General features: G+C 47.2%; 1 protein-coding gene and 2 pseudogenes across 1 annotated transcript; 1 reads left to right on the forward strand and 2 right to left on the reverse strand.

Moving 5' to 3' along the window:
* Positions 1-13,286: 13,286 nt before the first annotated feature.
* On the reverse strand, positions 13,287-13,682 carry LOC103272701 (annotated as a pseudogene).
* A 2,591-nt stretch (positions 13,683-16,273) lies between these two features.
* PDE9A (phosphodiesterase 9A) lies at positions 16,274-95,037 on the reverse strand. Its single transcript, XM_008070177.2, has 18 exons — positions 94,971-95,037; positions 93,598-93,675; positions 83,225-83,268; positions 53,246-53,300; positions 51,949-52,019; positions 43,040-43,124; positions 38,389-38,470; positions 36,175-36,249; positions 30,741-30,827; positions 29,559-29,663; positions 29,099-29,181; positions 27,512-27,668; positions 24,845-24,958; positions 21,586-21,690; positions 20,703-20,831; positions 19,359-19,454; positions 17,721-17,802; positions 16,274-16,491 (listed from the first exon to the last, which is right to left on the reverse strand). Exons 1-18 carry the CDS (start codon positions 95,003-95,005, stop codon positions 16,478-16,480), a joined length of 1,497 nt encoding a protein of 498 aa, XP_008068368.2. The 5' UTR covers positions 95,006-95,037; the 3' UTR covers positions 16,274-16,477.
* Positions 32,059-32,445, forward strand: LOC103272692 (annotated as a pseudogene).
* Positions 95,038-126,660: the final 31,623 nt, after the last annotated feature.

Consider the following 126,660-nt stretch of genomic DNA (forward strand, 5'->3'; position numbering starts at 1 on the left):
GAGATGAGGTCTCGCTGCCCAGGCGGGTCTCAAACCTGTGGGCTCAGGCAGTCCACTCACTTCAGCCTCCCAAAGGCACGGGATTACAGGCTGAGCCACTGAGCCTAGCTACTGTGCTTACACAAATATCGTTGAATGATTTTTTTTTTCTTTACCACCTATCAAAAATAAAACAGGTCATGTTCTCTCTCTTTCTCATTCTCTCTCTCTCTCTCTCTGAAAAGGCCCATTCCTTTCTGGAATTCATTTACTTTGTACCTTGTGACTCATCTCTGATAGTTTTGAGGACGATTTGATTTTTTTCACTGTTAGTGTGGGAACAATGTTCCTTGCAACTTTCTACTTTCTGAGAGGAAATAGTCTCTGTTGTTCATTTTATTGCAGACAGAGTCTAACAGATTCACTCCATGAGCTCATTTTCAGTGGGATTACCTCCGTAGGAGGCCTAGGTAATGGCAGTACCTCCCCAGGATATACATCATACGATAAGACCACAGTGGGAAACAGCTGACACAGAAAACTGGGTCATTGAGGAAAGTTTAATAATGAGACTATTTACAAAGCTGTGGGCAGGGGTTAGAGAACCCAGCATCCCAGGGCCAAGGACAGCAGGCAGCTGCTGCTTTGCTTAGGTCTGGAAGGGCAAAGGAGTAATCTGTTGCTGGGATCCAGAGTGGATGGCTGTATGGAAAGGACTGTCTGGCAAGCTACGGCTCTTAGTGAAAGATCGCAGCTAATGTGGCTAGAAATAAAACAAACAAAGACATAGAAGAACTCAACACACTGTCAACCTACACGACCAGCTCAGCATTCATAGAATGTTCCACCCCACAACAGCACAATACACATTCTTTCAAATGCCCGTGAAATGTTTAACAAGACAGATCACATCATGAACCATAAATCAAACCCCAACACATTTATAAGAATTGAGATCAAACAGGGTGTGATCTTTGATCCCAGTGGATTCAAACTATGTATCAATAACAAAAAGATAACAGGAAAACCTCCAAACAATTGGGACCTAAGCGATATACTTTTAAATGATCCATGGGTTGAAGAGAAAGTCTTAAGGGAAATTAAAAAAACGTTGAACTGAATGAAAATGAAAACACAGCAGATCAAATATAGCTGCGGTGCACAGCTAAAACAGGGCTAAGAGGAAAGCATATAGCACTAAATATTTATGTTAGAAGAAAGGAGAACGCTCTCAAATCAATAATCTAGGTTCAATCTCAATAAAAAAAGCAAAATAAACTCAAAACAAGCTAAAGGAAAGAAATAATAAAGATAAGAGAAGAAATCACTGAAATTGAAAAACAGAAAAACAAAGCAGAAAATTAACGAAACAAAAAGCTAACTCTTTGAAAGAACCAATAAACCTTTAGTTTATTGACAGATAAAGAAAGAAGATACAAATGACCAATACCAGGAATGAAAGAGGGAGTATCATTATAGACCTGGTAGACATAAAAAAGATAATTAACTTCTCTACACACATAATTTGACAACTTAGAGAAAATAGACCAATTCTTTGGAAAGCACAAACTAGCAAACCCACTCATTATGAAATAGATATTTTGAATAGCTTTATTACTATTAAGGAAATTGCATTAGTAATTAAAGTTCTCCTGTACCCCCAAAGGAAATTCCTAGGCCCAGATGTTTTCACTGAAGAATTCTTCCAGTCATTTAAAGAAGGATTAACAACAATTCTATATAAACTCTTGTAGAAATAGAAGAGTAAGCCAGGCTTGGTGGCTCAGCCTGTAATTCCGCGCCTTTGGGAGGCTGAGGTGAGTGGATTGCCTGAGCTCGCGGGTTCGAGACCCGCCTGAGCAGCGAGACCTCATCTCTACAATAAATCAAAAAATCAGCCAGGCGTGGTAGCGCGCGCCTGTAATTCCGGTTACTTGGAAGGCTGAGGTGGAAGGATCGCCAGAGCCCAGCAGGTCGAGGCTGCGGTGGCCAGGAGCGGCCACTGCACTCCAGTCTGGGCGACAGAGTGAGACTCCAACTCAAAAAAAAAAAAAAGAAAAGAAATAGAAGAGTAGGGCACACATCTCGATTAGTTTTATGAAGCTAATACTACCCTGATACTGAAACCAGAGAAAGACAATACAAAAAGAAAAACCACAGGTTAATATCATTTATAATATGGATGCAAAAATTCTTAACAAAATGTTAGCACATAGAATTCAGCAATATATAAAAGGAATGAATCATTACGATCAAGTGGAGTTTATACCAGGGAGGCAAGGCTGGTTCAGTATTCAAAAACCAATCAAGGTAATTCACAACTTTAAGAGGCTAAAGAAGAAAAAATTATATGGTCATATTAACTGATACAGAAAAAGCATCTGACAAACATTCATTCATGGTAAAAACTCTCTGAAAAATAAGAGTAGAGGGGAGCTTCCTTAAGTTGAAAAGGAGCAACTATAAGGCTGAGTGCTTCCCCTAAAGATGAAAAATAAGGCAAATATGTCTACCGCCCCCTATCTTTTCAATGCAGTGCTGAAAGTTCTAGTCAGTGCAGGAAGGTAAGAAAATAAAATAAAAGGCAGACAAGTCAGAAAGAAAAAATAAAACTGTTCCTATTTGCCAGGACATGGTAATCTACACAAAAATCCCAAAGAATCTGAAAAAGACTCCCAGAATTAGTGAGTTCGGCAAGGTTATAGGATACAAGATAAACATCCCCAAATCAATTATATTCCTATAGAGTAGTAATGTGGACACTGAAATTAAACATAGCATTTTCAATCACTCAAAAGAAAAAAGAAATACTTAGGTGTAAATCAGCCAAACAGGACTTATATGCTAAAAACTATGAAATACCAATGAAACAAATAAACAAAGATCTAAATAAATGGAGGGGCATACTCCATGGATTGGAAGACTCACTGTAGTAAATATGTCAATTCTCCGCAAATTGAAATATGTGTTTAATCAAGTTCCCATAAAAATCCCAGCATATTTTTATAGATACAAGAAATATTATTTTTAAATTTATATGGAAAGGGAAAGAAGTTAGAATAGCTAAAATTTTTTTGACAAAAAAGGTAAAGTGGGAGGAATCAACCTACCTAACTTTAAGACTTAATATATAGCTACAGTAATTAAGACTGCATGGTATTGACAGAGGGATAGACACAGAGATCAATGGAAAAGGACAAAGAATCCAGAGACAGAGCCATGAAAATATGGTTAATTGCTTTTTGACAAAGGCATAAAAACAATTCAGTGGAGGCAAGATAGCCTTTCCAACAAAAAGTGCTGGAGGAACTGGATATCCAGAGGCAAAAAACTGTATCTCAAGGGAAACTGCACACTTTATGCAAAAGTAAATTCTAACTGGACCATGGATTAAAAAGTAAAACTATAAGCGATAGAAGAAAACATTCAGAATTTAGGACTAGGCAGGGAAATTTTAGACTTACATCAAAAGCAAGACTGTTAAAACAAAAGCTGAACTGGGCTCGGTGGGCCTGTAATCCCGCGTCTTTGGGAGGCTGAGGTGAGTGGATTGCCTGAGCCCGCGGGTTCAAGACCCGCCTGGACAACTTGGCGAGACCTCATCTCTACAATAAATCAAAAATCAGCCGGGCGTGGTAGCTCGCGACTATAGTTCCAGCTACTTGGAAGGCTGAGGCAGAAGGATCGCCGGAGCCCAGCAGGTCGAGGCTGTTGTGGTCGGGAGCGGCCACTGCATTCCAGTCTGGGTGACAGAGTGAGACTCCAACTCAAAAAAACCCAAAAACCAAAAAACAAACAAACAAAAACACAAAAGCTGATGAAATTGGACTTCATCAAAAATAAAACGTTTACTCTGTGCAAGATGCTTTTTAGAGGATGGAAAGACAAGAGAAAGTATTTGCAAACTCCATGCTCTACAGAGGATTAGTATGTAGACTATACAAAAATCTTCAAAACTCAACAATAAAAACAGTAGGAAAAAAAAAAAGCCAAAAGATTCAAAAGTGGGCCAAAGACATGAACACAAATTTTACCAAAGACAATTCACAATTCATAGAGTATGCCTTTTTAGGTGTTCCATATCTTGACCATTGTGGAAATTACAGCCACAATGCACTATCACAGCACACCAGTCAGAATGGCTAACAAACAATAGTGACAGCACCAGACGTTCAGAAGGTGTAGAAACACCCACCGCACATTGCTGGTGGGAGTGTAAACACTGCAGCCACTCTGGATAAGAGTTTGACAGTTTCTTACAAAACGAAGTTTTGTAATTACCATATGAACTAATGATTGCTCTCCCGCATGTTCATCCCAGAGAGGTGAAGACTCATATTTATGCAAAAACCTGTTGATGGATGTTTATAGCAGGTTTACTTGCCGGAATCAACTCAGATGTCCTCAACTAGTAAATGGCTAAACTGACTGTGGTCCATCCACACCATCGACTACTACTGAACAGTAAAAAGGAACAAGTTGGTGATATACACAACAATCTAGATGACTCTCCAAATAATTATATTAAGTAAAAAAAGCCAATGCCAAAATGTCACATATTGCAGGATTCCGTTTATTGAACATTTATGAAATGACAAAAATCATAAGGATGGAAACTAGATTTGTGGTTGCCAGGGGCTAAGGCGGAGGTGGGGATGGGAGAAAAGTGGGCGCAGCCATAAAAGGGCAGCATGGGGGATCCCATAGCAACAGAATGTTCTGGATCTTGTCAGTGTCAATACCTGACTGTGATATTGTGCTACGTTGTGCAAGATGTTACCACTGATGGGATATGGATAAAGGGCACATGAGATCACTTTGCATTATTTCTTACAACTGTATGGGAATCTATAATTATTGCAAAAAGAAAAGTTTAATTAGAAAAGCCAGTCATTTTTTTGGTCATAACATCAGATGCATCAAAGAGAAGTGAAGTTCTAAGACTTTCACGTGTTTCCTGGACCCGCCGGTACTGTGAGAACTCAAGAAACCATTTCTGAATCCCTTTTGCCTTTCTGGGACCCCACAGATCTGGTCTAGTCCTGAGAAAGTCAGACAGGGGTGAATTTGAACCCTTGAAATGCAAGTCTGACTCGAACAACTACAAAGAAAAACAGCTCACTTGTTGACTTTGGATTGTGTCCCAAGGTTGGGAGTGGTGGGGACAGCTGTGAGCTGGGTGTCCTGGGCAGGTGAACACAGCCTTGGGCAGGTTGGTCACCTGGGGCTCTCCGGTTGTGAGGAGAAGAGTCTCCTTTGCACAAGAATCAGCATCAACTCTCCTGTGGGGAATTTTCTTTTTTGAGTCAAGGTCTCACTCTGTCTCCCAGGCTAGAGTGCAGTAGCGTAATCACTGCTCACCACAGCCTCCACTTCCTAGGCTCAGGCGATCTTTCTGCTTCAGTCTTCTAAGTAACTACAGGCTTGTGCCACCATGCCTGGCTAATACTTATAGAGATGAGGTCTTGCTATGTTGCCCAGGCTGGTCTCAAACTTCTGGGCTCAAGTAATCCTCCCACCTTGGCTTCTCAAAATGCGGGGGTTAAAGGCATGAGACGGTACACCTGACCTCCCGTGGGGAGTTTAAAAGGAGCCTCCAAAGATCTTCATTAGAGGCCCAATGTACTCCGTGGGGGACATGAGAGGCTGTGACCATGTGCCCCAGGTCACAGCAGCAAATGACCTAGATTGAGCCAGACCCAGGCCTCCCCACTTTGGGTTTGAGGTTGTTCCCACCATGTCAGGAAGCCAATGCTTGTTAGAAGTGATGGATGACAGCAGAGAGAGAGTCTTTCCTCCTCCTCCTTGCGGGAACAGCAGGTTAGAAATGCCAACTGACAGGGCCACGTGGCGGGCAGCGGAAATCCCATTGCTGAGCAACAGAGATGCGAGGACCTGGCTGAGTCCTGACACATGCCTCCTCAGGGGCTGCTCAGCCCCAGCCCTGCACGCATCTGCAGGAGTGGAGACTCAGAGCTGTGAGGCTGGCTGTGGGGCCGGGAGGCAGCGAAGCTCTCCTGGCTGGTCTGAGCATCCAGGAGTGCCCAGGTGTCCCGCTGTGAGCCCTCCCTTCCCCTGCGCCATGTCCTCCTTGTTTCTGATGGAACTGCCAGTAGCCTCAAGGGCTGCTCTGCTGCTGACCGAGTCCTTTCTCACAACGAGAAGGGGAAGTTCCTTCCCCATTTACTCTCTTGCCCAGGCTGGAGTTCAGTGGCACGATCACGGCCACCATAGCCTCCACCCTGTGGGCTCAGGTGATCCTTCCACCTCAGCCTTCCAAGTAGCTGGAACTACAGGCATACATCACCACGCCTGGCTAATTTTTTGATTTATTGTAGAGATGAGGTCTCACTAAGTTGCCCAGGATGGTCTCAAAATCCTGGACTCAGACAATCCTCTCATCTTAGCTTCCCAAAGTGCTAGGGTTATAGTCATGAGCCACCACGCTGGGTCTTCACTGCCTTTCATTTCTGAACAAGAGTAGATACATTTTTTTCTAAGACAAGTTCACAGAGACTTCATTCAGTTGAACGGTGGACAGCAACCGGTCACAGCAGATGAACCCATGCTTTTCTCCAAGGACCTTGCCAAATCCTATCAGAAATGCAGAGTCTAAAATGTGCTGGGAGCTGCTCCAGAGATTTTTTTTTCTATTGATAACTCATTCTTTTTATTTTCTTTTATTTTTTTGGGTGGGGGGCAGAGTCTCACTCTGTCACCCAGGCTGGAATGCAGTGGCACGATCATGGCTCACTGCAGCCTTGACCTCCTGGACTTAGACAATTCTCCCTTCTCAGCCTCCTGAGTAGCTGAAACTACAGGTGTGTGCCAAGACACCTGGCCAATTTTTAAAATTTTGTAGAGATGAGGTTTCTCTGTTGCCCAGGCTGGTCTCAAACTCCTGGCCTCAAGCAACCCTCCCACCTTGGCCTCCCAAAGTGCTGGAATTACAGGCATGAACCACCACACTCAGACCATAGGTCCTTATAGGAGGGATGCAGAGAGGAGGAGGGAGAGACAAAGAAGGAGAGGGTGAGGTTGAGAACAAGGGGAGAAGGGGGAGGGGTCGGGGGGAGTAGGAAATGGTAGAATAGAGCAGAGGCTGGAATGACTTGCTTTAAACTGGAAGGAGCTAGGAGCCAGGGAATGGAGGAGGCCTCTGGGAGCTGGAGCAGTCAAGGAAATGAACTCTCCTCTAGATCAGGGGTGTCCAACCTTTTGGCTTCCCTGGGCTGCATTGAGTAAAGATGCATCTTAGGCTGCACATAAATTGTATCACATAGTCAGTGTATATACACTATAAAGCTTAAAAAAACTTTTATTATAAAGCTTAGAAAAATGAAAACAATGGGAAATTTGACCTTGCTTTTGTAAAACTCATCTCTCAATGTTGGGCTTGATGGAAACGACTGCAATTCTTAGTGAATTCTCAAGGTACTCATTGAAAATGTTTGTTCGAATTTTGCTCTTCATGTATTTCATAATTGAAAACAACTATTCACAAATATATATGCTGCCAAAAAGAGATGTCATGAATAAGGCATGACTGTGAACTTAAAAAATGGAGCTATGCAGGGGGTCACAAAGAAAATAAATTCCAACAAACATATGATGTTAAAAGATTTTGTGGGACCACATCACTAGCTATCCTGGGTTGCATGTGGCCCTGGGCTCTGGGTTGGACGTGACTGGTCTGGAGCCTCCAGACGGGAGCCGGTCCAGCAGACACTGTGCCGTCAGCTCAGCAAGACTGATTTTGACTTTTGACTCCCAGGACTGTTGGAATAGATGTGTATTGTTTTTCAGGGTGGTAATCTGTGCAGCAGCAGCAGGAAATGAATCCCTGCAGAGACCTGAAAGAGACAGGCAGGAAGAGAAGAGAGTCTGTGTCTTTCAGATCGGGCTGCCGTGATGGAACACCATAGACTGGGTGGCTCATAGACAACAGACATTTGTTCCTCACTGTTCTGGAGGCTTGGAAGACTGAGATCAGGGTGCCAGCAGTATAATTTTTTCAAATTATAGACAGCTGCCACCTTCTTGTGTGTCCTCACATGGTGGAAAGATAGCAAGAGAGCTCTCTGGGGTCCCTTTCATGAGGGCACCAATCCCATTCATGAGGATTCTACTCCTATGACCTAATTACCTCCCAAAAGCTTGGAGGTGAGGACTTTATTTTATATTCTTTAGCGACAGGCTCTCTCTTTGTTGTCCAGGCTGGAGTGCAGTGGCTATTCATGGGCGTGATCCCACTACTGATCAGCATGGGAGTTTTGACCTGCTCCATTTCCGACCTGGGCTGGTTCATCCCTCCTTAGGCATCCTGGTGGTCCCTTGCTCTCGGGAGGCCACCAAATGAATGTTGAACCTACTGTGGACACATAACCAGCATAGCACACTACACCCCAGAACTCCTGGGCTCAAGTAATCCTCCCTCTTCAGCCTCCCTAGGAGCTGGGACTACAGGCACCCAACAAGGTGAGGAGTTTACCATAGAAATTTGAGTGAGGGACACAAACATTCAGTCGCCTCCCAGACTACCAGCTGGGAAAAGATGCAACAGAACTATATGCAACAGAACATATAGTTAGTTCACTGCAAGAGACTGGAGCTCAGAATAAAAACAAAACTCCTACAATCAACTAGAAAAAGATAAATTGCCCCAGAGAAAAATGGGCAGAGGCTGGGACATCACAGGAGGAATTGAATGGCTAGTGAGTATATAAAAAGCTGCTTGACCTATTAGTCAGCAGAAAAATGCACCTTAATCCAGAGTGAGAGGCTTTCACGCCCGTCCCAGAGGCACAATTAACATGAGAGGCAACAAGACTGTGACAAGAGACGGTGGGGACAAACGGCAGCTCTGGGGAGTAATTTAGTCCTGAACACCGAGATCACGAGGAGGCTGAGAGGGTCTCTGCTGTTAGCTAATGAGGGTCACCTGGTTATGGCAAACTGGCTGTTTCTACCGCAAGGCTGTTAATGTGATGGTTTGAAGTGTCTTGAATGCCAGGAAACCAGTTGCTGGAGCACGACCGTGGCAGGTTAGAGGTCATTTGTGGGCCTCGCTGGTGACCTGCACTGAGCATTGCTATCCTTGCCCTTCGCATGTGGTGTGGGAGGCAGCATGGCATCATTTTCTCAGCATGAGTTCTCCAGTGCCTAGGGTGTGAAGACATCTGGCTCTGTGTAGCGGACAACATTGTGAATTCCTTATGCCCATGAAAGGATGGGAAGGAGGAAGCCCCAGGGACAAGGCAGCCTTCTAATGCTCCCCATAAGACCAGAGCCTCTGAAAACATCCACCTCCAAGCGGGGGAACTCTTCCCCAACACATTCAGGCCTCCCCCTCCTGCCCTCCCTCGCTTGCTTGTTTTCGTGCCACATTACAGTACAGACATTAGATGTCACTGCCTGTGACCAGAAATGGTGGCATCTAGGAGACCTTCAATTGCAGCAGTCCCACCCTAGGACTTGCCCAGAAACGCTTGCAAAGCTTAGCCAAGCAGCGACCTACGGATCTGAGTCCCAGGGAAGGGCGTGTCGCAGCACCTATGGATGGCCTGAGCACAAGCTGGGTTTGAAAAAAATCCACCTCAAAAAGGTGAGTGGGATGAACCGCTCATAGGATGGATGAGGCCACCAATAGAGGAATTCAGGGAGGACAAGCGAAGGGTCATGGAGCCATATGGGAGTAGAGGAGGCCAGGTACGCTGGTGGAGGCAGAGGAGCCAGGAGGGGGCAGGTAGAGGCCAGTGGAGTCCAGTGGAGGCAGAGAAGAAGGGGAAGCAAGTTGAGACAGAGGAGGCAGATGGAGACAGAAGAGGTAGCTGGAAGCAGGTGGAGGGTAGTGGTGGCAAAGGAAGCAGGTGGAGGCAAGCAAAGGCCTGTGGAAGCAGGTGGACAAAGAAGAGGTAGCTAGAGGTAGGTGGAGGCACATGGAGGCAGGCGGAGGCAGGTGGAAGCAGGTGGAGGCTAGTGGAGGCAAGTGGAGGTCAGTGGAGGCAGAGGAGGTAGCTGGAGGCAGGTGGAGGCTGGTGGAGGCAAGCAGAGACAGAGGAGCTTGCCTTGTTTCCCCAGTTTCTCAGAAATACTGAGAAACATCCTGCATCTTTGTACAGCTGATGGAGAATTTTCTATCCTGCTGTCCCAAATTCTCCTTTGGCCAAACTACCAGATTTTAAATATCTGCTAGGAAAATATGCTATAAGAGGTTAGGATTGATGGGGAAAAGATGGTATAATATATATTTTCACCCTCTATCTTTCTTTTCAATTCCTATTTTAGATATTTTGTTTCTTATTAACATTCTAATGATATAAATAAAATTATCTCTATTACTAAAAATTGGCAATCCTCTGAGAAGGCCCACTTATTTCATATGAAGTGGATTGGAACCAGATTCTAGAATAATAGTAAAATTTTGTATCAGGTTAAAAATGTGAGGAGACATTCAGGCAAGCATTTTAAAATATTCTCTTTTCTGTGCAAAATACATTTTTAAAAAATTTGAAGTAAAACTAGCTCTGATTCTGAATAACCTAGACCTCCAGATAGCAATGGCTTTCTTGGGTGTTGTTTGGAAGGCTGAGGTCAGTAGCTTGGGGATCCCCTAGGGATGTTCCTAAAATTCTCAGTGCCCTGACCCCTTCCATCACTCTGCAGTGCCTCATATGGCCTCCCTTATTAAGGCACTTCATGATCCACGGTGGCTGCTTCAGCTATAGCCACTTCACGCATATTCCAGCCCTTATGAAGGAGAAGGGGGCAAAGGCGAAAGGGAGCAAAACCCACATCCTGCTGTCCTGTGAAGATTTCTGAATGCTGCCATATCATGATTCCAGTACCTGCCCTTTGTCTGAACTCAGGCACACAGCCACACCTAGTTGCAGGAAAGTTAGTTTTGATGAGGGCACTCGTTCGAGGTGCTCATGTGTCCAACTACAAGTTCTGTTGCTGTCCAAAAGAAAGAAAACAGTCTCTGGGGCACAACCAGTTTCCTTTGATGAAATCCACAGAGTTAAAATAAGGTCATGGGTGAGTGTATAAACACAATGTGGGGCTATCCACACAATGGGATGTTACTCAGCCTTAAGAAGGAAGGGAAACCTGACACAGGCTACAATGTGGATGAACCCTGAAGACATGATGCTCAGTGGAAGAAGCTGATCACAGAAGGACAGGTGCTGTGTGATTCCAGTCCTGAGGTCCCTGGATTCATAGAGACAGAAAGTGGAGAGACGGGTGCCAGGGACAGGGAGGGCACAGGGTGTGTGTGTTTAATAGGAGCAGGGTTTCTGCTGAGGAGGGTGAGAAGTCCTGGGTGGGGTGGGGTGGTGGAAGCACCAGGGAAGCTTTGCCATCTCACACGTGTTCATAAAGCCTGGAGCCAAGGAGAGGCATGACTCTCTCAGCTTCCTCCTCTCTGCTGGGGAGTTTTGAAGACACATCCCCTTCCCCTCTGCAGATGCCTTTTGCTTTTGCTTCCCAGGAGCTGGGGAATGATGGGGAGAGTGGTGTGGCCAGAAAGAGGGGTTCCCTGTGTTGGTGTCTCCCTGAAGCTATTAACAGAGAAAGTTTGGCACCCTCTGACTCACGGACATGCCTGACTCACAAAATGCCCTTCCCATTGGGCACTGGATACCATTGGGACCCCCCCCCTTTGCTGGTGGGCTCAGGAACTGGGAGCATTCTCAAAGTCTGAGAAGAACTCTCCCTCCCTGGTCTGAGGCTATCTGAACTGGCTCACCCTGGATCTGTACAGGGCCTCCTATGTGTCTGACTCTGGTCATACATGAGATTTTTCAAGCCTCATGCCAGGATTGAAGGTCAGATCCATCCATCCATCCATCATCCATCTATCCTTTCATCCACCCACACATCCACCCATCCATCCATCCATCCATGGATCCATCCATTTATCCATCCACCCATCTCCATCCACTCTTCAGTTCTGGTATCATCTCCACATGGCAGATGAGTGAGGGGTACAGGAGAGCTTAAGTCATTGTGTCAGAGGTCATATAGTCAACAGATGGTGGTACTTGGATGACTGGTCTCAGGAAGGAGGGCCACCCTGATGACTGGTGTTTTTGATGGCCAGGTCATCAGGCTGTGTGTGCTGGTCCCTTGTTCCTGCTCTTTAGGAAGGCCCCTTGGGGATACTCTCTGAGCTTCTCAAGTGGGTGGGTCTTGGCTCATGCTGACCTCATCACCTCAGTGTGTTGTACATCACCCCCAGACTCAAATTCAGCTCCCAGAGCCCAAGTGTGGTGGCTTACACCTGTAATCCCAGCACTTAGGAAGGTTGAGGTGGGAGGATTGTTAGAGTCCAGGAGTTCAAGACCACCTTGGGCAACATAGCAAGACCTCATCTCTACAAAAAAAAAAAGAACATAAAAATTAGTCAGGTGTGGTGGTGTCCTAACTGCTTGGGAGCCTGACACGGGAGGATCACTTGAGCCCAGGAGGTCCAGGCTGTGGTGAGCTGTGATTGTGCCATGGCACTCCAGCTTGGGCATCAGAGAGAGACCCTGACACAAACAAACAAACAAACAAACAAACAAAAAACCCAACAAGAAAGCTGAAATCACAAGGGCCTGCATTAAGTGGGAGGGTGAGGGGCTGCATTTCCAGGGTGCACGTGGTCAGCTCTTAGTTTTTACACATACACTGTTCCTTGAATTGCTAGGAAACATTTTGGCGAGAAAAACCGGGGAAAACAGCATTTCCTTGTCCCCTGGGAGGAACACAAGGGACGAAGTCATGGCTGGGCTCCAGATGGTGCTGGGTGAGTGCAGGCCAACACTCTCCTTTGCGGATTTCATGCTCTTTGGCAAAGTGTCCTGATCCAACACGCTGCATGCTGGCCAACAACCCCAGTGGCAGTGTCCCCAAGATAAGCACGGCCATTGCTTGCCTCCTAACATGTGTCTCAACCCTAAACATTCTAAATATTTTTTAGAGACAGGGTCTCACTCTGTCACCCAGGTTGCAGTGCAGTGATGGCGATCAAGGCTCACTGCAGCTGCAAACTCCTGGGTTTAAGTGATCCTCCCACCTCAGCCTCCTGAGTAGCTGAGACTATGGGCGTTGAGTGTCACTGTGTCTGGCTAATTAAAAACATTTTTTTAAACAAAAGAGGGAATTTATCAGAAGTTATTGCAGGGGTTTCAACAGCTGTAATGGGTCAAAAGCTAGAACTTTCTGAAGGATAGAACACGCTATCATGACAAACTAATTCTGGGTTCTGCTTGGTCAAGAAGAGTATCCTAAAGGACAGTCCCCTGTGAACACTACATAAAGGACTAGACTGTGGACTTATTTCTGCTTGACTTTTGATCCTTATGTCCTTTATGCTGGCCTCTTGTCAAGCACAGGTTGGCAGACATCCACAAGCTCATTCAAGCCTCTCTGAAATGGCTCAAGAGCTGGACGAGCATCCCGGGTCTGAACGTGTAAATTAATTTTGCTCTCTGAAGCATGGGTCATAGTGCAACCACAAAATTCCACTTCCGGGTTCTTCATGATCATGTGACACAAGAACTTCCTAGGGTATGGTCCTCCTCTTGCAACACAAATATCACAAAGTTTCTGTCTGTTCCAGCTGCCTGGGCCATTTCCAGGGCTGTCTTCCTCCTGCCTTCAGCCATTGAGGTCTTCAATCCAGACATTTTTCTCTCCACCTCCTGATTCTCTTCCATTGTGGAGGTGGTTTCTGGGATTCTCAGGTGGTGCTGGCAGATTGGAGAGCCTCAACCCCATATCGCGAAATGTGCCAGAGAAGCAGGAAGGAAGGAACACAAATAAAATTTTTTATAGAGACCATCTTGCTCCATTGCCCAGGCTGGTCTTGAACTCTCGGGCTCAAGCAATCCTCCTGCCTCAGCCTCTCAAAGTGCTGGAAATACAGGTGTGAGCCACTATGCTCGGCCAACATTTTTTTCCTTCATGTTGACTTAACACTGATTGTCAGAGAGAAAGTTTACTTGGAAACACACTATCCTGGGTGGTGGCTTTGCTGCCCACCTCACAGGGACGTCCTGTGCAGTGAGTTGTGCTGGTGGAGGATGGGAACCCTCTCTCTGCTACTCGCTCCAGGACTGGGTGCTGGGTTCCCATGTCTGCCTTTGCTGCCGCACCAAGAGCGCCTCTGTGGCCATGGGCACATCTGACTAGCCCTGAGCCCCCACTGCCTTGAGCAGCCAGTGATTCAACCAACACGGGGATGCCCCCCAGGTGGGGCTGGCTCTGGGTGTGCAGGGTGCCTGGGATGAACAGGAACTCTGACCTTGGGGCTTGAGCTGCTCTGGGGTTCAGGAGGGTTGGCTGGTGGGGTTTCTCTGCAGCCTGACGGGAGGGAACCTGCCCCTTGAGAGGTAAGTCAAGCTTGGCCTTGTCTTCCCTGGAGGCTCAGTTTACAGGATGGTAAGTACCCGCAGCACAGAAGCATTTGTGAAGCAGAAGGCTGGGGAAATAATTTTGTGGGGACTGATGCTTCCATACCAGTGTCTACGTGGCCCCATTCGTGGAAGCCAAGCAGGCACACAAGGACCACGACCCATTGTGGACCTGCCACTGCATTCTCTCCTGCGGATTTCTGTTATTTGTTGATTTTGTTGGTCCACAACGTGGAACAGCATAAAGCCAGAGGGAGTACACTGATGTGTAGGAGTGTGTGTGTGTAACCACGTGTGTGTACCTGTGTGATCGTGTGTCTCTGTATCTGTAAATGTGTATGTTCATGAGTGCAGAATTTAACAAAGCATCTCATGGAGTTTGACAAGGAGGCAAGGTCTGGCCAGGTGGGCATTCCAAGCAATTTAGCAGGTGGAAGGTATTGCACAAAGAGCTGTTTTTCCCGACAAGGAGAGCAGATAATAAATCTTTCTCAGAGGATGGCACAAGGCCAAGGGTGTCAATATCTGTACATCTACATTTTGGCTGTCTTTTTGCCAAACCCACCATATATATTGACTTTAGCAGGATTAAAATGAAAAACAAAAGTAAGAACAAGAAGAGGTGTAGAATTCAAGGTCCCTATCCCTACTGAGCTGGATTCAAGAAGAGATGGAAAATTTTACAGGTCAAAAATGAATTATTCAAAGACAGGAAATGATATTCTGGAATTCACCAAGAGGGAACAAATGCTCCAAGGAAATCGAACCAATATACTAGTGAAACATCTACAAAGCTCAGATTATCCAAGTGGCCCTTAAAGATCAGCTTTTCAGGGTCATGGTCCTCTGTTGGCCCTAGAAGGTGGCAGAGAGGGAGCCCATGCCCAGGGAAGACGTTTAGCAGCCTTTTCCTTTTTTTCTTTTTCTCCCGCCTTCCCTCCCTCCCTCCCTGCCTCTCTCTCTCCCTCCCTCCTTCCCTTCCTTCCACTGAGGTCTCACCCTGTCTCCCAGGCTAGAGTACAGTGGCACAATCATGGCTTACCACAGCCTCGACCTCTTGAGCTCAGGAGATCCTCCCACCTCAGCCTCCTGAGTAACTGGGACTACGGCTGTGTACCACCATGCCCATGATTTTTTGATTTATGTAGAAAAAATAAATCAGGCTCGTCTCGAACTCCTGGGCTCATGCAATCCTCTCACCGCGGCCTCCCCAAGTGCTGGGGTTGCAGGCAGGAGCCATTGTGCCTGGTCTTTCTTTGCTTTTTATAAATCGAGTCTCTGGGAGTTCAAGTGCACGCCGTGAGTCTGAGTGAAAGTTCAGCTGTGCGTGACCATCTCAGCAAGAACCAAAGTGTGACCATGAAGAAGCCAGGTGCTGGGCCTCCCTGTGGGACAGAGTGCCACCCAGAATATCCTCGATGCTTGTCACCAAATCCAACTTAGAAAGGAAAGGGCATCTCTCCTCCACTGAGACAGAGACTGTCAAATGTGCTAAGTAGATGTGTCTCTTTTCCTTATCTGGGGTTTTAACTCTTAAACCACCAACCTCCCTGTGACCATGCGCCCAGTGGTGTGCTACCCTGTGACTACGTGCACGTTTGCTCCAACACATGACCTATAGCCTGACCAACTGCCTCAGTCCCCAGATCTCCTTACATCTCCCTCTGCTCAGAAACACAGGATACGGGTTTGTCCTTGCGCTCAGGGCACCAATCTGACATTTAATGCTGAATTTACACAGATGTATGCATCATATCACGCCAGTCAGTCGCGCTAAGGTGCATCTGTGGGAAAAGCGCAGTGTTCTCCGCCTCCATAAGGGAACTTACCGGAAGCAGCCCCAGGATACACAACTCTACCGAGGAAAAAGTACAGCACCCATTTCTGTATAAGAATATATTATTTAAAAGACAGTTTAAAAATAAAAATTCTGTACAGCATCATGAATTCCTTTTTTTTGTTATCAGTGGACAAAACAGTTCTTAGAAAATGTGGTCTTGTGGTATCCGGTGTCCAGAGATCTTGTTCCTGAATGGGGGATTCCCCACAGCACAGCCATCCTTTCTGGACAGGACTCATGTGTTGTGGCCTCTGCTTTCTCAGACACAGTCTGCTGAAGAAGGAAAATGACCACTGGTTTGCTTTTGTCGGGGTTGAAGATGTGCTGGCAGCAAGCATCACAAATGTCACAGGCTCACACACACACCATTTTGAAAGACAGAAGCCATCAGACACATTGTTGAGCACATTTAGGTCAAATAAAACAATACTGGCCCCTCCTCTGAGCCATTGAACAATGTGATCTAACTTAAAAAATCAAATGCCAATGTTTAACAAGCACTGTGTAGGGACCGGCATTTGGCTAAAACAGCAATAAAAATGGCAGTGTTACTTCTGGTTTAGATTAGGGCTATGAGTTCAGAGAGGGTGAGACACTAGTGTGTGTCTCTCAGCTTGTAATTAGTAATGCTTGGATTCAAAACAAGATGTGTGGGATGCTGAAGCCGGCCATGGCTCCTCTTACAAACCATAACCAGTGTCTCATGCTCTGAGCCTTGAATGCTCGATAAAATACGAGACTCTCAAATTATCTGTTAGGCACGTGTGTGGCATGACCTTATTATGAAGTGGTCAAATGGGCTGTTTCTGCATTCCACGTGGACTAAATGAATGACTAGTATGGACAAGGGCAGAGGAAAATGCTTGAAATCATATAAGCAAATATTTCATTTTGGAAAACCTTTAACTACTTCAATCGCATTTTTAAAAAGGTGGAAGCCAGGTATGGTGGCTCATGCCTGGAATCCTAGCACTTTGGGAGGCCGAGGTGGGAGGATTGCTTGAGCCCAGGAGTTTGAGACCAGCCTGGACAACACAGTAAGACCCCGTCTCTACAAAAAACAAACAAACAAAATCCCAATTAGCTACTTGGGATTCTGAAGTGGAAGGATCGCCTGAGCCCAGGAGGTAGAGGCTGCCATGAGCCGTGATCGCCATTGATCATGCCACTGCACTCTAGCCTGGGTGACAGAGTGAGACCCTGACTAAAAAAAATAGAATAGAATACAATAAAAAATAAAAAAACTTTCTCTTAGAAGTAGCACAAACGCTAATTATTAATGTTTTTCTATTCATGAAAGTATGTTCCCCTTCCTTCAGAGCCCAAGTCTCATTATTAGATGCAAGGAATACACGTTTCGCTTACTTAAGCACATTCCCAAATTAAGAATTCCTCCCGCCCTCCCTCCTTCCGTCCACCCTCCCACAGACTTCTCAGCACCCTCCTCCCGTTTTAGCCTGAGTTACTGCAGGCGTGGAGAAACCAATTCAACATAGTGTTACCTTCACTATTTTTTACTTCTATGCTTTTCTCTCTGGATTTCTCGGTGTCCCCAGATGTCAAGCCTTCGGTCTTCTTCTGCAACTAGGACAGAATGTGGAGAAGGCCCAGTCAGGGTCCAGGAGGTGCCAGTGGAGCGACTGCGTCCCTTTAAGCGGCTTCTGCTGTCTGAGTTCGCTACGATGTGAAAGACTGCCGTCTGCAACCCCGAGCCTAAACACACTTGATGCCAGGTTTTCAGAGGCAGTTCTGCATCCTCTAGACTTTCCTGACACCTGAGGCCTCACCTCGGGGCCTTGTCTGGGGCTTGGGAGTGAGGTCACAACCTGGGCAGTGAGATCGCCTGACTGCAGCTCCCCCAGCCACAGGACTGCTGGTGGTGTGGAGCCACAGCTCAGGCTCCCTTATACCTCTTTTGTGTGTCTGGGGGCAGGAAGATGTCTTGGAGGGCCCTGGAGTCCCCCATCGGGCAGCAGGACTCAGGACTTGGAGACACAAGTACCCCACAGCAATGGTTCACTGGTGGCCCAGGAGAGGCAGAAGCCTCTTCAGCTCTCCTGTTGGGGGTCTGGACCAGGGGACGCTTGCTATGCCCATTTCTGTCTGTTCTGCTCCTAGCCTTCTGGAATTTCGGAGTGTTCTCTGTGTTCTTGTAAAAACAAAATCCAACTAGAGAAATCAGGACTGCTGGTCTGGGTTTTCAACCAACTCGTGAGTGATTGTTGAGCACCTACAGTATGCCTGGCATTTGCCCAAGGTAGGTGTATGCACAACATGCAGGGTATTATTAGTTGAAGGGGATGAAACCTATACAAGGACATGTCTGGCAAACAGCTCAGGGCTCAGTGGGGTGTCCTAGGCCAAAGGGGATTCAGGAGTGGTCATGCAGAAAAGCGGGGTAGGACTACGCAGTAACTAGGAGAGCCTGACCAAAGCAGCCTTGAAGCGTGTTTAAGTGGCATAGAGAGGGCATTTCAGGCTCCCTCTTTTACCGAGGGCAGAATAGGTCAAAGCCTGCGTAAGTAGCTTCGTTGGGACACTGGAGAGAGGAGGACGGGAGGGTGGATGGGGAGAGATGGCACACTGTGGGCAGCTGGACTTCAGGCCAGGAGGCGCTGAGCCTGTGACCTTGATCCTTTCCTGTAAATCAGAATTAACCCAACCTAGAGTCAGACCCAGGCTCCTTAACCCCTGAGAGGTGGCAAGCTGACTCTGTGTGTTCTGGGCTGGGGAGCAGCCATGTGGGTGGTCCCTTTGCCCCTGTGCCAAGGGTGCCATCCCTTTCCACCCCATGCCCTCCTCTGAACAAGTTGGCCCAGGGGCCAGGAGGGGGGGGACCTGCATGGAGCAGGGGCCAGGTGTGATTCTTGTGAGGGTGTGGCCAGTAAGCCCCCCAAAAGAGCGCAGAGCCCTGGTGCACTTTCCTAGGCACCTGCAGTTTGGTTTCACCCCATGTACAGACTCCCTAATTTTATTGAGTCCCGCTTTCTGGCAGGATGGGCATGTGCTCCTGTCTATAGGGCCACCTTCCATGTGCCCGGTTTGGTGTGTTCAGGATTCTGGAGTCAGGAGTGTGAAAGAGAGCTGGCCTGCTCCACCCATTCGCCACGAGGAAGGCTAACTCTAACACATCATGTTACCTCTTTCATGGCATCATCTGTCCGCTTCAGCTCCTCGTAACGGTCTCTAGATTCCCATAGGGGCTGCAGCATGCTTTCCTCAACCACAGGGAAGAGCTGCAGGGAACAAATGGACTTGTTCAAATGGCCTTTCGTTCTTTTTGTTTGTTTGTTTGTTTGTTGGAGTCAGGGTCTCACTCTGATGCCCAGGCTGGAGTGCAGTGGAATGATCACGGCTCACCACAGCCTCAACCTCCTGGGCTCAGATGATCCTTCCACCACAGCCTCCAGAGTAGCTGGGACTACAGACCTGTGCCACCATACTCAACTAATATTTTTTGAAAAGATTTTTGTAGAGATGAAATCTCGCTATGTTGCCCAAGCTGGTCTTGAATTCCTGGGTTTAAGCAATCCTCCTGCCTCGGCCTCCCAAAGTGCTGGGATTACAGACCACCTTGCCTGGCCAGCCCTTTGTTCTTAAGGCAGCAGAAAACAAGTGAGAAAAACGGGCATCAGGTCTCCTGTGTGGAAGCCACTGGGTCATTCCTGCTGCCTGGACACCCTCATGCCAGCACTTCTCTGCCCCTTCCATATTCCTGCTCTGCTTTGTGCCCCCAGTGCCTCCTCCTGCGGCCCTATGAAAAGTCTACTCCTCCCTACTCCCATGTCTCCCATCCCTGTGAGATAGGGCTGGGGACAGGCTGGGAGGTCCTTCCCAAGATGTGGGCAGAGGACCTGACAACAGCCGCCTGGCTGGGAGTCCTGGGAGTGGGAAGGGCATGGGGCAGTTCCAAGGATCTGCAGCACATGGAGCTGCAAGAGGGAAAAGCAGGAGACCTGGCAGCCTCGGCCCCAGTCACTGCTTGGTGGGGCAGATGGGGAGGCGACAGCTGAGTCTGCTTTAGACATGCTGAGGGGACCTGAGCTGGGAGCCTCAGCAGGTGGCCACCTGCAGCTCTGGCCAGTAAGGACTCAGGGGTAGGGTAGGGTGAAGACTGGGACGCCGACCCAGCTGGTTCCTCCAGGGGTAAGGATGCGGTCTGATGGCTGGGGATGGGGAGGGAGGGACCAGAGAGTCAAAGAAAGAGTTGGTGCTGCCTACTGGATTCTGAAGGTCAGCAGTGCTGGATGAAGCCCAGGAGGGGGCTCTGAGGGCCCAGCAAGGTGTGGCAGAGAGCTCAGCTCACAGGGAGAGGAATGATGCTGGGGTCAAGGGCAGGCGGCAGGGAGCAGGCTCTGGATGGGGCAGGAGCCACAGTCACCATGACAGCCAGGTGAAGAGGCTTCTCAGGGCTTGCATGTGACTGCGTGTGTGAGCATGTGCATATTCTCACTGTTACACCATCAGCGTGAGGGGACACCCACCTTGGTCACTGTTTCGAACATTGGGATCAGGACAAACTTGATGAACCCGATTTGGGCTGTAGCTTTGGTCACTTTGTCTCGGTCCATGAATGGGGCCACCGGAAGGCCTTCCGACTTCTCGCGGTCACTCTGCAGGGAATGCGGTAGACAGCGACATTAAAGACAGAAATGCCCCCGGAATCTGGATCACTGTTCTTAGAGAAAGAACAAAACAAGCTCATTAACCAACAGCCAAACAAACTGTGCCTCAAATGTGTATCCATAAGAACAAGGAAGAGCTTGCAGTATCTTAAGTGCTAAAAAGAGCCTTTGCTGGGTATGCAGGTGGGAGCTGTGAGGACCAGGTATAGGGAGAGGCCGTGATTCATTCAGCATATCACAGGACATCGCAGCAGCTGAGGCAGGCTGCAGAGCCCCTCTTGTGTCCTAGGGCTGGTGAAGCCCTTGCATTTAAAAGCTTCCTGTGCTTTGCATGTTTTTTATTTTTGGCTGTCTTGGTTTTTCATGTCCCCGATCTTCCTTTCTCCAACCCCTCCTTGTAAGCTGACCTGCTGGGTGTCACCCACTCCTGGGTGCAATTCTTGCTTCTTGACTTCTAGGCAATTTGCTTGACAAGTCCTCCCATAATAGTTGCTCAATTAGTGGTGAGAGGCGGCAGTTTTACAACATTAGCTTGTCTGGGCTTTCACTGTCTTTCAGGTCTCAAATGACAACCTATTTTGTTCCTGATGAACGCTCGCCATGAAGGTTTCCTGGAGCCTGGTGAAGCCACCAGCCACCAAGTGAACATGTTGGTCCACCCTGGCATGCTCTCCCAAACACCACCCTTGTTAAGTGGGCTAGTAAGAGCAACCGGGGCTTGATTGCTTTGCTAGACTCTTACCTGCATAAAATATTCTTCTAATAAACAGTCCACCCAAGGTTCTGCAACTTCCATCGGACGGACCTCATTGGAAATATCACAGCATTTTATCAAAATCATCTTCAGCTGAAAGCAGAGATTTTGGAATTTAGGTGATGGAAGATATAACATAGCCTGCTGTTGCTCTCTGGGTCTGGACTTGCCATTACAGGTAGGAGGAGATGGAGGCTGAGGGGTAGCTGGGCTTTGTTCCCTCGAGGGTGGATGTGCCCCCTTCCTTCAATGCAGTGTGAACCTTCAAGGTCCTGTCCCGGTCTCCTTCTCCAGCTTTCCTGGCCACCCCAGGCCAGATGACGTCCCTCACAGGACTGCCCCATGCCCAGCCCCAACCTGTTTGCAGTTATCCCCCAGATGGGGACATTTTTCATTTTCCCAGGAGACCAGGCACTCCCTCTGAACCTGGCAAGGTTTGGCACATAATGGCGCTTTAGAAAGAGACAGGGCAGGCCAAAGGGTTTAGCCAAAGCATCTCCACTGGACTTTCAAGACACACGCTGTGGAGGGCTGGCATCCTGTGACCTTGCCTTGTGCCAGGCACAAATGACTATCACCTGGAATGGCCAGCTTTGAGGATCAAAGTATTGGCTCCCTTTCAGGGTCTGAGGCTGATTAGACATGAAAGTCTAGCTGTGACACTTGGCCCCGAGCCTGGGGCCCTTCCTCTGCCGGTTTAGGGAATGTGACTTGGTGAAGGACAGCTCGGTTCAGATCCACGTCAGCACAAGGTGAGACAGATTTTGCTTTCCAAGCTCAATGTAACCTCAAAGGGACTTGGCTGCCCATTGTACCCCCTGCCCTTCCTTATTGGTCCCAGAGAGTCTCCTCTGTGATGAGTCTGGCTCCAGACTGGAGGCAATTACAAGCCTCCACCTGGCAGACCTTGGGGGGAACTGCAACCTCCCACCCCCAGACAGACCTAGCACAGGGCTAGGGAGGTGCGGTCCCTGGGGGGTCAAGGCTGCAGGTCCTGCAGGCCATACACGCCTCACACACATCCCATGCTCAGCCCTGCCCTCCACTCGAAGACCTCCTTGCTGGGGCCCCACTTAAACCCAGAAAGATCCCCCTCCCAGTTGTTCCCTCACTTCTGCCCCCAGTTCCCTGGGTCCATAAAGAGACAGATGCCTCAATCTGTACTGCTTGTTGTCTGACCTGGCCTAGTGCTGGTCTGTTGGGATAAAATTGAACCCTGGGCACCATGCCTCAGTTTGCTTCTGGCCTGTGCAGCTGCAGCAGGTGAGTAAGGCTTGAGATGGACTTGCAGCTGGGCTTGTTGTCCTGATGGACATCCTCACACCTGGCACCTGACTCTTGGTCTCCTGTGTCCCCACCCCTTCTCTGGCCTCTCCCCACACCTCAGAGGGGTCATACCTCTAGACTTATTTGTGTCCATTCCTCTTGCCCTCCCTCACGTCATGAAGGACAGTGTGGTGCCTCCTACATGCCTTCGGTGTTTGGTGAGCAAGAAGCTTGCTTTACAGGAACTGACTAGATGCATCACTTCCTAGTTCCCTCTCAGGGAAGGGACTACAGGAGGCCTTGGCCTGGGGACACACTCTCCCACCATCCAGTTATGGACAACAAGAGATCCTTCCTTTCTTTTTTTTTTTAGATTCAAAATATAGTTTATTCAAAAGTAAATCAGAGAAAGAGAAGAGAGAGAGAAGATTCACCTCTCCAAGGTGGGGGAGGAGTCCAAAGCCAGGAAGCACGGCCACACCGGAGTCTAGCAAGGCAATGGTGAGATCCTTCCTTTCATGCAGACTTTGGGAATGAACTGCCCTTCAACTCCACAGACCAAGTACAGTAAGTCCCCCACATAAGAACCTTCAAGTTGCAGACTTCCAAAGATGCAAATGTGTGTTTGCATGTCCAATCACATAGGTTAGTTCACATGTCTGGTGTACATTGACACGTGAGTGCACCCTAAACAAAGTGGCTCTGCTATTGTGTACTTTACTGTACAAGACTGTATAAAGTACAGTAGTACAATATTTTTATTTCAAGCCCAGGATATCTGGAAGCAAGCGTAAAAGCAGTGGTGATGTAGCTGGTATGTATAGACAACTGTGTTAATTGGGTACCTAGTCTAACTTTGTTGGACTTAATGAACAAATTGGGCTTATGAACATGCTCTTGGAATGGAACTCATTCATATGTAGGGGACTTAAACCATAATCCCTAAAGCCTTGTCCTCCTGGCACTGGACGGTTAGAACTGAAGTCTGATCTACAAGGAGCTTCCTGTTAATCAACCACGCTGGAGGTGTAGTGATGTTTATTAATTTTAAACAAGACAATTCATTTTAAAAGTGAGAATGCCAGAAGCATTCTAAATGCTTAGATGAGACTCCACATAATTCACTTTCTCTTTGAAGGCTGGGAGGGGGAGTTTTCACACATTTCTCTCTCTTTTTTTTTTGAGTTGGAATCTCACTCTGTCGCCCAGGCTGAAGTGCTCTCATGGCCACCCCAGCGTCAACCTGCTGGACTCCGGCGATCCTTCCACTTCAGCCTTCCAAGTAGCTGGAAATCCATGTGCACACTACCATGCCCAGCTAATTTTTGATTTATTGTAGAGACAAGGTCTTGCCAAGTGGCCCAGCCTGGTCTCGAACCCGTGGGCTCAGGCAATCCTCTCGTCTCAGCCTCCCAAAGTGCTGGGATTACAGGCTGAGCCACCAAGCCCGGCTGCATTTTTCTCTTTATGAAGAGCAGACACTGGGCAAACCTGGCACACACTCCTCACTGGTGAAGCGCCGCCCCTTCTCTGGTCACCCTGCTTACAGAGGGGCTCCCAGCTGTGCTGCAGGCCAGGTGGAGGGGTGCTGAGTCATAGAGCATAGGCGTCCAGCTGGGTAGGAGTTGACCTCCTAGAGGTGGGTTCTCAGTATGCCGTGCTGGGGCTATACCCTTCTGGAGAGTCAACTTTATTCCCAGGAAACCAGAGCATGACACATCGCCTTCATTCATTTATCTCCTTTAAATTCAAAAGAGAAGGAGGAAACGGAGTGTGCTGCCATCTAACCATGTGAGAGGCTCCTTCAGGATGGGAGGCCTTGCCCAGGGGATTTTCTAGTGAGTTGTAACTTTGTAAACCAGATTTATAGACACTTTGTTCCAAGGCAAGGCTAAAAACTTTGGCTTCTTGGTTTCCAGTGTGAGCTGGATGGTGTGACCCACTTAGCCAGACCCACTAGGGGCAGTACAGGTCTACTCACCAGGGTCATGTGCTCCTCGTTGCTGTAGTCAAAACTCTCCATTTTTTCTTTGAAAGAATCCATAATTTCTGCATGCCTTGCCATGTCAGTGGCCAAGATTAGTGTGATAATTCCCTGAATAGTGAAAGAACAAAGTGTTAACACAAGGCATAATCCCAACAATTATTCAATAGGCACCTACTGTGTACTCAGTCCTCTGGACACATATTTTCATTTAGTTCTCATGATGACTCTATGCACACATCCATTGTCCATGAATCCATCCATCAATGCATCCATCTACCCATCCATCCGTCCATCCATCCATCCATCCATCTACTTGAACATGCACTCACTTATCCATCCATTCATCCATCCATCCACTTAATATGCATTCACTTATCCATCCATCCATCCATCCATCCATCTGTCCATCTGTTCGTCCACCCATGAATCCATCTATCTATACATACATGCATCCATCCTTCCACCTATCCACTTGTTCATGCATCTATGCATGCATCCATCATCCATTTACTTGTCCATGCATGCATGCATCCATCCATCCACCCATCCAACCATCCATCCATCCACTTGTCCATGTATCCACAATCCACACATCCATGCATCCACCCATCCATCTATCCATCCATTCATCCATTCCACATTTACAGAAGACATCTCTGTGCCAGGTATGGTGTTCTCCTTTACTAAGAAAATAAAACCACAAGCATAAAATACAAAACCTAAATCAATCCATGTTAGTGATCTAAAATCTATTTTTTTGGGAGGCCATCACTTTCATTTTGAGCTATTTTTCTGTAAAGATTTAATTGTGTTATTAGTGAATGCTTTCTTCAGTTATCCCTCAAATCTTCAATGACATTTAAAAAAATTTTAAGCTTTAAACTAATTTTACCCCCAGAAGAAAGTCTGATTTTAAAGTCAGTTAAGCATTTGAAACAGGATAACTCTTATGTGGCTGGTATGAGAACGATCCCATCTATAGGGTGGTGGATTCTCTGGTCAGGTGCCCACTTCTCTTTTGGGATGCTGCTCTGACACGCCCCACCGGGGTGGGCCCTATGCTAAGGGGATGTTCACTTGCTTTGATTCCCCAGGTCCTATTTCTATTTCTGGAGGAGCTCCCCACTATGCACCCATTGGGCGGCATTCTCTCTTCATGGCTTCTCTTGACCTACTGCTGAGGAAGACTTGCTACAGCTTATCACAACATACAGCACATGCTTGTCAGGGAACCATAAACATGGGAGGGTAGCCAGAAGGCTATAAATAAAGGGGAGATAATTGTACCAGGAATCAGTGATTCAGTGGTGACTGTAATAAGCACCCCATTTCGCTTTGAACTTCCTAGAAGCATAGACAAATCGGGAAACAATGGTTTATGAGGCTGGTGCTCTCTGATAAAGGCAAGCTTCTTGGCTCTGCAGGAGAGAGATGAGCGATTTCCCAGAGCTGGATTCCAGAGAGGTTTTATCCATTGCATCATGAAGAAAGGCCATTTACACAGAGTGAGTGAGGTTTGCATCTGTGAAATAGCTGAAGATGGCTCCTCAGAGAGATTGGAGACGGTGCCCTGTGTCAGTATCCTGGGGCTACCATGCAAAGTACTACAGACTGGGCAGCTTAAAGCAAAAGAAATTCCTTTTCCACAGTTCTGGAGGCCAGAGTCTAGCATCAAGTTGTGGGTAGAACCATGATCCCTCAAAAGACTCCAGGGGGATCCTTCCTTGTCCCTCCCAGCTCCTGGTGGCTCAAGGCGTCCCTTGGCTTGTGACCATGTTGCTCCAATATCCAATCACTCCATCTTCACATGGTCTTCTCCTCTGTGTCTGTGTCTTCTCCCCTTCTGTCTCTTACAAGGACACTTATTGGATTAGGGCCCAATCCATGCTGATCTTATCTGGAGATCTTAAGTACAGATTCAAAGACCCTTTTTCCAAATAAAATCGTATCCATAGAAGGTGGACATATCTTTTTTTGGGGGGGGCTACAATTCCAAATCAACCCACTATACTTCTTTCAGAGGTTGTTCTGAGACCTTCCCTCCCCTGCAAAAATGTCAGAGGGTGGAGGACCAAGTTATGGTTCAATGGGGACCTCCTCTGTGTAGAGGGGTGTTATTTTTGTGAGCTGGGCAGGTGACTGCTGGGCTGATTAATGTTCCTCTCGTGCAAGTACCCTCCCACTCTCCTCCCATCATGCCTGAGAGGCAGAAAGGTCCCTTATCTGAAGGGGGAGTAGCTGCCAGGCCATGGGGAGCAGGTGACAGCAGCTGGGGTTATGGGGCAGTGGTCAGCTCTACTAGGTTGGATGTAGCAGATGTGTCTCCCTAGGACCTGTTCTCCTTTTGAGTGAGTTATCTAGCCTCTCTAAGCCTTTGTCTTCTGGGCTGAAAAATAGATAAATGACTTCTCTCAAAGGAAGCTGATGAAGGTTGAATTACACAGTGGCTGGAAAGTACAGGTCAGTGAATACCTGTGTGCATGGCATGAGCACTCTGTTCTTGGGGCTCCATCTGGGCCCTGGAAGAGGTGAGGAAAGAGGGCAGGTTCCTCAGAGTCTCCGGTGGGAGCTTCGGGCACCTCCAGCTACGGGAGAGTAGAGTCTACTCTGTCTCCCATCACGAACCTTCCCCATCCCTTGGAGGGCCCTTGCCCTGCACACCTGTCGGATCTGCTTGAAGCCATCTGGAGGCACGTTGGAGAAGATGTTGCACTCGGGCTGAGTGAGGATCTGGAAGGCCACGGCGCAGTGGTGGTTCTCCAGTGGCGAGATGTCGTTGTAACGAACTGCCAGTTCCGTGCGGGCATTGATCTGGTACCTGGGAGGTGAGGGGAGAGCAGGGGAGGCTCAGGTGCCTGTACTGGGCATCTGCTCAGCAGAGAGCAACACCCGGGGGCATAGGAGGCCTTGGCAGAGGCTAGGAGAAAGCACTGGGGGAGTGGGGGTTGGGGAAGCTAACTGTGGCCTGCCCATATCAGGAGTTCACTACTGCCAACTCTACCAACTCTCTGCTACCCTGCACAACTGGACATCCCACATTGTATAGTCCTACTAGATAGACACTACAGAGGAGCCCAGAACTTCCCTGAGTCAATGCCCTGAAGGCATCATGGCCTCTTGCAAAGATTGTCAAGTTTCAATACGTGCCAAAGGCAGACATTTGGAGGCAGCGCCAGGCTGTCTTTTTGTGTCAGATGCTCTGTGGTCAAGGTCTTTCTGCGGGTCTGTCATCCCTGGGGTTGTGAGTGTGAAACTAGCAGAAAGGGAACAGATGAATATGCATGGTGATTGCCTCCTTGGGGGAGGCCACACCTCAGAATCTGCTTGGCTCTGGCACACGGGGGCAAAGCTCTCAGGAACATCTGATGTCATTGCAAAAATACACTCAAATTCAATACAGTAAGTTCCCTACATACAAACCTTCAAGTTGTGAACTTTCAAAGATGCAAACATGTGTTCACATGCCCAATCATGTCAGTTAGTTCATATGTCGGGTGTACATTGACATGTGCATGCAACCTTTGCAAGAGGTTGTGCTTTTCCGTACTTTACTGTACAGGACTGTATGAAGCACAGTAGTACAGTATCTTTATTTCAAGCCTGGTTGTCCAGAAGCAAGTGTAAAAGCAGCAGTGATGTAGCAGATACTGTATAGCTGATTGTGTTAGCTGGGTACCTAGACTCACTTTGTTGGACTTTTGAACAAATTAGACTTACAAACACGTGCTCAGAACAGAACTTGTTCATATGTAGGGGACTTAGAAAGAACTGATGCATCACTGTGAATGCAAACCAGTGCATGTGGCCTGGACTTCATTAGGCACGTGGGAGGAAGTCTGTGCCTACAGGGGCAGGAGTGAGTGACGCCCCTTCAGAGCTTGACCTGGCGGCCCCATGATGGACCCCCCTCACCTCCTGTTCCTCTGCAGCTCCTTCTCACTTTAACTGGCCCCTGCCCTCTGCCTTGGCCTTAAGGAAGGCTGGGAGGCTGCCCAGGAAGGAGCCAGCTCCCGAGAAGTGCATGTAGAGTCGATGCCCCTGTGCCTGGTGGGTGTCGCCCTCTGCCTGGGGTAGAGGAGATGCTGACATTGCCAGGACCTCTCTTCTCCCATAACCAGGACTCAGCTGGTATGTGCTGAACCTGGAGCCAGGATGGAACAGGAATGTGGCAGTCCCCCAAAGGTTTGATATCCCTGAAGGCTCCTGCTCAGGGAAGCCCAGGGCCCCAGAAAAAAATCCTGTGCATACGTGTTGTTGTATCCGGGATGATCCAGATCGTGGCAGATGGCCGCTGTCATCAGGACCAAGATATCCATTTGGGAAAACTTCTCCTGGATTGGAACACAGAGTTTAGGTTTTCGCCCTCTTCACTCTGAGGGTGGGATGGGGTTGAAACAGGGTGAGTGATGCAGGTGGGATGAAGCCCTCTTTAGCCATCAGGAACCCCTTGGGCTGGTGGGAGAGGGCCTGTGCTTTGGGGTGGGGGGAGCAGGTGGGGATACATTTGCTCCTGTAATTCTAGGAACAGACTCCTAGAATTATACCACTGGAGTGACTGACAGCCACAGGAGGGGGTGTTACCCCAGGAGGAGTGGAGCAGCTGGGGACCTCATGTCTGTCACTCTCTAGGTGTGACTGGGCAGCCACTCCCTGGAAAGAATCCCCCACTCCCAAAGTCAAGGTCTAGATGATGGTAGGCAGGACACACCTGGAGACTGCAGAGCCAGACCATGCTGTACATCATCTGGGTCACACAGAAGCAGTGCCGGAAGTTATGGAAAGGGTTGTTTCTGTAGTTGTCATGCACACACAGCTGCAGGAGAAGCAGAGAGTCTGAGCTGCCCTGTGTCCCGGACCCACCCACCTTTCCTCCAAAACTGGCTAGAAGGGTGCTAGCTGGTTCTAGTGTTCTCTGCCAAACTCTTGTCCACCAGAGTCCCACAGTGGTCCTGTGTTTAGCACAGGTGTGGACCAGGTGGACTAGTGGGCACAGAAACATCCAACGGCCATAGCAAGGTACCTGGGGCAGGTGTGGGGACAGTGCTCCCACCAGGTTTTCACCCAGGGGTCATGGACTGAGGTGTCTCGGAGGTATCTGATAAGCCATACTGGGGTTTAAAATGGGGGGGGCAGGAGAGATTTCATGAGGAGTGTCTAGGACCCCAAGCACCAGGCTCTGTGAAGAGAGGCCACGTTTCCATGGAAGTTTTAATATTTGGTTCTGAGTGATATACATATATTTAAAAAATCTCTGCTAGCTAGGTGCGGTGGGTCATGCCTGTAGTCCCAGCACTTTGAGAGGCTGAGGTGGGAGGATTGCTTGAGCCCAGGAATTCAAGACAAGCCTGGGCAGCATAGTGAGACCCCATCTCTACAAATAAATAAATAAATAAATGCGTCAGGTTGGTGGCATGCACCTGTCATCCCGGCTACTCAAGAGGCTGAAATGGAAGGATCACCTGAGCCCAGGAGGCCGAAGCTACAATGAGCCATGATCGTGTCACTGCACTCCAGCCTGAGTGACAGAGTGAGACCTCGACTCAAAAAAATAAAAATAAAAAAACTGCTGCTAAACACACACACGCACACACACACACACACACACTCACAGACACACACTCCCACATGCCACTGCTTTAGAACATATTGCTTTACTTAATAATAGATTCTTATTATGTTCTTGCTAATCAGAGCAGGAGCTGAGGAGATAAAGAGTGCTTTGGTGGAAGAACAAACAGAGATTGGCCAGGTGTCCTCACAGAACTTCCATGGAAACGTGGCCTCTCTTCACAGAGCCTGGTGCCATCAGGAAGGTGCCCTGACCGTCCACTCCTATGTAACTTGATGAAATGACGTGTCCAAGAAGGACAACAATGGGCTTGACACTTACCAGCCACCTCTTGAGCGTGATGGGGTTGATGCTGAAGTCTCTGACCAGGCCGAGGTCATGGTACATGTGCTCCAAGCAGCTCAGCATCTGTGGGCACAGGGGAATGGTGGTCACAGAGAAGCAGATGGGCCAGCTTCCCAACCTCTTGCATTCCTCCACTGTCCAGGGAATAATACCACGAGGGGTGTCATCGGAGCGCAGAGCCCGTCTAGCAAGATGGGGGAGGAGAGGCCTTGCTCATGGGTCTTTCGAGACCACTCTGAATGGTGGGGGTCTCCTGGGGGTGGAGGAGCCAATCCAGAAGCTGATGAGAATTCCACACAAGAAGAGATGGTGACTGGGTGCCCCCTACTCCCAAATGACCACACTAAGAAAGTTTTAAAATATTTCGACACATGAAAAACAATCTCAGTGGATTGCAGCTCAAGGCGGTAGGCCATGGCTATTTCCAGCGCACACTTGAGAATGGGCTGTCTTTGTGGGGAGAAAGGACCTTTACTTGCTTGAGGCTGGGGGACCAAAGGAACTTTGATGATTTTCATCTAAAAAATGCTGAATTAGGCCCCCTGGGGCCCCACTGGGACTGCAGACACCTTTAAACGCCTTCAACTGTCATGCCCGGAAGGTAAACCTCTGCCCTGGGGGCCACTTCTCTTAAGTCTGCTTTCCCTGAACTCTGGCTTCTATAGGTAACCCTTTTCAAGTTGAAACAGATTTTGGTTTTAGTACCAAAGAGGATTTATTGTCATTGTTGTGATCTATTCAAATATAGCTCAGTGCTTTGGAATGAGTTACGTGAGGGAGGAAAAGATGAAATGATTCTTAAAAAAGACAGTTTCACAAAAGTGGGCTTTTCTTTCTGGGAAAAGCAGGTCTGAGATGGAGAGAACAGGGAGAGGGAAGATCTGCAGAATGGGACAGTTTTGACATTCTCTGGAAGGCGTCCTCCACCCAGTGCCACACACCTGTCCCCACCTCCATCTGCCACCCAGTGCCACACACCCAGTGCCACACACCATCTGCCACCCAGGGCCACCCAGTGCCACACACCTGTCCCCACCTCCATCTGCCATTTGGCTGACACCTGTCTCTGTTCACTGAGTGACCTTCTTTTCCCCAAAGGGTGTGTTATGGGTTGAATAGTGCCTCCCCAAATCAATATGTTGAAGCCCTAGCCCCAGTGGGGTTGTATTCAGAGATAAGTACTTTAAGAAGGTGATGAAGGTTACATGTGGGCATAGAGGTGGGACCCTGATCCTTGGGACTAGTGTCTTTATAAGAAGAGAACCAACTCTTTCCGCCATCTTTCCATGCTACCATGGTGCACATGAATGTCCTGGTTGATGCTCGCATCAACAATGCCGAAAAGACTGGCAAATGCCAGGTTCTTATCGGGCCATGCTCCAAAGTCATCGTCTGGTTTCTAACTGTGATGATGAAGCATGGTTACATTGGTGAATTTGAAATCATTGATGATCACAGAGCTGGAAAAATTGTTGTGAACCTCACAGGCAGGTTGAACAAATGTGGCGTGATCAGCCCCAGATTTGATGTGCAACCCAAAGATCTAGAAAAGTGGCCGAATAATCTGCTTCCATCCCGCCAATTTGGCTTCATTGTACTGACAACCTCAGCTGGCATCATGGACCGCGAAGAAGCAAGAAGGAAACGCACAGGAGGGAAAATCTTGGGATTCTTTTTCTAGGGATGTAATGCATACGTACAAATAAAAAAACCTCAGTGGACCAAAAAAAAGAAGAGAACCAGGGATGCGTGTGCAGAGAGAGGAGGCCACATGAGGACACAGCGAGAAGGTGGCCATCTGCATGCCAAGGGCAGAGGCCCCAGGAGAGACCAAACTGGCCTGCACCTCCATCCAGACTTCAGCCTCCAGAACTGTGAGAAAGAAGCTTCTGTTGTTGAAGCCCACTGTCTCTGGCACTCTGTTATGGCAGCCCAAGCAAACTAGGGCAGGATACGAAAATCCATTTTTACTTGTTACACATTACACGAGACTCAGGAAGACTGCAAGTGAGGTGAATTTTGGTAAATTCAATCCTATAACCACAGCATTGATGAGATGGCTCTGAAGGGAGTGGATAATTCTGTGGCATCAGGGAGCATCCATCTGGAACACTGGAAACTCCTCCACATGTGGCCACATATGGGAGCTTGGGATGTCACCCATGGAGTGTCCTGAAAGCACGTGAACCACACACACGCCTTCCTTCTGGGGACAGTGCAGATGCAGATTAGACAATGTACAGGGTGCAAGGTTTTGGAGATGGTGGTGCTTGCAGGAGCCCCTTACAGGGCTGCAGGCATCTGGGGCTGGCATGAAGACAGTAGGGCTGGCTCCCAGGTCTCTGGTCAGTGGCTGCCCGGATCACCCAGCTGGGGCCTCATCCAGAGCTGCTGATCCCCCCAGTGCCCTTAGGACCAGAGGTGTTACAGCCTCGGACCCCTTCGCACCCACCCTACTAGCTCAGATGCCGCTCAGGGCAGCCCCTAAGCTGAAATGTCTGCTGTAGAATCAGTCAAGAGGCAAAGACTACTGGCACATGGAACCATCTGGTGCTGCTCATGTGGCCCATGTGGTGGCTTTGGAGCAAAAGGGACATGCATCTGTTGCTGTGTTGGCGGCCCCTGAGACCAGATGAGCAGCTCCCGGAGGCCATGGCAGGTCTCAGTCTGAGTGGGCTGTGTGATTGTGAGTGGGTGGAGGGGACTCATAAGACACTGGGAGACTCCTGCAACCTCTAGGCTCTCTGCTCAGCAGAGGCAGGCCTACTGGATTAGAGGAACACAGCATTGGGAACTCATGTCCTCGGCCTGGCTTGTGATGGGCAGGATGCTGAACTGAGCCACGGAGTCGTCCTCACTGCAATGAAGAGAGGTGGCTGCTATCAGTGTCCTGATGTTCCTGGGTGCCAGCTGCCTTGTGGATGTCCAGCTGCTGTTTTTCCGGGCGAAGTGAGTTGTCAAAGTCCTCCAGCATGTCCTTTTAGCTGTTCCTCTGTATCACTCACACTTAAGATTCCTGGTGTCCCCAGATCCATCAGACACTCCTGTCTAAGACATCTCTGGTCTCTCACTAGCAGGCAGCTTGTTGCTCCTCTGAAGCACTGGAACCCTCACCAGTCTTCCTGAGTACTTTTGAGACCTACTTGGCAGAGGCCATGGGCCATGGGTGATGCCACACAGAGGCTGAGTTCAGCTGCCCGAAGTTGCTGCCTTACCTGCCCGCCCTGGACAGTGGCTGTGAATACACTGTGGATTGGAGGACAAGCAGAGGTGGCCTCTCTATTATGGGTACGTGAACCCCCCAACCTTGGGGGGCAGCCTCCATCTCCCCAGCCACAGTGGCCCTGTGCTCCAAAGCTTTCCTGGTGGAAGATGGCAGAAACGACAGCCAGTGCTGGTTTCCACATAAGCGTTTTGTCATCAGTGGCTCCCTACTTGGCTTTTACTCCTGGTAGGCTGATGTCAACATGACTTTGAAGCCAGTGATTTTTCCAGATGATGCTCCAGATGTGGTGTTTTCCTGCCAGTTGGGAGACTGCGTGTTCTAACTACCCTGCTGTCTGTTTGCTATGAACCTGTTCTGCATGGCCTCAGCCCTGAGCAGGGGGAGCTTCTGCAAGCTGGCTGTTCCAATGCTTCCTTCCAAGCTCTCCCTCTCACTTTGATGTCTCCCCTGCCCGGGGCCCTTTCTAGTCACACACTGACCCAACCAGCCATGCTGCACATTAGGAGCCTGCTTCTCCTGTGGTCTCCACATCTCAGTCCTGGACTCTCAGGGCTGGGGAGAAAGTCGCCTATGTGGTGGCTGAACGTTCCAAGCAGGTATGCTGCCATGAGGCCCCTGGGACCCACCACTGGCCACTCTTCTTGGTGAACCTGGGTGAGGCATGAAGGTCAGATCTTTGCTTTCCTGGCCAGTGCCGCCCAGGCTTTTCTCATGCTGGAAGATCACATGCATGGGAGCGGTTTGCTTAGGAGAGTGTAGCATCCAGATGTTGGCAGCCAGGACCCATGGATGATAAGGGCAGGATCCCCCTTCCTGCCCTTTGTGAAGACTTCGTCGTGGCCAATCTTGTCAAAGAGCTTAGGCGAGCTTTCTGGGGACCTTCTGCATTCCCATGCTGCTGAAAAGCTGGAAAGAGTCCTTAGATTTTTGTGGGCTGCGGGTAGCAAGGCCTGATGTCCTCGATGGGGAACTTTTCCTTTCTTGGGATGTGGAAAGAGAGGGGTCTAACTGGGATTATTAGCTCATGGGATTAAACCAATATCAATCTTCATATTTGTGTTTCTCCAAAAACAGAAAACTTTTTTGAGTCAGAGTCTCATTCTGTTGTGTAGGCTGGAGTGCAGTGGCACAACTACGGCTACTGCAGCCTTTGACCTGCTGGATTCAGGCAATCCTTCCACCCCAGCCTCCTGAGTAACTGGGACTTCGGGAACGTGCCTCCATGCTTGGCTAATTTTTGTTTTACTGTAGAGACAAGTTCCCGCCATGTTGCTCAGGCTGATCTCAAACCCCTGGGTTCAGGCAATCCTCCTGCCTCCACCTCTTAAGGTGCTGGGTTTATAGGTGTGAGACACTGCACCCAGCCACAAACTGAAAACTTTAAAGAAATACTTGCTGCAAAAGGTGACTTACAATTCCCTGAACCCCACATTTCCACAAATCTGGTTGCGCCTGTAGCCTTGACTGTTAACGACTTTCTCGCACCAGAACATTCCACCTGGAGCCCATTCCTTGAGGAAGTATTTGCTCCAAGCTCTGGGATGTGTAGAGCTCCTCTGTGGTCACAGCAGCTGGCCACTGGCAGGCCTGCGTGAGGGTTTGCATGGTCAGCAGATGGCCTGGGGGACTCAGCACCATTAGGAGGAGCCTGAGGTTGAAGGCCCCTGTAACTCACAGCTGTCTCCTCTCCTCACAGAATGCCCCTGTCTTGAGATCTGTCTCCTGGGCCCTCCTTTAGAGTGTCAGTCTGAACTAAAACCTGGAGAAGCATAATTTTTTTAAAAATTTGACAGTCTTGCTGTAGTGGTGCAATCATAGCTCGCTGCAACCTTGATCTCCTGGACTCAAGTGATCCTCCTGTTTCAGTCTCCTGAGTAGCTGAGATTACAAGCATGCATCACCAAATCTGGATAATTTTTCAATTTTTTTTTTTTTTTTTTGTAGAGACAGGTTCTCTCTATGCTGCCCAGGCTAGTTTCGAACTCCTGGCCTCATGTGATCCTCCCAGCTCAGTCTCCCAAAGCACAGGGATTACAGGTGTGAGCCCTTTTCATTCCTTACAAGGAAGGACAGACAGGAGGAGCATAGAGGAGGAAGAACAACAGGAATGGTCCCCACAGGGTTCCATGATCCTGAACTGCCACTCTATGGGGATGCTGGTACACCATGATGCCCCTCACTCACCTCATTGGGCTCCCAAAGCCAGACGTCGAAGGTTGGCTTCCGTAAGGCTTCTATGGTCTCTGGAGAGAGTAGGTACTAGAAAGGACAGGAGGAGTTCAGTGTTAACCAGACGCCATGGGCCCTTGTGCAGAGATGAAGGCTGTGAGCTCAAATGTATATAGGGGGCATTTTCTCCTCTTTCTCCTTGTTCCCTCTCAAATACACCTGTGTACAAACTCACAGGCTGCATTCTTCTAGAAAGGGCAAACTTTGGGGGTGGAATTCCCATCAGCAATTGCCAGGGCAGAGCGAAAGGGGCAGGAGGGAGTGCTTGGGAGTGATGGTAATGTTCCATAGTCATTTCATAGTCATTCCATGACTAAATAAGTTTGTCAAAATTCACAGTTCTCTGCACCTAAAGAAGAGGAACTTTACGCATGTAAATTAGATCTCAACAAGCCTGACATAAAAATACAATAAAGTGAAGTCAGGGGGAAAAAATTCACTTGGCATAAATTCAAATACTGGCTGAGAAGCTATTTTGAGCTCTTCTGGTCGGGAACCCATCCCTGGTTTTGGTTGAGCATTAGAACAGCTCGCCCGCGGAGGGAGCTGGCTCTAAACTCTTTAGGATAAACTGTCAGAAGGCACAGAAGGCTGTGGTTTTAGACCTAAGACAAGAACAGCGTTTGGTATTAGATGTAGTCTTCTCCTAGATCTTTTTGTCTATTTTTAATTTTAATTTTTTATTTGAGTCAGAATCTCACTCTGGCACCCAGGCTGGAGTGCCACAGCACGAACATGGCTCACTGCAGCTTTGACCTCCTGGCTCAGGTGATTCTTCCACCTCAGCCTCCCAACTAGGTGGGACTACAGGTGCGTGCCACTATGCCTGGCTAATTTTTTTGACTTTTTGTAGTGACGAGATCTCGCTATATGGGCCAGGCTGGTCTCAAACTCCTAGGCTCAAGAGAGCCTCCTGCCTCAGCCTCCCAAAATGCAGGGATTACAGGTGGGAGCCACTGCGCCCAGGCTTTTTTATTTTTATTTTTAAAGAACTGATACAGAGAACTGACGCCTTTTATTTTGAATCTAGGCTATGTCTCGTGACTCCCTGGGGTGGGATTTTGAGAAATGTGGGTCACATTTTCTTATGGAAAAAGGCACTAGTCTCCACTCAAAGACCTCAGACAATACTCAGTGTGCTGTTTGGAACCAAGTGAAGAAAACCACGAACTAGTGGGCACCGGTGGCCCGCATGGAGGCTCCAGAAGGCTCTTGGACACCACTCAACCAAGAGTAGTGGCAGAACCCAGTGTGTTCAGCCCAAGCCCCTTCTGTCCTGTGTGTCCTGTGTCCCCTGATTCTTAGCACAGAAGCACAATCAAAATCATGTGGGCCGGGATTTTGCTTCCTCACCAGCTGAAGGCATGGTTGAGATGCCGACCAGCCTCAGGAGAGTCTTCTTATAAAAGAAGAACAGGGCACTGCTACTTTACTAAGGGCCCGGATCTCTTACAACTCAGAAAACTTTTGTGCAAAACAGCAAAACTTGCCATAATGAATACATGTTATTCTGGAGAGCTAATGAAGTGGATTAAAAAAAAATTTAGTCAAAAATTGACGTTCTCTGGCCGGGCTTGATGGCTCAGTCTGTAATCCCAGCATTTTTTTGAGGCCTGAGCCTGCGAGTTTGAGATCAGCCTGGGCAACTCGGTGAGATCTCATCTATACAATTAAAAAAAAATAGCCGGTTGGTAGCATGCTCCTATAGTTCCGGCTACTTGGAAGGCTGAGGTAGAAGGATCGCAGGAGCCCAACAGGTCAACGCTGGGGTGACCGTGAGTATGCCACTGCATTCTAGTCTGGGCAACAGAGTGAGACTCCAACTCAAAAAAAAAAAAAAAAAAAGAAATTTGATGTTCTCTAAAATAACATCTGAGTGCAAAAGTCATTTGTCAGGGCAGTTATGGGGACCAGGCAGACAGCAGCAAGGAGCTATTATCTCTTTGCAGAGTAGAGTATGGTCTGGGATCACTTTTGCTAAATAAATATCAAAGAGAAAAAGCATGCTAAGAATAGCCTGAGCCTTCCACAGCCCAGGGATGAGTAGGGTGTGCTTTAGTTAATGTGTAGACAGCAGGGCCCAGTCATGGGACCACGGGGCCATAGGGCCTGGGTGTGGGGCTGTGGACACAGAGCTTGAGTTTCTTCAGAGCCGGAATCTTAGCTTACCTTGGGATAAGTGGGGACATCACGCTGAGGGGTCAACTTCTTGTTGTTATCCAAAAAACTGTACTTACAGGGACAGTTGGTCCTAAAAAGAAAAAGAAAAGATGAGTTGTGGCCCTGCTATTTCAGCCTGGTCATTCACCTGCACACTTGACTGTGGGGCCCTCATAAGAGCAAAAACAAACACAAAACCAAAATCCAAACCATACCCCAAACTCCACAACTTCCATTTGGTCTTATTTGTTGTGGAGAACAAGTCAGGAAGGCAGTGACAGGCTTGCTGTGAGATCCCTGGGACCCTGCCTGGACCTCTGATGTCATACGGGGCTCTTGGAAAACACACAGAAAGTCAGAGGATTAGGGCTATCTTCACTTTCAGATAAGCTTATAAAAAATCCTTTTCTAATACACAACTAAAACAAAACAATCCAAACAACACAGGAGTAGATAAAGCAAAAAAAAAAAAAAAAAAAACTAAGTCCTCACTTTACCTATGTCTTTCTCCTAAATCCCACACCTTGGAAATAACATCTGTTTAATGTATCCTTCCAGAATATTCCTAGGCATAGACACACAAGGGCAGCCACCTGTATTTTTATTTTAAAAAATTATTATTATTATTTTAAAGAGACAAGTTCTTGCTATATTGCCCAGGCTGGTCTCAAACTCCTGGGCTCAAGCACGCCTCAGCCTCATAAAGTACTGGGAATACAGACATGCGCCAATGCCCCCAACCATGCCTGTACCTAAAAGCAAGGGTGGAATTGCCCAAATTTGCTCTGCAGCAACTTGCTTTTGACACCTAATTGCTTCCCAGAGCTAGTAGAATGCCTCCAACTTCCTCCATTAATATAATGTTGACAGATGAATTTTCTATCTGACCCCATTTTTGTTCACCATTGGATATCGAAGAATTCCATGCAGGAACAGAACAAAATGAGCCAGGTGTGTGTGTTCTGGATAGAAAGCAACCTTCTAATGAGGCAGAGTGGCGGCCCTTGGCTACCTGCAGGGAAGTCCATCAGGGGGCTGGCAGACCTAGGGACCACCTGGGGATGTGAACTTGCTTGGAAGTGAACATGCTCCCATTCAGTCACAGGATGGTAAGGTTCACCAGGTAGAGCAGTGGGGGCAGGATTCGTGGTGTGAGGAACTTGGCACGGCCAGCACTTTAATCAGTCGTATGTAGCAGAAGCTCACGTGATTTGTAAATAAAATTCCATCTTCTGTGAGGGTGATTTAATACCGTATAGTAAGCGTCATGAAAAAATTCACATCCTTCAAACCCACACGTCTACTCCAGGGAATTTATCTTAAGAAAAGAATTAAACACAAGCAAACAGCTCTGTGCACACAGAGATTCGTCACAGCATGATCTGTTGTTACAAAAACATAAAACCAGGCTAGAATCCACCTGTGTGTCCCCAAAGGGGAAAATAATTTAAACCACCTTGGTGCATCAACATGATGGAGACAATCATAGATATCCTGTGAAGTAAGGGAACTTTAGGTGAAAAGGGAAAATAAAAATGTTATGTACAGTATGCATTGAAAGTTAATGCCCACAAATTTACCAAGCTATGTGGAAAAAAGTACACGTTTGGTGGGTTAAAAAAATGTATGCTAGTTAAAATTTAATCTATGCATATTTTTTTACAATGTCATAAGTGAAAAAAGATGATAAAATAGAACTTTTTAGTTGTTTCTCAAAATTAGATCTTTTTTTTTTTGAGTTGGAGTCTCACTCTGTCACCCAGATTGGAGTGCAGTGGCCACTCCCGGACACCGCAGCCTCAACCTGCTGGGCTCCGGCGATCCTTCCACCTCAGCCTTCCAAGTGGCCAGAATTACAGGCATGCGCTACCACGCCCGGCTGATTTTTTGATTTATTGTGGAGATGAGGTCTCGCTGCCCAGGCGGGTCTCGAACCCGCGGGCTCAGGCAATCCACTCACCTCAGCCTCCCAAAGGTGCGGGATTACAGGCTGAGCCACCGAGCCTGGCTTCAAAATTAGATCTCTATAGCCAAAAAACTATCTGGGCGACTTTGTGCCTAGATTAAATCGGGGGTGTTGCTAGCTGTTACCATTATTGGTCACCATCCCTCAACCCCCATCGGTACAGTCTGCAAGTTTTACAATACATCTATGCTGTTTTCAAACTTAGAATAATAAATCTATTTCCTTTTTGAAGAAAGAGTATACCGTGTTACATTCTTAGCATGCTGCTAACAATTTGTGTTGGCCACCACATGACTGAAACTCGTCTGTGATCCCTTCCCTCGATTCCATGCTCGCAAAAATCTTGAGTTGCCATGACAGTTTGCTGTGTAAGGGGGGATTCTAGCAAAAACAGATTTAGCAAAAACAATAACAAAACCAACCAATAAAAATACCAATCAAATGATTTCTATTGTCACCTCCTAAGTGAGGAATCCCATTTACACATTTTTGAGTAATAACGGACATTGTCTGTGCAGTTAAGAAAATAAATAACATTTTTTTTTCCTGCTTTTAACCTCCTTTGTATAAACATTCACACTTATGTTGCAAGTCTTCTGCATTTCCCAGGAGGGTCATGGAAGTCCTCACCAAGCAAGATGTGTTGACTGCTGAAATCCAGCTGTTTCCTCAAGGGTCCCAGTGCTGGGAGCTGATGAGGGTCTACTGGGGCCTGCTGACCCTGCCTGGCCATGCAGCCCCCTCTCTCCGAGCCCTGTTGCCATGGGAACAAGCATCCACAGCGAGTAGAGCAGCTGGCATGGAGCCTGTTCTTTTCATTCTATTTGGAGCTTATTTTTGCTTTCATTTCCTAGGATTCCCCATCCTCCACTCCCTGGGGCTCAGTCCAGTGGTCAAGGCCATTTACTTGGGATAAAAGTGGAGATCACAGACTCCCAGAGTTCTCAGTTGAAATTCTGTGCCCTGACAGCCTCTCATCCCCAAGTGAACTGACACATTCTGCTGGGCACGGTTCTGGGGGTCAGAGTGACCATGGGCCCCAGGGACACCTGCCCTACATGTGAGCGGGAAGTTGGGCCTCTTTCCTCTTGGGTAAAAATCCATGAGCAACCTCATTTGTGAGTCTCAGAAGAGGGCAGCCTGTTCTGTGGGCCGCAGGCTTCCACTGTTCTGCTCCAGCCCTGCTGGGGTGCCTGTGTGAAGGTGGATGAATGTCGGCCCGCATTTCTGGCTCACACTGGCCATTTGGTACAGGGCTGGGCTCAACCGGCCTGGTGCCTTTATTTTTCTCTTGGCTTCCGCCGGAGGCAAGAATGCTGACCCCTGGCTGGGCTGCTATCTCCAGAAGGGACTGCTCTAGAGAGCATTTTTCTCTCCCCAGCAGTCCAAGCAAAGTCACATCTAACAAGCCTGGTCCCGGGGACCCCACTCTGCCACATGGCACTCATGCATGATTAAAAAAGGAACCCTACTGTCTACAAGGACAGAAGGGGTAACACAAATAGATATTGTCTCTATTCTGAGTTTCTTCCTATATAAAGAAAAAGAAAGGGCTTTTGTGTGGAGGAGAAAAGGGATGCTGGCTCTGGGTCTGGGGTGGGGGCCTTGCTGTGCACGAGACCAGAGCCCAGGATACGGGATTTGTTTTTTCTAAATGTGTAGGCGACACTTGAGATTTTATCCTGTTCCATTTCGGATGGAAACATTCCATTTACCCGTCTCTCACCTACGTGGGTTGCTGCCAGAGCTGTCTGCTAAGAACATTGCATCCGGAAGCCTGACGGGGCCCTGGGAAGGCTCTTTCTCTTTGGTTTGTGATGCTGAGAGCTCTAAAACTGTACTCCTGGGTTGTGAATATGCACTCACTACTTAGATGAGCCCAAATGTTCCCGTAGACTGAGTTTGCCCTGAAAGCACCTGGAGGCTGTTATCTCTCAGCTCCAGGGCTAGCTTACTCTGTGTCTTCTGAAGTCAGGGTGTCTTCCCCATGTGGTATGTTATGTGTTGAACTGTGTCTCCCCAAAAGTCATATATTGAAGTCCTAACCCTGCTCCTGTGAATGTGACCTCATTTGGAGACAGAGTCACAGCAGGTGCAATTAGTCAAGATGAGGTCACGCTGGAGTAGGGGGACCTGCTGTGCAAAAAATGGACCTTCAAAGAGGCAGAATGAACCTGCAGCGTTTTTTGCCAAACGACAGCTCACTGCCCCCCAAAACACCTGTGAGGAATGCCTGCTCCTGGGCATGTGACTTCTGTGTCCATGATGGCAGTAGTCCTTGCAGGACTGCACCGGTGGCTGTCTATGCTGTGGGGACATCACATGGGGAATGGTACCTGGCGGCACTGGGAGGCTCAACTCCCAGATGCCTTATTCTTCTTGTTCTCTTTCTAAACATTGATGTCGATGTCTTTCCAGTTGGATGGATGGCTACTAACGCTTGGATCTGCAGGAGGGTGATTCTCTTTTCTTTGAAAGCATCCCCCCAGCCTTCATTTGCCATAGATGCTCTTTTATTAGAAGAAAGCCACATCACTGAAAAGCAGGTCCCAAGCCGCATACTGCCTCTGCACAGTGCCCCCGAATCACACCAGCCTTTTATTTGGGGAAAGATGCCCACAGCTCTCGGCTGACATCAACACGGAGCTGTCCCTAGGCCTGGCTGCCCGCAGTTTCCCCTGGTGCAGATCTTACCGGTTGCTTCTGGCTGCCAGCTCCTCCCGCATCTTCTTAATGTCACTCTTGCATTTCTCAATCTCCACCACTTTCAATCCTTCCACTGGTGACAAAGAGACAGCAAAAGGTTACCATAGACAAACATGGAGGACCTTGCAGGGCTGGGGATTGAGGTCTCCCCAGGGTTCCTGGTCCCGGAAAGGAAACCGGCTCAAGACAGAGGTTCCCCCTCCTGCCTCGACTGCTGGTCCTCAGGTTTTGCCCCTCCCCTGCCAGTTCAGCCCCAGTTGACTCTAATATTGAAGCCAAATTTGAGCCACTGCATCCATCTGTGCAGTTTCCAGAGGATGGAAACCCTTCCCTACTCCCAACCCCCAAATCTTAACTCTGGCCCCACTTCTTGCTCTATACTCCTAAGCACTGATCGAGGATGAGAACAAAGACGTCTTTATTCCAAAAAGAAAAGCAACAGGGAGCAAATGTGGTACCAGTGCATTGGCATGCTCAAGACATGGCTTCCTCAGCAAGGATTAAGATCTCATTATGATAACAGTTTTTCATTTTAGGTTCCGCCAGAGCAGTTAACCAGGAGAAACCTCTGGCTCAGAACAGGTGAGAAATAAACAGGGAGTTAGGAATGGCAGAACCCAGGCTTGATCACATTCCTGGGGTCCCATTGCAGAGAAGTGTCCCAACAGCTAGGAAGCAATTTTCCATCAGAAACCAAACTGAAGCTCATGCCTCCCAGAGAACATTAACGTTCAAAATGTTCACCCTCGGCAGACTGAATGTTCAGTCCAGAAACCGCACTACAGAGCTAACCGCTGTGCAAAGGCGTCTAGGTCAGAGTTGGCTTGCAAGAAATGAAAAAGATGTGGCTTCGTAATCACACCTCCATTTTTATGCAAAAGGATACTCCCACGATGCTACTCTATTCCCCTTTTCATCAAGCTTGGCTCCGAATAACTGCTAAAAATAAAACGTGAATGATTTCCAAAGGAAATACAAAGCAACTCAGAGACTTTGCTGGTTTCTAACAATTCCCTCCCACCTCAAAGGAAGCCTGAGCTCCCGAGAGCACGTCCACAGGAACATTCTCCCAATGCCAGGGCAGCCCGGCTGAAATCAGCCTCCTGGGTGGGTTTTCTAGGTATTTCCAGGGTCAGGGGCCAAGCGGGGCCATAGTTTCTGGTGAACATTGCCTCTTTCTGCCCAAAGGGACAAGAGATCTGGAGGATGTGATGTTTGGCTCTGGTCGTGATGCTCTGCTTCTGTGCCATGGAAACCTCTGCTCCTCTTCTAACCCATTGGTGAGTAGCCCAACACTCCGGGCCTAAAGCACAGGTGGCTGGAGTCACAGTGTTCGCCATGCTGATGGCTGATCTGGATGAGCTACCACTGGGAGACATAGGACATCCGAAGTTTTGTTCAACCACTATGAGTCCATACCCTTTGGAGTTAGGGAATCAGTGTCTCCTGTGCTGTGGACCTCTTGAGGAAGCTGATGAATGCCGCAGGCTGTCTTCTGAGAAGGGGCACCCAAACACACCCTTGAGGCTTGCAAGTGGACCAGGAAGCCCAACGCTGCCTCCCAGGGCATCCTAGGCCTTGTCCAGACCACCGGGTCTCATCCCACAGGCCTGTGGGTTTGCTGCTAGGATGCTGATGTGAGCAAACAATCAATTCCTCATCAGTAGTGAGAAGGAGCTCAATCTTGTTGACATGTGAGAGGCAGCAGATTCTGAAAGTGAATAGATCTTGGGAAGAGATGAGCATGGGGTATAGGCTCCAGACAGGGTAGCTGTGCCTATTATTCAAGGTCACAATTACTATGTTTTTTTTTTTTTGAGTTGGAGTCTCACTCTGTCGCCCAGACTGGAGTGCAGTTAGCATGCTCCCGCCCACCACAGCCTTGACCTTCTGGGCTCTGGCGATCCTTCTGCCTCAGCCTTCCAAGTAGCTGGAACTATAGGCGTGAGCTACCACGCCCGGCTGATTTTTGATTTATTGTAGAGATGAGGTCTCATCAAGTTGCCTGGGTGGGTCTCGAACCCATGGGCTCAGACAATCCACTCACCTTGGCCTCCCAAAGCGCTGGGATTGCAGGCTGAACCATTGAACCCGGCCACATTACTATGTTTTAAATATCATTTTTTTGGAGGCAAAATAACATGATTGTTGTAGGAAATGCACAGCATCTCAAAGAAGAATATTTTAAAATTTATCTATGATCCTACAGAACCAGAAAGCAACTCAGTCCAGGCACCACTTCCACTCGTATGCATTCTAAGCATCCATCCTGTCCGTCCGTCTGTCCATCCATCCATCCATCCATCCTAGCATCTATATCTCTATCTATCTATCTATCTATCTATCTATCTATCTATCTATCTATCTATCCATCCTATCTATTCGTCTATCCATTCTGTCAGTCTATGTAGCTATTCTTTTTTTTTTTTGAGTTGGAGTCTCACCCCAGGTTGGAGTGCAGTAGCACGCTCATGGCCACCCCAGCATTGACCTACTGGGCTCCGACGAACCTTCCGCCTTAGCCTTCCAAGTAGCCGGAACTACAGGTGCATGCTACAATGCCTGGCTAATTTTTTAAAAAATTTATTGCAGAGACAAGGTCTCGCCAAGTTGCCTGGGCTGGTCTCAAACCTGTAGGCTTAGACAGTCCTCTCACCTTGGCCTTCCAAAATGCTGGTATTACAGGTTGAGCCACCGAGCTTGGCCTATGTATCTATTCTTAATTTTAAGTGATAAAATTGGGATTATGCTATTTGTTATGTTTTCTAACTTGCTGTTTTCACTCACCAATAAGTAACGGGCCCTCCCTGTGTTAGTGGTTGGCCTCCTGGCTCATGTTTTTTGTTTTTACCCCCTGCAGAAAATGCTTATTTATCACACTGAGCAGGATAAATAAACACCAGTGGCTTTATGTCAGTTCAGATCACATTTTGCTGCTAAATACTGAGTTTGCACAACAAGCCATTTTTTTTTCACCTTTCAACATAAGGCTCTGTTTTAGGCTAGCTCATGGTTTTTGGAGGGTGCATAATGTTTGTATGGATACTGGAATCCATCGACATCAGCTTTCCTGGCTATTAATTGGGGTGATGTCAAAATTAAGCCTCTCAGGTGACACAGCATAATATTACTAGTTTGAATCTCAGAGATTCAGAATTTGCGGAAATTATGTGTATGAAGAGACCCATTTGCCAAGGAAATTGATCGTGAGTAGCAAGATGGCAAAAGTTGTGCATTAATCAATGGAAGAGAAAAACAACACATCCTGGAGTGACAGAGCTGAAGGAGATGCCTAGAGGAGGAGGAGACCTGGAGACCGAGAGAGCTCACAGCAGATGTGGGCACCGGCATGCCCGGCCTCCTGCCTCCCTGAGTTTTCCCAAGAGAAGAAATTAGAGAGATCAGTCCTGTGGGATGCCTGTCCAGACAGCAGCAGAACCACTCTAGTGCTGAGGCTGGATGTAAGTTTCACCCATCACGGCCCACTAATTCATTCTCAAACTTTCAACACAGGTGGGCATAGACCAAGCACCCCAACGACAGAAGAGGCTCCTCTGGCCCACCCAGCATTTCTAGGGCCCTTGGAGTCCAGCCCATGGCTGCCCTTGTTTTCCCCCTGACCAGATGCAGACCCTGGGACATGCTGACTTATCATCATCAAAAACTTCTTGGACTTTAAAAGGAACTTCTGTGGGCTTCTGCAAGTCACAGTCCACCTGAAGAAAAAGCCTGAAGAGTGACTTTCTGAGAGAGACACTAGCGTGCAGGAGAGCTGAGAGGGTCACCAGGAGGTTTTAACTGATAGTTTTTCTTTACTGCTTCGTTGTGCTCTGGCAAGAGTCTGTGTGAGCCTGGCAGGTCCACTCCTTTGGCTGCAGAGCTAATGAAAGTTGCTTAGAGACACACATGAATAGAGCTGTGTTTCAACACTTCCTCCAGTGACTTCACTAAAGACTCTGCAAAGAGCATACTTCCCAAGTGACAAAGATAAATGCCAGGCTTGGTTTCAGCATCAAGTCTTCTGGTCAGTCTGCATGACCCATGTTCAACTTTGCCCCAAAGGTCAGCTCTTGCCGTGGCCCAAAGCTAGGGCACGGGGACAAAGGGTGGACTGAGCAGGGCTGCCTGGTGCCTTGGACACAAATCAGGAAGGAAGTGGTAAAGAGCCCTGCAGTGTTTAACCTCCAGCCAGGACAGGAGGTGAGGGCCTGGACCTTCTGCTTATGGAATGATCTTGAATGTAAGACAAATCCCAGACTCCTCGAAGAAGGATAAACATTTTATATAGAAAGAAGAAAAGATTTGAAAGCCAGCTAACAGAGATGGAGAAATTTATATTTGATTCAGAGGAGTTATACATTTAAGAAGGTCAAAGAATCAGTAGGAATTCTATTTAAGACAAGTGCACACTATGTAACAGGGCTTAAATACAGCCAATTCCAGCTAGACAAGTCCTTTACTCTGAGAAACTGAAAACAGCACACAACAGCTCATAAGCACTAGATGAAGCTGCGTGTGTGCACACATGTGCATGAGTGTATATGCATATATCTCTGCGTGGCTTCACATGTATGTGTATGTGAGTAGATATGCACCTGTCTTTGTGTGTACACATGTGTGAGTGTATATGTGAGTGCATCTGTGTATGTCTGTGAGTGTATTGGCATGTGTCTCTCTGTTTACAAATGTGCATGTATGTATATGTGAGTGCATCTGTTTATGTCTGTTTACACGTGTGTATATGGTATATGTAAGTACATATGTACCTTTCTCCTTGTATGTTTACAGGTGTGAGCATGTGCTTGTGTATATATGTGTGTCCCCCTCTGATCCAGGCCCTTTGCAGCCACGTGTTGACCGTGTTCCTGGCTACCTTCCCGTCCATCTGGCTTCTGGCAGCTGTGCGTGGCCAGGACCAACCTTCTGAGAAGCCAACTGTGCACTTCCCCAGTGGCTTGCATGAGAGTTTAGCCTTCTCCTCGAAAGGATTTTCCCTTGCCACCTTCCAAGTTTCCTTAAGTGTCCGGGTATGCATACCTTAGGGTTAAGGCTCTGCTGTACCAGGTGGTTGCTCAGGAACGCATACTCCCTGGGCTCAGTGTGGGTGCAGCATCCAGCTACCTCCCACTAAAGCAGAGCCCTTGGGGACTGGGAAGAAGTCAGTCAGAAGTGCCCACAGAGGACGCACCCCAAGCCAGGTGGAGACCATTGAGGAGGAGAGACTATCTGAACACAGCCACCTCGTGGGGGCTGCGAGCTGATGTGCAAGGTGGGCAGCCAGGAGCACACAGGAAAAGATCCACTAGTCACCCCCAAGGATCCCCCTCCCTTTATAGAGGAAAGCTCACTCTACCCCATTCCTGCAGTTTTCAGTCTCTGGTGCTAGAAATTAGTGTGATAGTAACAACCAGTCTGACCAGCAGAAGAACTAGCTTGGTGAGGGAAAGGTGACATCTTCTTCCAGATAATCTCTGTGCATTTATGTGAGGGCTCCCTGGGAAGATTCTGCCCTTCAAAAAGCAAGCAATTCTGGAGAATTCCACGGCTAGAACAGGTTAAAGAGAAGGTCTGATGGGCGACATCCTTCAGCGGTCTTCACCTCACACACCACTTGAAGGCAAAACAAACATACTTTGATTTTGGCCTGATGGTTCTCTGCGGTCAGATATCTGAGGCCACACAGGATTATTATTCATCATGCTAAGTTTGGCTTAATTCTCTGGCAGAGTTCTGAAAATTGCTAAATGACCTCTTCAACTTGCCTGCTTGCACTTTCTGAGGAGAGTGTAGCAGGAGCTGGAGCTACTTCCGGGTGGGGCTGGGGAGATGGAAGGAGGCCAGGCAGGAACACAGGAAAGGAGAGAGAGAGAGAAAGAGAGAGAGAGAGAGAGAGAGAGAGAGAGAGAGAGAGAGAGAGAGAGACAGAAGGGGCAGGAGTCACCTGTTGTCCTTGGGCATCTGCGTGCCACATGGTGATCGTGTGGCTCTTACCTCTGGAAATGTGGATGGTGACTCCACACAAACTTTTTTGTGCTCTTTGGCTGAAACCCCTTCCTGAGTTTGGAGAATTCCCTATGTTTTGGGGCTTAGTTGGAAGGTTGAGCTAGCCTCCTGCTGGGGAAATGCTGGACTATAGGGAGTTGAGTTGTGCCTCAGAAAAAGGTTTGTTCACACCCTAAACCTTGGGTCTTGTGGATAGGACCTTATTTAGAAAAAGGCCCTTGGCAGATATAATCAATTAGAGCTCTTGAGATGAGCCCATCTTGGGTTTAGAGAGGTGACCAGGCATGGTGGCTCATGCCTGTAATCCCAGGTTTCCAGAAGGCCGAGGCAGGAAGACTGCTTGATCCCAGGAGCTCGAGATCAACCTAGACAACATAGTGAGACCTCGTCTCTACCAAAAGTAAAAAAAATCGCCAGAAGTGGTGATGTGTGCTGGTTGTCCCAGCTACTTGGGAGGCTGAGGCAGGAGGATTGCCTGAGCCCAGGTGGTCAAGGCTGCAGTGAGTCGTGATCATGCCACTGCACTCCAGCCTGGGTGACAGAGCGAGAACGCGACTCAAAAAACAACAACAAAAATTTCCGAGAGAGGTATATTTGTAAGAAGGAGGTTTGAGACATGGAGACACAGGGGAGAAGGTCACGTAGAGACACAGGCAGAGATCACAATGGTGCAGACTTCTAAACTGAGGAGCAGTAAGAATGCCGGCAACCATCAGGAGCTGGAGAGAATGTGGAACTGAGAGCCCTCAGAGCCTCCAGAAGGAACCAGTCTGCTGATGCCTTGGTTTCTGACTTTTGGACTCTAGAATTTGAGAGAATCCATTTCTGTCTTTTAAGCCACCCAGTCTGTGGTGCTTTGTATAGGAGCCCCAGGACACTCACGCCCTGCCTTTCTTGGGCCTCCCTTGCGGTTAGAGTGTGGTTACAAGGTTCAGCTCTGTCCTGTGACATGGAGAAGCAGCGAGGTCGCAACAGTGGCCATGGGGTTATGGGGGTCCCAGGTCCAGATCCAAGGGTCCCAGAGGAGCTGCCATCACGTCTGGGGTTCAAAGATGGTAGCGCCGGCACCCCTGCAGTCAGCTTTGCATGGTATTCAGGGCTTCGCCCCTGCTGCACAGCCACCAAGCCCCATGCCCAAGTCCTACCAGGCAGTCCAGGAAACTTCTCAAAATCCTTCAGAAAAATATCTTTCTCTGCTCAAGGTAACGGCAATCAACTTTGTTTGCAATTGCCACTTCCTGACCTGTGTCATCAAGGAATCCTCACAGAGTGTGCGGTCCTCTTCAGTCAGGTGTGCAGTGAGGATTAAATCTGACCTTTTTTCCCCCTCTTGCCCAAATTCCTAACTAAGAAGCTCAGGGAGTCACTGCCTGATAAGGACTCACCAGACAGGGTTTTATTTCCTAAAGTCTGCTCTCCAACCTGACTCTGGCATAATATCACGTAACAAATAAGAAGGTTTATGGTCCTGCAAAGTCATCTCTTATGGGTTCCCAGACTCGGGTGCCTTATGAGACACTTACCAATCCTCCCTGAAGTCAGCCACATCTACTTATCAACAAGGGATCAACAAGGGAGTTTTTCATCCTCTTATCTTTTTTTTTTTTGAGTTGGAGTCTCACTGTCACCCAGACTGGAGTGCAGTGGCCGCTCCTGGCCACTGCAACCTTGACTTGCTGGGCTCCGGTGATCCTTCCGCCTCAACCTTCCAAGTAGCTGGAACTACAGGCGTGTGCTACCACACCCAGTTAATTTTTTGGTTTATTGTAGAGATGAGGTCTCGCCAAGTTATCCAGGCGGGTCTTGAACCTGCAGCGGGCTCAGGCTATCCACTCACCTCAGCCTCCCAAGGCACGGGATTATAGGCTGAGCCACCAAGCCCGCTCCACCCTCTTATCTTAATGAAGCATCTCCTCTGAGGATTTCTCAAATTCCTTAGATAGGAACTACACATTACCAGACAAGGCATTTGTGAATAGTCTGGCCTGCAAGCTCCTGCTTGAAAATGTTCCAACTTCCTGAGCCAAACCAATGAACATCTTACATATACTGATTTGTGGTTTCTTGTAATTTCTGCCTTCCTAAAATGTATATAACTAAGTCACCATTCAACCACAGTGGGCATACGTTCTTAGGACCTTTTGAGGATGGGTGCTCCTGGTTAAGTTTTCAAGTTTGGTGCAAGAAAAAACAATCTTAAAATATTTTACCGGGTTTGGCATCTTCTCATCAATAGCAGGAAGGTGATTTGTCCCAGAAGGGCAGGTGGCAGGTAGTGAGAACAGCTCAGCAAGGACCTGGGGCTCTGGTCCCAGTTTTATTTATTTCTCTAATTTGCTGAATGATCTTGAGTAGGTCATTTAACCTCTGTGTGGTGTCCTCATCATCAATGGGGAAAATAAAACTGTGTTGAAGCTCCAATGACCACATGGATATTAAAAATGTCAACATACTTTAAAAAGCATACTATGCTTATGCAAATCATGTTTCAACTTATTTAGAGGTTTTGCATGATCCTGATTTTTTTTCTTGAAAAATTGCAAGCAATAGAAACAAGACCCAAAAAGCGACCAGTCAATCGCACGAATGCCAATCAGCCAGACATTCTTTGGTGACGCTGCCACCCTTAATGACCTCCTGTTTGGATTTTGTTTACCCAGCCCTAAGTGTGTACATTTTTACCCTTGGCACCATGAGCTGGGTCTCTTTTAAAATAGAAATAAAAAGCATAGTTAGTCACTGTTCTAAGCCTTTGTTGACATCAAAGGTAATTTTTAAGCATTTCACAAAGAAAAGACCACATTTACCTTCAGCACTAAACTCCTCCCTGTTCCAAGCGATTGATTTGAATAGAGGTTAAAGATAAACAAAAAGGAAAAAAAAAACTCACTCACATTCCACTCGTTTCTCTAGCACAGCCAAGTGATTTGCAACTTCAGCTTTCAGTTCGTTGATTTTAAATGCTCTAGGAATGAAGAAAAGAGAGAGGAAACATAAACCTTAAAATTCTCAAAGCTAACATTGGTTCAGCAAACATCTATTGAATCCTTGCCATGGGCATGGGGAGACCCAGTGAGGGACTGGGTGCAGAGATGCTAAGAACGGTTTTTAAGGAATTCATCACGTCCCACGAAGAGGAAAGAATTCCCAAATTATCATGAGGTGTGTCTTCCAAGCGGGAGACGACACTGTATTACGCTGGTGGGTATATTAACTTCCCCAGGTCCGGGCAGTGAACACAGGCTCTCTGAGAGAACAAGTGGTCTCTGCTCAGAAAGTTGACATGGTCTGGCCCCCATTCTCTGCCCCGATGGGCATAGACACCTTCAGAGGACCTGCTGTACTCCCTGGAGGCTCCAACCCATTCAGTTAAACAATTCAAGGGCTTAAAAGAATCTTATCCATCTGCCCTTTCCTGCATTTCTTTCTTTTTCTTTTGAGTTGGAGTCTCACTCTGTCACCCAGGCTGGAGTGCGATGGCATGCTCCCAGCCACTGCAGCCTCAACCTGCTGGGCTCTGGTGATCCTTCCACCTCAGCCTTCCAAGTAGCTGGAACTACAGGCATGCGCTACCCGGGAATGCCTGGCTAATTTTTGATTTATTGTAGAGACAAGGTATCGCCAAGTTGCCCGGGTGGGTCTCAAACCCGCGGGCTCACGCAATCTACTTGCCTTGGCCTCCTAAAGTGCTGGGATTACAGGCTGAGCCACCAAGCCTGGCCTTCCTGCATTTCAATTCCTGGGGCAGTAAGATGTCACAGAGAAATCATTTTGAGAAACTGAAAATACAATATTAACGTTAGAATTGGTGGGATGACTCAGAATGGAAGGAAGCCCACCAACTACATAGGGGCTCAGTGAGGACTCTTATCTTAAAATGGAGTCAATTCTTACAGATTGTTCTCCGAGTCCCAGAAGAGCCGGTCAAGAAAATTCTTGGCAACACGAGCTCACATTCTAAAAGTACCCACTTGACATGGCCTTTGGTCTAAGGTGAGGGATTCCTGGAGCCCATCCAAGTTGGCTTAGTTACAGAAGTCACAAAAGCATTCCATGTAGGCAGTTTCTCCATGTAGGTGACACATCTATGCTTGTCAGCCGAAACCAGCCTCAGAGCAAGGGGCCCATATCTTTGCTACTAAAATAAGAAGCACCCATCTCAGGATGATAGGTATTTAGAATACTCTGTACCTTGAAAATTGCTCTGCAACCTGGGCCAGCACACTCTGGATTAATTCTTCTCTCTCTACAAACCAAAGAAGAAAGACAGATGGAACAGAGACAAGAAGAAAGACGCGTTAGCCCTCACGGTCTGAGTCCCATGTGCTGAGGAGCCAAGGCTGTGGTGGGAGAACTGAGTTACCTGGAGGGACGCTCTGGCCGCCCTGTCAGCAACCTGGAGGCTCCCTGGGCCCAGGATCTTCCTGTCCACCTTAAAATGCTCCTTCCCTCCTGGACTGCTCCAGGTCCATAACCCTCAATGATCTCTCAACTGAGTGTCCAGGGCTTGTGGTCCTCCTGTCCTCGGCACCAGCTATAAAAGGCAGGCAGGACTGGCTCTCTAAATATGGGAAGTTTTCTCTTCATGCCCGGGTCCATTTTATGGGGGCAATTACTGTGACAAAGCAAGTTCAAGGCATATCTCCAAGTGCAAGACATGATATTCTCATGGCTGGCTGGCAGAAAGGAAGCAGGCCCGGGTTAACACCAACTTTGTCCCTTTGTTGCCTGGCCCATAAAACTGGGCTGGGTGGCTGGTTTTATAAGGGCCAGGACACAGGCTGAATAGACGCTGCCTGTTTTCCTGTTTCCTGACCGAGCCCAATGCCAGATACTTCATTGGAAAGTGCAGTTGCTAATAGCATTCTTCTGCATTTTCTAAATTTAATTTAATTTTTCATTTTTATTTATTTGTTTCTTAGAAATTCTGTGCTCTTTGGGAGGGAAAGGTCTCTTCTTGGTTCTGGCTAACCCTAAACCATTGAGAACTGCACAAGGCTTAGTCCTGAGTTCAAGTAATCTTCCATGTGGACTTGATGCCTAACCCTCCACTAGAAACAACAAATGAAAACAAGACCAAAGCATCCCAAATAAACAAAAAAATTTCAATAATCCAATCTGGCAAGAAGATTCAAAAGCTAAAAATGTTCATATACTCTGATCCAGTGTCCCATTTCTAGGAAATAATCATGGATGTACACAAAAGATGTTAATCACAATGTTATTTAATATAGTGAAAACTGGAATAACTTGCATGTCCATCAAATGGAGATGTTAAATATATGATGATATAAGTGTACTGGGGAATCAGTCTGCTATTAGAAATAATATGTTGAGGTCGGGTGCGGTGGCTCAAGCCTGTAATCCCAGCACTTTGGGAGGCCAAGGTAAGGGGATTGCCTGAGCCCACAGGTTTGAGACCAGCCTCATTTGGCAAGACCTCATCCTTACAATAAATCAAAAAATTATCCGGGTGTGGTAGCTCATGCCTGTAGTTCCGGCTATTTAGAAGGCTGAGGTGGAAGGATCGGTGGTCGTGAGTGTGCCACCGTGCTCCAACCTGGGCGACACAGTGAGACTCCAACTCAAAAAAAAAAATGTTGAAAAATGTTCATGTCTAATGTTAAGAAAAAAATTTTAAACAGCATTTCAGGCTGGGCGTGGTGGCCCAAGCCTGTAATCCCAGCACTTTGGGAGGCCGAGGCAAGAGGAGTGCCTGAGCTCAGTGGTTTGAGACCAGCCTGAGCAACTTGGCGAGAGCTTGTCTCTACAATAAATAAAAAATTAGACGGATGTGGTAGCATGCACCTGTAGTTCCAGCTACTTGGAAGGCTGAGGCAGAAGGATTGCCTGAGTCCAGCAGGTAGAGGCTGCGGTGGCCATGAGCGTGCCACTGCAACTCAAAACAAAAACAAAAACAGAAACAAAACAGTATTTCAGAGTGACCCCATTTTTGACACTCAAAAGTAATAATTGGGAGGTACACTCAAAAGTAATAATAGTAGTTATCTTTTGGTTGTAAAATTATATATACATTTTATTCTTATTTTTTGCTTTTCTGTGTCTTATGCATTTTCTATAATGAACATATTTTGTAAAAAGGAAAAAACATTAAAAAAACACTAATCTGTTTAAATTAATTTCTCAAGACCCCATTGCTTCACCTGTCAAATGAGAGGGTAGACCAGATGATCCAAGGTTCTCTCTGGCTTTAGCATTCTATGAATTGACAAGAAGAAAAATGTTGTTTTGCTATGTCTCTTGATACTACAAGAGATAAAATGTCTTCCACAGAGTCATAGGTTAAGCTTCTGATTAACCCAATGCCCTTGTCTTCCCAAAGACCCACACCTACCAGGGAAGAAAAATAACCTCCGTTGACATGAATTATCATAAGGTTTTACAGGCCATTTGGTGATCTCAGCAGGGTTTTAGATCACTTATAATGAAATCTTTGAAAAAGTAATATTTCATATAATCTTTAAGAGTTAAAGATCTCAAAGTCTTGAGCTAAATTTAGAAGCCCATCAAACAATCAACATTTATAGGCCACTTCACTTGACAACAGCAGAATACACATTCTTTTCAGGTACCTACAAATCATATACTAAGAACATGACCTCGGCCACAAAGAAAACCTCAACAAATTTTTTAAAAGAGTTGAAATCATACACAGTATGTGTTCTGACCACAAGAGAATCAAACTAGAAATCAATAACAGAAAGATAGCAGAAAAATCTCCAAACACTTGGAAACTAAACAACACACTTCTAAGTAATTTAAGCGTCAAAGAGAAAGTCTCAAGGGAATTTTAAAAAGACATTGACCTTAAAAAAATATATCACATCAAAATTTAGCTGTGGGACACAACTAAAACAATGCTGAGAGGGACATGTATGGAATTAAGTGCTTATATTAAAAGACAGCAAATATCTCAACTCACTAATCTAAGAACCCCCTGTAAGAGCCTAGAAAAAGAAAAGCAAAATAAACCCACAAAAATACCAGAAGGAAGGAAGGAAATATAAAGATAAAAGTAGAAATCAGTGCAAATACAAAACAGAAAAACAATACAGAAAATCCAAAACACAAAGTTAGTCATTTGAAAATATCAATAAATTGACAAACTTTTAGTAGGATTGGTAAACGAAGAGAGAAGACACAGATGATCAATATCAGGAATAAAGGTGGAGATGTCATGACAGACCCTGCAGACATCAAAAGGGTAGTAAGGGAACACTACAAACTCCTCTATATACTTACATTCGACATCTTAGATACAGTGAACCAATTCCCAGAAAAGCATGAACTACTATAACTCATTCATATGAAATAGGGAATTTGAATACCCTAGTTCACTATTAAGGAAATTCAATATATAATTTAAAAAACAGAAGAAATTTCCAGACCCAGATGGATCCCCTGGAGATTTCTATCATACATTTAAAGAAGTAACACATTCTAAACAATTTCTCCCAGAAAATACAAGAAAAGAGACCACTTCCCAATTCATTTTATGAAGTTAGTGTTACCCTGATACCAAGTCCAGACAAAGAAAACAACAACAAAACTACAGACCAACATTCCTCACGAACATAGACACAAAATCACTCACAAAATGTTAGCAAATAGAATTCAGCAATATATAAAAATAATTATATATCAAGATCAAGAATTTATTTCAGAAATGTAAGCCTGGTTCAATAGTTGGAAACCAATCAGCGTAATCTACTACATTAACAGCCTAAAAAAGAAAAATCACATGATCATATCAATTTGTAAAAAACTTTTGACAAAAAAAAAAAAACCAAAAAAAAACCAAACAAAACTTTTGACAAAATTCAACACATATTTAACCAGGTGCAGTGGCGCATGCCCTTAATTCCAGCACTTTGGGGGGCTGAGGCGAGAGGATTGCCTGAGCCCAGGGGTAGGAGACCAGTCTGGGCAACATGGCAAGACCATGTCTCTAAAAAAAAAAATTCAACACATAATTATGATAAAACTCTCAGAAAACAGAAATGGAGGGGAACTTCTTCAAGTTGATAAAAATCATCAACAATAACCCTACAGCTAACGTTATATAGTTGTCTCTTGGTATCAGTGGGGGATTGGTTCCAGGATCCCTCAAAAATATCAAAATCTGAGATGCTAAAGTCTCATATAAAAAAATGGCCCAATATTTGAACATAACCTATACATATCCTATTGTATACTTAAAATCATCTCTAGATTACCCATAATATCCAATGAAATGTAAATGCTATGTAAATAGTTGTAATACTATATTTTAAATTTTATATTATTTTTATTGTTGTGGTTGAAAAAAATTTTTTTTTCAGTTATTCCTGATCTAGGGTTGGTTGAATCCACAGATACGTAACACACTGATATAGAAGAACCTGCTACGCTTATGGTGAAAGACTCAATACTTTTTGCTGAAGACAGTGACTGGGCAAAGATGTCTTCTCTCACTACTATTATTCAGTATAGTACTGGAAGTTCTAGCCAGTGCAACAAGGCAAGAAAAGAAAATTAAAGACATACAGATCAGAAAGGAAAAAATAAAACTGTCCTATTTGCCGGTGATGTGATTGTTTACATAGAAAATTCCAAGAAATCTACAAAAGCACCCTCTGAGAAATAATAAGTGAGTTTAGCATTGTTGTAAGATAGGAAAACATATAAAATTCAATTGTATCTATATATATTAGCAGTGACCACATAGACACTAAATTAAAAATACAATACCATTTACAATCATTAAAAAAAAAAAAAACCACGTAGGTATAAATCTAACAAAACATATGCAGAGATTGCATATGTTGAAAACTACAAAACACAGATGAAAGAAATCAAAGAAGGTATAAATAAACAGCAACCCAAGTTAATGGGTTGGAAGATTCAACATGATGTCAATTCTCCCCTAACTGGTAAACAGGTTTAATGAAATTCCTATCAAAATCCTAGTGAGAATTTTGCAGGAATAAAGATTACTGTAATATTTGTTTAGATGGCAGAGGGATCTTATTCCAAGGCTTACTGTATAGCTATGGTAATCAAGACTGTGAGGTACTGGTCGGATAGACAAAGTTGAGAATGGAATGAAACAGAGGACCCAGGACTATACCCACACACAGATGCAGTGACCAGTGTACACATGCAATTCAATGGAGAGAAGATAGCCATTCAACAAATTGGTGCTGAAACAATTAAATACCCACCGGTAAAAAAAAAAAAAAAAAAAAAAAAGCCTTGACCTAAATCTTACAGTTTATATAAAATTCAATGGAAAGTAGACTATAAATATAAAATATAAAACCATAAAACATTAAGAAAAAATATAGGAGAAAATCTTCTGGATCTTGTGTAAGGCAGGTAGTTCATAAACTTGACACCAAAAGCACAGGTCAGAAAAGGAAAAAAAGTAGATAAACTGAACTTCATCGAAATTAAAATTTTTGCTCTGAGAATGATTTCATTAAAAGAATGACAAGACAAGCTACAGTGTGGGAGAAAATATTTGCAAACCACACATCCAATAATGACTTGAATACAGAGCATACGCAGAACTGTTAAAACTCAGCAGTAGAAAACAAGACTACCTGGACTGAAAATAGGCAAGAGATAAGCAGACATAATGCCGTAGAGAGTCACAGACGGAACCAGCACACGAGAAGACGCTACGTGTCATTAGCCATCAGGAGATGCAAATTACACCACAGTGAGCCATCCCTGCACACTCGTCCAAATGGCTGAGATAAAAAACAGGGACAACACCAAATGCTGGCAAGAATGTGGAACACTGTTCACTCACACATTGCTGGGGATGTAAAATGGTACAGTCACTCTGAAAACAGTCTGGCAGCTTCTTGGAAAAAGAATAAAAAATAAACCTGCAACCACCAGACGACCCAGCAACTGCCCCCCTGGGCAGATAGATGAAATTTTAACTTTTTTTTTTTTTTTTGAGTTGGAGTCTCACTCTGTCACCCAGACTGGAGTGCAGTGGCCGCTCCCAGCCACCGCAGCCTCGACCTGCTGGGCTCCGGCGATCCTTCCGCCTCAGCCTTCCGAATAGCCGGAATTACAGGCATGCGCTACCACGCCTGGCTGATTTTTTTTTGATTTATTGTAGAGATGAGGTCTCGCTGCCCAGGCGGGTCTCGAACCCGCGGGCTCAGGCAATCCACTCACCTCAGCCTCCCAAAGGCGCGGGATGACAGGCTGAGCCACCGAGCCCGGCTAACATTTTTTTATTTTTATTTTTTTGACTCAGAGTCTCACTCTGTCACCCAGACTGGAGTGCAGCATTACGGTCATGATTCACTGCAGCTTTGATCTCCTGGGCTCAAGTGATAACTTCTGCCTCAGACTCCCAAGTAGCTTGGACTACAGGTGTGCATCACCATGACCAGCTAATTTTTTTATTTTTATTTTTTGTAGACACGAGGTCTCCCTGGTTGCCCAGGCAGGCCTTGAACTCCTGGGCTCAAGCAAACCTTCCACTTCTACCTCCTAAAGTGCTGAGATTATAGGCGTGAGCCACTATGCTCATCTGGAAATTTATGTTCACACAAAGACCTGTACATAATGTTCATAGCAGATTTATCTGTAATAGCCCCAAATTGGAAACAACCCAGATGTCCTTCAAAGGTGAATGGATCAACAAACTGGGGTCCATCCATACTGTGCAATACTATAACATTCAGCAATAAAAAGTAATGAACTATTGATGCATGCAACAAACCTGATGAATTTCAGGGGATTATGTTGGGTGCAAAAAGCCAATTCCCAAAGTTACCTTCTGTATGAGTGTATTTATAGAACATTAGAGAGATAACAAAATTATAAAAAGGGAGACCAGATCAGTGGTGGCCAGGGCTTCGGGATCAGGCAGGAAAGTGGTGTGGCTATAACAGGGCAGTAGACAGGATCCTGTGGGGATGGAATGTTCTGGAGCTGGACCGAGTCAACGTCAGTGCCTGGCTGTAATGTTGTGCTCTAGCTTTGCAAGATGTTACCATTGGGAGAAACTGGGCAAATAATACATGGACTCTCTATTCATTGTTTTTTTTCTGAGTTGGAGTCTCACTTTGTTACCCAGGCTGGAGTACAGTGGCACATTCATGGCCACTGCAGCCTCGACGTGCTGGACTTGGGTGATTCTTCCACCCTCAGCCTTCCAAGTAGCTGGAACTATACTACAGGTACATGCCACCACTCCCAGCTAATTTTTTTGATTTATTGTCGAGATGAGCTTTCGCTAGGCTGGTGTCAATTCCATGGGCTCAGGCAATCCTCTCATCTCAGCCTCCCAAAGTGCTGGGATTATAGATGTGACCACTGTGCCTGGCCTCTCTATTCATTCTTACCACTGCATGTGAATCTAGCATTACCTCAATATAAGACATTTATACATAGAATGGAATAAAAAGTTAAGAAAGTACTTTTCTTTGCAATTTTGAGATGGGGTCCTGGCCGGGTACAGCGGCTCATGCCTGCAATCCCAGCACTTTGGGAGGCTGAGGCATGAGGATGTCTTGAGGCCAGGAGTTCAAGATGGGGTCCTTTGAGTACTACAGTACTTTTATGCCTAGATTTAATTTTCAGCACAAGGAAATCCACATCCACACCTTCTTTCTGCCCAGTTCCTCACTCGGGGCGCACGTTTGTGTTCTCGTCCGTGTCTCAGGACCAGCCCAGGTACCACCCACACCAAGCTGAGCTTCCAATGAGAACAGTCCCAGGGACTGCTGCCCAGGCCATGGCACTGAAGTGGATGGAGCAAATGCGACTGAGTCTTCTCTTTAGATGATGCTAAATGTGCATTCTTCTGTAAAATCGCCTTTGTGTACAAAGGCCAACCACACCCCACATCCACAAACAACCCTGATCAGGAAGTGGTGCCTCCCTCTCCCCACCAGCATCATTGGAATTCCTGCAGTGGCCACGGTTTCCTCTCAGGGGATTTCAGAACTTGAAGCTGAAATGTGACTCCATGTGTGTCAAGTGCTCAGCACAGTGCCTAGCCCGGCCCATGTAGGCCCTGCCAGGCTTAACTGTTGTTATTATTATTGCTGCATCATCGAGGTTCCCTGACAGTCTTTCATTCTTTCTGATCTCCCCTTTTGGCTTCTGCCTTCCCTGGGGTGACAGGCTGAGCTCAGGGCATCACCTCCAGGCTGAGAAGCAGTGGATCCCACCTGCACTGTCCCTAATGTGGTTTTTAGCACCCCCTCCCCCAAGTGCCTCCAAAATTCTCAGGGAGCCTGAAACCCCAGGCATTGAGGGCAACAAACAGTTTTAACGGTAAATGTTCGTCCTTCCCAGGCTTTGTGGCAAAACCACATCGTATAAGCAAAATTGGAAATTATGTCTGACACTCACCTCTTTTTCTACTAAGAGCTGCAGGGCATAACTTGAATTTTTTAAATGGAAATATGTTCAAGTAATTTTACTTTGAGAATTTAACAGCTGTAAGAAAAACCATCAATAGCCAGGAATGCTGGCTCATGACTGGGTCTTTAGGGGTTCTCTGAACCTCGAAGTTTTGGGCTCAATGGGGAGAAGTGAAGATAAGACACTGAGGGAAAGGAAATCAGCATTAACTCCTGCTGGCCCAGATGAATGTAAACCAATGGAGGGCAAGTTGAAATTTAAGGGCAACTCCCATGTTCTCCAAAGAAAACTATCTCACAAGAGCGGCCAACATTGTATCTAAAGGTGTCCCCAAGTCTGGGTACTAGAGTGGATTTCAAGTACCCAGCCTCTTGATAAGTTATCCACAGACACCAAGGACTTTAATAAGGTCAAAAGATCTGACTACCTAAAGATCAGTCACAATGACAGAATTTGTTGTGTTTTGGTTTCTTTTTTTTTTGAGTCAAAGTCTCATTCTGTCTCCAACTGGAGTGTAGTGGTACGCTTCTGGTCACCGCAGCCTCAACCTGCTGGGCTTGTGATCCTTCTGCCTCAGCCTTCCAAGTAGCTGGAAATACATGTGCATACCAACACACTTGGCTAATTTTTTGATTTATTGTAGAGACGAGGTCTCCCCAAGCTGCCAAGGCTGGTCTTGAATCCCTGAGCTCAGGCAATCCTCTATCCTCAGGCTCCCCAAATGCTGGGATTATGGGTGTGGGCCACCATGCCAGCCTCAATGACAGAGCTTTAAGTAGGATCCTCTTCGGCTTCACCAAGTCTGGGCTGCTTCTTCCTGTCTACACCCAGACAAGTCTAAGTGAGCGTGCCTGGGTGCGGTGTCCCGTGGGCCTCCTCACCTGACAGGTGAATGCTGGGCTAGGCTGGCAGTCTCTTACATCTCACGGGAGAGTTTAGTTTAGTTCTAGGGTAACCCTGGAGTTTGTCAGAGTCTGAGTCCCAATTTTAGCACACTGCCAGATCAGTCCAGCTTGAGGCCATGGATTTGCAACAGAGGGGCCCATGAACCGCCCACTTGAACAGAACCAAGGGGACTGGCATAAAACAAACTGAGGAACTGAGGAGGAACCTGTGGACTGTAGGCTTTGGTTTCCTGGGTGGGATTCAGCCCTGGAGGTGGTAGGAAGGGCATTTGCCCTGGTTACATGATTGATCTCCTGAGCGACCAGGCAGAGGCTGCCCTCACCCCATGAGATGCTCAGAAGCTGTCACCTGGCTCCACCTTGGGCTGCAGCGAGCAGTTCAAGGAGCCTGCCTTGGCCTCGCCCACTGCTTCCAGGAATTGTTTACTGGTTGCAGGCAGATCCTGTGCCTACCCGTCACATAAAGATGTGAAAATTTGGTTTAACTGATTGACAGTACAACCCAACCCATAATTCTGATTCTAGAGATTAGTTTAACATGATGCACTAATTAGATTGGCCAGTCAGAGGATGCATCTGCCTCCTTTTTATTTTGCGCTGAAGAGAATGCTAACAGCAACAATTCTTTCTTCCTGCACACTCCTGAGCCGGTTTGAACACACACAAGTACTTTTCTACCCTGGGTTACTGGATGCAAACACAACTCGTGTATAATACTCTGGCCTCCAAACCTGTATGCTGAGGAGAGTGACCTGGGAATGTCAGTGTGGGCATTTTCATCCCAAACCTTTGCCCTGTGATGGAATAAATAATACCACTGGGGCATGTGGGTGTGACTTTGAGCTGGTGCACCATCCATCCCAGTCCCTCTCCAGGTAGGCTGTGGTTGCATGACACCACTGGGATCATATTGCCATGCCAGGAACATGTGTGACAGGGGTGTTTCACCCAATGAGTCTCGACCTGCAGCCACAGTGTGAGCTACAGGGCATCCTCTGATGAGCACATACTCAGCAGGTGCTTCCCAAAGTATCCACAAAACAGAAGAGAACCCTGTCAACCCTTCGAAAGGGGCTTCTTACTTCTGCCTTAGGGAAAATAACCTATATGACGTGGGCTTCCTCCTGGGCTGTGGGCAGGGAGTGAGGGGTCCCTGTCCCTCTTCTTGGGGCATAAAACTCACCTCCTGCTCTCTCTTGACCTCTGCAGCCACCCCTGCACCGCCCAACTTGCCAAGGACATTCTCACCCAGGGAATAGTCATTGGAAGTTCACTGTTTATGGACGTCATAAAACAGACATTCAGATCCAGGAGGACATTTCCTTTATAGCTCAGGATCATGATAAAGTTATATGATTAACAGTGACCTCACCTTGCTTCTTAAAGGCACAGGAGCCTTTTCTGTGACCTGTCCTGCCTGTTGAGTACCTGCCCAGGCTTATTAGCAGCCTAGGGAATATCCCAGATATTGGTGTTTGAGCCATGCAGATGTAACAAAGAAAGTAAAATGGACTGAAGACCCTGACAACCAAATGGTACATTTGGGAGAGCACCTTGCCTCTGCCTTGACATTGCAGGCTTGCGGCACTCAGGACAGGTATTAGTCTGGCTTTTTTCCTTTTTGTTTTTGAGAGAATTTCATGTTTTGCATAGTTTACATCTGATTTCAGATGTTTGGGTACAATTCCTCCCCATACCCCCTCTCCCCTTAGGATTACTTTGCAGGCAGAAAAATGCCCATGAAGCTGGTAGTACCTCTGGGACAGCTAGCGTGCATTTCCCTTGACTGTTTTACGGATTGTGGCACCACAACCCCTCTGCTGAACTCTTGCTATGCTCTAGGTGCTGTGCTAAGTGGTTTGTGTATGTTAACTTACTTCATCCTCCTCATAACCCGCAGTAGCTGCTTGATCTTGAGAGATGGCCAAGCCACAGCATCATCAAACCTGATCTGCCCTGCCCCAGGCATGTTCCCTTTTAGGGCTGCACAGATGGGACAGGACTGCATTTATCTATGGCAGAGTGTTGGAGAAAATTTATCCATGGCAACTTCAGAAAGTCGCAGAGATGTCTTACTTCTGTGTGGCCCCTCCCCCATGGTGGATGAGCTTCTAAGGAAGAAGGGTGGGGATATGAATACCCCAATGGATGCCCTTCCAAGGAATGTGAATTGGGAACTAACAGCTGATTGTACATACTGTGTACATGCTGTGGGACTTTGTCCATTACGTGATGGCCTGTGTGTGTCACCATAACCTGATAACCCTTTGGGAAAGTTTAATTACAGTTAAGCCAAAGGGAATCAACTCTGGTTCACTGTGTCTGGGGCTTTGACCTAGTATCAAGTGACCTCATAAGACTGGTTCCAGGAAGAATTCTGTCAGGATACACTCTGACCCAATAAGCGAATTGCTTATGGTACAAATGACAGGATGTTTGCAAAAATCTAGTAAAGACTGAATCATTTTTTGCAAACCAAAGGTTTTACTACATCTGTGGGCTTTAGCAAGTTGCACATGGTTGTAAAGTTTGTAGCAAGAGAAATTAAAAATAACCAACTGATCATTGTAATAACCAAAGACTGGAAGCAACACAAATATCCATCAATAGAATAAACAATGGCACATTCACAAATTTAAGCACTATGCTGCTATAAAACAATGGAAGAAAATTTCTATGCCCTGATGTAGAGTGATCTTACAGTGTAGGTGGCTAAAACTTACGTTGAAAGTTGCAGGTTTACCTAGTTGAGGTGCCAGAGGACAGTATTTGAGGTTGTCAGAGAAGATGGAAATAAAAAAGAGAACCCCCAAAGAAGGAAATCATGGGGGGACCCACATTCTGCATAAACTACCCTATTTTTTGGTTGATCACTAAATTGCACATGCGTGTGGGCACAAGAGGATAATTAAAGCTATTGTGGAGAAGACAAAGTTTGAAATTTGAGTCAGTTTAGTTAGAGGGCTTGATAAACACTTCAGGCTTCCTACTAAAACCCTATAAAGCTTACTCCAGAGATACCCTAACCTAAAGCATAAAACTAAGCTTCTACAAGTTCAAGAGTAATCAGTCAGTAATTTAACTGACTGCCAGAACAAAATCAACACTTCAGAGGAAGATAACAAAATCCAGAATCCCTACAATGTGTTATTTATAATGTTAGTATACAAAAAAAAAAGACATGCAAAATATAGCCAACAGTTAAAAGAAAATCACCAAAATATACTCTGGATAACTCAGATATTGAAATTAGCAGATAAAGACATTAATGCAACATTATAAACATGTCCAAGAACCTAAATAAAAAAGATGTTAGTAAATAGTAAACAGACAGGGAATCTCAAGAGAGAAATCTATGAATAAGAGTCAAGTGAACATTTTAAAGTCTAAAAATATAAAATCTGAAATAAAAAAATCACATACCTGCTTATAGCAGTTTGGAGTTAGCAGAAGAAAGAGTCAGAAAAATAAAAAGACAAAACAATAGAAATTACCCAATCTGAAGAGCAGAGGAAAACAAAAACAAAAACAAAACGAAAAACAAAAACTGCCACCATCACCTGAGAGATAATAGCAAACTTTCTTACATATGTGTAATTAGTGAGAAAAAATGGTGCCTATAATACATTACATATAATACATTGGAGAGGGGAATTTCATGTTTTGCATAGTTTACATCTGATTTCAGATGTTTGGGTATAATTTCTCCCTATGCCTCCCTCTCCTCCTTACGACCTCTTTGCAGGCAGAAAAACGCCCATGAAGCTGGTAGTGCTGAATAAGAAATAATGACTGAAAATTTTACAAATTTACAATCCCAGAAAACTCAAATGGATACCAAGAAGGATAAATAAAAAGAAAACCAGACTGAGGCACACCATAGTCAAACTACTGAAACCCCAAAACAAAGGAAAAACAAAAGAAAACTTGAAAGCAGCCAGAGAAAAAGACACATTCCATACAGAGGAATAATGATAAAATAAAGCTGACTTCTCCTCAGAAACAATGAAGGCTAGAAAGAAAATAAAACATCATCCTTAAACTTCTTAAATAAAACAACAACAAAAAAAACTTCAAATGTAGAATTTTATGCCCTGAAAAACCATTCTTCAAAATGAAGGCAAAATAAAGACATGTTTCAATGAGCAAAAGCTAAAATAATCAGTCACTAGCAGATCTGTATTGCAAGAAATGTTGAAAGAAAAAGAAATTCTTTAGGTTGAAGTGATACAATACAAGCTGGAAGTTGGGATATACAGGAAGAAATAAAAGCACCAGAAATGGGAAATATGTAGGCAACTATTTAAAAAATTATCTTTAAGTTTCTTTTCATAATTTTCTCAAAAGACAACTGGTTGTTTAAAGCAAAAATTATAATACTATATTTGGGTTTTAAAATGTATGTACGCCGGGCTCGGTGGCTCAGCCTGTAATCCTGCGCCTTTGGGAGGCTGAGGTGAGTGGATTGTCTGAGCCCACGGGTTCAAGACTCGCCTGGGCAGCGAGACCTCATCTCTACAATAAATAAAAAAATAAGCCGGGCTATGGTAGTGCCTGCCTGTAATTCCGGCTACTTGGAAGGCTGAGGTGAAAGGATCGCCGGAGCCTAGCAGGTTGAGGCTGCGGTGGCCGGGAGCGGCCACTGCACTCCAGTCTGGGCGACAGAGTGAGACTCCAATTCAAAAAAAAAAAAATGTATGTACATGAAAAGTATATAGGCCGGGCGCAGTAGCTCATGCCCATAACCCCAGCACATTGGGAGGTCAGGGTGAGAGGATTGCCTGAGTCCAGGAGTTTGAGACCAGCCTGGGCAACTTGGTAAGACCTCGTCTCTACAATAAATTAAAAAAAAAATTAGCCAGGCATGGTGGCGCACGCCTGTAATTCCAGTTACTTGAACCCAGCAGGTCAAGGCTGTGGTGGCCGTGAGTGTGCCACTGCATTCCAGCCTGGGCAACAGAGTGAGACTCCGACAAAAAAAAAAAAAAAGAAAAAAAATGTATAGCAGCAATACTGCAAAGGTTTTCAGGGGAGGTGAGTAAACAGAATTATACTGCTGCAATGTCCTAATTTATTTATGTATTGAGACTCAGGGTCTTGCTCTGTTGTCCAGGTTGGAGTGCAGTGGCATGATCACAGCTCACTGCAGCCTCGACCTCCTCGGCTCGGGAGATCCTTACACCTCAACCTCCTGAGTAGCTGAAACTCAGGCACACACTGCCATACCTGGCTAATTTTTTGACTTTTTGTAGAGACGTGGGCTCATTTTGTTGTCCAGGCTGATTTTGAATGTCTGGTCTCAAGCAATTCTCTCACCTTGGCCTCTCAAAGTGCAAGGATTATAGGCATGAGCCACTATGCCCAGCCAATGTCCTTATTTTTTATGTGAGGTGATACAATATTAACTTTAAATATACTATAAAAAGTTAAGGATGATTAAAAAATGGACAAAAGATTTAAACAGATACCTCAAGCAAAGAAGACATACAGATGGCAAATAAGCATATGAAGAGATGCTCATCATCATATGTCATTAGAACATGGACAATTAAAACAACAAGAAGACACACCAACATACTTATCAGAATGGTGAAAATCCAAAACACTGGAACACCAAATACTGGTGGGAATGTGGAGCGACAGGAACTCTCATGTATTGCTGGTGGGAATGCAAAATGGTGCAGCCACTTTGGAAGGCCATTTGGCAGCTTCTTACAGAACTTACCATAATTTTCCCATAGGATCCCACAATTGTGCTTCTTGGTATTTATCCACGTGAGTTGAAAACTTATGTGAACACAAAAGCCTGCACACGAATATTTATAGCAGCTTTATTCATAATTGCCAAAACCTGGAAGCAACTAAGATGCCCTTCAATAAGTGATTCGATAAACTGTGGTACATCCAGAAAGTGGAATAGGAGTCTATGCTAAAAAGCCATATAAAGGCGTAGAAGAATCTTAAATACATATTAGTAAGTGAAAGAAAATCTGAAAAGACTGCATTCTGTATGATTCCAACTATGTGACATTCTGGAATAGACAAAACTATGGAGACAGTAAGAAGATCAGGGGTTGGGGGTGAGGGTATGAACAGCTGGAGCACAGGGGTTTTTAGAGCAGGGAAACTACAGGAAGCCCCCAACATATGAATGAGTTCTGTTCCCAGAGTGTGTTTGTAGGTCCAATTTGTTTTAAGTCCAATGAAGTTAAGTGCTTAACTAACACAATCGGCTATATAGCACTGTATATATTTACCAGGCTATACTCCACCTGGTGGAGAGAAAGAATACATACAAAACACAGGTGTGCATCGTTAAAGTTCATAACTTGAAGGTTCGTAAGTAAGGGAAATCACAGTACTCTCTATTATACTGTGATGGTGGACACATGACACCACACATTTGTCAAAACCCGGAAAGCATACAACACTGAGAATGGACCCTGATGTGCACTAAGAACTTTGGCTGATAATGTGTCACTAAGTTCGCTGACTGTTACCAATCTACAGTCTGATGCAGGCTGTTCATGGTGGCAGAGGATGAATTTCTTTTTTTTTAGTTGGAGTCTCACTCTTGTTGCCCAGGCTGGAGTACAGTGGCATGCTTATGGTCACCTCAGTGGCATGCTTACAGTGCAGTGGCATGCTTACAGCCTTGACCTGCTGGGCTTAGGTGATCCCTCCACCTCAGCCTTCCAAGTAGCTGGAGCTACAGAGGCATGCCATCATGCTTGGCTAGTTTTTTTTATTTATTGTAGAGACGAGGTCTCACCAAGTTGCTCAGGCTCGTCTCGAACCCCTGGGCTCAGGCAATCCTCTCGCCTCGGTCTCCCAAAGTGCTGTGATTACAGGCTGAGCCACTGCGCCCCTGGCTAGAGGCTGAATGTTGGTGTTGGGAGGGAACATGTTGGAACTCTGAACTTTTCACTCAATTTTGCTGTGAATCTAAAAAATAAAGTCTGTCACTTAAAAAAACTTAAAGATTCATATTGTGATACATGTAATAGCCAACTAAAAATAATGCTAAAAGGTGTAGCTAAAGCACCAACAGAAGGAATAAAATTAAACACAACGCTGGGCATTGTGGCACATACCTGTAATCCCAGCACTTTGGAATGCTGAACAGGGAGATTCGCTTGAGGCTAGGAGGTGGAGGCCAACCTGGGCAACACAGTGAGACTCTGTTTCTTTCTTTCTTTTTTTTTAATGTTGGAGTCTCACTTCGTCACCCAGGCTGGAGTACAATGGCACATTCACAGCCACCCCAGTATTGACCCACTGGGCTCTGAGGATCCTTCCACTTCAGTCTTCCAAGTAGCCAAACTACAGGCACACACTACCATGCCCAGCTAATTTTTGATTTATTATAGAGACGAGGTCTTGCCAAGTTGCCCAGGCTGGTCTCAAACCCTCGGGCTCAGGTAATCCACTCACCTTGGCCTCCCAAAGTGCTGAGATTACAGGCTGAGCCACTGATCCTGGCCGAGACTCTGTTTCTATATAAAATAAAACAATTGGTGGGGTGTAGTGGATTGCGCCTGTAGTCCCAGCTATTGGGGCAGGGAGGTGGGTCGGGGCTGAGGTGGGAAGATTACGGGAGCCCAGGTGTTCAAGGCTGCAGTGAGCTATGATAGCGCCAACACTCCAGCCTAGGTGACAGAGGGAGACCTTGTCTCTAAAAAAAAAAAATCCAAACACAAAAAAACCAAACTAAACCCAAACAAAACAAATGTATTCAATTAACTCAAGAGAAACAGAGAGCAGAAAGGCGGGACAAAGAAATAAACCCTGTTATCAATAAAAACTATATGGAGATCTACTCTTAACCATATGAACAAATACATTAAATGTAAAAGGACACAGGAAGAAATAACACCAAAATTGCATTTAAGTTTTCAGAAAATAGAAAAGGAAAAAAACCTCCCAACATATTTTATGAGACCACCATAACCCCAATATGAAAACATGATATCCCACATAAGCACAGACACCAAAATCCTTGACATATTATTAGAAAATTAAGTCTAGAAATTTATGAAAAGAACACATCAATACATGAGGAAAGAGGTCCTCCATATCTTTGTTAAATGTATTTTTAGGTATTTTCCTAGGAATATTTTCTGGGAATACAAGTAGGCTGACTCTGGGAAAGCAAAGTGGTTTTAACACTTCAAAAATCAATCAGTAAAATTCATTATGTCAACAGAATCTAGGAGAAAAAGCATACAATCATCCCAGTAGATGCAAAAAGAACATGGAACAAAATTGAATACCTCATTGTGATAAAAAACATTAGAAAACTAGGAATAAAAGCACAATTCCTGAACTCATCTCATCAGATGCAGAGAGAGCATTTAATAACATTTAACAGATCATTTTTGTAAAAAAAAAAAAAAAATATATATATATATATTTATTTATTTGAGTCAAAGTTTCTGTTACTCAGGCTGGAGCGCAGTACCATGATGACAATTCACCACAGCCTTGACCTCTCATGCTTAGGTGAACTCCTGCCTCAGCCTTCTGAGTGGCTGGGACTACAGGCGCACACCAACACACCTGACTAATTTTTTTACTTTTTTATAGAGACGAGTTCTCGCTATGTTGCTAGTTTGGTCTTGAACTCCTGGGCTCAAGCAATCCTCCCACTTTGGCCTCCCAAAGTGCTGGGATTACAGGCATGACCGACCATGCCCAGTCTGTTAAAGAATGTTTGACAAAAAACTCTTTGAAAACTAGCAGTAGACGGGGACTTCTGATCCAATGAAAAGCACATGCTATATGATGCCATCCATGGGATATTCGAGGACAAGTAAAGCAATCTTAGTAACAGAGGTCAGGACAGTGGCTTCCTACTGTGTAGGGGCTGGCTTTGAAGGAGGCACAAGGGAGTATTCTGGGGTGATGGACGTGTTCTCCATCTTGATTGGGATGGTGGTTACATGTGTGTGCATTTCTATCAAAGCCTGCCAATCTGCACGCTTGAAATCTGTGCATTTCATTGTACCATTAGGCAAGACACAGACTGAATATGATCTGTCTGTTTCTAACAATTACCCAGGGACAAAGTGAGCAGTCTAAATGTTTGCAGCCATGAGATACTTACCCTAATGTTCGAATACCATCATTTTCACTATACTAAAATCTGTAGTCAGGACATACGCGTTCTGAATGCTGTTTGCCACCCACATCTCTGACAGCGGTGTGGTAGGGCATGCTGTCTTTACTGGGTAGACCACCCCCAGGGGAGTGTGAACACAGTTCCAGAAATGGCTATTTTTCATTTTATACACTTTACCCTTTTTGTTTTAAAAAATAGTGCAAGTAAAGATGACAAGGCTATGCTTAAAAAGCTCTTTGGAATGAAATTGCACTAAAAATAGAAAATATTATTAAGAAGCATTATTATTTCTCATAAGCAACATGTTTGTGCTCAAATTTCAAGCATTAACTTGACTTTCAAGAGAAAACAGTGCCAGTACTCCATGTGTTGTATTAGACGTTAGGAAGTGTTCCCATTCTATTAAAAATTCAGCAATTTCAGAGAGACATAACCCCAGCAGTTAAAAATGCCCTCTGGGTCATTTTAAATGATAGCGACCATTTATTGAGCACTTACCAAGTGGCAGGCACTGTGCTAAGCATTTTGCATAAATTACCTCATTTTTCCTCCTAAGAACCCTGCAAGGTATGCATTCTAATTCCTATTTTGCAAGGGAAATTGAAGCTCAGTGCAGTTAAGTAGTTTTTCCTAGGGCTATTTCATCCAAATGACAAATGAATTAGCCAGTTTGTCTGATTCGTTACTCTTAAATTCCCCTTCCCAAGTCCAAGGCTCTTAGTTTGAGACCCTCAAAAGGCAAACCGGAGATAAGGAGCTGGGTGCCACTGGCATCTTTGGAGGTGACCCCAGGAAGCCCTGGGAGGGAGTGGGGAATTGAGGTGAGGAAGGGAAGAAAGCTCACAAAGAGTGAGCTATCAAACAGGTGACAGTTCTGGGTCCCTTTGAGCTACTTTGTCAGAGAACTGCTCCATGGCAGAACAAGGAAGCCAAGCATGTGTCCAATGGCTCCCTCTCTCATCGAGAGGGCTAATGACAGGTGGTAATTCCCCAACACTTCCAGTGTGGCCTGCACAGAGGAAGTCCTCAAGCAGGGGACTCGGTTTGGAGGAGGATGCCATTATTGGGTAAGAGAGGGGTCACCCAGGATGTAGCGGTCTCCAGGAAGGGCCAGCCTAGGGCAACAGTAGCATTTGGCACACTGTCGGTGAACATTCAGCCCTTCTCTCAGGCCCTTTCCTTCAAGGAGGCTAGACTTAAAAACATTTTAAATATTTTATTTAACCCAATATACCTGGAGATGTCTCATTTCAACATGCATCATTCACACAAACATTTGACCACAAACGTTCACAGCAGCATCATTCACAACAGCCAAAAAGTGGACACAACCCAAATGTCCATTAACTGAAGAAAGGATAAACAAAATGTAACACATACGATGGAACGTCATTCAGTCATAAAAGGAATAAAGTACTAGTACACGCTACAATGTGGTAAATCTTGCATTAAGCTAAGCCAAAGAAACCAGACACAATAAGGCTACGAATTCCATTATATGAAATGTCCAGAATAGGCACATTTACAGACAGAAAGTAGATCAGTGGTTGCCAGGGGCTGTGGGGAAGGGCGAAGGGAATGGGAACTAACTGCTAAAAGGCATGGGGTTCTCTTTGGGGCAATGGAAAGTTCTGGAATTAGATCATGAGGATGGTGGCACTATAAAGTGAATATGCCAAAAATGACTAAATTTTTACATTTTAAGATGGTGGGCTTTATGTTTCATGAATTATATATCAATAAGAAAACATGAAATCAATATCAGATTATTCAGTTAGTTTATAACCTTTTCCTCATACTAAATCTTCAAAACTCTGTGATTTTACATTTACAGTGTACCTTCATGTGGACTATGGTTGGACCTTTGAAGCATTTGGTCACCTTCTGGGGGACCTCTCCACAGGGCAGCCCTGGGGTCCCGTTGCTGTCCCTGAAACCTCTTCAGATACAGCGTTTCAGGGCACTGAGACTTTGGCAAGCCACTAGACACAGTCAGCCAGCCTGCCCCTCCCCTCCTGCGGCCACCTGTCACCTTTGGCTTGCAGAAGCACAAGCACTGTGAATGTTCCTGAGGTGTCTTTGTGACTCCCTTTCATTGGCCTCTGGCAACAGCCATAACAGTGAGGCTGCTGGAGACAGGAAGGCCCTAAGTCACTCAAGGTCTCTGGCCAGGGAGGCAGAATGCCGGGTGGGATCTGTGGGGCCTCTCCCAGGCCAAGCCTGATGCAGAGGCTGGCAGAGGTGCGGCTGGGTGGGGTGTGTGCTACTAGAGACCTTGTCCTGGGTCCTAGGGTAGGCAAGGATGTGGAGGAGAAATAGCAGAACCCACACCCCTACAGCAGCATCCTATTTTTATCTTGTTCTTTTTCTTTTTGAGTTGGAGTCTCACTCTCACCCAGACTGGAGTGCAGTGGCTGCTCCCGGCCACCGCAGCCTCGACCTGCTGGGCTCCGGCGATCCTTCCGCCTCAGCCTTCCAAGTAGCTGGAACCACAGGCACGCGCTACCACGCCCGGCTAGTTTTTGAATGACTGTAGAGATGAGGTCTTGCCAAGTTGCCCAGGCGGGTCTCGAACCCACGGGCTCAGGCAATCCACTCACCTCAGCCTCCCAAAGGCGCGGGATTACAGATTGAGCCACGGAGCCCGGCTAGCATCCTATTTTTAACACTGAAGTTGAAGATGCCATCCCTTAGTTTAAGTGTGACTCAACGACCCAACGGCTGCTGCTCCTGAGAAAGTCACGTGCACACCTGCTCTCCTGTGGGACACAGAGGCTGCGTGGGTTCTAAGGCCTGTAAAAGTGACTGTGCTTTCTTCCTGTTCTGGGTGCAGCAAGGAATCCTCTGGCCAAAGAGATCGACACACAGTCTCACGTGACCCAGTGCAGCTCAGGAGGGGTCAGGCCGGGCAAAGCCTTGTACCCTTGTACCCTCCCCATGGGGCTATGATCACAGAGGGTAATTATTCCACCAGACATCTACTCTGTGGGCTTTGGCAGGCAGGGGACACTTGGGCAGACTGGTCGGAGACTGGAATTATGCATTTTATCATCTGGAAAACACCCCTACTGGAGTTTGAGTTGCTCACATCAAACAAAAAATGACTGAAGAGTCAAGGGTTTTCAAAATAATCCGAGCTACTGTCATAAAAAGATGCCCGTGCTGTGGCTTTTGTAGCTGCTATTAACTTTATTTTATTCACAAAAAAGAACAACAGTCTATTCACATGGTTGTCTCCCAATATTAGGGAAAGAGTATATCTTCCTTCCTTCCTTCCTTCCCTCCTTCCCTCCCTCTTTTTCCCCCTTCCTTCCTTCTTTCTTTTTTTTGTTAAGGTCTCATGCTTGCTCCATGCTGGAGAAAGCAGGCTGTGCCACTCACTGCTCTTCCGGGCAGGGCTGTTTATCTCACCTAAGAACAGTCTCTGTGGCTCCCTGGGGTATAGACACAGGCCAGGACTGGCTTACCTTTCTTTTCTATGAGAAATCATGTTTTTGATAACACTCTTCTCTACAATTTCCTGAATATTTAGGTAGCAAAACCGCAAAACTTTGGAGCATTGCACAGTTTGACCCACACAAATGAGAAGCATTTCTTTTTCTTTTCTTCTCTTTTTTTTTTTTGAGTCAGCATCTCACTGTTGCCCAGGCTGGAGTGCAGTGGCATGATTACGGCTCACCATAGCCTCGACTTGCTGGACTCAGGCGATCCTTCTGCCTCAGCCTTCCAAGTAGCTGAAGCCACAGGCGCACGCTACCACGCCCGGTTAATTTTTTGATTTATTGTAGAAATGAGGTCTTGCCAAATTGCCCAGACTGGTCTCAGGAAATCCTCTCGCCTCAGCCTCCCAAAGCACTGGGATTACAGGTGTGAGACACTGCATCTGGCCAAGAAGCATTTCTTGAAATACACTGAGAGTCAGCCAGGATGGGGATCTGGGAATGGTCAGGTGTGGGGCTGCATGCTAGTGTGGAAACAGGACTCCTCTTTCCTTTTCTGAGGGTCTTCTTACCATTGTAAATGTCATCTGTTGATTCAAGAGCAACTGGGGCTACTTACTGGCCTGCACTCAGGGCTGCATTGCCAAAACTAATTCCTGAACTTGGGCAACAGCTGACCAGCTCTGGTAAGTGAGGCTGCTAGATGGGCCAGGAGAAGTTGTTGCCACAGAGGGAGTAAATTCCTAAGGACAAGTTGCAAGTTGTTCCTTCACTCAAGACACTCTGCCAGGGTTTTAATGTCAGCCTTTGTGCTTTGCAGGATGGTTTTCATGGCTACTAGGACCTGAGCTTTGTGAGGGCTGCAGAGGGCACGGGCTTAGCTGCCCTCTGGGTGCCCTCACAGTCCGCCCACCAGTTCTGTGTCAGAATCTTCCAGGGAGGGTGTGCTCCGTCCTTTAGGCAATTGATTCTAACTTTTGTTGAGTTATTCCCCTTAATGAGCCCAAATCGACCTTCCACTGGTGCCAGGTGGGCCCCAAAGTTACACAAAAGCTCAATTTTCTTTTTTAAAAATCAGGGTCTCACTCTGTTGCCTGGCTAGAGTGCAGTGGTATGATCATGGTGCGATCACTGCAGCCTGGCCATCCTGGGCTCGGGTAATCCTGCCTTGGCCTCTCAAGTAGCTGGGTTTACAGGCATGCCATCACACTTGATCAGTTTTTTGATTTTTTTTTTTTTTTTGTAGAGACAAGTTCTCACTATGCAGCCCAGGCTGGTCTTGAACTCCTGGTCTCAAACAATCCTCTTTCTCGGCCTCCCAAAGTGCTGGGAGCTGCTGCACCCTGCCAAAAACCCACTTTTTCTTCCCATCTCCTGCCGGCACTGAGTCATGTCCTGCCCTGCCCCCGCCTGTCTTGCTTCTTGTTTCTTGGCTTCTGCAGGGCTTTGTCACTGTGACCCCTCAGCTCTGGATGGCGTCCAGTCACCAGTGTCCTTCTTCCCACGGCCACTCTCTGCCCGTCTCAGGCCCAGCCCCTCCTCCTTGCGGTTCACTCACTCCCTGGTGACCTCACCAAACCCCAGGCTTCAACAACATCCCGGCACATCACAGCAGGGAGGGGGCGCCGGCCTCCTTTGACCTCGTCTGCCCACGTCTCCTCTGACGTCAGACACGCCATGCCTGCTGCGTCCAACATGAGCGCCTCTCTCCTTTCCATCCCTGGCATTGGCGTGGCTCAGGACGGTCCCAAGGCTCCTCTGACTCCATGGCTTTTATATCCCACTTCTACTCGGTTGGGGAAAACCACTTGTCTTTTCCTTCGGAACATACAAGAATCTGATGACTCCTCACCACCTTCACAGCCCCCGCCCCGGCCTGGGCCTCCATCTCCTCCCATGGAACTGCTGCCGCAGCCTCCCCACAGGCCTCCCTGCTCTCACCTCTGCTGTGCCTCCCTTCGTGACCTCCACACAGCAGTCTGAGCAAGATGTAAGACTATAAATCTAATGATGTTACTTCTCTGCTCAAAACATTCCAGTAGCTCCCCACGTCACGCAACATAACAACTGACACCCTTGCAATGACCTTCGAGGCTCTGCATGATCTGCCCCTGCCACATCTCATCTCGTTTCTAAATGCTTGAGCTCCAAATAGCTGGAGAGGAGGATATTTCGTGGTCAGCTGGGAGTCTGGGGGAGACCCCAAAGGGATCATGCCTCAGTAGGACTGAACTATCCTTGGGGCAAGAGCCTTCTAGAACCATCCTAGTAAAGCTTAAAAATAGGTTTCAAAGGCAGTAGATTTTTGCCAGGGTAGAGCCCAACACACTCTCATTTTTTCTTTTTTTGAATAAGGGTCTCACTCTGCTGCCCAGGATAGAGTGTACTGGTATGACTACAGCTCACTGAAGCCTCAACCTCATGGGCTCAGGCAATCCTTCTGCCTGCAGCCTCCCAAGTAGCTGAGACCACAGGCATGTGCCACCAGGCCCAGTTAATTTCTTGATTTTTTTTTTGTAAAGATGAGGTCTTGCTATACCACTTAGGCTGGGCTTGCACTCTTGAACTCAAACGATCCACCTACCTTGGCCTACCAACGTGCTGGGATTACAGATGTGAGTCACCACATCTGGTCCCCAACACTCTTTAGTGGAGGAAAACAAAACCCAAGTGATCAAAAAGATAACACGCACTAGGATTAGCATTCAATCAAAGTGTACTAGATTTGAAAGAATCCAAAAAATATGGCCCAAAGCCAGGAGAAAAACCAGGAAATAGAGACAGACTCAAAACCTGTGGCAGAGAGTATGAACTAGCAGACAATGGTATTAACACAGAATTCTAGCTATGTCTAGGTATTTAAAGGAAATAGGAATGCAGTGAGGAGACAGTTGAAGATCCAAAAACAAAAGATATGAAAATGGAGCAACATGAAATTCCTAGGGATGAAAAAAATGCAATATCTGAAGTGAAAGTTTCACTGAATGAGATTAACAGCAAATGAGAAGACCCATGAAACTAAAGCTATAACAACAACAACAACAACAACAAAAAATCTAAGAAAAATAAAACAGAGAGAAGAGACTGGAAAAAAGTAAACAGAGCCGGAGTGAGTCAGGGACACCATCAGGCTGTCTGCCATTCTGTTAATTAGGGACACAAAAAGGGGAAAGAAGGCAGAGCAGAAGACATTTCCAAATGTGATGAAAAAGAAAGCCAATGAACCCTGAGCAGGTTAAACAAAAAGGAAACCACACCAAGGAGATCATAATCAAATTCCTGAAAACCAGCGGTTAGGAGAAAATCTTAAGCAGCTAGAGGAAAAAAGACACATTACAGAGAAACAAAGATAAAATTTATCACTGGATGCTACACCAGCTAAAAAACAACGAAAAAGCATTTAAAGCACTGAAAAACTGTGAAACTAAAAATCTACATGGCAAGAAAATGCTCCTTCAAAATGTAGGAGAAGTAAAAAAAATTTCAGACAAAAAGTGAAGAAATTTCTTGTCCAAAGACCAGCACTATGGGGCATGATGAGAGGTGTTTGGGAGGAGGAGGGAAATCAGCACCTGATGCAAACCTGGATCCACACCAAGAAATGGAGCGAAAAATACAATTGACTGTTGGAAGCAAAAATTAGTAATAGTGTACTGTGGGGTTAAAAACACATCTTGTAGAATTAAAATGTCTGATAAAGCTCAAAGAACGAGAAGGAGGAAGGGAAGGACACTGTGGTGTCTTACACAGAGGTCAAGTGGGGTCATATCATTTAAAGGTAGGTTGTGGTAAGTTAATGACAATGACATTGTAAAACCAAGAACAGCCACAAAGAAATAGAATGAAGAAGCATTTGTTGCTCATAAACCAAGAGCAGGGAAAAAACTGAATTAGAAAATGTACAGTATCCAAAAGAAGTAGGAAGAGAAAAAAAATAAAGAAGAAATAGAAAGTGAATGGCAAGACAGTAGATTTAAATCCACTCATATCTATAACTATATTTAATGTAGATGGTTTTAAAAATATCAATTTAAAAGGCTGAAATGGCTCAAATTGATAAATACTGCCTATAAGAGATATATTCCAAATATAAAGTCGGATACATTGAAAGAATGAAAAAGGATATAACATGTAAGCTCTAAGCATAAGAAAGCTGAAGTGGCGCTATTAATAGGAGATTAAAAAGACTTTAAAACATGAAAGAGTATTAAGGGTAAATGGCAAGTTTTCCTTTTTTTTTTTTTTTTGAGCTGGAGTCTCACTCTGTCACCCAGGCTGGAGTGCAGTGGTACACTCACGGCCACCTCAGCATCAATCTGCTGGGCTCTGGCAGGGCTTCGGCCTCAGCCTTCCAAGTAGCTGGAACTATAGGTGCGCACTACCACACCAGGCTAATTTTTGATTTTTATTGTAGAGACAAGGACTCGCCAAGTTGCCCAGGCTGGTCTCAAACCCACGGCGTAGGCAATTCACTTGCCTTGGCCTCCCAACGTTCTGGGATTACAGACCGAGCCACCAAGACCAGCCTAAATGCAAATTTTCATAAGGATAAATTTTCATAAGGATAAATAAGGGTTGCTCCATCAGAGAGGTACAATAACCCCAAGTCTGTAGCCAGTAATAGAAACTGAAAATGCATGAAGTTCAAAAACTGATAGAAATGAGAAAAGAAATAAACAAATCCACAGCAATGGTTGTATATTTTAATATTCTTCTCTCAGTCATTGATAGAACAAGTAGACAAAAAATAAGTAGATACAAAAAAGTTAAACTGCACTGTCAGCCACTCAACCTAATTCACATTGATAGAATGTCCATCCATAACAGCAGAATACACATTCTTCCAGATGTACATAGAATCGTCACCAAGATAAACCACCTATTTCAACAGATTTAAAAAGACTGAAATCATAGAGTCTGTTTTTTAGTCGTAATGGAATTAACTTAAAAATAAGTAACACAAAGAACACTGAACAATACACAAATATTTGGAAGCTAAATAATACAGTTCTAAATAAATAAAAAATGGATCAGAGAAAAAGCCACAAGATGAATTAGAAAATATTTTGAGTTGAATAAAAAGAAAAATACAACACATGATAATTTATGGGACAGAGTATGCTTAGAGAAAAATCTTTAACTTTAAATTGTTATATTAAAAAAGAAAGGCCTAAAATCAACGATACAATCTTCCATCTTTAGAAGCTAGCAAAAACAAACAAACAAACAAAAAGAGCAAATTAAACCTGGGGAGAGTAGAAGGAAAGAACTAATAAAGGTAAGAGGCAAAACCAATGAACTAGGAAACAAACAATAAAGAAAACCAATAGCTGCTTGAAAAAAAAATCAATAAAACTTGGAAATCTAGTTAGATGATTAACTTAAAAACAGAGAAGATACATATTATTAATATCCTGAATGAAAAGTGGGATCTCACTAAAGCTCTGCAGGCATAAAAGGGATAACAAAGACATATTTCAAACTATATAATGCCAATGAATTCTTAGATGAAATAAATACCTCTTCCTAAAATTAACCCTCAAAGAAATATAAAATCTGAGTAGTTTTATATATTAAGCAAACTGAATTTGTCATTGAAAACCTTTCCACAAAGAAACTCTAGGCACAGATGAATTCACTGGTGAATTTCATCAAACATTTAGGGTAGAAATAATACCAACCATACACAAACTCTTCCAGAAAATAGAGGAGGAGGAAAAACTTCTCAATTCACTTTATAAGGCCAGAATTACTCTAATACCAAAATCAGATGAACATAAACACTGATGCAAAAACACTGGCAAATTAAATCCAAAACAAAAAGATAATATGTCATGGTCAAATAGAGTTTATATTAGGAATGCAAGGTTAGTTTAAGTTTTAAAATCAATCAGTATAATTTACTATCAACAGGGGAAAAACATGATTGTCTCACTAGAGGCAGAAAAAACATTTGACAAAATTCAACACCAATTTATGATTAAAACTCTTAGCACACTAGAAATAGAACAAACAAATAAAGGCCCCTCAACCTGATAAAGGGCATCTACACCAAAAGCTATAGCTAACATCATAATGGATGGTGACGGTCTTCAAACATTTCCTCTAAGATTTAAGAACATTGATCTCCACTCTTACACCAATTCCTCTATCATTCTGGATACCCTAGCCAGTACAGTAGGTGAGAATAAATCCACTAAAGAAATAAAAGGCAATCAATATTTAAATGAAAGAAGCAATTATCTGTTAGCAGTTATAGAAAGGCACCTACAGGATCATAGAAAATCTACAAAAACAAGAAGACACACTAATAAATGAGTTTAGCAAGGTCAATACACAAAAGTCAATTTTTGTAAACTAAAAACTACTTAAAATTGAAATGTAGAAATAATACATGTAGAAATAATAGAAAGTCTATTTACAATAGCATTAAAAATGCAAAGTACTTAGTAATGGATTTATTATTAACATATATTCAAGAACATTGCACTGACAACTATAAAACATGACTGAAAGACATTAAAGAAACCCAAATAAATTGAGAGATATACCATATTCATGAATCAGAAGACTCAACATGGTTAAGATATTAATTCTTCCCAAATTGTTTTGTATATGTAATGAAACTTCAATCAAATCCTAGCAGACTTTTTTTTTTGGTAGCAGTTGACAGACTGATTCTAAAACTTATCTGAGAATAAAAGCAATAACATTTTAGGAAAAGATGAAAGAAGCCAGAGGACTTATCCTACCTGCTTTTAAGACCTATTATCAATATACAGTAATCAAGACAGCGTGCTGATGGTTTAAGGACAGACATGGATATTCAACAAGACACAGAGTCCAGAAAAAGACTCACATGTATTCAGTCCACTGACTTTGGACAAAGTTGTCCTAATTATTCAGTGGAGGAAAAAATAATATTTTCAACAAATGGTGCTGGAGAAAATAAATATCTATATAGAGAAAATGAACCTCTGACTATTTGGGCTAGACTTAGTGACTTATTTCCAAAGAAGAGTAAGGAAGGGGCTGAACAATAATTCTACATTGGAGAAGTCAGTGATGCCATGTGGATACCATATGCCCCATGTATTCCTTCCAAAAATCCATGCCCTAGGCAGCTCATGAGAAAAATGTCAGATGAGATTGATGTTTGAGGACATTTTATAGACTATTCCATCCTATGCTCAAGTAAGACAGTTAAGTATATATTTAACTTTATAAAAAACTTGGCAAGGCCTTAGGTATCTTAGGAATTTAGTTATTTGTTTAAGTGAAATAAAGTACATGAAAATATCAGGGGTGCCAAAAAATATATATACATTTTAAGAGATGTTATCTATGTATTACTTTTAGTTTACCATAATCAAAAGTGTGTGGACGCTGATGGTAACCACTTTGAGTACCTCCTGTAATTGCAACAGTCAAACGTGACTTGTACTCATCCTTTATTGGTGTATATTGAGTATTACAATTTTAATACAGTTTTTCCTTTTTAAAAATGTGTACATATTTGTTGGCACCTTCTGTATATGTCCCCACAAATACTTGTACTTTAATGCTCACAGCAGCTTTATTCATAAAAGCTCCCAAACTAGAAATAACCCAAATGTCCATCTAAAAGTGAATGGAAAACATACTGTGGTATGTCCACACCATGGAATTCTACTTAGCAACGAAGAGGAACGGACTATCTATACATGCAACAACATGGATGAGTCTCAAAAACATTACGTCTAGTCAAAAGAGTACACAAACTATATAATATCTTTCACATGAAACTCTCAAACAGACAAATCTAATGGATGGTGTCTGTAAATGGGTTGGTTGTGGCCTAAGACAAACCAGAAAGGGCAGGAGAGAACTTTCCCAGCTGGTATAAGTGCTCTGTGTCCTGATTTTGGTGACGGTCACAGGGTGTACACATATTTCAAAGCTCATCAGAATAGGCACTGTGTATAAATCACACATAAATAAAAGTGACAAAAGACCTAAAAAGAAAAAGGTTCTAATGCCACAACATAATGACAACCTGAGGCACCCTAAGGCATCCTGTAGGGGCATAGCAGCTCACAGGGAAGACAGGTGCTGGGCTAAGAAGACCAGGGTGGAATGTCATCTGACCTCTGCTGAGTCCTCAAGAACAGCGTGAGGGGACCCTGAAGGTTGTCAAAGTTTCATATTCTGCAGTGGTATCCAGCAGTAGATTCAAATGCTTAGCTACTATATAGTCAATCACAAGGGCAGGCTCAAGATTTTTTGTTTACTTTTAATTTAAAAAATGACAGCAGGGCCTTACCAGAGAGTTGCTTGATGGCCACAGGTCTCACTTTGTAGGGAGTGCTGCAAAAGAGAAGACAGTGCCACTGTGAGATGCTTCAAGAAGCTCATTGCCGGTCTGGCAGAAGAGATAAGCGCTCGGTGTGAATTAGAATTCAGTGGATTAGGCGATTTTGGGGGGGAATTAGTTTCTTTGGCCATTCTGTGCTTCCTCATTCAGATGACTTTTAAGGATATCATTTAAATGATCGACTTCCTCTGCAACGCTCGTATTTGGTCATTGAACTGCATTTTGCCATCGGTACTATTGCTGATCCAAGGTGCAGAGTCAACTTGGGACTAGCAGGCTCTGACAGAGTTGCTGGCAGCCCGACACCTGGAGGGTGCAGGTGGATGCCCTCTCTGTTTGAGCTCATGGTGACCGTATCCCTCACATGAACAAGAGAGGATGGTGACAGTGACTCAGTCACAAAAGCATCAGTATCTCGGTGATGTCACCCCTCGTAATCACGAGATCAAAGTGGATGGGAAGGTAATATTGGCAATGTGTGTGCCAGACGAAAGGTCACTGTCATGCGCACACAGCGGCCTCTGGCAAAGGGGCAGGAAAAGACGAGCCAGTGGGAAACAGACAAAGACAGGAACGGGGATGGGCCACGAGGAGTGGAAAGAACATCAGAGACCTCATGGGATGCTGCTCTTTTACACAGCAGTTTAGTGAAATTTTGAAGCCCGATGACAGGAGTGCTGCGAGAACGCAGGAAAGCAGCCGTCATGGATGTTGCTATGACGTATGGGGCATAAATTGTCACCATCTTAGGGAACGCAGTCTAGCAACACCCACTAAAATGTAAATCTTTTTTTCTCAGCAAATGAATTCAGGAACAAATGTATAAAAACGAGACATGGGCACTTGGGGAGCTAGTCAGATGCCACTTGTACATTCATTCATTCTCTCCATTTTTTACTGAGTGCTCAGTATAGTCAGATGCTGGTGACATAATAGTGAATGAGACCAAAATGCTCCTGCCCTTATGGAACTGGCATTCCACTTTCAAATATGGGTTGAAAGGACGTGCATCACCACACTCAGTCTGGGCACCTCTCCACAGAGAGGATGACATACTAGCCATCCTGTGGTGCTCTGGACTGAATGTGGGTGAACCCCCACCCTGAACTCCTATGGTGATGCCCTTGTCCCCAGTGGGATGGTATTAGGAGGTGGGACTGAGGCAGGTTATTCAGTGCAGGTCAGACATAGATAGATGAGTTTCTTGTGGGTAATTTAAATTAAAATAGGGTAAGCGGTCAGACATTTTTCTATGAGTACACAACCTTCACTGAACTGACCAGACCTGACCACCTTGCTGGCTGGAATGTGGATCTACCAGTGCAGGAAATCACAGAAGCAATAGGGAATTACCCAATACATGTAACACGATGTTCTAAGAAAAGCCCAAGTCTAGTTAGGCAGTAAGTTCAATTATCTAGAAGAAGGTCCCTATGACCTCAGAAGGTGGAGAGATGGTGATCAAAACTCGTGACCAGACACCTGCAGCCCACCGCTCTTAGTTCATGGTTTGCTTAGTCATGGTTGTAAAAGTAGATAAAACTTCTTATTAAAAGCAAGCATGTACCTTGTCTTAAGGGACCTGTGCTTGCTCTTAGGAATGCTTCTTTCTAATAAATTCTGTCTTAAACTATACTTGGGACTAACTCTGAAATGCTTTTCTGTGACAAAGTCAAAGAATCCGCAGAGCAGCACACTGCACCCCGTCCAGCATTGGGGTCTTTGGGAGGTGACTGGGCTTGGATGAGGTCATGAGGGTGGCATTCCTGTGATGGGACTGGTGTCTTCACAAGGCGATGAAGGCATCAGTGTCCTTCCTTGCTCTTCCATGTGAGGACACAGCGAGAAGACAGCTATCTGCACACCAGGAAGGAACAGAATCTGCGGATACCCTGATCTAGGACTTTAGTCCCCAGAACTGTGAGAAGTCGATGTCTGCTGTTTAAACCGGGACTGACTGAGATGCAGGGGAGTCATGCTATTGTCAGAAAGATGAAGATAAGTGTGCGAGTGCTGACCTGGCCCATGACTTCTCACTGGGTCAAAACAGCAAGTTCCAGAGTTATAGAGAATGAACTCATTTAGCAAAAAAGGCAGCAGAGAATGTGGAGGGATATACACACCAAGCTGCTAACTGCGACTAGCTGGGGGTCATACTTGTGGTTTAATGGTTATAGGAAACATGGGAAGCTTTACAATTTTAAACACAGATAAAGTGAAAAAATAAATATGCGTGGCGGAGGGGTTGGTGGGCAGGCAGCTCTCGCCTCACCCCACAACGTCTGCTTGCATGGAACGTCGAGAAGTGGATCCACACCCTCACATCTCTCCCTGGAATCAGTACTGGGGCTTGAGAGACCTTTGGCAGTGGGGGGCTCATTTCTCTCCAGAGACTCTGTCCTAAGTGATGTTTGGAATGAAATGTGGCCTTGTGCGTGGGGCAGAGTCCTCCAAGGGAGGGGAGGGACCTTGGTCAGCATTGGTTGTGAGGCCTCTTTAGCCCCGACTCTGGTGCTCAGCTGGGCAAGTCCATGGTCCCCAAGCTCAAATTACGGGAGGTTAGGTGCTTCGATGACAGCATCACGGTGGCCAGTGAGGATGACGTAGGCTTTGGAGCAGAGCCCATGCTCGGACTTGGGTGTCAGAGCTGTCTGGGAAGGATCCATAGCTGGGAGGACAGAGGGAAGAGAGGACAGAGAAGCCAGGTGTGGGTCCTCCTCTCTGTTTCCTCTTTCTCCTCTCCCCGCTCCCTTCTGTCTCTCTGTCTCTCTGGCTCCTGCCCTGAGCTGCACTCACTGCACAGTGGGCAGAGAGGAAGCCAGGGCAGGAAGGCAGCAGGAAGGGGCTGCCCCTCCTTCCCTCTCCTCCCTCCTTCCTCTAAGGGGGCAGCAAGGACTTTTCTTTCCTCTCTTCCTTTCCCATCCTTTGGCCCCTAAAATCAGTACTGAAGGTGGGAGGAGGGGTGGTGGTAACCAGGAGATCCCTGGGCTGCATTTCTTGGCCATTCAAGATTAGTCGCAGCTCCCAGTTACTTAAGCCTCTTGTTTCTCAGAACCAGTTATGCTGGTCCTATGATAGGACTCCTGGCTCAGTCTAAATTTAGTTGCATTCTCATCCTTCTCCTCCTCAGCAACAAATAGAATACAGAGCACTCCCTCTTTGAAAGGGATGAACTTGCCTTGGACTTTGACTGTATTTGTCTTTTTCTAAGATCGAACTCCTGGGCTCTAAGACCTCTTTTAAAACACATTTAGTGGGAGGAGGAAGTCTGGAGTCTCTGGGAATCTAGGAAGCACTTATCCTGAGTTGGAACAGGCGCATGTGCTGTCCTTGCAAGTGCATAATTATCTCATCCCGTGGAAGGCAACCCGCATCTCAAATTGGCTGAAGTCGGAAATGAGAGGAGCGTCTGTGTGTGTCACACATGTGCCAAGTCATCCTGGCTCTCTCCTCTCTCCATATGCCCCATTTTTTCTCATGCTACTGCACTGTGTGTTTTTCTCCTTCGACTGGATCTCGAAGCAGTTGTGACCCAGAAACAGGAGGGGTGGAGTTGTCAAGAAGCGATGCACATGTCCGCTGGACGTCATGGCATCCAGAATGCTTCCCTGATCGGGAGGGAGAGCTTCAGTCAGACTGGTCCCTCCGAGGGGGAAAATTGTAGCATTATTTGATCAGTTAGGCCATGTCTATTTATGTTTGTTGGGCAGTAGGCGTCGCGGTTGTTTAGTCATCAATCATCTCTCTTGCCAGCTCTTAACGAGAGCGGAAGCTAATCAGCCTATTGTTCTTTTAGAGCCCCTCTGGCTTCTGGAAATATGTCCCAGGTTATTTAAGATGCTAGTCTGAATGGGCTCCAGATTGCACCAAACATTCAGGAAGCCTAGGAAGGGTCAGGCAGCTGTGAGTGGGTTCCCGGCCATAGGAGGGGCCTTGGGATGGGGAGTTGGGGCAGGAAGACAGATGGTGTGCAGAGGTGGGGAAGTGCCCGGATGTTAGCCTGGCTAGGGTGGGTACTCATGCAGCTCAGCAGAGTTGGAGGCAAGTATATGACCGTGGATCTGGGCCAGACTTTCCAGAGGCAGGGATCTGGGTAAACTTGCAGTGGCCAACACGCCGCTGAAGAACTCTGCCGGGGAGCAATGGTCTGAAAGGCCAGTTTTCTGAAAGGCAGGCAGGACTCGAGGAAGGACTTATTGTGAAGGGTTAACAAGAGGCACAAACATTCGTTTGTGGGATGTGGCGGTCTACACTAGGGGCCGGCTGCAACAATCTATAGGAAGACATTATGGCAAGAAGCATTTTGAAAGAAGCATTGAAATGACATAATTTTTGGTTTGAGGTGCAGGATAGGGAAGGAGCCAAAGAGTTCTCAGCTGTGAGAGACAGGGCGACCGGGACCACCCCTTCTGACTAGTACAGAGGTCAGAGCTGGCAGACAATTTCACGAAAAGCCTGCCTGTGGCCGTGAGACTGGGAAGAATCTAAGTATGCTGGGTGCTCCCAGCTGCCTGCAGGAGAGTCCCTTCCCTAGATGTGATTCCTGAGACCAAGGATGGGAGGCCAAGAAGTGATCAAGCCCACACCAAGTGACTCCCGGCATTTTTAGAGGCAGAGGAAGCTAAAGAGAGACACGACCTGGCCAACCAATGGCTGCTGTGGCTTCTGAACTAACTAGCTCAGAGATGGCTAGGGAGAAATAAAGGGTTTAATAGCACATCCCAGGAAGGGAAGGCCCTGGGTCCGGCGGACATGACACTCTGGTCACTACAGGGCTGGGCACCCTCCTTGTATCAAAAGTGAGATTTTGGGTTTTCCACGTGACATCGGCGGTTCTCCCCCAGGCTGCATGCTGGACTCTCTTGTGAAGCCTCAAAAATAATCTCTAAAAATTCCAGCTGGACGTGGTGGCTCATGCCTATAATCTCAGCACTTTGAGAGAGTCCAAGACTGGAGGACTGCTTGATCCCAGGAGTTCCAGATTGGCCTGGGCAACATAGTGAGACCTCGTCTTTACGAAAAAAATTTAAAAGCTAGCTGGGTGTCGTGGTGTGCACCTGTACTCCCAGCTGCTTGGGAAGCTGAGGTGGAAGGACCACTTGAGCCCAGGAGATCGAGGCTACAGTGAACTGTGATTGTGCCACTGCACTCCAGCCTGCATAACAGAATGAGGCCCTGACTCAAAAAAAAAATCTGGCCAGGCGTGGTGACTCAGCTTATAATCCCAGCACTTTAGGAGGCCAGGGTGAGAGGATTACCTGAACCCAGGGGTTTGAGACCAGCCTGGGTAACTTGGTGAGATCTCGTCTCTACGATAAATCACAAAAACTAGCTGGGCATGGTGGCTTGCATCTGTAGTTTCAGTTACTTGGAAGGCTGAGGCCGAAGGACAGCCTAAGCCCAGTAGGTTGAGGCTGCAGTGGCTGTGAGCATGCCACTGCACTCCAGCCTGGGTGACAAGAGTGGGACTCCAACTCAAAAAAAAAAAATTCTAAAAATCTGGATTTAATTGATTCTAGGAGGGGTCTGAGCATCCACTGGTACCTTTTTAAAAATCCCTGAGTGGTTTTATTCTGTAGCCAGGACTGAAAGCCACTGTGTAGTTGAACTGGCTTGCAGGACGCTGTGCAAATGGGCGAATGAACGTGCACACTTATACTTGAAAGCACAACCAGACATGCACCTCACTCACACACTTTCTGCCAGAGGATGCCCTGGGCCTGGACACTAGGAGGTGGGTTTCCAGGGTCAGGGTCACCAGGCAGCGTGGGGCCTCAGGCAGTCACCCCTCCAACCTCTGGGCACCCTCTTTCCATGTTCACAGGATGAAACTCAGCCAAGGATGTCCTCTCCCTTGTGGACTGGGGTGACGGCACAGCCAGCTGGTGCTAGGATGCAGGAGAGACACGCTGGGCACCCCACAAAGTCTTGCTGGGGCTGTTGAGGCACAGGAGGAGAGAGGAGCCAGGGCTGGGAAGCAAACTTCGGGGCATGACTATAGCTCACAGGGCTGAGTGGAGAAGCAGCCGAGGATGTGCAGAAACCACAGGTGAGACAAGGTGAAAAACAGTCAGTGACACCACTGGGAAAAGGCCGAGGACGTGGAAGGGGAGGGGAAAGCCCTGGGTGGGAAGAGCAGCGGGAAAGCCTGGGCCAGCCTCCTCTTGGCACCTGGGAATGTGTAGAAATGCAAATGCCCAGGCCCAGCCCCTGCTGCTGAACCAGAGACTAAGGGGAAGGAAAAAGAGTGGCAGAGCACTGTGCTTCAACAAACCCTGGGAGGCGTGAGGGGAATGCTGACACAGTAGTTTGAAAACTACAGGGTTAGAAGATTGGACAACTGGCTGTGCCTGTAATCCCAGCACTTTGGGAGGCCTAAGTAGGAGGACTGATTGAGCCCAGGAGTTCAGGATAAGCCTGAGCAACAGAGCGAGAACTCATCTCTACAAAAAATAAAAATTTAGTCAGGCATGGTGGCGTGAGCCTGTAGTCCCAGCTACTCAGGAGACTGAGGTGAGAGAATCTCTTGAACCCAGGAGGTTGAGGCTGTGATGAGCTGTGATTGTGCCACTGTACTCTAGCCGGGATGACAGAGTGAGACCCCAACTCAAAAAGATTGGGTAGCTGGAGAGAAAACGGTGGAAGCCCACGGAAGCCAGATTCCCCTCCTCAGCACCGCTGACACCTTGGCCATAGACCAGGCAAGTCTTTGCTGGAGCCTGTCCTGTGCACTGCAGGATGCTGAACAGCACCTCTAGCCTCTACTCTACCAGATGATAAGAGCATCTCCTTCCCCGTGGGGATAACCAGACATGGCCCAGCATCCATGGGGAACAAAACTGCCACCAGCTGAGAACAACTGGCTCAAAATAAAGCACCAAACCAGATATGATGACATGGAAAATAGGAGTCATTTAGATGACTGGCGCTTGGGGAAGTAGAGAAAGGGAGACACATGCGAGCAGGGATCCCTCCCTCAGTCCTTCACTCAGCACACCTTTATGAGTGCCCAGCGTGCACCACCTCCCCCAGGAGCTGGGAGCCGAGCTGCGAGAAAGGCCATATTTCACCCGACAGAGATGATGTCCAGGGGGGCAGGCAGGCAATGAAGAACATCAGATCAGTAGGCGGGAGCATTTCAGATGGAGACACGCACTGCAGTGGGGAGGCAGAGTGACAGGAGGCTGGGATGGGCGGGGCAGCTTGGACAGTGCTCCAGGAAGGGCGGGGGGCTGATGAGCTGGGAAAACAGCATCCCGTGGGGCTGAACAAGGTGAGTGGTGGGAGGGACAGACACGGGACAAGTTGGAGAAACCCACGGGGCGGAGGTCGGTGGGGCCCAGATCAAGAGGCCACCGCGGAGAAGGCAGTGTCTGGCCAAGTTGAACTTGGCGGCCTTGTGGGAGAGGCAGACTGGAGACAGGCTGCTCAGAGCTCAGCCAGGCCCTAACTCACGGGTGGCAGGAGAGGAAAAAGGGATAAATGAGCCAGTGGTGCAGGATGTGGGGACCAGCCTGGGGGACAAATGCATCCACCTCTCAGCACGTGCTGCCCCAGTCAGGATCAGTTTACAATGAAAGACAAGAGTCTATTCTTGTCTCCCCACTAGATCTGCATGATCATATCTATGATCATATCTATGGTGTCTCTATATATTACTAAATCCATGGCTACGGTATCCAAAGTCACATCAGCATCCACATCTAAATCCATTTCCATATCTATATTATTCATGTCCAGCTATATCTATATCTAAATCCATATCCACATCAATGTCTATATCCACATCTACAATATCCATATCCACATTTATATCCTCTTTATCCACACTGATATCCATATCTATCTTCCCCATATCCAGTTATATCCATATCCACACTTATACCTTCTATATCCACATCTGTATCTATATTCAAGCTTACATTATCCATATTTGGTGACACCTTTATCTAAATCCACATTCACATCATCTACATCTGTATCATATCCAGCTATATCTGTATCTAAATCCACATCCACATCTACATCCGTATCCAGATCTACATTATCCATATTTGGTTATAGCTATATCCATACTCATATCCATATTTACACACTCTATATCTGCATCTATATCTGTATCCATATCATCTATATCCATATCCACTATATATACTAGGATATATAGTGGTTATGGATATCCACTATAGTATCCCCATCTGTCTCTGTCTCTATCTCTATATCAGAAACTCATTTATTTTGGTATCTCACGGGAGAGTGTTTCAGATATTTGGGCTCTTTGGGCTTTCGAGGGTTTTTTCTCGTGTTTCTGCAGCTCTCTTTCATTGGTGAGGCACTTGGGGCCAGAGCAGAGGTCCAGATGGGCTACCCTTATTTCCTACCTGCTTTGAATACCTCGGCAAATTGTTTTCATTAAATTCAGGAAATGTGGCTTTCCTCAGTCAGAGACCTGGCTTGCACAGACGAGGCTGATTTAAGTGGAATTCCCTCTCATGAGATCCTTTTAGTCTGTGGATGTCAGGGGTAAAGGGTCACACAGTCAGCTTCCTTCTGAAGCGAGACCCAGTGGGGCCGCAGCTCATGTTGAGATTCGCAAGACTCTCTGAGTCTTTGGGGAGACAATTAGCATTGTGCCTTTGGGGGAGTCCAGAAGCCTGGAATCGGAGCCAGTGGGTGTGGGGGCAGAAGATGGTCTTCCTGGCTAGGGGCTGGAGGCGAGACCCATGGGAACAGCCGGAGAGGGAGGAGGCCTGACCGAGACCTCGGGGTAAAAGGGAAGGCAGCTGGCCAGAAAAGTGTTGGCCATGGCCCCTGGAACATCACTGAGGAGGAGAGAGCTGGTTATGGTCCACTGGGCCCTCGCTGACTGGGACAGGCCCAGCCATAGTCCACTGAAACCTCACTGATTAGGACAGCACTGGCCACGTCCGCAGGGACCGCACTGGTGAGGACAGCAGACTTCTGGGGACAGGACAAAAGAGAAAAGTTGTGTTCTGGGCACAGGAGGAAGGAGAAAAGCTATGGTATTCCTTGGGTTGGAGAAAGCTCTTGGGGACCTAAGTAGAGGTCCCAGATTATCCCATCAGTGGAGCCCAAATAGTCAATGTTATCATTAAGACTGCCTGGCACATGTTTCTTCCTGTGGGCTCAGACCTGGCTGCAGAACACCTTGATGACCAAATGAACAAGTGTCTCCATAGCTACTATGGAGTCCCTCAGAGGGCTCAGTGAGGAGGAGAGACAGAGGGATCCTAAGGGGCACCCCATGCCCAATGGCTCACCTGTTTCCCCCCCCCCATTTTATAATTTAAATTAGAGACTGCTGTGGACTCTCAGGCCATTCCACATGGGGCGGGTCACCGACCTGAGGGGTCCTGCTCAGTCCTTCCTTGGGTCACACCTTGTCCTCTTTACCTATTTCAGACATTCACAAAGGCATTTACCCTGACTCCTGTTGACTTGCCAGGCCTCCCCCATCTGTTCCTTCTGTACCCCCAGCCTCCTTCCCCCTTCTGTGCATAGAATCTTCTGGCATGCATCACTTTCCCAGCAGAAAGTGGGAAAGTGACAGGCACCAGTTGGGTAAACTTTAAATGTCCCTAAGGGTTCTGGTCTGGGAATCTCTCCCATCCTTCCTGAGGTGCATGCAGGGATCCTGGGGCCTGGTTCTACCACTCTTGCTCACCCTCCGTTCCTCAGTTTCCCCATCTGTGCAATACCTTTTCATGGGTTCCTGTTGAGAAGTGGATGGAGAGCCATGCTTACCAATGTTATTATCTTGGAAATTGACTAGCTCTTCTACAAAGGAATAAGTTCAAGCAAACTTCCACACACCCTCTCACCCTCACTCCTCCTTTTCTGCATTATTTATTATTTATTCATTCACTTAAAAAAAAAATTAGAGATGGGGTTTCTCTCTGTCATCCAGGCTGGGGTGCAGTGGCATGATCATAGCCCACTGCAGCTTTGAACTCCTGGGCTCAAGCGATTCTCTTGCCTCAGCCTCCTGAGTAGCTGGGACTACAGACACACCACCATTTCTGGCTAATTAAAAAAGTTTAATTAGCTGGGGTCTCACTCTGTGATTCAGGTTGATTCCAAATCTTGGCCTCAAGCAATCTTCCCACCTCAGCCTCTCAAAGTGTTGTGATTCACAGGCATGAGCCACGGCACCTGGCCCATCTCTGCTTTAAATTCAGACTTTCCTGTAGTAGTATATTTTTTAAAATCATAGAAACTTTCACATGCCACGTAGAGAGGTATCAGACACACCAGGAGAAGAGTGAGAAGAGCCAGCTGACATCGTGGCTGGAGCCTCTTACCGTTCTGAATTTGCAGGCATGGTGGGATCGATGGAGACCATGGCGTCGTCTGTGGTCAGCAGGGAGATGGTTGTGTTTCTGAAAAACACACCCAAGGCAAACCCGTGTTTTCACCCAAAATGTGCTCTGGGACACATACTTGAATGTGGTTCTCACATGAGGATGGAACCCTGAAAGAACCAGAACACAGTCCCAGTACCAGCCTGGCCAAGGGCTGGTGGACAGGAAGAACGTTCAGGACCCTGAGACTCTGCTTGTGAATAAAAATTTAATGGCTGTGTGTAACTCTAAGTGCTTGTAGATGTTTAAATAATTTAAAATGGGAACTGGAGCAAGTCTAATTTATTGAGTCAGGAGATTAAAAAAACCTGTGGTAAAATAGAAATTAACATTTTTATCAGCAGATTATGAATTCAGTTTGCCTTTCTACTTCCAGTTTCTTTGAGAGTTCATATGAACTGCACACATCTCTCCTACAAAATGGTTAAGATGAATCTTCCTCCAGCCTCTCATCTTTCAGGTGTTTATAAACCGTGTTACCTTGGCCAAGTTACTTAAGCCCTCTGATCTCCAGTTATGAATTTTAAAAATCTGTGCAATGGATGTGATGTCCGAATCCTCGGGTTGTTATGAAGAGTAACATATTAGTACAGTGCTTAATATATGGTGCCCAAAGATGCCCTGAGCTGTGGGCTCTTTTTACTGCTACAAACTGCCATTTATGTTCCTGAAATGGCACATAACTTCATCTCTCAGGTCTCCCTTTTCTTACCTGTCTGTGAAAAATTTCAATCACCTTTCTCTACCTCAATCCTAACTTTAAAGTTAATTCCAAAGATAAACTACTCCTGATCACCCTTTATAGTCATAAAGTTAGAATGCTTATAATCAGAAAATGCATGTACTCTACTGTACTACTGACTGAGGTAAATCACTCTTCGGGAATTCTGATTACTCTATAAGGTAGATTACCAGTCTTTCCAACTCATTCTTGAAGTCAGTCATTTGCCCAGTACTAACCTGGGACAGGATCCCTGAGACAGAAAGGCCACCTTTGGGTGACGTAAGGCTGGGGACCAAACCCAAACACAACCACCCTCCTTTCTCCAAAAGTGAATGAAGAAATGAAAGGAAAAAAAAAAGAAAACCCAAACTCAAGAGGGCAGTTCTGCTGCAGGCAGATGTGGAGACTGCAGCGAAGCCTGATCTGGGATTTCGTTCGTGGTTTTGAAAGACCCCTGTGTAGAAGGTGAGGTCCATGGGGCCCTGTGTGCTCCATCCCGTCCTTCCCAAGCACATTCCTCTTAAGGTCAGTCGAGGAGGCGTGGAGGCCACATGGTGTCCCCCAGCAGAGCCCACGGATGGGTACTCACCTAGGTAGGCCAGTGGCGATGCAAAACAGGTCCATGATGTCACTGGAGTTGCAGTACTTGCTGAAGATCACCTGCAAGACAGGAGCGACCAGCTGGTGAGGTGGGGGCAGGTTTCCATGGAGTTGTCAGCCTCCAGGTACTGCCTCCACAGCTCAACCTGAAAGTTTACTTTTCAAAGAGAAACTGTAGCCCCAGGCACTGGGATGCTACAGGTATATCTTTTCATTTGGTTGATTTATACAGGTTGCGGAAAAACATCACTCTTCTGTTCAGAGGAAAGAGTTGTGAAAAATGAAGGATCTGCCACATCCCCATGTCTGCAGGCAACATCATGACCACACATATATGGTTTGTAACAGGTGGAGCGGGACCTACCACCAGGGCTTAACGATGTCGCAGAGCAGCAAATCTCCCATGAGCTCCTGGGGCCATTACGGAAAATCGAACCAAATTGAAGCTCATTAACTTAAAAATAAAATTGCTTTTTTGTATTTGGGAACTGAGGGCCTGGGTTGAATGACTAAGTCAAAGAGGGAGGATCAGAATGACACATAACAATCATGGATCCTTGGTGTCCCCAGTGACACATGAATTGTGCACGAGGTGAGGGTGCACATGCCTGTGTGTCCCACCATGGCTGTGGTGGGTTTGCGGCTGCACCTTCAATCTGACGCATCCCAATCGTGCATCTGGGCTCTCAGGGAGGGGGACTTCTCCAAACCCAGACAGTGCATGGAACAGGCTGGCCAACACCCCTGCTTCAGTCACAATGGGCGTTTCCCTTGACAGTGTCCCTGGCTCACTGCTGAAACACCTGCCTGCCTTATCAGCCTTATCCCCTGCAGGAGACACACTGGCCTGAGAAGATGGTAATCTCTTGGTGCCCAGTGCCCCATTTTTTTTTAAAGCTAAGATTAGTTTGCGTTTTCCTTTCCTTGGAAACAGTGAAATATAGAAAACAGATTTGTTACTCATGGACTTAGCCTTTCTGTGACTAACACCATTTCCTGTGTGCTGCTGAACAAGCAACAATAAGGCAAACCCAGCATGCTTTGTTTGTGCCCAGTCAGTGACTCCCCTTGGAACCTGCACTGGTGTGACGGTTGGTTGAATGTGGCCTGTGTCGTTTGTCTGCACAGTCCCTGACGTCTGCGGCATTTGCTTCATCCCAAGACTGCTGATGTGGTGCAGCCCTGGTCACACTTGGACTGGTGCAGTACCCCTCTCCCTGCCCACCCTGTTCCCTGACACATTCCCCTCATGGCACCACTGTTCTTTGTGGAACTTTGTTGGTTCCTCATGCTCACAGGAGAGGTTAACCTCCTTGACTGGGCATGTGGGGTTCTAGGGCTAGTGCCTTCCAGCTAGCATCCTCACCAGCTCCTCTACTCATGGCCCCTTCACTCCAGTGTCATGGACTCTCCCCTCTTGGCCTCCGCCCCTGCTCCAAGCTCCCTTTTCTTGGGTACCCTTCTCTTTTCCTCCCAATGCCTGGCCTCCAGTGCAGCCAGAGAGTCCTGCTTTTGTCTGATCACATGCCAGGCCTTCACCCCCACCTTGGTGTCCTCCTCGGCACGAGTTCACATCGGTGCCATGGCCTCCCTAGTTGTGCTCATGGGGGTGTGGTATGGTAGAGCCCGGGACTGGGTCATAGCCTTTTAACCACCGAGTGGGGACAAAAAGGGCTTTCCCTTTCGGACCCCTGTGAAGCTGGTGCAGCCTCACTCCATGGGCTTACAGACATTAGGCTGGGGAAGACAGGAGTTGCAGGAGAAAGACCTGATGGGCTCTGTCTTTGGACACTCTGGATTTGTCTGGAGACTTCTGGAAAAGTGGAGGCAGCTTGCCAAGGGCCCTGCAAAAGAGGTAGGTGCTCCTCGAAGTGTCAGCTGGACAGAGAAATGCTGATTTCCAGACCCCTACTTGGGGATTCCCGTGCAGTGGGTCTGGGTTTGTCCCTAGGAATCTGCATTCCTCAGATTAGGAGCACTCAAAGGTGTGTCTCTAGGGGGTCTCCCAGCTGAGGGACCAGCCCTGCAGGAGGCAGGGGTGGGGGTGGGGGGAATCTGTGGTCCCTTTGTTCTGTCCTGCATGGCCATAGCAAGTGATCCCTTCAAAAAAGCACCCTCCCAACCTGGCTGCTTTTTCTCATGTGCACCAAGGGCACCATTGGTCCTGCAGGAGTCCTACTTCAGCCCCTCGGAGTTCACAGGGGGTGATCTTGGAGTTAAATTCTCTTGAATCACATCTAACAAGACCACATCAAATCACGGGCTTCTTGGGGCTGGCTTGAAGGAGGGCATCTACCAGCAGCATCTCGAAGGAAAGGGGGGAGTTGATTATGGAATCTCAGTTTTTTTTGGACTGGAAAGGCTGGTTTGACTTTGTCCAGAAGGTAAGTGGTTTTGCCAAGGGCACCGGGTGCACAGGCCTGGGCTCTTCCAGCAGGAGTGTGGGACTAGGGTGTGGGGGCCAGGCAGCCTGGGGGGGCGGTTCTCACCTCTGGAGACTTGGGCAAGCTACTCCACTTTTTTAAGTGACATGGTCTTGCTGTGTTGCCCAGGCTGGAGTTCAGTGACATCATCATACCTTGACCTCCTGGACTCAAGCAATCCTCCTGCCTCAGCCTCCTGAGTAGTTGAGACTACATGTGCACGCCAGCCCCCGCAGCTTACTCAACTTCTTTGTACCTTCATTTTATCTCCTGTAAAATGAGCAGTCATCTACAGATGGTTCTGCTTTACTTTGACGTTTGCCTGAAGGCTCTGCACTCAGTTGCAGGCCAGAGAATGGGATTTTGATGAAGAGGCTTAGAGCCCCATAGAAAAGGACCATACCAGGTATCTCGGACTATGGACCCCCCAAGAACAGACTCTTTGGGACAAGCTTCTGATGGCCTTGTTCAGACAATGCTCAGACCCTCCCAGTGGGCTGACCAGGGTTTCTGAGAATATTTTTAGTTGAGAAACAGACAGCTTCATTGGGCTGCTAACCCCAGACCCCGTGGAAGAAGAATTAATGAAAGAGGAAGGGTGAACCGGTGAGGGACACGTCACTGGTTTTTTGCAGCGTTGTAAATATTGTTTTAATGTTTGATTTTCTGGCTCTATAAGGAAGCCCTGTCTCTTTCTTCTTAAGTAACGAGTAACCTTTCACAACCTAGTAGACTTTTTTTTTTGAGTCAGAGTCTCACTGTTGCCCAAGCCGGAGTGCAGTGGCATGATCACAGCTACCGCAGCCTAAACCTGCTGGGCTCAGGTGATCCTTCTGCCTCAGTCTTCCAAGTAGCTGGAATTACAGGTGCACACCATGACACCTGGAATATTTTTTGATTTCTTGTAGAGATGAGGTCTTAAAACTCCTAGGCTTAGGCAATCCTCTCTTGCCTCAGCCTTCCAAAGTGCTGGGGTTACAAGTGTGAGCCACCATGCCTGGCTGAAATGAACCGTTTAAAAATGATATCTGATTTTTACTGTCTGCTCTCCCTCCTCCCCAAATCCAGAAACTTTTATGACGTCTACTTTTCCTGGAAATACAGTGATTTGTAAAGTTTCCACAAGGCTCTGCCCTCCTTCCTGCTGGGATCTGGTTGGGGAAGGTTTTTGCAGCCAAGGCTTTCCCTGAGAGTCATGTGAAGTGGATGCTCCCTTGCTCAGGTGAGACCAGGTCCCATTAAGGAACCAAGGATGATGGTACAAGGTCAATGCTTACAAAGTCCTCTGGGGGAGCTGTCTTTGAGATTGTTATTATTTTTGAGTCAGCATCTCACTCTATCACCCAGGCTGTAGTGCAGTGGCATAATCATGGCTACCGTGGCCTCAACCTCCTGGGCTCAGGCAATGATCCTTCCCCCTCAGCCTTCCAAACAGCTGGGACTACAGGCGTGTGCCACCACGTCCAGCTAAATTTTTTATTTTATTATATAGAAGAGGTCTCGCCATGTTACCCAGGCTGGTCTTGAATCCCTGGGTTCAGGCAAACCTCTTGCCTCAGCCCCCCAAAGTACTGGGATTACAGGCATGAGTCACTTTGCCTGGCCTCTTTGAGATTATTTTTGACAAAAGGTAAAGAGGCTGTAAGGCAATTAGGAATAAGCAAGACACTGGATGTCTCCAGGTACAAATACTGATACATCCACTTGTAAATCTGTCTCAGTATTCCTTCACTCCGAACAGATGTATGGTTCTTTGACTTCTCTTTTGAACTGGCTATAATATCTTACCGGTTCCCTCATTCAATTAATGAGTTAAGTAAAATCTTTTGTCACGTGGTCATTTTAGATCTGAATGAGAGTCACGATTTTAGCTTTTGTCATTGTTCACTAGCCTTCAGCAGGGCAGAAGCAGAGAAGCATAAGAAGAGATGCATAATTAGCATATGAGTCCTAATGATGGGACTCGCAGCCGTGGTGCTCACTGGTGTCAGAAGCACCTGGCCCGGATCCACTGCTGCTGCTTGTGAAAACCCAGCCCAGTATGACTGAGGACCATGGGAAGATCCTTGGACTGCCTTCTGAGGAGAGCACAGGCTTTCTGTCCAAGTGCTGAGTACTTTTGTAAAACCTTTTTCCAGAAACAAAGAGCACCAAAAAAAAAAAAAAAAAAAGAAATTTGAAAATGAGATGCAGAGGCAGCGAGATGAAGGAAAAAATAAAGATTTTATATTGCCATCCAGTGTGGAGATCAGGCCGGGGATCATAAGTAATCACGGCAAATCACCCCAAACCTTTCATGTGGTTTGATTGGCAGTACCGTGATATTAAAAGCAGACAAGAGAAATGAGTGCAGAGACAGAGCTGCTTCCCGCCGAATATTGGTGCTTCTTCCTGTTCAGCTGACACTGAGCAGGAACCTGTGTGTCTGGGAGGTTTCACAAAACCTGCATAAGAGAAGACTTGCTGGGCCCAAGCACAAGCCAAGCGCCATCCTAAGTTGTTCACACACGGAAACTGAGGCACACAGGGATGTATGCGGCTTCCACACGCCCAGCCAGGAAATGGTGCATCAGGATTATTCCTGGGCCACCTAGCTATAGATTGAACACAACACACATGAACTCCCAGGTGTTCTTACATTACTTATTCTTAAAATCGAGATGGGATCTCACTACGTTGCCCAGACTGGTCTTGAACTCCTGGCCTCAAGCAATCCTCCCACCTTGGCCTCCCAAAGTGCTGGCATTACAGGTGTGTGCCGCTGTGCCCAGCCTCCATATGTTATTTAATGTCCATATTCAAACTAACCACCTTCGAGATATGGGAAGAGCAGTGGATTTAGGAATCAGAAGTCCTGTATTAGTTAGTTACTCCTTTCATCCATGGTGTGTTTTTCAACTCTGGGAGCAGTACTGTAGCCACTGGGAGCCTCAGTTTTCCATTCTGTGCATGGGGTTGACAACATCAGGCCCACCTGCCTCTCAGGTCTGTGGTGAGCAATACGTGAGGAAATAGGTTTGGAGAATTATTCCAACATTACTGGCTTAACACTAAGTTCATTTTATATCATTCCAGCTGCCCATGAATCTCACGGTCCCTGCCAGCTCTCAAATCCAAGGATTTTGACATAAGCCTCCAGGGTCTCTGCGTTGCCAAATGTACCCAGGAAAACTCTTTGCCACATTATGTTTGGCACCCACATTTTATTTGTTTATTTACTTATTTGGGTTGGAGTCTCACCCTGTCTCCCAGGCTGGAGTACAGAGGTATAATCATAGTTACTACAGCTTCGACCTGTTGGGCTCAGGCGATTCTTCCACCTCAGCCTTCTAAGTAGCTGGAACTACAGGTATACACCACAACTCCTAGCTAATTTTTTGATCTGTTGTAGAGATGATGTCTTGCCAAGTTGCCCAAGCTGGTCTCAAACCCCTGGGTTCAGGAAATCCTCTCATCTTGGCCTCCCTAAATGTTGGGATCACAGGCGTGAGTCACTGCTCCTGGCCTCCAACTTTTTTTAAGTAGAAATTCAAGTGTTCAATCTGCAGGATTTCCAGAGCTGGGGAACGATGAATATCTAGCCGAGTTCCCCTATTTCCATGGTTTCTTGGTGAGGACATGGCCCCAGGCCTTCAGAGAGGTGGAAATGGAGGTCTGGGGAGGGGTCCCCAAGTGCATGCTCACAGCAAGCCAGGCCTGCTGCTTTGTCACCGCTGATTAACAGTTCATGGAGAAAAGGAAGAGTGCTAAATGTCACTGAGGCACAGACAGTTTGACTGAACTTTCTGGCTCATCTCAGAGTTAGGTGGGCCCTGGTCTACCCCTGCCAGTCATCACAGGAAGGAAAAGGGGACCCAGGGTTCTGGTCAGGGTTGCACCCCGCTGCCTGGCCACCAAGCCAGCTGTCATGGCAATAGCCCTGGGTGGTTAGGTTGGCCGGGTGGGGGACCTTTTGAATAAATGTCTCCCTAAGTCTTTCCTTCCAACTGGGGACTTAGGGGTGAGAGCAGAAGCCTGCAGCAACCCATTAGAGCATGCAGTGCCTCTGCCAGCTGGCTGTCCTGCACCTGCTCCCTAGAGCTCTGGACAGGCAGCCCTGCCTTCTGCTAACCCTGCCCTGTCCCCATAGCTGAGAGGACTGGGCCAGGAGGCTGATCTGAACTGACCTGGCCAGTGCCCAACCACACTTCCTCATGGAAACTTTTAATGAGAGATTTGGTGCTGGTGGCACTTGGTGGTGAGCCCAGAGTCACAAGAAATCTGTGTTGAGCTGACCACACTGGGTCAGCCGAGAGATACAAAGGAGGAACAGCCCTAGGGGAAGGCATGAGACAGAGACGCCCATGCATGGGGCATCATATAGGCTGTGAGAGACAGGGGAGCAGAGACCAAGAGGGCCCAGGGCCCGCCTTACTTCCTTGCCACCTGGATCCCGGGGCTTTTTCTGGAGGATCTCCTTACAACAGCCTCTACTGAAGCAACTCCTGCACCCGCCAGCCTAGGCACAAACTCAGACTTTGAATTGGCATCAGAAAATGTCTGCTTCTTGCAGTTAAAAACATCTCAACCCGTGCTCTTAGAAGAAACAGGGCTGGGATTTGACGAGCAGACCTTGGGGAGCTGCCAAACGTACCCAGGGAGCCTCTGGGTTAAGAGACAAGACGGGGGGTGGGGCGGATATCTCAAGCTGGGACAAGTCGTTTTGATTCTGAGTCCAGAGGTTTCTTCCTGGATCTGATTCCACAGATAAAGTATGGTGTGATTTTGTGTTTCTGTCTCCTCCTGGATGCTCCAAAGACTCATGGGGGGATGTGGAAGGGGTCTCTCAAGGTCCCATTTTTGAGCCTTCCTTGTACTGCTTGCATGGCACAGGCAGGAGGAGGGATGTGGGCTCAGATGCCAGCAGCTCAGACAAACAGATGTCCTCACCAGGAGGCCAAGGGAAGGAGGACAGGGTCACTGCTGGGCTCCAGCTCTTGGGGGGCATGTTATGGTCTTCCTGCAAAACCAAGCACAAATAAAAGGGTTTCCAGTCCCCTGGAAGAGTGTCCAGCAGGTGTCTCCATCCAGTGAGGGTGGGGTGCAATTTCAGCATATACATGAGAGACTTGGGGGCAGCAAGTGGGAGAGGAGACGGCGAGTGATGCAGCTGAGCAGTTCTGGTGGAAATTGTATTCAGAGGACACGTGCACTGAATGGAAAATAGGACACAGACTTGATACCAGCCATGGTCAGGGGGCAGGCGTTCTCAAGTAGGCTGGGCAGCTCTGGCTGTGCAGAAAGGTTTTTCCACCCACCGGGAGAACCTGGCATTGACGCCTCCTCCCCCTTGGCTGTGGGGAGCAATGGAGCTCACCTTGGTACCTGTGGCTTGATGCAGGGCTGCATCCTGCTCCCCATCTGGGCCTCTAAGATGTAAGGGACTCAGCCTTCTTGGCTCACTCTGTGTTTTCATGGATCTAAAAGGTGCAGAGTCCAACCCTGGGGCACCTTTGTTTTCCAATTCAGAGGGGACTGGTCAGGTGAGACACCTCGGGTGGCCAATCCTTCAGCAGAGTCCACAGGCTCCAACACTACCTAGGGAGGGGGAGGGGTTGGTACTTCCTCCCCTACCTCCCACCACGAGCCCTCATCTGTGCACCCTGTCCTGCAGATGGTCCTAGCTGCTGCACCTGTGTATTTCTCTCCTGGATGGCACACTAGGTGCTGCACGCCATTTTTGCTAGACATCAGTTCTGCTTTTTGAAGGGTGCATGGTCAGATACATGCCCATTTCCACACATGACTTCAAATTCACACAGGAATTCACATATGGGGAAACTTTTGCTGGTTTTCACGTCCATCCTCCACGTTCCTTTTGCTTCTTGCCTTTTCATTCTTTAAAGTGATTGACCAGGGAGCCATGGGAAGAGGGTGGCACAGAACTGGGCCTCCTTGGACCTAGGCATGCAGGCCCGCCTGGCCCCCTAGGGGACAGGGCAGATCTTGGGAGGGCATTCAGGCTGTGGAGGGGCTGGGCAGGATGCACGAAGAAGCACCATACAGCATGTTTACTCGGGCTCCGGATCGAAAATGACTTTTCATTGTCTCTGCCCCATTTACCCTTACCATTTCGGCGTCTATTCAGCCCACATGCGGTTGACAATGGCTGCTGAGGAAATTATCCCTCTTCTGAGCAATTAGGAGTGGGCAGAAGGGCTGGTAATGACACAGTGGAGACCTGCCACTGCAGAGGGGCAACCAAGCAGCATGCTTGGTGTGGGACCATCTTTCCCCATTTCATGCCAGGAAGGGGAGAGCAGACCCCGGTCCACTTTTCTATTTGGGCCACTTCCTTGCAGCTGCTGTGAACATTTCTTGCTGGGTTGGTCAGATTCTAGTTTGGATTGGCATGAAGTCAATGACCACTGGAAGCGGTGGGGTTTTTGCACAGACATTTGTGGTGCTGCAATATGAAATGCTCAAATCCTGGCCAAGTAAGATAACTGGATGGCAATTAAGGTGTGGGCTGAGCTTGGTAGGCTGGGGGGAATCCCAACACAATCACAAAAGAACAGTGTTGGCAGGGGACCTTTAGGGGCTGTGTGGGGTGGGGGACAGCTGAGAGTGCCCCCTAAGAGAGCACCTCTCTGCCAGGCCAGCTGAATCTTTTTTAACAGGGTGATGATTCCCCAAAGCTGCTACAACCAGGGTGGCGTTAGTTTCCTCTCCAAATCACTGAAATAGTCTGTGTTACCTTTTAAAATCATTAAAAGAAAAAAAAAACAAAACAACCTATGTCAGGTAAGTTGTGCTTTGGGGTTGGTTGTTGTAAAACATGCAATTATGTTCATTGTCTTGCTATGACTGCTTACACCAACTGTGAAATCTTTTATTCAATTGCCGTAGCAACAGTTTTCACAGAGCAGCTCTGAACTTGGAGTAATGGATCCAGAGCAGAATTTTCCTCATTATAATTCTCCCACAATCGTTCCCCCCAAGTGATTTTAAGTGGCTAACGCTGCAGATGAGAGCCCAGGGCATGTAGACAGCCTGATGCGGAGTTCCTCCAGGAGTTAGGGAAGAAGGGCGGCCTCTCTTTCCATTAAACGACCCTTCCAGAGGAGGCTGGGTCTCCAGTTGAAGGTGGGTGGCTGGTTAGCGAGAGCTGCATGTCTTGACCACAGGGCTCACTAAGGCTCCGCTATATTCACATAGACCTTCGATTGCAGCCCTCTCAAGCATTGTACATTCAGCATGAACACTTCATCACATTTTTGTTTACTTTGTGACTTGATGATGAGGTTTATTAATTAGAAATGTCAAACTGACATCAGAAATCTCCCACTCAACCAAAGTAAGGGGTGTTGATTTCTAAAAACAGTCACATTGGCCCCCAAGACACTGCAGGGTGTCCCAGGGATCATCACGTTGGCAATCATGAGACAGTGATGGACAGCTCCAGATAGGAAGCAGTCCAAAGGCTCTCTGTGGGCGAATGCTAAACAAACTGCAGTCCGTCCACGCCATCAATACTGCTTGGCAAGAAAAAGACACATGCAACAACCAGGGTGGATCTCGAGGGAAGTATGCTGAATGAAAAAAGTCAACTCAAAAGCTTACATACTGTATAATTCCATTTATATTCTTGACATGACAGAACTGTAGAGACAGGGAATAGATTCAAGTTCACCAGGAGTTAGGGATGGGGTGGCAGAATGGGTGTGGGTTGGGAGTGTACCAAGGTGGGGGGTATGGTTATAAAAGGGATCCCAGTGGTGACCGTGATGGTGGCTGTAAGAGCCCATGCAGGCGGTAACACTGTGCAGAGCTAAGTATACATGCCCAAGTGAGTACAAGTAAAACGGGATATCTGGGTCAGATGGGGGCTTGTCAGCCTGCCAATGCCCTGGACTGTGCCATACTTTTGCAAGTCATTAGCAGTGGGGTAAATGGGTGAAGGGTACACTGATTCTCTGTGTTCTTTCTCAGGGCTGCACGAGAATCTACTGTTATCTCCAAGAGAGTATTTGAAATAACGTGTCGGCCCCGGTGCAGAGGTAGGTGCTGAGGAATGTGTGACCGATGGCCCCAGTGGAAAGCAGCAGTGCAATACGTGTGCCCTTTGACCCAGAATCCCATTTCCAGGAATGGCTCTTAGAGAAATAATAGAGATAAACATAATAATAAGAACATGTATTAAGTACCAGGAACCATTCCGGTGCTTTCCACGAATTGTCTCATCTATCTTCACAGCAAGTGGTTCGCCTGGTTTTATACCCAAGCTCCTGCTCTGTCCTGTCCTTTTGCCAGCAAAGATATACAGCCAGGATGTTCCTCTTGAATTGTTTATTGCAAAGAAATGGAATTAAGCTAGATATCTCATAAAAAAATGAAGATATTTTAGTAAGTCTCCATGATGGAACTTTATGAAAGCATTAAGATCATATTTGTTTATTTTTTTCAGTTGGGGTCATACTCTGTTGACCAGGTTGGAGTGCAGTGAGATGTTCACAGAGAACCGCAACCTCAACCTCTTGGGCTCAGGCGATCCTTCTGCCTCAGCCTCCCAAGTAGCTGGGACTACAGGCATGCACCACTACACCTGGAAAATTTTTTATTTTTTGTAGAGACAAGATCTTGCTATGTTGCCCAGGGTGGGCTTGAATGCCTGGGCTCAAGCAATCCTCCCACCTCAGCCTCCCAAAGTGCTAGGATTATGGTCATGAGTCACTATTCCCAGCATAAAATCATGGCTTTTTGTTTGTTTTGTTTTTGAGTTGGAATCATCCTGTTTCTGGGGCTGGAGTGCAGTGGCACACTCATGGCCACGGCAGATTCGACCTGCTGGGCTCAGGCAATCCTTCTGCCTCAACTTTCCAAATAGCTGGAACTATAGGTGCATGCCACCAAGCCCAGCTAATTTTTTTATTTATTATGGAGACCAGGTCTTACCAGGTTGCCCAGGGTGGTCTTTAACCCCTGGTCTTAGGCAATCCTCTCACCTCTGCCACTCGAAGTGCTGGGATTATAGGCATGCATCACTGCGCCTGGCTAAAAATGTGTTTTTGAAGACTATTCAATGCTATATTGAAAACTGCTACTGATGTAATGCTGAGTGAAATGGTCAGAATTAAAAATTGTGTAAAAGAAAGCTACACACACACACACACACACACACACACACACACACACACACACACACCACTCTCTCTCTCTGAGGTACAAACTTATATGAAAAACTACTAGCAAGAGAGACCCCAAAATGTTAATAGCAGTTTTCTCTGGGTAGAGGGAGAATGGATTATCTTATTTTTTGGATACTGTTCTGCATTTTTCAGATTTCCTATAATGAATATGTAAGGTTTTTATAACCAAGCAAAAAGTTCTGTGGTTCTCGAAGCTGAGGTTAGAAATTGGTAACAGATCCAGCTCATGAGCACACTGCACACTGCATTTACATAAAATTCTCATGGGAGAATAAAGATCTTTACCATTTTTATTTGGAAAGAGTCCTCTTTGGCATGAAGCCAAACAAATGAGAAAATTAAATGACAGTTAACCAGAGGACAGAAGTCAGAATTTAAATAGCACATGGCTGGGAGCGGCAGGGGGATTGGTGCCTGAGAGGCAGCACAAGGGAAAGCCAGAGCAGTGGGAAGTGTGGAGGGGGCTGGAGGAGGAAGGTCAGGAATCTGGAACAGAGAAGGAGGCTGGCCCCTCCTGGGAAGAAAGACGAAGGGGGCTCCATGGTGTTGCAGGAGCCTTTGCTGAGCCGGTTTACAAAGGCCAGGGGCTTGAGGGATGTGTGCCCAGTAGCCCTGGGATATGCAGAGGGAAGGGAGAGGGATGGATCAGCACCCCAACTGCCTCGTTTTTTCTATCCTGAGAGTCCCACTCCATCTTGACACGAAGCCTCCTAGCCAGGCCTCACTGCCCAAGGGCCAGAGTGTTCAAGAATTTCAAAGCACTAGCATTCCCTGCTGGCCTCAGATACATGACACTGGACACTGGAAGTGATGTCTTTGGTGACCAGGAAGGGTGTGGAGTACAGGGGCTCCAGGGGCTGCAGTGAGTCTGGGAGGGGGGCCCACTTAATCCAGGCCCACAGAAAGGCTGGGGCCCGCTCCTGGTGGGCCTGTGCTTCTCTGGGGCAGGATCTGGATCTGAATCTGATGGCACAGATTCAGATTTCATTTCTTCATTTCTATAAATTCATCTGTTCTAGCTCTTTTAGACACAAGTTACAAAGCAACACACTCAGTATGTAATAACCTAAATATCGACACATTCAAGGATGACGCATTATCTTAGGGAGCATCTCCACTGGGTGTCCCTGAGGCAGCCCATGACCATGGTCCTGGACTCGAGTGTCTTGCAGACGACTGGCAGGAATGAGTCATGGGACTGCTCTTTTGGGCGTCAGGTCTGTCCACGACTGTAGAGCGGCTCAGGCAGAGCCCTCCTAGTTCAGTGAGGTGGGATTTTCTCCATTTGGGAGACACAAGGGCAAACTGAAGCAAAGTGATGCAGAGGCTCACGTGAGCATGCAACTGTCACCCCAGGCCCCCAATTCCAAATGCAGTGTTCACACAAGAACTTTCTTTGTTCTCATTAATTATTTTTTGGGTGTTATAAATGCAAATTTCTCAAATAAATGGATACTAATAAACACTAATAAACGTGTTGCTTAACTGTTTTATTTTTGAGTTGGAGTCTGACTCTGTCACCCAGGCTGGAGTACAGTGGCATGCTCACCGCCACTGCAGCCTCAATCTGCTAGGCTCAGGTGATCCTTCCGCCTCAGCCCTCCAAGTGGTTGGAACTACAGGCACGCACCACCATGCCTGGCTAATTTTTTTGTTTATTGTAGTGACGAGGTCTCACCAAGTTGCCCAAGCTGGTCCCAAACCCCTGGACTCAGGCAATCCTCTCACCTCAGTTTACCAAAGTGCTGGGATTACAGATTTGAGCTACCACACAGGCCTGCTTAAGTGTTTATAGATACTTTGTATATTAGTATTGCGTGCATAATTTTGTGAGAAAAAAAGGTTCAGTTGCTGAAATTGTGCCAATTGCTACAGTAAACTCGGGTTAGAGGCGGCTGGGGGCCTGGCAGTGAGTTGGTCGGCAGTCTGACCTCCGTGACTGAATGCTCTTAGCTGGCTCTATTCCAGCTGGATTGGCCAGAGCCAGTGCCATTTGGCTGTCTCTTATCTCCAGGATTGCCCTGGTCAGGTGTTGATGTTGTGTGCTGCTCTGGTGCAAGTAGGTCAGAGGAACAAGTAAGGAGGTGTCAGAGATCTGAGTTCAGTTCCGGCCCCTCTTCTTCCCATCCTGACCCAGAGCAGATTTCTTAACCTTTCCGAGACTCTGATTGTTTAGCTGCAAAGTGAGAATAATCTCACCTCGCCCACAGGAATGTTAGGAGGATTCATCATGGCAGAGCGAAGGTCTGGTACATACCCAGTGCTCAGTTGTAGGCTGCTGTGATGACAGGAGGGGTCCCTCGAAACTCATGGATCGTTTCCCTCCTTGTCCCTTCAAAGATCATTTTTCCAGGCAGGTGGCAGCTCGGTCATATAGCCTTCACTTCAACATGCTGGTATTTCTGGGTGTCTCGACAGAGCATGGAACCAAAGGTTGTCTTAACTTGGGAATGCTATCGGGAATGCAGGCTCTGATTGCTCTGACCCACTGACCTCCCTGTATCAAACATTAACCACATCCAACTATATCCAAGGTGCACTGAAAACCGCAGGTCACTTCAGTACAAGTAAGTATTGGCTAATGAGATCAACCACGGAGGATAATAAACAAACAAACAAACAAACTCTGACAGGTGCAATGATCCATCTGACCTCACTCCGGTTAGTGTCAGATTTCTCTTCTGCTAAATGCAGCAGGGTAGGCCCTTGTGGGCAGATCCAGGTCAGTTCCTTCCTCTGCATCCTAGCTTGGAGCCATACCTACCCATTTGTCATGTGCCCAGGGGATGATGGTGCCCAGGATTGCTCCCGTGTGAATGAGCGAGGGCAGATTTTGTGTTCCATGGTCTTAGGCTATGTAACTAACGATGCCATTGCCACCATCACCATCACCACCTATGGAGCATGAGCCCTCACTCAGGCTGGAAGCAGAGCCAAGTGCCTTACAAACCTGGTGACTCTGGGTCCCCATAAGGACCTCTTGGGCTTGGCGTCATCATCATCCTTACAGAGGAGCACACAGAAGAGAGAGAAGAGCCAAGCCTGGGGGCCACTGTGGTCCCGGACAAAAGCTTGGACACACATGGCTCTGAGCCCACAGCTCCTGAAGTGCTTGTTGCACCTGGAGTCAGACATTTAGCTGCGATCTGAAAGGTAGGCAGGGGTGCTCTCTCAGTCTCTTTGCTCCTCTGTGATAAGACATGAATCTTCTGGCTGCCTTGTTCTTAAGTTACTGAGATTTCTGATTGGATACTTGGAATAAATACTGATTTAGACCCCCAAAGGAAAATACACTACTTCAAATTCCTTTTACTTTCTCTATTCTAGACTGTGATTCATCTTTTGTGGATTTTATAAGCTATTAGGCCTTTACATAAGCTTCCAGAAGATTTTGCTGGACTTTGTCTGCCTTCGCAGCCAACCAGCACATTTCAACCTGGCCCTGGGAGCTCCTGGCCTCAAGCGTTAAATTGGGGTGAGAACAGATCCAACCATTCCTAGGGAACAGCCAAACCCAATCCACTCTAGTCACAAATTTCTATCTTTGAGGGAGTTAAAAGATGAATTTTACCTTTTGACAACAAGTGTTTAATTTAAAAAAAAGCTAAGAAGAAACCAAGCCCAAAATTCCACATTCTATTGTTTTTTATTACCCAATAAATAAATACATGTTCACCGAAGAAAACATTGCTATCCATCCCTCCATCTATATGTCTATGTCTGCAATTCACCTGTAATTATAAATTATATATATGTGAATTTGAACATATTGTTCATTCTGCTTTGTCTCTTTTTTAAAGAATATTTAACAATAACACCACACTCAGAAGAGATTATAGCTAACTGCCAGGCAATCACTGCTTTTTTGCTTGCTAAAGTAAAATTTGTACTAGGCCTCATTTTCCTTTCTAATTTAGGAGATATTTTTCAGGCCATTGCATTTGAAAAAGAATATACAATAATAACAGAAATTACTATTTATTACTATGTGCCAGACACATTATAGGTATTTGTTAAAAAACAAAGCAAAACAAAAACACCAAGACCTTTGTGTTATGGAAACGCTTTGACACGTTCAGAAGCAGCAGGAACGGGCAATGCAGCCCGGCTTACACCCCCGGCTCAACAACGGTTCACACACCACCCTCCTGCCTGGACCAGGCCCCGACTTTCCCCCACGGAGTTATTTTAAAGCTCCTCTCAGACACCACATCGTTCTATCTGTATACATTTCAGCGTGGATCTCCAAATCAAAACTCTCTTCTCAGTTAAGATAACCATAGTGTGACTGGCACAGGGAAAGACATTAACAACGATCCCTCATCATTTCTAAGATTGTTACATATACACATGCACACACACAACATTAGGTCATGCTTGTGTTCCTCAACAAATACATGGCAAGAAAAGGAAAGGGAGTGAGACACATGGAGAGAGAGAGAGACATTAGGGAGATATCAAGCAAGTGATCCTGACTTGACAACAAATGTATCTCTGTGTGTGTGTGTGTGGAGTGTGTTTAAATTTGTATGGTGGGACTGTGGTGTGTGTGTGGTGTAGTGTGTGGTGTGTGGGTGTGTAAATGTGTGTGGTGTGAGTGTGGTGTGTGTATGTGTGTAATGGTGTGTGGTGGGTATGGTATGTGTGTGCTGTGGTGTGTGTGGTGTGACTGTGGTGTGTGTGGTGGGTGTGGGTGTGTGTGGTGTGGTATGTGTGGTGTGTGTGTGTGTAAATGTATGTGGTATGGTCTGTGTGTTATGTGTGTTATGGTATGATGTGGTGTGTGTGGTGTGAGTGTAGTGTGGTATGTGTGGTGTGTGTAGTGAATGGTGTGTGTGTGTGTGTGTGTGTGTGGTATGGTCTGTGAGTTATGTGTGGTATGGTGTGGTGTGTGGTGTGGTATGTGTAAAGTATGTGGTATGAGTGCGGTATGTAGTATGTGTGGTATATGTGGTGTGTGTGGTGTGAGGTGTGTGTGTGTGTGTGTAAATGTGTGTGGTGTGGTCTGTGTGTTATGTATGGTGTGGTCTATGTGTGGTGTGTGTGTGTATATGTTATGTGAATGTGTTCTTTCTTCCATTTGTTTGTTAGAGCACACACATTACCTAGAGCACACCTCCCAGACACAAGGAGGGAACTATCACTCATATTCACAGATACTGAGGCTCAGGGAGTTAAGGGACTTTCCCAAGGTCATGAATGGAATGAGAAGGGAGGGGATTACAGGAGTCCAGGAGGGTGGCGGTTGGCACACACTGTGAGGCATGGGTGGCTGCAAGCGACAGACTGCAGTTGGTGAGGAAGACCATGGTGAGGGGCAGGCACCAGTGACTGGCACCACACAGATGGCATAGGATTCCAGAACTCCCAGGGCCGAGGGAGAATTAGCTTTAGGCCACATAGAGAGAGGCCCTGAGCACTGTCCTCACAGCCCTTCCAGAGCTTCTAAGGTCACAAGGAGACCAAAAGAAAGCCAAGTCCCTGAAGTGGCTGGTGGAGGAGGCTCTGCTCTGGGCTCTGAGGTCTGAGTCTGAGCACTTTCTCTGACTATGTGGCCCTAGGCAAGTCCCTTGACATCACTGAGTCCCTTTTTCTCATCCTCAATGTAGGGTTAATGCCAACTCTACCTGTTTCAAGATGCTCTGCTCTGAGGCTCCAGAGAGGCAGCCCCTGCACCAAGCTTGCCATGCTGGAATGGCTGCCCTGTTCCATGGTGTGACCTCTCCTTGGGGAGACGTGTTCACACCGTGCTTCAGGGCACGAGCCTGAAGCCAGGCCTCCTGGCTCAACTCCCAGCTCTGCCACTCACTCTTTGAGACAGTGGACACATTCCTTGACCTCACCATCCCAGCATTTAGCTGCCACATGGCAGAGATACCAGCAGCCTCTATAAAATGCTTAGAAGACTATCTTGGCTATAGTCAGCACTATATGTCTACTAGGCAGATACTATCCCCATTTTAGTGATATATAAACTGAGGCCCAAGAATATATAGCCAGCATGCGGTTATAGTCTTCCAGTTACAGTCTGTGGATTCCAGGGCCCCGGGATAAGCAACCAAGGGATGTGTGGGGTGGAGTTTTGAGGCTGATACTCTGAAACACACCATGGTCTTCCATATTCATCTCTTTATTATGTCCCTTCTCTCAGGTTCAACACAAAGAAGCCTTTAATAAATGTTTGAATTAAAAGATCTGAGGGTCACATTTGTCTAACATGGCGTGAGTTAATCCAGTCCCAATGTACAGCAAACCTTAGTGGGAGGTATGGAGATACCCAACACCTCACAGGCAAGAGAGGCAGCAATGCCAACCACAAACATGAAAATAAAGGCAGGTGCATGGAACAGGGACAACCTCAAGAGACAGGAGTCCACGAAGCACAGGTGGAATTGGCAGAAGGTAAAGGGGGAGGGCATCACCCTCCTACCTGGCCCTCCACACCTCAGATCTCTGATCTTTCTGGGTTTAGGATAAGTGACGATTTAGTCTGGAACACAGAGCATATGAAGGCAAGGAAACGAGGTTCAAGCTGAGACAAGAAACGAATTTCCAGCCCAGTTGCTAAGAGCCTTGCAGTTACCAAAGTAATCCTCCTAATCCCCAAAGACATCCAAAGTTCTGGTCCCTAGGACCTGTGAATAGTACCTCATAGGGAAACATCTCTGCAGATGCAATTAAATCAAGAATTCTGAAGTGAGATTCAACATCTCACCTGGATGACCTTGTGAGAGGGAGGCACAGGGAAATGTGATGTCCAGCGGAGATGGCCATGTAAAGACAGAGCAGGCAAGATTTGGAGACGCTGACCTTAAAGATTGGAGGGATGCACCCACAAGTCAAAATCCACCGCCAATGCCAGTAGCTGAAAGAGACAAGGGATGGAGTCTCCACCAGAGCCTCCCAAGGGAGACAGGCTCTGTCTGAAGCTTGGTTTCAGACTGAGCTACTGCACACCTTGACCTCCATCCTAAGAAGGCTGGAATCTTTTTTGCAGCCAGGGGAGTCCTTGATTCTGTGTGAACCTTGGAACATGTCTGTGATTGGGAGCAAACCTTAGGAAGGGCAGTGAAGGATGAATTAAAGAGAGGAGACACTAGCCAGAGGTGGCCGAGCCGACCCCTTCCCGGTGAGCGTTGATGTGGCTGGAGCAGGGGCGGGAGGTGGGAGGGTGGCATGGGCAGTCCTGACAATCTGAATCTTTCCTGGTTGAGAATGGTTATGAGTGGCTGCCTGACTGTCTAAACACTGCTCCATGTCAACACTCCGGGCTGTGTGGTGCTGCAGGACTCCAGGGCCCATTGTCCACACCTGCAGGCATCAGCACAGAGGCCATTTGTCAAGACCAATTCACCATCACTCTTGTCATTTTCCTGGGTTGTTTTGCTTTTGTTTTTTTTCATTCTGGTGTCTGAGGCTAATCTCCATCATTACAAAAATGGATCACAGGGGACGGAAAATGCAAAAAGCCAGAAACCAAAAGAACAAGAAACGTGCTGAGCCAGAGGTTTGTTCAGATGGCTCTCTCATGGGGAGGGGGCATTTTGAGGTTCCACTCTGGCTGCCATCTGCTTAACTTCTCAAGAACCAATTCAAGCAAGCAGCAATTCTTGATGAGTGACCCACGACCCTTCCATCTTCCTGCCTCCTTGGGCCTCACCTTCTCTTTGGCTTAATTCACACCCACTTCTCCCTGGGTCTGTATCTCTCTCTGCTGCATCAGGACTCCAAGTGAGATCCAAAGCCACCCTTCCCTGGTGTACAGGCTCCTTGGCACCCCGGGGTGGAGGAGGTGCTGGAAGGACCCCAGGCTGCAGCCCCTCGGGAGGACCATGTGGGGGAGAACCTTGTCCCAGCACCGAGTCCCTCCAAACTCAGTTTCAAGAAAGTATGTGAGGATGGTGTGGGAAAGCAAGAGCCCAGATGGGAGGCAGGGCAAGGGCAGACAAGACTGGGACCATTTCTGTGCACTCCTCTCCCCAGCTGAGACCCAGAGAGGTCTGGCATCTCGGTGAGCAGGTATCATCAATTCAATCATCATCATTTCCAAGTTGGAATGAAACGGGGGGAGAGGTTTCCACCAGAATTGCAGTGGGGGAGAGGCTGCTCATGGAGGAGAAACAAATGTATGGTGCTGGTTCCCTTGGGATGGGCCAACAGAAGAGAGTCAGGGCAGCAGGAGGCCTGGACCGAATGGCAGATGGTCAGTGGGGAAAGCCAACCACAGGACTCTAGGGAAGTGGTGCCTGTTGGCCCTTCCAGGAAAACCCAGCAAGGCTTTTGGAACAGCGTTGATGCCTGGCCCCTTGTGTGACACCTGCTGAGGTCTGACCATAATACACCAAACATGCAACTTTTGTGAGCAGAGATAGTCCAGGACAAATCCAAGAAGCAGTCAGGTTTTTGCATCTTTCCTTCCTGGTTCTTCTCCCCGCAGTCCTCTCTCCTTTGCTGATAACTGAATCTCACTTCCACGTTAGCTAATGGCTAATATGATTCCCCCTAAGTCACACCATACATTACACAGTACATTTTCTCTCTTTGGTTCAAGAGAATAAAGCAAACACTCAGGCCAGGCAACTGTGGGGGAGGGGCATGTTCTTATGCAAAATGCTTTTTCATGCCACTCCTCAAAAAAAATTTAATTTTAAGTCCCCTCTTTAAAAAATTGTGTCCCATCCATAAAGTTGAACGGTGTCCAAGTCAGCACTCTCTTCACTGGTCTGGGGGGCTACATTATTTCTCCCTTTTGAAAATTAGCCAATTGTGGCTAGGCACGGTGGCACACAGATATAATCCCAGCACTTTGGGAGACTGAGGCACAAGGACTACTTGAGCCTAAGAGCTCAAGACTAGCCTGGGCAACACAGTGAGGTCCTATCTCTACAAACAAATAAAAAAAAAAAACACAAGCTGGGCATGGTGGCATGCCTGCAGTCCTAGCTACTCGGGAGGCTGAAGCAGGAGGATTGCTTGAGCTCAGGAGTTTGGGGCTACAGTGAGCTATAATTATGCCACTATACTCCAGCAGGATGACAGAGTGAGACACTGTCAAACAACAAGAACAAAAAAGAGGAAAATAAATAAAGAAAAGAAAGCAGATTATCTCTCCATTTTTATGGATTTGGTATTTGAACGGCTAGACTTGTGGGCTGCTAAGAGTTTTGGGGACTCTCTCCAACCAATTTTCTCCATGTGCAAAACAAAGTGGTCATGTCGGTTAGTTTGCAGAGCATGTTGGGGTTGTTTGTTATTTCCCAAGCCTTATCCTTCACCCCTGGCAGGAGGATGGAGAAGCGAAGTCTGTGTGTAGGGAGTTAGTGGTCAGAGGAGCCCAATATGCTGGGGAGTGGGGACAGCTCAGAGCACTGGAAGGCAGCGGCAGCCTTCACCAGATGGGGGACCTTGAGGATGTCCATTAACCTTTTGAACTGTGATGCTCTCCTTGGTGACTTGATGTCCTTCCAGGTCCCTCCCACTTTGTCACTTTAGAATTCCAGAGACCAGAAGATCGGGAAGGGTGATGGCCATTTCCATCTTTCAAAAGGGGTGCTATGGACTGAACTATGTCTCCCTAAGATTCACACCTTGAAGTCCTAACCACCAGCACTTCACAATGTGACCTTATTTGGAGATAGAGTCTTAAAGGTAAAATGAGGTCATGAGGGTGGCCCTTGGCCCAATCTTACTGATGTCCTTGTAATAAGGGGGGATGAGGACACAGACACACTTAGAGGAAACCCTGTGAGGACACAGGGAGAAGACATCGTCTACATGCCAAGGAGAGAGGCCTCAGGGGAACCAACCTTGCCGCACCTTGACCTTGGACGTCCAGCCTCTAGGACCGTGAAAGAATCCATGTCTGTTGTTGAAGCTCCAGTCTGTGGTCCTTTATCATGGCAGCTTGAGCAGACCGAGGTGGAATGCAGCCCTCAGAAAGCTGAGACCACCGAGCCCCAGGAGGATCCTTGGCACCTTCTGGAACCTACTCTGCACTCCTACTGGGTCTGGGCTCCTTGAAATCGGATGGGTTCACCCAGAAACAAGCCTACCAACCCACGTTCCTTCCTGGGCACTCCCCACACTTGAGGTGGGGGGTTGCTCAGAAGTACATTGGTTTCAGTTCTGCCGCTGGCAGCTCCCCTGAGATCCTCAACAATGAAGAGAAACGCCAAATGACAGAAAGACAGTAAGAATTAGTGTCTTGGCGCTGACAGCCTCACTTTCCAGGCTGACGGCCACGCCCTCTCTGCTGACTGCCACGCCCTCCACTGACAGCCGCGCCCTTTCGGCTAAAGGTCATGCCCAGCTGACCGACACCACTCCTCTGCTGGCGGCCACGCCCTCTGCTGACAGCCTCACCCTCTCCGCTGACGGCCATGCCCTCTTGCTGATAGCAGCATCCTCCCTACGGGTCCAGAGGAAGGTGAACAGGTTGTTCTGCACTGCCCTCTGGTAGGTCCGCGTTTCCTGTATCAAGGGCCTCCTTCCCAGGAGCGGTGCACACTACCTCCCCAGCACGCTGCCTCTCAACCCTGAGGCGGGGCCTCACTGGGAAGAGGGGCCCAGGGCCGGTCAGAAACCGACAGAGCACTCTTGCAGGAGAAGCTTCACCCCACAACAGAGACAAAGAGGGGGTGGACAGAGGTCAAAGAGCAGGATGTGGTGACAAGGCAGGCAAGTGGGAGTCAGGGGAACCTGGGGTTCTGGTGTGGGCTGCCTGGTGCACGGTGGCCATGTATTGGTTAATGGAGGCATTGTGATAGGTGAGTTGAGTTGGTTCTGTGAGCCTTGGGGAGCTTCCATTAGGGTGGGAGAGGTCCTTCCTTCCTCCCTCCCTCCTGTTCCTCTCTCCTTTCCTTTTCATTGCCTGGAAATCTCATTAGAAAATGAAGCATGGTTTCCTTGCCAGAAAATAAATGTCTCTGAATGCAGGCGACTGAGGCATTGGGCTGGTCAAGGTTGGCTCTGTGCCTGCTGTGGTGGCTGGAGTCACCTTCACACCCTTCCGGCCTCATGTCCATGCAGAGTCTACGGCAGGCAGGCGGAGCACCTCACTGGCTTCTTTTCTTATCTGCTACACATACCTCCCAAGTCCAGGTTTCTACTCAATGCGACTGGACTGCCAGAGATGGTGTCACAATCATGTGCCATCACCTGCAGGCAGCATGTCCCCATGCTAAGCTAAGACTGGCACTGTGTCGCCAACGGGCCCCATGTCACGTGGCTCCTGTGTCGGGGCAACATTGCCCACTGAGCCAAACACAAAGAATTCCTCCTGGACTCGATATTTTTAGTTTGATGCCTCGGGCTCACAGTGGTTGGTTGGAGCCACTGAACCCCCTGTTCTCTCTTTCTGAATCCAAGCCTGGCACTCCTGGGGGCAGGTGAGAGCTGGAGATGCCTCCAGGGCTTCTTTGGTGTCTGGACCTGACTTGGATCTAGCGCATCCTCTTGGGGTGATGCTAAGTGAAATAAACGGGACACAAAAGGACAAATCCTGTGTGTTCCACTTACAAGAGGTCCCTAGAATAGTCAAGTTCATAGAGCCAGGAAGTAGAATGGGGGGTGTCAAGGGCTGGGGGAGGGAAGAGGGAGTCGGTGATTAATGAGGGCAGAGTTTCAACCTGGGAGGATAGAAAGTTCTGGAGATGTATGGTGGTGATGGTGGCACAGCAGTGTGAATGCACTTAACACTACTGACCCATATGCTAGATGTGGCTAACAGTATGAATTTTATGTCAAGTACATTTTACCACAATGGAAAAAAATATTCTGCAGAGAAGCTAAAGCAAACTGAATATAACTTTTTGACTTCTCTTTTAGCTGTTTCTTACCGAGTTTTTAGGATACTGGGAGTTTCTGCTGGGGCAAATGTTCTCCTTGTGTGTGATGCACTTTGGGGTTGGGGAGGAGTTGTGGTTTTTTGGGGGGAGGGGTGGGGGTCAGGGAAATAAACTTCATCCTCAACTGGAAATGCTTCTTCTTGAGCTTGGAAGTGCTAGGAGCCAGTCTCAAGTTGCCAAGTGCACGTGGACAGAGACTCACAGCACAGGTGTGTGTCACATGCATGGAAATGGATACACGCCCCTCACATCCCCTCAGGTGGACCTGCAGTCATGTGCTGTCTTAGAATACTTTCTTCTCAAAATGATGCAGAATGCTCGAACCGCAGGTTTGCAGACACAAAGGCAGGAAGAAAACAGCCAGGATCCAGCCAAGAGGTTGTGGCCTTGTCTCAACCCCTCATGAGCTAGGCACTGATGGGTCAACTGCCTGCCCTGTGGGCCATTCGTGCAGGCGCAACCCCTGCCTCTGGGGAGTTGAGGGCTGCTGTATTAAGGGATTGGAGGATGTCTGGTGGAGTAGGCAGCAGGCCAAGGAGGTCTGACACTTTTAGCCTGGGGCAGGCCCAGCTGGTGGGTTGCTGCTGTCTTGTCTAGGGGGACACTTGAGGGTCCTGTGTGTACTCTGGGGACTCTCTCAGTTCTCCTTGCCCAAGACTTTCCCCATTTCCCAGGAGTGCGGCTTGCTGGGTCATCTCTAGCCAGGTGGGCAGTCGGGTGGGAGAGGGCTCAGCATTGTCCACCATTCCCTGGGAGGCAAGCCCAGCGTCTCAGGGACCCCAGGCTACCTGCTCCTTCCCTGCCTGGCTTGTGCCCCGAGGTGTCCCTGCCGCCTCCACTGAGATCAGCTGTCGGCTGTGTCCCTGTTTCATTCCTCATTTGCATGTCGGTTCATTTGAGGCATCTGACGGGAACACCATGCCCTTCCTCGTGCTTGCTTTACCTCCTGGCGACCTGAGCTGCCTTCTGCACGTTTCTGAGGCCAGACCTGGGCTCTTGGGGCTCTTGAGACTGCCCTCTCTTCAGGGGTGTTCTTGGTTGAGACTAACAGTGGACTTGGCAGAGTTACAGCGCAAGTGACAGGATTGGACCTGCCATGACTTCTCCCATGGTCTCTAAGTTGACAGGTCCAGGGTGTGAGAAGCATCTCAAGGCTGTGCTAAGGAATCAGATGGCGTGGTGGAGCCTCCCACATGCTCTGCCCTGGGCACATCACCCATATGACTCAGTGTCATCTGCACTGGCCCCCTGTGGGGGACACCATCAGCCGTCCACTTCCCCCAGGAGAAAGTGACTTTGCCAGGGCCTCCCAGCTGGCAAGGAGCAGAGCCGGACATAGTGAGGCCGCTTGTTCCGGCACGAGGCTGTCTGTCGCAGGACGGCAAGGCTGTCTGTCCTGGCACAGTGAGGCTGTCTGTCCTGGCACCAGGTCCCACACCATTCTGTGAGACCAGCTCTCTGGGATTGGGGGTGTTGCATTGAGTCTGTGAGGTCTCCACGTTGATTAACGGTTAACTCTGATGGTGTCAAGTGGAGTTCTGGCCTCCAGCTGTCTCCTCCCGGGCCTTTGGACACTGGCAATGTCTGAATTAGGAGAACTTCAGACCACATCCAGAGGAGTCAGCAGCTCCCTATGACTTCTCAGCAGCCTTGGAGGGGCTGTGTTTTCCAGAGCCCTCCCTGGGGCAGCACCCATTGTTGGCCTCAGGTGGTCGGATGCTTCGTGTTGAAAAAGGAGCTGAAAATCAAGGGAACCTTACTAATTTTCACAGCCCAGCCTTGACCTGGGTGGGGATGGAGGCATTGTCCCCAGCCAAGGTTCAGGGTAGAAACAGGGCTGGCATGAGAATGCCCCACCTCCAACAGTGTCACATGGTGAGCTAGCCCTTCAGCTTGTGGGACACACCTGGAATCAGTCCTGTGCTGGGGACAGGGTGGGAGGTACACAGCCTACTCGACAACCTGGGAGAAAGGGCTAGGGTCTCTCTCAGTCAACTTTGGGATTTGGCTGCCTTAAATTCATGACGTTTATAAATGAACAAACTAACAAGTACGAATGATGATGACATTTATGCAGCACTTACCAAGTGCTATCCTATTCTAGCACATGACACGTATTAATGCATATTTACTCTTCCACAGACTTCCTTCACTAGAAACCCCAAAGAGTGTGGGGCGACCCTCTTTCTCCAGCTTCTCTCGGTTCAATGAACTTATATTACCATTTTTACATCTGTTTAAAGCTCTTACATTATACAGCTGTCATGGGAAGGCATATGATCTGCTGCAGCTGGTGAGGAAGACTGAGAAGAATGCCATCCACCTGGGAAGGAGGAGCCAAGAGACCCAGAGACAGGTCAGCCACCAGTGGGTGTGTCTCTGCATGGGTGAGTGAGCCCCATGAGGCCAGAGGAGAGGGTACTGTGTGTGTAGGCAGAGCCATTGTATGCCTTCCGGAGCAAAAGGAAATTTGCACCTGACTTTGCTAGGGGGCAGGACAGATGTATTCCAGGGGAGGGGAAGGGCCGCCAGGTAGGACTCAAGGCTGACCACGTCGGACAAGGCCGAGGCAGGTGCATGCTTCAAACAACAGGGGACTGTGTAACTGAGCCTATGTTACAAGAATCCTAGGATGTCTGTTTTACTAATTTTCCTTTCTCTTTCACCATTTCTCCCTCCCACACACTATGGCTTACACATAGTCATTTCGGTAGAGAGTGTTCACTGATAATTGATTATATTCCTATCCTAACCCCTGGGGCTGCCCATGCGATTAATGAACTTGTTTTTCTTTTAAAGAACAATGATCCTTAGGTCGAGCAGACCTCCTCAGTGGTTTCCAGAAGTTTGATCATCTAGGAGATGAGGACAGCTTTGATTGCTGGGAAGCTCACCTCCCGCACACCCCCCATAAAAGCCCCAGTCACACTCAAAGGCAGAACGGATTTGAGAGTCTGCCTCTCCCGCCCTCAAGCTTTGGTCAGATGGAATAAATCTTTCTCTGCTCCTAAGCACTGATCTGTCAGCACTTGGCTCTTTGAGCATCGGGTACTCAAACCTAACTTTTGGGATTCTCCAACAAGGAGATTCATTGAAGAGTCAGCTTGAAACATCAGCTCACTTTGGTCAAAGGTGATAAATGAAGGCAGAGAGGCCTGAGGACCCTGGGGGGCAGGGCCTGAGCAGGCAAAGTAGGGGAAAACAGCAGCATGGAGCGAGAGTCCCTTGGACGGGAAGCAGAGGCGGCCCTGGGCACAGAGCCTAGATGCCAAATGCAGGGGGTGAGCCTGAGCCTAGGAGGAACACCTTAAGAACTACCAAGGTTGACCTTGGGTTTCATGTTGCAACAGGACCAGGCTAAGTGGGAGACAGTTTGTGATGAGAAGACTGTGGTAGGCCCTGCCAGCTGCTGGGATCCCCGGACCCTGGGCTCAGCAAGTGAAGGTGGGGTCTGGTGTGTGGGCATAGCCTGGATGGTGAACCACTAAAGATTGGGAACTGTCTGTGAATATATCCCAACTTTTCAATGCTGCTCTTCCCTTTGGGCTGTTGTCTCATTTGTTTCCCTGTTTTAACATAGAAATCGCTGGGCTTGGTGGCTCATGCTTGTAATCCCAGCACTTTGGGAGGCAGAGGCGAGAGGATTGGCAGAGCTCAGGGGTTCAAGACCTGTGCAGCTAGGCGAGACCTCATCTCTACAATAAACCAAAATAAAAATTAGCTGGGTGTGGTGGTGCGCACCCGTAGCTCCAGCTACTTGGAAGGCTGAGGCAGAAGGATCACCTGAGCCCAGCAAGGTAGAGGCTGTGATGGCTGTGAGCGTGCCACTGCACTCCAGCCAGGGTGACAGAGAGAGACTCTGACTTAAAAATAATAATAAATTAAAAATAAAGTAGAAACCGCTTGGAAAACTCAAGAGGCTGTTGATGTATTAAGACCACAGAGCAAGGCTGGAACAAAAATATAGCAGTCCAGAGTCATCAAGAAAGGTCATACAGAGCAGGACTGCCCCAGGGAGCTGCCAGATCAGGGCAGTGGCCCCAACAGAGGCTCCCAGGAGTTCAGTCTTGCCCAGATGTGGCTCTCACCAAACCCAAGCCCCAAGCCAGGCCCAAGGGTCCCAAAGGCCTCTCTCCCCTTGTTTGGAAGATTGGCCCTTCCAAGTTTCTGGATATGTCACTAGGCAGGAGACCCTCAAGCTCCTCAGTGCCAAGAACATTGTCTCTGCCACTCCACGGGCAGTTCAGATAAGCGAACCCTTTCTCCATAGGCAGGAGAAGGGACCAGGTACTGATGCCAGGGCCCCAGGCCAGAGAAAACTGAGGAAAGAAAAAACAAGCCCTCTGGGCAGAGATGAAGGTGCCAGCTTCTAGAGAGCTGCCTTTCTGAAGTAAGGGTTTCATTCTCTGAGTTGGGGACCCCTCCCACTGCCCCTTCCCCACAGCCCATCTGAAGGTCTGGCCACAGGAGTGGGAGGAGGACTTCACCTGGTGCTGGGAAGCACCAAGTCCTGACCTGTGCACAGGCCTGTGGAGACGTTGCTAGCTGGGTGGTGCTGTTCCCTGGTCACTGGCCACCCAGTCTGCATAAAGGGCTCCTTCCCCCCAAAGTCAGTCTTCATGGAGGAAGGAAACCTCTTCATCTGGCCCCATAAGCGGGTGGTACCGGGGGCTCTTCTCACCAGCCCACCTGTGGATTTTATCGCTTGTGGTCCCTGGGGGACCTAGGCTCAGCACCCAGCTCAGGCCAAACCGGGCAGTTCTAAGGCAGCCATCACTCCATGGGCCTAATTATGTACGGTAGACATGCCTTCACACTGGACCCCAGCACTCGCACATGGAAGATGCTCAATAAACACCTGTGCCTAATTGCAAAGTGATCTGCCTTATCCCGTTTAATTCTTACAACAGCAACACAACTATTATGCCCATTTTGCAGATGAGGAAACAGTAGCACAGAGAGGGGAGGTAACTGACCTAAGGTCGTGGAGAAGGTAAGTGGAAGCACTGAAAATGGGACCACAGTTCGTGTGACTTCAGGACACAAGCTTTCAACCATCATGGAGTCATGCCTTTGTGTAGGGCCTGGAAGTGTCCTCTGGCCCAAGAAGACATGCCAACTTGGCCTTCCCCTAGCTTCCTCTGCACAACCTCTCAAAGAAAAGTCCTTAGGGATGGAAGACAGAATCCCCCAAATTCCTGTAGCTGCCCTCTGCTGTGCAACCCTGAGCAGGTTGATATGGCACTTGTGTGTGTCTGGTGTTTTCTTCATATTAAAAAAAAAGCACTGGGCTGGGCATAGTGGCTCATGCCTGTAATCCTAGCACTTTGGAAGGCCAAGGTGGGAAGACTGCTTGAGCCCAGAAGTTCAAGACCAGCCTGGGCAACAGAGTGAGACCTCATGTCTATAAAAAATCAAAATAAGTTAGTCAGACATGGTGGCATGGGCCTGTATTCCCAGCTACTCAGGAGACTGAGGCAGAAGGATTGCCTGAGTCCAGGAGGTGGAGGCTTCAGTGAGCCGTGATTGTGCCACTGCATCTAGCCTGGGCAACAAAGAGAGACCGCTGACTCAAAAATAAATAAATAAATAAAAACAAAAAACAATTGAACTAGCTGCCAAATGGCTGCAATGCTTTCTCTGAATCTTCTGGAATGCCTGCAGGATTCCCTCCACAGGCAAGGCCAGGACGGGAGATGTGGGCACTTTCTGCCTGGGGGTTCCCTTCAGACAACTTTAGATCTACTCTGAGCTTTGTTGGAGCAGGTAACACAGCAGAAACCCCAGTTTTGAATGTCATCTCCTTCCTTCCCATCTCTGTGTTTTCAGGGGATGCTAAAATGGCCAGAGGTTGGGTAACTAGAGGGACAAAGGTCGCCAGGATGGATGGCAGAGTGGCAGAAAGCAGCACACACCCTTATCTCCACCCCCGGGGCCTCCCAGTGCCTTCTCCTCAGAAGCAATATGGATCTGTTTCCATGACCTCTGATGGGGAGGAGCAAGGGATGGGATGGATCCCAAGGAGATACACCCCGTGCCTGGGCCTTTAAGAGAAGGCATGGTGCCACTGAAGCGCTCTCAACTGAGCCCCATCCAGTCCCCACAGTGCTGCTGGGGTGGAGTCTGCGGTGAGGGAGAGGCTGTCATGCTTCAGCACGTGCCTGGAACCCCCAAACTATCCAGCTTTCAACCAGAGCTAAAAGTCCAACGAGGTGCCCCCAAGGGCTGCTAATGTCAAAGAGCAGAGGGCGGAGTTGACAGCAAGGGACAGACCGACTACAGTCATGGAGGCTTAACAACCACAGGAGGTCACCTCCCTATTTATCCTATTAAAACACGTTTACGGAACAGGGAGAGAGGAGAGTGATACCACGGTGTTCCGCAGTGTTCCGGGACTGTTTACATCCGCTTGCTGGCTTCTCATTACAGCCTGTAAAGCAGAGATGATCATCCCTTCTCTACAGACAAGGATGCCCGCTCAGAAGAGCCAAGGGACGCGCTGGCGGTTGCAGAAAGTGGCAGAGCCACATTCACCCTCAGATCTGCCCTTCCCCTGGCACAACTGACCCAGAGGCTGCTTGCCCAGAGGTCACCCAACTGCAGCATGTCAACTGCGGAAAACTCCCCTGCCCACAATTCTGCCACACCCAGGGCTCCTCAGCCTCTCTTTCACTTTCCACCACTTCAAGAGAGCTGCTCCTGGGAGACCTGTGGGAAGTTCTTGGGAAGGATCTGCCTCACTGCTGACCTGGTGACAGCTCAACTGTTTAGAAAGATTATAAGAAAGGCAGGTCTTTGATAAATTCTCATCTGCTGGGATAAAAAAAGTGTGCATCTGTGCATGTGTGTGTGCACATGCAGGTGTTTGCATGCCTCTGTGTACATGTGCATATATTTGTGCATGCATGTCCTTGTGTGTTTGTGAGTGGGTGTGTGTACACTGGAGCACGTGTGTTTGTAAGTGGGTGTGTGTGCCCTAGGCCAAGTGTGCACATTTGTGTGTGTGCACAGGAGCATCATGTGCATGTTTGTGAGCAGGTGAGTGTGCACTGGCATATGTGTGTGCAGGTTTGTGAGTCTGTGTGCTTCTGTGTGTGTGTGCACACACTCTGGAGCAGGGGAATATTCAAAGAGGGCCGTTCCTTCCTTCGGGGAGAGGGAGGCTGTTCCAATCCATTGTAAGTGCCTAGTCTTGATACCTGGGCCTGGGTCCAGTTGTGCATCTGCCCTTGACCAACACTGATGAAATAAGAGCTTGAACATCTGTCCTTGAAGATGCCTCATACTCCCAGTTATCTGAGTCTATCAAAGCGGGTCAAAGTGGGGGAAGGGAGGGTTGTACATTCCATTTTACCTGAATTAAACTGGGGTAGGGTGAGGGCAGCTTGTTGTCCTAAATCTACTGGATAAGCTGGCTGAGTGCACATTTGAGGACAGGAGAGACCCAGGCCTGGAAGGCTCTTCTTACTCCGCACCTGGATGGGCACCTCTCCCTGCTTCCTTCTCAGGGCTCCCAGGGCAGCAAGGTGAGAAGCAGTCCCACAGCTTCTGGAAATGTCCAGCTGAGCTTGGGGAGCCATATCCTCACAACGGTTTTTCCCCAGGGACTTTAGGGGGAGCTCATGAGAGACCCCCTCCAAGTCGCCCTTCTCACCGTTCCTCTCTACCAATCAAAAGCAGGGATCCAGAACACTCTGTGGCCAGAACAAAGGGTTCTGTTCCGCACCCCTCTCCTCTGCAACTCAAGTTGGATAGGAACACTGGACATTCAAAGTATTCCCACCTCCGAACATTAGGGTAGATGGATGGCAGAACTAGACCAACCTGTCACCCAGGCTCTCTGCGGGGACAGAAGTCCCCCGAGGCTGTCAAAGCAGACCCCCCTGCCGGCGGAGGAGGGGCCAAGTCCCCCTCTGCTGACCCCACACGGCACCTGTCCCTGTCGACAGAAAGCAGTGCGCGGGGGTGCCCTCCGCGGACTGCGACCCAGGACTGTCCCGCGGGTCTGGTCGGGGCTCCGGGGGTGTCTGCTCTGGAAGTCGTTCCTGTGGAAATTATCGCCGTCGTGTACCAGCCTTGGAACGTAAAAACTCAGCCTAATCATGTATATATATTTAAAGCTCTGCCCACGAAATAGAAAAAAATGTCCCCCCTCCTTGAGAGTTGCCCTTTTCCACAAGGACCGGCGCGTGGGGCCCCCGCCCTGTGGGAACCCCCGGCCC

This window comes from Carlito syrichta, unplaced genomic scaffold (assembly GCF_000164805.1).
Source record: "Carlito syrichta isolate Samal-C Ts95f unplaced genomic scaffold, Tarsius_syrichta-2.0.1 Scaffold313176, whole genome shotgun sequence".
NCBI lineage: Eukaryota > Metazoa > Chordata > Mammalia > Primates > Tarsiidae > Carlito > Carlito syrichta.

What these genes read in the sequence shown, in the direction of transcription:
- PDE9A (XM_008070177.2), bottom strand. Translation starts at nt 95,005, where the DNA reads ATGGACCTGTTTTGCATCGCCACTGGCCTACCTAG. An exon ending in ATCGCCACTGGCCTACCTAG is followed by an intron (nt 93,676 to 94,970) that starts GTGAGTACCCAT and finishes TGTGTTTTTCAG; the next exon opens with AAACACAACCATCTCCCTGC. An exon ending in CATCCCGGATACAACAACAC is followed by an intron (nt 27,669 to 29,098) that starts GTATGCACAGGA and finishes CTCACCTCCCAG; the next exon opens with GTACCAGATCAATGCCCGCA.